General features: G+C 46.7%; 1 protein-coding gene and 2 long non-coding RNA genes across 4 annotated transcripts; 1 reads left to right on the top strand and 2 right to left on the bottom strand.

Annotated features, from left to right (window-relative positions):
* Window positions 1-22712: 22712 nt before the first annotated feature.
* On the bottom strand, window positions 22713-49578 carry LOC103170053. Of its 2 annotated transcripts, XR_485942.3 has the most exons (5): window positions 49501-49578; window positions 48895-48954; window positions 38915-39134; window positions 24491-24642; window positions 22713-22878 (listed from the first exon to the last, which is right to left on the bottom strand). It is a non-coding gene; the product is annotated as an uncharacterized LOC103170053 (long non-coding RNA). The 2 variants fall into 2 exon arrangements; XR_003755496.2 differs by lacking the exon at window positions 48895-48954.
* A 32471-nt stretch (window positions 49579-82049) lies between these two features.
* On the top strand, window positions 82050-110905 carry LOC114807327. Its single transcript, XR_003755371.1, has 4 exons — window positions 82050-82113; window positions 102126-102283; window positions 103740-103866; window positions 110420-110905. It is a non-coding gene; the product is annotated as an uncharacterized LOC114807327 (long non-coding RNA).
* A 920-nt stretch (window positions 110906-111825) lies between these two features.
* Window positions 111826-128557, bottom strand: CD83 (CD83 molecule). Its single transcript, XM_029053436.2, has 5 exons — window positions 128464-128557; window positions 127295-127431; window positions 117067-117286; window positions 115489-115592; window positions 111826-113759 (listed from the first exon to the last, which is right to left on the bottom strand). Exons 1-5 carry the CDS (start codon window positions 128495-128497, stop codon window positions 113628-113630), a joined length of 627 nt encoding a protein of 208 aa, XP_028909269.1. The 5' UTR covers window positions 128498-128557; the 3' UTR covers window positions 111826-113627.
* Between the last annotated feature and the right edge of the window lie 15622 nt (window positions 128558-144179).

Raw genomic sequence — 144179 nt, 5'->3', positions numbered from 1 at the left:
TCAGAGAAAAATACGGGGACTCCTGAATGAGAGGATTATGGGGAGTTGGGTGAGGGAAGGGATGTGAGCCTAACGACTTACTGGAGGCTCGGTGAATTTCTTTTTTTTTAATAATACTTGTTCATTCATTGATTCAATCGCTTATCAAGTGCTTACTGTGTGCCGAGCACTTGGGAGAAAATAAAATAACAATAAACAGACACATTCCCTGCCCACAGTGAGCTCAAAGTGCAGTACTTTTTAAGCGCTAACTATACGCCAGGTACCCTACTAGCAGTGGGGTAGACAAAAGCTCATCAGGTTGGATGCAGTCCCTGACCCTCATGGGGCTCACAGTCTTAATCCCCATTTTACAGATGAGGTAACTGAGCCACAGAGAAGTGAAGTGACTTGGCCAAGGTGACACAGCAGACAAGTGGCAGGGCCAGGATTCAAACCCAGGCCGTTCTTACTCCAAGGCCCAGGCTCTACCCACTGGCTCGTGAACCGGGGGTGCACTGTAAGCACTGCGGTCGATACAAGATCCTAGGGTTGCTCGCTGCTCCTGTCCCACATGAGGTTCACAGTCTACTGTGGAGGGAGAGATTTCAGCGGGAGGTTTGTCATGGTTGCATCCCAAGGCCTGCGTAACACATGTAGCATATGTCTGGTACTTCCAGGTCAGCAGCGGGCATCTCCCCTCTTCACAAGTGCTGCTTGGGGCCACCCTACACACGGAAGAGTTGTCATCAGAACAGGTGCTGCAGGGACCAGGCTGACGCAGGATCGACCCCAGAAAGGCAGCAGGAAAAATCACTCCCACACACACCAGGATAAAAAATCCATCCCCCAGTGCACATCCCAAGCCAGGCCCGGGCAGGAAAACAAATTCCCCTCCCATCCCGGATGTGCAAGTGCTCTGAGACGTTTGAGTATTCTGGCAGGTCAATCTATTATTGGCTCTAATTAGCCCCTTCACAAGCTGCTACGTTCTCTACCTGCGACCAAATGGCAGCTCAAGAGGTGTGAAATTCCTCCCCGCTTTGGAAAGCCTTAAAGAAATGATTTCCTCTTTGTCCCTAACATCTGATGCCAAGTGGTCCATAAAACTACCAGGTGAATAGACACCTACTGAAAGAAAGAAAGATACCGGGAGGGGAAAACAGCTGGTATTTGATCGCTTACTGTACGCAGAGCGGCGTACTATGCACTTATGAGAGTGCCATGCAATAGAGATGATACACATGATCCCTGCCCACAAGGAGCTTACAGCCTAGAGGGGGAGGCAGACTTTAAAATAACCACTATCAACATGACTTCAATTCTTGTTGTGTGTGAGAATTCAGTAACCCACAAAGACCTCAGTATTATTTAAATTGGCGACCATCTAACAAAATGGGCTGTCGGATGGAAGTTAAATCATCAGGGCATCTTAGATCTCCAGATTTCAGATCTGTCGGTGGTGTATCTAGCTATCTCTTTGTTTCTAAACATAGAAAAATTATGTATATTTCTAGAAGAGCAGCAACAAGGCAAGATGAACCCTTCTACAACTTCCCACAACTGACTAATTCAGATTTGGGTCGTTTGCTTCAATTAGATCAATCTTCTTTCTTTCTCACCCGCCTCCATAAGCCAAGAACTTTCCAGGAATCAAACTGGCTATCATCTAGAGAGCAGCAGTTTGGAATGAATCAACGATTTCATTCCCACATTGACCTCGTTTCTCTTGAAAGATTATGAGCGTAAGCCTCAAGATGCACTAACAATCTGAGAATTATAAGGAGGTGAAATCATTGTGTTTTAGCCAAGATTTATCTGGTTCTAGGCTGGCCACGGTTTCAGGAGATTGCACTGTGGATTCCTCTAGTTTCACCCTAGAATGACACTGAGTATTCATTAACTGACTTCAGCAGCTTCTTCTGTCTTGGATCTGCTCTAGGACACTAAGTAGGATAGCCTCCCCACCTTCCAAGCTTTATTAAAATCACATCTCCTCCAAGAGGTCTTCCCAAACCAACCCCTCACTTCCTCTACTCCTCCCTTCTTCATCACCCTTGCATTTGGATTTGTGTCCTGTATTCATCCCACCCTCAGCCCCACATCACTTAGTTCTTTCTAATTTATTTTAATGCCTGACTCCACCTCTAGACGGTCTATTAAATCTGTATTTATTGCGCACTTACTGTGTGCAGAGCACTCTACTAAGTAGTAGGATGAGTATAATACAAGCCCGCCAGGAGCTTGCAGTCCATTTCCTCATCTCCTCATACCTCCTTTCCCTTCCTCTCACCGAAAGACCCAGGTGCGATGGGGACCGTGTCTTATCTGATTCTCTAATATCCACCCCAGTGCTTGGCCCAGAGTAAGTGCTTAATAAATAATATAACTTTCCAAGGGCCCCCATCCCTCCATCTTCTTAAGTTTTATGGCATCATTACCCTGAAAGACTTTAAAAACTAAGTGCTTCACAGACTTCATTCTAATGTGGAATAGAGATAACTCTCCCATTAGTTTCCTTGGCTCATTTGCTCTCTGTATATGTCTCAACTGCGCAGTCGGCTGCTCAAAGCCTAAGTCTCCCCACTCGGTGCTATCAGCAGCTCGAATCTGCTGAGACCCGCGGTGAGATGTCTGGGTCTCTTTGGTCAGAGCAAGCAGGTTGGCAAGATAGGCCAGGGACACTCGACAAGAGTTTTATTGTCTTTATCGTGGAATCTGCGATCAGAGAGGAACTGTGATGGAGTGTGGGCCTTAAAGCAACTCTGAACTCCAGGAAACCTGGCATGTGTGGGACTTCCTCTGCCCTGTCATACTGCTTCTGCTAATTACATTGGGCACGTCAGAGGCACAGATTGCTCATTTCCAGGCTTGATGGGAGGGCTGAGCTCCTTGGTGAAGAGTCAGGAGTCGTGCCGTAGGAGATTCAAACCGGCTCAGGATTGTGCTGGAAATATGTGCTCTTTCTGAACACTAAAAGGAACTAGAGCGTGTTAGTGGGTGAGAATTATGCCCAGAGAGGTTTGATGAAGTTCACATTATGGACCCCAGAGTGAGAAAGAGCCAATTAATAATTCTGAAATGTATTCATAGATTGAGAGTCTCTCGGGGGCTAATTTCCACCTGTGTACTCTTTCTCATCGCTTAGTACATTGCTTTACACACACACACACACACACAGCCTTGAATAAATACTATTACTATGACTCTTAAGCATTTATTTGGTGCCGAATGCCGAGGTGAAGAAAAAGATCATCATATTGGATAAAGCCCCAGATGCTCTTGAGGCTCACAAGTTAAGGATTCAGAAGAGCATGTATTTCACCCCCAATTTACAGATGAGGAAACTAAGGCAAAAAGAGGTTAATTGACTGCCCCAAAGCCACACAGCTAGGTGGTAACTGGGCTGGGCCAGAACCCAGATCACCTGATTCCCAGACCTTTACTCTTTCCACTAGACTACGTTACCTCTGGTAGGACCTGGGTTAATAATAAGGATGGTATTTGTTAAGCACTTACTATGTGTCAAGTTCTCTGAGTGCTAGGGTAGCTACAAGCTAATCAGGTTGGACACTGGCCCTGTCCCACATGAGACTCACGGTCTTAACGATGGCTCAAGATGGTTAATGATGTTTCTCAGTATACCATCTGGATAGAGCACATTGGAAGAAATCAATCAATTGTATTGAGTGCTTACTGTGTGCAGAGCACTGTACTAAGGGCTTGGGAGAGTACGACACAGTATAACAGACACATTCCCCGCCCACAGTGAACTTCCCCTCTAGAATGTCTCTTATATATCACGTCTAGTCCTGTGTGATACAAATTGGCAGAGGTAAATCTGGTAGAAGAAGAAATCACTGAACGTATATGGCCTCCACCAAAACATGAGGCTGCTATCCTTCTCAGCCTCTGTATTACATGGTACTTTGGGCTTCTCCAGAGTTTTACAATTTTATAATAGTTAATTCAGGAAAATAGCAACAAATGGCAAGTGTGAAAATCTCTCTGGCCAAAACAACAGTATAGCGATTAGTAAAATTAATCGATCAATGGCCTATTTTGAGTTCTTACTTTTTGCAAAGCACTATAGCAAATGCTTGGGAGAATATAATAAGAGAAGCGTATAATCTAGTCAGAGTTTAGAGAAGAACGGATACTAGCTTCAAACCGCCTACCCCCAACCCATTCATTTCCATCGATTCAGTGGTTACTGTAACATGATTTTCCCATAACGCGTGATTTGTCAAGTGCAAAAGTATCATCTTATCACAGAAATGACCCTATCTTGACTCTATACTAGCCAATAAAACTGTAATACCGTCCTCTCCCTGATTCTCTACCCCCAACCCCCTCTTTCTATTCTTCAACGTTCTGGCTTTGATATTTTTTTTTTAATAGAAGCACTAATTGCCTTTAAGTAAAACAGAATCAGCAACAATGGATTTATGGTATTTTAAGAAACAAAACCAGATCCCAGGCATTTGGAGAAACAGGCTGTGCTTTTACGAGGTAATTATGATTTAGTGTTTACTGTCTCCTTGTTGAGTCTGTGGGTTGCCTTTAAAGTGGCTCCAGGATGCATGTCAAAATCAGAATTTACAGCTGAACCTTTCTAGCATGTAAAGTGTAGGAGTTTATTGGGTGGGGGGGGGCTTATTTTATTTTTTGAAGCAATATTTCCCTCTGCATTTCCGTGCTCTGAGATTTCTGTGCATTGTTGTTCCTTCTTGAAATGGTACCTATAAATTACACCTCTTGATAAGGCTGCTGCCTCATCAGAAAATGATTGTTTTTGCAAGCGATCATGAGCGAGCACGTCAATTTAAATAATTTCTTCTCTTCCTTCTCCATCTTCTTCTCTCACCCTACAGGGAGGACTGCCATCATTTGCATCTGGGTTCTGCTGGCCTCCTGGCAGTGAACTGGAGTTGATTAAATTCCATTAGCCTGCAAATTTAACATCTTCCCCCCCAACTTTTTATGTTTTTCTTTCTCCGATTTTAAATGGGAAAACGTCTCACTGCAATCTTCATGTCAGAATCTTCGAGAAGTAGCGTGACCTAGGGGAAAGAGCCTGGTTCTGGGAATCAGGAAGCCTGGGTTCTAATCCCAGTTTTACCACTCTCCTGCAGTGTGACTTAACCCGGTCCCTGAAATGTTCTACGCCTCAGTTTCCTCATCTGTAAAATTAGGGATTAGGTACCTGTTGACGATGATGACGGCATTTGTTAAGCGCTTACTATGTGCCAAACACTGTTCTAAGCGCTGGAGTAGAAACGAGGTAATCAGGGCACCCCACGTGGGGCTCACAGTCTCAATCCCCATTTTACAGATGAGGTAACCGAGGCACAGAGAAGTGGTTTGCCCAAAGTCACACAGCTAAGTGGCCGAGGAGGAATTAGAACCCATGACCTCCGACTCCCCTTAACCTGGGAGCCCTGACGGGGACAGGGGCTACGACTGATCTGTTTTTATTGTATTCAGCACGCAGTACAGTGCCTTCAAGTAGTAAGCATTTAACAAATAGCCCTGTTTCTAGTATTGGTTCCAAGTAATAATAAATAGAGAGTCTGCCAGGGAAGAGACAAGCGATGGAACTCTTCAGCAGTTTAGCAAGCCTTGATGCGGGGTACAGGGAGCCTTTCTGGAGAAAAGGGACTTCTCTAGCCAGACTGTGTTTCCATCTAAAGCCCCTACCCCAGCTCCCTTAATGAGTCCACTCCAAACCCAGCTATTGGAAATACTTTCGCCTTCAGTTAAGGTGACCAGGGCGCACTTTGGGGGTTCCCAAAACCCTGCCCCCAAAGCCCAAGGTGGGACCCGTTAGAGCAATGCAAACGACAAGACAGTCTCTCTGGCCGCCGACCCCTCGCCCACTCCTGGAATGCCCTCCCTCCTCAGATCTGACAATTACTCCCCCCACTTCAAAGCCTTATTAGAGGCCTTCCCCAACTGAAGCCCCCTTTCCGCTTCTTCCACTCCCTTTTGCATCATCCTGACTTGCTCCCGTTGTTCTCCCCAGCCCAGGCCCCCAGCACTTATGTACATATCTGTAATTTTTAATATTTATTTTAATGTCCGTCTTCCCCTCCACCCCCATCCCTCAGTCTGTAAGCTTGTTGTGGGCAGGTAATGTATGTGTTTATTGTTGCACTCTCCTGAGCGTTCAGTACAATGCTCTGCACACAGTAAGTGCTCAATAAATGCAATCGAATGAATGAATGAATGAAGCTGTACTCTCCCAAGAACTTAATACAGTGCTCGGCCCACAGAAAGCGCTCAGTAAACACCACTGATTGATCATCATCAGTGATATTTATTGAGCGCTTACTGTCTTAATCCTTATTTTACAGATGAGGTAACTGGGGCCCAGAGAAGTTAAGCACCTTGCCCAGGGTCACACAGCGGACAACTGGCAGAGCCAGGATCTTCTGACTCAGCTCCATGCTGCTTCTCTGCTTCCCCGTGGGGTGTGGGAAATTGGGTCTCTGTGTCATGTAAACCAGGGATTTGGATGTGTTGGTATGTTGGGTGGTCATAGCTAATCAGTTGAGAGGAAGCTACTCAGTCTAAGGTATTAAAGTACTCTAGACTGGTAAACCCATTGTGGGCAGGAAATGTGCCTGCCGTGTCTGTCTCCCAAGCACATAGTACAGTGCTCTGCATATAATAAATGCTCGATTAATACAGTTGACTGACTAAAGCCTTTTTACTTAAGCTTTTTTTAAAAAACGGTGTTTATAAGTGCTTACTATGTGTCAAGTGCTATTCTGAGCCCTGGGGTAGAATCTAGTTAATCAGGCCAGGCGCAATCCCCGCATCAATCCATGTTATTTAATGAGCACTTACTGCATGCAGAGCACTGTACTAAGCCCGTGGGAGAGTACATTACAACAGAATTCGCAGACACGCTCCCTGCCCACCACGAGTTTTCAGTCTGGAGGGAATAGGTTCTGGAATCTGCTCATTTTGAATAACTGTCCTCCGACCTATCTTCGTCCCCAGGATTATGACTCCTCGGCCTGTATCTCTAGCACACAGAGATCATTTATGAAAATAGAGGAGGTAAACAAATAATAGGCAGTTGGAGTTCTTTGAAAATAATAATAAAAATTGTGCCAGGACTTTGATGTAGAATAGGGCCTTGGTAGGGTTAGTTGTTGGTCAAGAAAGCTGCTAATCCTGCACAGTGAAATTCAGCCTATTGGATAGGGCACGGGCCTGGGAGTCAGAAGGGCCAGAGTTCTAATCCCACCTTTCATTCAATATTCATTCCATAGTATTTATTGAGCGCTTACTATGTGCAGAGCACTGTACTAAGCGCTTGGAATGTTCAATTCGGCAACAGATAGAGACAATCCCTGCCCAGTGACGGGCTCACAGTCTAATCGGGAGAGACAGACGGACAAAAACAAGACAACGTAATCAAAAGAAATAGAATCAAGGGGACGTACACCTCGTTAACAAAATAAATAGGGCAATAAAAATATATACAAATGAGCAGCTCCTCCACTTGTCTGCCACATGACCTCGGGGATGTCATTTCACGTCTCAGTTACCTCATCTGTAAAATGGGGATTAAGACAGTGAGCCCCTGTGGGACTGTGTGCAGCCTGATTAACTTGTATCTACCCCAGTGCTTAGTACAGTGCCTGGCCCATAGTAAGAACTTAACAAGTACCATTTAAAAAAAACCAAAAGAACAAACTTAGACCAGGCCAAAAAGTTTGCCTTATTTTGAAGCGACTGTTTCTCCACTGCAGACGGACTTGAGTGGCAGACCTGGCATCAGGCAATTGATAACCCTTGTCGAAATCACATAACATCACCAAATTACAGGTCAAACAGTAACCCAGGTAAAATTAGCCCGGCCCTAATTATACAGCTTGCGTGGGTAAAGGATATAGAATGATGAAAAGCAAAGGAAAAACAGTAGTGTCACATTGTGTCATCTTGCTAGCTACCGAGCCCAAGAACAAAGGGAGAATTGTGCCTTGTTTGTCTAACATGCCTCCTATCTCAAATTGGAAATCCTTTCTAATTAAGATATTGTTAAATTTCCTTTGTTAGGAGGTTTTAACAATGTTAATTAGGAGGTTAGAGCGATCATCGTTCATATAACAAACAATTAGGGTGATTTGCACTGTAGATTTGGAGAAATTTAAGAGCAACTAGGGAGTTGACAGGGATGTGTTTTGGGGTTTTTTTTGTTGTTGTTGTTTGTTTATTTTTGCATGAGGATTGTTTGGCACATACCTAATGCATAATACTGTAATAGCAGTTCAAAGCCCCTAAACACAAAAATCCTTTTACAGCTACCTTTTAAATGCAATTGAATGAATGAATGAAGCTGTACTCTCCCAAGAACTTAATACAGTGCTCTGCCCACAGAAAGCGCTCGGTAAACACCACTAATCGATCATCTTCCTCATGGTTTGCTAGAAGCACTGGGGTTGTCTTCTCCGTTCTAATCCTGCCTCAGCCCTTTGCCTGTTGTGTGACCTTGGGCAATTCACTTAACGTCTTTGGGCCTCAGGTCACTTAAATTCTCCGGGTTTCAGTTTCTTCATCTGTAAAATGGGGATTAGATACCTGTTCTCTCTCCCCTTTAGACTGTAAGCCCTCTGAGGGCTGGGGACTGTTTCTGATTTGATCTGTATCTACACCAGTGCTTAGCATAGCACTTCAGAAATAATAAGTGTTCAGCCATTTAACAATCATTATTATTAGCTTGTTTTTTGCTGCGAAAGGTTGATTACTCCTTCTCAAAGTTGAATCTCAAAAAAAAAAGGTTTTTGGAGATCTTGACTTTACGATATAACATACTGGAAAGAGCGCGGGCTTTGGAGTCAGGGTTCATGAGTTCGAATCCCAGCTCTGCCACTTGTCAGCTGTGTGACTGTGGGCAAGTCACTTAACTTCTCTGTGCCTCAGTTCCCTCATCTGTAAAATGGGGATTAAGACTGTGAGCCCCACGTGGGACAACCTGATTCCCCTATGTCTACCCCAGCGCTTAGAACAGTGCTCGGCACATAGTAAGCGCTTAACAAATACCAACATTATTATTATTATTACTCTCCCCAGGGCTTAGTAAGTACAGTGCTCTGCACACAGTAAATGCTCAATAAAAATGATTGAGTGACCCGAGTCCACAGCCCCATCAAAGCCCTGCTAATATCACACCTCCTCTAACAAGGCTTTCCTGATTGATTCAAGCCATCAGCCACTTGCACCAGTTGCAGATTTATGTTCACTCTTCCTCAGCACTTGTGGATAAATGTATATTTGTCTGTTTCCTCAATCCTACCAGAGGAACCTTGTGCAAAAGGAACGTAATATGTGCTTATGTGCTCAATAAATGCCACGGTTACTCTAATGTATTGAGAGTTTACTAGATGTCACGCACTGTGCGAAGCAATGGGATAGATACAAGGCTATCAGATCAGATGACAGTCCCTCTCTCATGTGGAATTTGCAATCTCCTTCTTGCCACATCCACTGGCCTCTACTCCATCCTAATCCTCCTTGACCTCTCAGCTGCCTTTGACACTTTTGACTACCCCCTTCTCCTGGAAACAATATCTACCCTCAGCTTCTCCCGGTTCTCCTCCTATCTCTCTGTTAATTCTCAGTCTTTTCCATGGGCTCATCCTCTGTCTCCCAACCCTTAACTGTGAGTGTCCCTCAAGGTTCAGTTCTGGGTACCCTACTCTTCTCTATTCACACCCACTCCTTTGGAGAACTCATTCACTCACATGGCTTCAGTTACCACCTCTATGCTGATGATACCCAAATCTCTATCTCCAGCCCTTATCTCTCCCTCTCTGCAGTCTCACATATCCTGCTGGCTTCAAGACATTTCTACCTGGATGGCCTCCTGTAGCCTCAATTTTAATATGTCTAAAACAGATCTTCTTATCTTCCCACTCGAACCCTATCCTCCCTCTGACTTTCCCTCCACCATCCTCCCTGACTCACAAGCCCCTAACCTTCGCATTATCCCTGACTTCTCTCTCTCATTCAAACCGCATAATCAATCTATCACTAAATTCCTGTAAGTTCCACGTTCATAATATCACTAAAATCCACCTTTTCCTCTCCATCCGAACTACTATCACGTTAATCCAATCACTTATCCTATCCTGCCTTGATTACATTATTAGTCTCCTGTCTCTCCCCACTCTAGTCTCCTGTCTCTCCCCACTCTAGCCCGTACTTGGCTCTGCTGTCCAGATCATTTTTCTACAGAAATGTTCAGGCCCTGTTTTCTCACTCCTCAAGAACCTTCGGTGGTTGCCCATCTACCCCTGCATCAAACAGGAACTGCTCGCTATTGGCTTTAAAGCACTCAATTGCCTTGTCTCCTCCTCCCTCACATTGCTACGCTATTACTATAACCCAGCCCACATGCTTTGCTCCTCTAATGCTAACCTTCTCACTGTACTTTAATCTGATTTACCTTGCCATTGACCTCTCTCCCACAGTCTGCCTTTGGCCTGAAAGGTCCTCCCTCCTCATATCTGACAATTACTCTTCCTGCCCCAAAGCCTTAGCTCTTCTAAGAGGCTTTCCTGACTAAGCCCTCCTTTTTCCTTCTCCCACTCCCTTCTGCATCATCCTGATTTGCTCCCTTTATTCATCCCACTCCCAGCCCCATAGCACTTAAGTCCATATCTGTAATTTATTTCGATTGATGTCTGTCTCCCCCTCTAGACTGTAAGCTCACTGTGGGCAGGGGATGTGACTGTTCATCTGTTATACCGTACTGTCTGAAGTGTTCAGTGCTCTGCATGCAGAAAGCGTTCAGTAAATACAATCGACGGACTGACTGAATGTGGGAAAAGCATTATTTGATCTTTCTCTGTAAATGCCGATCACTTTATGTTGAGCAGAAACTTCTCTGTGGGTAGAAAACTTCCTGACCCCCATCCTGGCTTATCTCCATTCAGTGACATCTGCTCTCCCAACGTGCAGTGCTAGAAGCGATAGCAGGTGGTACCCTTTGCTGTCGGCGACTGCTCTCGAGATGAATGGCCGACGTATTTGGAAGAGCAGCAGTACTGTCTGGCTCAAACTTTGAACATTTGTCATTCTGAGAGCCATTTTGGACCTTCTTCTCATGAAGGGCAGAGAAGGAACCGTGAGTAGATTAAATCTTGGGGAACCTCCCGAATGAGAAGTTAAAAGAAATAGGCAATGAAATCACTTAGGACCTTGACAGAGATTTCAAAAATTCGGACAGGAAAAAGAGCCAAAGAATCCCTTTTTTTTTGGGTTCCTCTAGGTTTCTGTTATAATCTCTTAGCAAGATTAAAAGAATAGCTGGGGAAAGACAGGAGGCCATTGGAAAGATAGAAGAAGCCTGGCCTAGAGGATAGATGAAGGACCTGGGTTTTAATCCCAGCTCTGACACTTATCTGCTGTATGACCTTGGCTAAGTCACTTCACTTCTCTGTGTCTCAGGTACTTCATCGGTAGAATGGGGATGGAGACTGGGAGCCCCACGTGGGACGTGGACCCTATCCAACCTGATTAGCTGGTACCTACCCCAGTTATTAGTACAGTGCTTCACACATAGTGCTCAAAAAATACTATTTAAAAAAGTCCACTCTGCTGAAGGAAATCTAGGAAATCAGTGGGTTGAGGTGCAGAAACTATCTATTTGGGCATAAGGGTAAAATAAAGGGATGTGTGGGTGTGCACACAGATTATAAACGTATTTGCATAGTTCTCGGAAGAGGTTACATCTTTGCCAGGGGCCAGAGGTAAAAGTATATAAAAGAGAAGATCAATTTAAAATAATGCCAAATCCCAGTATGACTGATTCATTGGCTGTGGGCAGAAACTCAAACAGACGATGGTATTTTCATGGTATAGAGAATAACTTAAATGTGCTTACTGTCCAGCCTCGAGGATTACCTAACATCTGTAGTGTCCTAAGTAAGGTGCAAAAAACATGATTAATAAAGCACTAGTGCTACTGTGCTCTGTGGTTTGTGTCACTGAGTCACTGTTTCAAAATGTACTGAAGATTTCTGTGAACCAGTAAAACAAATAGAAGGAGGGAATTTGGCTCTGTCCTTTTCACAGAGTAACTGGGTTCTACTGGGATTTGGTTGATTACAGTTGGCTCTCCTTTTCTGCCTGTGGCTCTAGAAGGGAAGTATGTTGTTCCTGGGTCATACAAAAGAGCTTCTCTACAATCCCTGAAGCTCCTGGAGCAAAACCATCCTTTTGGTAACAGCAAAGACTAAAACTCAGATTCCAGAATACTGTCCCACTTCAAACCAGTTCTCCTAGCTTGCGCCTGGGCTCCTGGATTGAAAGAGGTACTCATTCATTCATTCACTCATTCAATCTTATGTACTGAGTACTTATTGTGTCCTAAGCACTTGGAAGAGTACGATATAATAGTAAACGGACACATTCCCTGCCTACATTGAGTTTAGAGTTCAGATGTAAGTGGAGGTCGCTTTGGAGTGAGGTGTTTTGAGCTCAGAGATGACCACTGGAGGTTAATTCTGGATGGAATGTTTTTTTTATTCCAGAATTTTTTAGAATTCTGGAAAAGCACCCAGCCCCAGGCACTTTTGCAGGGATTTGTATTTCCATCCGAAGCCATGTGGCAAAGGGAGAATGTAGAGCACCCTGTCAGGTTGCATAGTTTGCAGGCAATCCCAGGCTCTCTGCTCTGATTAACTTTGCCAGACGCTGGGAAGCTCACCTCTCCCTGTCACTGTTGCTGGCAACTGCCCTCCATGGACAGTGATGTCCCGGGGTCTGTAGAAGACAACCCCGACCCCATTGGGTCCTTGCACGTATTAAGCTCCTTATGGGCAGGAAACATTTCTACCAATTGTTATATTGTACTCTCCCAAGCACTGAATACAGTGCTCTGCACAACAGTGAGAGCTCGATAAATAACAGCATGGTCTAGTGGCTGGGGCGCGGGCCTGGGACTCAGAAGGATCTGCGTTCTAGTCCAAACACCTCCGCTTCTCTGCTATGTGACGTTGGGCAAGTCACTTAAATTCCCTGGATTAAAACTATAAGCCCCATGTACGACAGGGACAAAGTCCAAAAGATTAGCTTGTATCTACCCCAAGTGCCTGGCACATATAAGCTCTTAACAAATACATTAAAAAAACCCATTGATTTGTTGTTTCCCATATCTCCTCTTCCTGCATTTCCTCCTTTCCAGATTTACTTTTCTCTACCACCTCCCCTTTCCTTATGTTCATCCTTCTTTTACCCCTCCTATTTTTGTTTTTTCATTTCCTACCTTTCCCTTCTCCCTCATTCCACCCACTCTCTTCTTTCTGCTGCTCCTTCCCCAGGCTCTGAGCCCTTAGGGGTGGAAGAGGCAGGTTCCATTTTTTCTCAGCTGGGGAAGCCTCTAAAAAGCTTTTCAGCCCTCTACTGCCTGGAGGAGGAGGGGCAGACTGGCACTTACCCAAATGCGCGCTTAAATAATGGGTGTGCCACTGCCAGAAAATTAAAAACACAGCATGAAATGGCTGCATGCACAATTTTATTGCCAACGATTGCCTGGTGGCTCTGCTTATTGGGAAAATCTTCACAGCTTCTTCCATCTTCCACGACTTGGCTATAGCTTAGGTAATTTTAGTGGTAAACTATTTTTCCCGGAAAATCTCCCCCAAACTCTAATGCATTCGATCATATTTGAAATTGTCCCATGAAAGATAAACCTCTACTGTTGAATGCTTTTGTTGGATTTTTCCGGATCTGTCTGGAACTTTGATAGCATTACATTTGCAGCCTTATTACGTTTCTAGTGACATTTCAGCTCTACACATATTACATATAATAAACCTAGTCTTCCAGAAAACCAAATGGGATAGTCACTGCCCAGTCATGTAATTGAGTAGTGCGTTGTTGATAGATTCAAGGAATCGGTAACAGGAACGGAAATCTTCACAGAGTGCATCAGATCTGCTCCAAGACAGCAGATACTAAAGGTCTCCTCTGTCAGGTCAGTGTAAAAGAATTACTATCCACTTTTATATAGATGCTTTCTCTCAGCAACTCAGAGCCTTGCCAAAGTTGTAATTCCTTGAGAAGCAGCGCAGCCGAATGGAAAGAGCACAGGCCCGGGAGTCAGAGGACCTGGCTTCTAAACCGAGCTCCACCATTTGGCCACTGTGTCACCTTGGGCAAGTCGCTTAACTTATCTGTGCCGCCATTTCCTCATCTGAAAATGGAGATTAAATACCTGTTCTTCCTCCCACTTAGTCTGCGAGCCCACGTAGAATGACAACTGTAGCTCGACTTGATTATCTTGTCTCGACCCCGGCCCTTAATACAGTGCTTGGCTAAGAAAATCTGTGGGCATTTGCAAAGTTTTGTTTTTTTTTTAATCTCATTCAGTGACACTTTGGTATGAAAATACCCCTTCACTCCATTTGCATTACAAGACCAGCATGGACCCAATTCTCCAAAACAAGGAGATCAGCACTAAAGGCTGAAAATCAAAGCTGGTAAGCTGAATTCAACAAGGTTGGGGAAAGGAGGCATGAGTGAACATCCGAAGTTGTGGATGACACTTTTTGCGGTGCATTTCATCTAGATGGTAAATTAGCTACTTTGAGAAATGCAATGATCTTTCAGTCTTCTGAAGGGCTATGCTGGGCTGTAACCAATTGTTTTGGATCTGCTTCCTTAGTTTTCTTTGAGGAGAAAGGGTGGGGTTTTTTTTTGGGGGGGGGGGGGGGCATTGTTTTTGTATAAAGGGAAAGGGGAATTTTGGGTGCTTAAGTGCCTGAGTCCACGAGAAGTGAATAGACCATATGGTCTATTGTGGAATAAGTAATTACAGACTTATTAAAAATACATGTTAATTTTACTCACTGACACTACATGATAATGGCTTCCTCGGGAGCTAATCCATTCTGTCTGCTGTGCATGTCTACAGCCCAGAAATCTCTAGTTCTTGGGCAAGTAGCCTTGGTCAGACGGGACTCACTGATTCCATAAACAGAAACCGGATTGGATTTAAAGCCATTGTTTTTTTTTCCCTTTTATTTTATCACCTCTCCAGAGTTCATGTCTTCAGTTAAAGGAAGAGTCCACAAGGGAACTTGTTTTCTCTTGCAATAGTTCTCAGTGGAAGATCTGGAGGTTATCCGAGGGATGGTAGATTGTGAGCCTCATGTGGGACGGGAACCGTGTCCAAACCTGATTAACTTGTTCTTCCCTAGTGCTTAGAACAGTGCTTGACAGAGGTCATGGGTTCGAATCCCCGGCTCTGCCACTTGTCAGCTGTGTGACTGTGGGCAAGTCACTTCACTTCTCGGTGCCTCAGTTACCTCATCTGTAAAATGGGGATTAACTGTGAGCCTCACGTGGGACAACCTGATTACCCTGTATCTACCCCAGCGCTTAGAACAGTGCTCTGCACATATTAAGCGCTTAACAAATACCAACATTATTATTATTATTATTATTAAGCACTTAACAACATTGGAAAATAAAAATCCCATGTCTTAGACTGTGCTTCTGAGGAGAATAAATGACAGGGCTATACTCTCCCAAGCACTTAGTACAGTGTTTGGCACATGACCAGTGCTCACTAAATACCACTGATTTGTGAAATGGATGACAAGCAGAATATCCAAATGGCTCTACAAACTAAGCTGAAAGGGAGCACACCTGATCCCAAAGTGAAGAAAAATCAATCAGTCAATGACATTTAATAATGTTAATAATAATGTTGGTATTTGTTAAGCGCTTACTATGTGCAGAGCACTGTTCTAAGCGCTGGGGTAGACGCAGGGGAATCAGGTTGTCCCACGTGGGGCTCACACTCTTAATCCCCATTTTACAGATGAGGTAACTGAGGCACAGAGAAGTGAAGTGACTTGCCCACAGTCACACAGCCAAGTGGCAGAACTGGGATTCGAACTCATGACCTCTAACTCCAAAGCCCAGGCTCTTTCCACTGAGCCACGCTGTTTCTCATTTGAATGCTTCCTATGTGCAGAGCACTGTGCTAAGTGCTTGGGAGAGTTCGAATCCCCGCTCTGCCACTTGTCAGCTGTGTGACTGTGGGCAAGTCACTTCACTTCTCTGTGCCTCAGTTCCCTCATCTGTAAAATGGGGATTAAGACACTGAGCCTCACGTGGGACAACCTGATGACCCTGCATCTACCCCAGCGCTTAGAACAGTGCTCTGCACATAGTAAACGCTTAACAAATACCAACATTATTATTATTATTACAACAGAATTAGCAGACTTGTTCTCTGCCCACAATGAGTTCATAGTAACACACCTCTGAAGCGGAGGCTTTGTGAAGATTGTCTGGGACCCGAGGAGTCAGAGTTGAAAGCCGGGAGACAAGGCATGAGATGGGACAAACCTATAAGATCTATGTGGGCAGGAAATGTGTCTGTTTATTGGTATTTTGTATTCTCCCAAGAGCTTAGTATAGTGCTCTGCATGAAGTAAGAGCTCAGTAAATACAAATCAGTGAATGAATGAACAAGGATCTATCTTTGCTTATAAACACAGAGTTAATGCTAGTGACTTGGAAATGAGTTTAACCCCCCTCAACAGTCTAAATTGCTTTTAATCCCCTGTTCCGATGGTCGCGAAGCAGGTCTCATTTGGGGGTTAAGGATAGTTTTAAGTGGGCAAATTCCAGAGAGTCAGGGTAAGCTTGTGAGGGTCACTACAAGCAGTCAAAGAACAGGTCAGAGGGGAGGCTGATTTGTGTATAATTAAATCTGCATGTAAATAAGTTATTTGTTTAAAAAATCCTGTGGTGACGGTTGGTTATAGGTAATTATAAGTGAAGATACACAGTACTCAGGACTGCTAATGAACTTTTGGTTGACACTTCTGGCCTGATAATTATTCAGTCCTCACAGATGTGTTAATATTTCTTCTTAGCTCTAGTTACAGTAGAAGTGTACTCAGAGACACAAATGAGTTATTTGAACCAGCATAGATCTTAGGCAAAAATAGGTATCTTCTTAAAAACATTCAGTGGACTGTGCTGAGTGCTTAGTACGATGATTTGTCCAGAGTAAGTACGTGTTGAATTTGGTTGACTCCTTCCCTCTCACTCCCCAGACTCTCTCCATTTTTATTTTATTTTATGGTATTTAAGTGCCAGGCAGTGTACTAAGCAGTGGGATAGATATAAGACAATCAGGTTGGATACAGTCCATGTCCCACATAGTAGCTCACAGTCTTAATTTTGATTTTACAATTGAGGTGATGAGAGCACAGATAAATTAAGTGCCGTGCCCCAGGTCACACAGTGGAAAAGTGCCAAAGCCAGGATTAGAACCAAAGTCCTTCTGACTCCCAGGCCCGTGCTCTCTCCACTAGGTCATGCTGCTTCTTGAGCTCTCTTTGAGATCCTACTGTGTGCAGAGCACTGTACTAAGCACGTGGAAGAGTGCACTATAGCAGAGTTGGAGACACGTTCCTTGCCCACAGAGAGCATATGGACTAGAGGGTGAATTGACCTAAGTCAAAGTTGACCACAGGGTGAAATCCATAAGCTACCGAGAACATTTCTTATGCCTGTTATTAACTATTAATCCTGATCATTTTTTACTGCCAGTGGGAAGCAGAACCACATTTCCAGCGGCTTCTGGGAAATGTAAACTTCTTGAGAGAAGAGACTCTCTTCTACGTTTGTTGCATGCTCCCAAGCACCTAGTACAGTGTTCTCTGTACACAGTAGATGCTCAGAAAACATCTCTGATGATTACAGAGATTTTCTTTTCCACAAGAGTTTTCATTATCATTTGTCAGAATTTTCATTTTTCTGAAAAAGGGGGGCATCTTGCATATATGAAGGCAGAGACATCTCCAAAGAGCAACTACTTTCAGGGCACAGGGGAGTATGTAATATGTTTGACTAGAAAGGTTTTTAAAAAAAGTTTTACCTCTAATATTGAGGCCCCAGTTTCTATTAGACTGTAAGCCCGTCAAACGGCAGGGACCGTCTCTATCTGTTGCCGACTTGTTCATCCCAAGCGCTTAGTACAGCGCTCTGCACATAGTAAGCGCTCAATAAATGCTATTGAATGAATGAATGAATAATTTCTCTTGAAATGGAAAATTAGTCCATGACTGTTCTTAGTGAAAGATACTTAGATCTGTGGGACAATTGCCCTTCTGATCATCCCAAAATTCGGCACAATACATGATAGCTATGCAAGTAAGGACATGGAGATGGGGGAAGAGTGACTTACTACTGATCAGCACAATTGCCAATCTAGTTTCTGCTAGATCGCAAACTCCTTGAAGGCAGGGATAGTGTCTCTTAATTCTGTTGTACTCTCCAAAGGACTTAGTACAGTAGGTGTCCAGGGAATACTACTGATCGATTCTCCGTTGGATCAAGGCTCTTGGTGAACAGTGAGATCGTCTGCTCTTTGTTCTGGGTCACGGATATGCCTCGGAGAAAGACGGGGACTGTACTGTATGCGTCCCAAAGTCCAAAAACGGAATTTTTCCCTATCATTTTCATACTTGGGGAGATTTAACTTCTTTCATCACCCTCTGTTTTATGGGGAAAACAGCCTAGATCAGCAAATAGAATGAATACATCAGCAATTCTGTTATTGTGAGTATTGATTCCCTAAGGGCTAAAGGGAACCTCTAAAGGTGAGTGTAAGTGAAAAAATGCATGGAGGCAATATTCCACTGGCTGAATGTATAAACCATTTCCATTCTCCCAAGGGGACTGCGATTTCAAATCTATCACAATCTTTAGTTTCTTTCAGAAAAGGGAGAACAATGATCAGTTTTCCAGTTTAAGATCTGAATGCAAAAGAGCTCCCTTTCACAGACTTTGCTTTGCAAGGAGGAAAAAAGGGCTGATTGTACAGTTCCCAGATGAAGGGAAAGCAAAGGGTGATTCTGAAAAACAGGGAATGTTTTCAGCTTTCCGTTTGGGCGTCGTCATTCCGTCCGTCATGTAAATTTGCTCTTTCAAGGTTGTTTTTATTACACTGCAGCCGGGGGTGGGGAGAGGAACTCTCACTCCTCAAATTCCTGGGATGCCGGACTACGGGGGGGAAAGTTTCTAGGAATGGAGCTTCTAGGATTGGTGGAATCCTGGGTGGCTAAGGGCAGAGCAGAGGAGCTTCCTGACCGCATCACTCTGGAAGCATGCAGAAAGTGCCGCTTACTTTGCAGGTCATTTTGGAAATACCTGGAAGTCCTCTGGAGAGACTGCGTGGAAAAGAGCAGGGTCCTGGGAGTCGGGGCACCAGAGTTTTCGTCCTGGCTCAGACACTTGCCAGCGATATAACCTCGTGCAAGTTACAAAACTTCTCCTTGCCTTAGCTCCCTCATACATAGAATTGCGATTCAATACCTGTCGACCTTCTCCTTTAGACCGTGAGGCTCATGTGGTGCAGGGATTGTGCCCAACCTCATTGTCTTGGATATACCGTCGTGCTGATTGCAGTGCTTGGCACAGTGTAAGTGCTTAACTAAAACCATGACTATCATTACGATTAGTCTAACCAATTATACCCACCGAGAAGCAGCAGGGTCTAGCGGAAAGAGTACGGGCTCGGGAGTCAGAGGTCTGGGTTCTAATCCTGGCTCTGCCCTCTGCTTGCAGCGTGACCTTGGAAAAGTCACCGCTGTGCGGGTGGAACTGTGGCTTCTAGTTCTTTGATTCTGTGGTTCTGTGTGAAGAGGTGTAATTGGGGGTTCTGAGAAAAACAAGAGCCTGTAACTGTCTTCCACCCTCCAGTGAAAGACAGTCCCCCAAAGCTTGCATTCTAGGGTTGTATATCACCCTCACTGCCCCTCCATTCACCATACAACTGCTGCTCTACTGTATATATGTCTCAACTGTATATATTTTCATCACCCTATTTATTTTGTTAATGAAATGTACATCGCCTTAATTCTATTTATTTGCTATCGTTTTAATGAGATGTTCATCCCCTAGATTCTATTTATTGCTATTATTCTTGTCTGTCCGTCTCCCCCGATTAGACCGTGCGCCCGTCAAAGGGCAGGGACTGTCTCTATCTGGTACCGATTTGTATATTCCAAGCGCTTAGTACAGTGCTCTGCACATAGTAAGCGTTCAATAAATACTATTGAATGAATGCTCTAATAAACGTTGAGACAATTTTTCTCGGAACCAACATTTTGTCTAGATGGTAAATTAGCCACTTGGAGAAATGCAGTGACCTTTCAGACTTCCAATGGGGCTATTCTAACAGTAACCCATTCTTAACACTGTCCTACACATGGGTACTTCAGCTGTGATACTTCAATCTGGCATATACATTTTACTATCTTTCTGATCCCTGTTCTTCCTACTGCTCCCACTATATGTTAATTTTTTTTTGTTATCTTCTCCTCATGCTGGGCCCCCTTGAGATTGTAAATGCCTAGAGATCAGGAAACCTGTGTTTTGCTACTCTTATGGAAGAGGGAGAGAGAGAGAGAGAGAGAGAGAGAGAGAGAGAGAGTATGTGAGAGAGAGAGGGAGGGAGGGAAGGAAAAAACTTGGAAGGAAGGAATTTGGAAGGAATTTGGATTGGAGAGAATCCTTAGGTCTTTCCTTCACTCCGTAGACATTCACCCTGCAGCTGTGGAGTTATTGGACCGAGAGCCCTGTGTGAGACAGAAACTGTGTCCAACCCAATTACCTTGTATCTACCCTAGCATTTAGAACAGTGCCTGGAACATAGTAAGAGCTTAAAGATACCACAGTTATTATTATTATTACAATTCAGGAGAGACTTTGGGGTTCTGTTGACTTGCTGTGGGGAAGGAGACTAATACCCAAGAACCATTCCTGTCATCCCTTCACTGTGGGAAGCTACAGTTTGGCTCTTTCACTTGAGAAAAAGGCTGATTAAGTGGGGTGGGGGTGGAGGGAGGAATCCACTGGGCTGGGATTCTCAGTTGGTTGGCTGATCTCCGGATCCCACGGTCTGCTTTCTAAAAATATTTTGTTTTTTAATGGTATTTGTTAAGCACTTACTATGTGCTAGGCGTTGCACCCCCTCACTGGCCAATTAGATGCCTCTTCTCTTAATATCTATTTTCTAATTAAGCAAGCAGTTATGACAGATGGTGCGGCCGTGCTGAATGATACACACTTTGGGAGCGTACTACAGCCTCTCATGTGTCATCCATCTTCCAGCCCGATCTGCAACGGTTCACTGCGATTAGAAAACCGGAGGCTTAGGCTAGGAGAGAGAGGCAACAGGAACAGGTGCTGAAATTGGGTTTCTGGAAGCTATCTTTGGGCCAGATTCCGGTTTTACCACTTTTTTAAAAAAAAAACAAACAAACCTGGAAACACATTGAGTTTTCTGGGTAACTGTAACTGGTAGGGGACGGTGAGAGGGGGAATCTGTTCTCTCCCTTTAGCTTCTCCCTCACCAAAACCCAGTCACTTGATTTCTCTTCTTAGACACCTTCCTCCTCCTCCTTCTCCCAGTTTTTCCTCCTCCTCCTAAGCCAGGTTTTTCCTTTTGGAGTGCCTGGATGAGAAGGAGGCAGGGGATGTAGTGGGGGAGGGAAGGCCCTGTGAGGAAACAGTGATCATTCAATTGTATTTATTGAGCACTTACTATGTGTAGAGCACTGTACTAAGCGCTTGGGAGAGGACAATAGAACAATAAACAGATTCCCTGTCCACAAGAAGCTTACAGCCTAACAGGGGAGACAGACATGAATATAAATAATTCACAGATATGTACATAAGGGCTGTGGGGCTGGGAGGGTGGATGAATGGAGGGAGCAAATCAGGACAATGCAGAGGGAGAGGAAGAAGGGGAAAGGAGGGTTTAGGGATGACCTCTTGGAGGTCTTCAATAAGACTTTGAAGGGGGAAAGAGCAATTGTCTGTCGGATGTGAGGAGGGAGGACATTCCAGGTCAGAGGTAGGATGTATGTGAGAGGTGGTCGGTGAGATAGATGAGATTGATGTTGAGTGAGAAGGTGGAAAGTCAGTGTGTTGGGTTTTTTTCAGCCCCAGTTAGAAACTCTCAAGCTTTAACAGAGCCCTGAGACCATTTAGGCCCCAGTATGGCAGAGCAGAGATATTGAGGACTTCCTAGGACTTCTTCCAAAGTGAGGGTAGGTATCCCGTGGGAGCGCAAGCCCAGGATGAAAATCTGCTCTGTGCCCAGGCAGCCCCATCTGTCCATGCCGCGGGCTGCTTACCTCACAGCATGGCCTGGTGAAAAGTGCATGGGAATGGGTAACAGGAGACCTGGGTTCTAATCCTGGCCGTGCCACTTGTCTTCTGGATGAGCTTGGGCCAGTCATTTAACACCTTTGTGCCTCAGTTTCCTCATCTGTAAAATGGCGCCTCGATACCTGCTCTCTCTCCCACTTAGACTGAGAGCCTCATGTGAGACAGAATCTGTGTTTGATCTGATTTTATGGTATCTACCCCTGTTTTTGTAAAGTGTTGGGTGCTTAAAAACACTATTAGTATTATTATTCATATCAGGGAATGTTCATTCTAGTAGCCCATTCTGAAAAATCTACCCCACTGACCCACTCTCTTCCTCATCGCCTGGCTCGCTGCCTAAAGGTAATTGATTTTCTATTAGTTGACTTCAAAAATTTGTTTCAGGTTCACTGAGGTGGCGACTTAAGAGAACCCGCTGGTTTCTTGGTGTAAACCTTCCATCCTCCGAGCCCGTTCCTGAAATTTCCACCCCCGACATTCCACTCTTCCGCCGTATTGAATGATAATTCTAATTTTCTGAAATGTTCTTGGCGGTGGAAAACAAAGAGGTTTATAGAGTGCCGTTTTTCTCTGGGCTCTTTCAAACGCCTCGCCTTCTAACTCTCTCAGAGCTAGATGGTCGGAGCTTACGCCGTTTTATCTCCCTTTCTCCTTGGCGGGTGGTATCATAAGCCCCTATTTAAAAGAAGAGATCAGAGGTTAAAGTTTGGTTGCAAATCAACAGGGAGACCCAGAGGAAAGATGAGGGAGAGGTGGATGGGTGTGTACAGAGAATAGGAGAAGGGAGGCAATCAGTAGACGAGACTCAGGTATGAGTAGAGGCCACGGTATTCGAGATGAAGGCTTCGGAGATAAACTCGCTTGAATTATCCTCAGGATGATTTAGTGTAAGGTCTTTGTGGGCAGAGAACGTGTCTACCTACTCTGTTGTAATGTGCTCTCCCAAGAGCTTAGTACAGTGCTCTGCACACAGTAAGCGCTCAATCACCATTGATTAACAGCGATGCATTACTATCACGAGGCAGCCTGGCGTAGTGGATAGAGCGCAGGCCTGGGAGTCAGAAGATCATTGGTTCTAATCCCGGCTCCGCCACTTGTCTGTTGTGGGCCTTGGGCAAGTCACTTCACTTCTGTGCCTCGGTTACCTCATCTGTAAAATGGGGATTGAGTCTGTGACCCCCATGTGGGACAGGGACTGTATCCAACCCGATTTGCTTGTATCCACCCCAGAGTTTAGTACGGTGCCTGGCACATAGTAAGCGTTTAACAAATACCACGGTTAACGAGTTCCCATTTTCCCTTTCCACCCTCCCCTCTGCTTCACCTACGCACTTGGAAGCAGCGTGGCTCAGTGGAAAGAGCACGGGTTTGGGAGACAGGGTTCATGGGTTCGAATCCCGGCCCTGCCACTTGTCAGCTGTGCGACTGCGGGCAAGTGACTTAACTTCTCTGTGCCTCAGTTACCTCATCTGTAAAATGGGGATTAAGACTGTGAGCCTCATGTGGGATAACCCGATTAGCCTGTATCTACCCCAGCGCTTAGATCAGTGCTCTGCACATACTAAGCGCTTAACAAATCCCAATATTATTATTATTACTCTTAAATACTTTGATACTCACCCCGGTCCCACAGCACTTAAATACATATCCTTATACTCTAATAATTCCCCTATCTGTAACTTATTTTTATGTCTGTCTCCCCCTTAGACTGTAAACTCCTTGTGGCAGGGATCATGTCTACCAACTCTGTGCAGTCCCAAATGCTTAGTTACAGTGCTCAGCACACAGTAAGCTCCCAATAAATGGTATTGATTGATTTGTCATCGGTACTTCTGGTATCCTACAGTCATGTATTCTCTGCACATTGCTGGCCCAGCTGGGATGTTGTGAGAATTCCCTCATTGATGGAATTTTGGGATACAGATATTAGTAATATTAGGAGATTTTTCCGAAAGCCTCCTCCAAGGTGGTGATTTTCAGCTCACGGGATTCTTCAGGCATGCAAAAATCAAATTGGCAGAAACCCTCCAAGATTGACCAGTGTAAGCAACATTGGTGTTATCCTCTCTCTACAAATACAGATTGAGCAAGCGTGTGTTTGTGTGAGATGTACCTATACACCCACACACATCCATTTTCTAGTCAAATACTTGATTTTAAAATGGCAAAGTAATAAAAATGTGTGAGGCCAAGAAAAAGAGCCAATTTAGAAAAGTGTTTAGCCCTTAATTGGACAAGTTAAGCAAGACATAATTAGGACTAACTTGACCCCTGAAGATTTGCTTACTTGTATCTTGGTTTCACTTGGATGTTCAAACTGCAAACTGCTCCTACTTTTCCGATTTGGCTAATTTGATTGACTGCACACCTTTATCCTGTTGAATGTGATTTTTTTACTTTCCCCCAAATGGTCCTTTCTGTATCTGGTAACAGTTGGCCCTAGAGAATAGTTAGTTTAAAAAGATGAGAAAATGTTAGAATTTACTCTTGATAAGCCCCATTTTCCCCTGGAATTGTATGAATGCACTTCTCAAGGATACATACACATTTGGCAAATCTTTAGTGCCTTTCAGGCTCACGAATACAGGTGTCTGAAATCTGAATTCTCATCGCCCTCTCAGGAGTTTTGATGGCCCATTTTTAGGGAACAAAATGGAGGCCCATTATGGCAACCCAAAACTTTTTACCTCTGTTCCACCCTCCAGCCCTCCCTCTGTATCCACGGAAGTTAATTCGACCATTCGTATTCAACAGAGATCTAGAAGGGTTTTGAAATGGAGAGTTAACTATTTATTGCAATTTCTACGAGAGGGCTGCAGAGTTCAGAGAAAACTTGTTGTTTTAGTTCATCACCCCTCGTTCCACACACGGTAAACGATGTGGAAGACTGAGTTATGCTTTCCACCATTCTGGCCCAGAAAACCGGGATGGTTTTCCCTGATTTAGGATCATACCTTTCTACCCTAATCCAGCACAGCACAGCACAGGATTTTCCACTTGGTACCAGATTCCAAAACTGCTCAAATTTCCCCTTCAGTTGTTGTTGTAAAAGAGATAGCGGTAGTTGTTTAATACCCACTGGATGCAAGCCACTGTACCTAAGTGCCTGAGAAACCATAACCCAAAGTAATATCCCTTTCCCTATGCACAAGAAGCTTCCACATTAATGGGAGAGGCATATGTAAAAGTATTTGCCACTGAAGTAATCAAAACAACAATCAAATGCACAATTGAATTAACATATTTTGTTGAGTGCTGAACATGGGTATATATAAAATAAATGCTAGAGCTAGCTTGCTCTCACAGGACTGAAGGTAAGCAACTTTTTCTTCTCTCAGCACCTCAAACCCATCTCAGGTATGTAATAGTGTAAATAGGGATTGGGATCTAATTAAGGCGGTGCCACTTGATTTGAAGTCATTTAACTTCTCCTTGCCTCCGAGTTTCCTCATCGGCAAAATGGGGATTTAAATGCCTCTTCTCCTTTCCCGTTAGACTGTGAGTCCCATGTGGGACAGAGACTGTGTCTGTCAGAACTGACCTAAATTGAGACTGGGCATGGCACTACAATAATCACCAGATTATCTTGTACCTACCCCAAGGCTTAGTACAATTCTTGACACATGTAAGCTCTTAAATACCTTAAAGGGCATCCCTTGCTTTTCACAGAAGCGTTTTCTGTTGGGGCCACAAATGGAGTCTGGCAACAGGCACAGAGGGCTTCCCGGGATCCCTTATAGCCCCAAGGATTCTCTGGTCTCGTGAATTGTCCCTACAATTTTTTTATGGTATTTAAGTGCTTTCTATATGCCAGGCACTGTACTAAGCACTTGGGTAGATACGAGTTAGTCAGGTTGGACATAGTTCATGTCCCACATGGGGCTCACTGTCTTAATCTCTGTTTTACAGATGAGGTAACCGAAGCACAGATTAGTAAAATGACTCGTCCAAGGTCACAGAGCAGACAAGTGGCCGAGCCAGTATTGGAACCCAGGTCCTTCTGACGTCCAGGCCTGTGCTCTATACGCTGGGCCATGTCGTTCCTGTTTTAACAGAATCTAGTTATGTCCAGGTAGAATGTCCACATCCTTGTATAGTGCAGAGAGGGCAGGATAGGATTAAATGACCTATTTCATCACTGCAAGCTTCTATGGGAAACAGGGAAGCACTGTGTTCTAGTGGAAAAAGCACAGGCCTGGGAGTCAGAGGGCCCAGGCTCTAATCCTGTCTCGGCCACGTGTCTGCTGAATGAGCTCGGACAAGTCATTCTCTTCTCTGTGCCTCAGTTACCCCATCTGTAAAATGGGGATTGAATCCTACTCCCGCCTACTTAGCCTGTGAGCCCCATGTGGGACTGTATCCAACTTGATTAACTTGTATCTACCCCAGCACTTAGAACAGTGCTTGACACAGAGTAAGCACTTAACAAGTACCGTTATTATCATCATCATTATTATTATCCTATAGTAAAATGGTTGGAACTGAAGAGTTCAAATATTTCATATACCTGAGGGCCGTATGTTTTCCAAAAATGGGGGAAAAAATGCTTCATGGGACTGCTTTTTTATCTTTTCAAGGTAATGACAGCCTGCAAGTCTGCATGTCTGTGAGTTAAATGGGATAGGCCATGTGGTAGCAGGCTTGGGGGAAATCACATTCAGCTGCTGCTAAGGTGGCAAGGTTTCATACTGATGCAGCTCTGGACAAGCACAGACAGATTTCGAGATTTCCAGCCCAGTAGCAGAAAATGCAATAAACGTTGAACTGGATGGAGAGATTTCCCGGTCAACTTCTAATGGTGTTCGTTCCCTTTCCTTAGACTAAAAATGACTCCTGCTCTTGAAATTGTTATCATGTTGTTCCCGTGGTGGACGTGCTGCCCGAGAAAACCCTGAAATCTAAGGTCATCTAGAGAACACACTGTGCGCTGCGTTGTCAGGTTTTCTGCGGTCGGCAAGGATGTTTCTTCGTCCTTGTGGATTTGGGAGCAGGGCTTGCAAGGGGCAGAGGGATGGGTGAGAGACTTCAGTAGATGGACATCAGTCCCTAATGAGTCGGAATTCAGCTGGACAGAATTTCAGTCCTCTAACTGCACGGCTGAGAACAAGAGGTTGAAATATCCCCCTGTGTCAGGGGTGGAGGGGAAGAGAGAAGGAAAGAAAGAAAGAACCTGGTGACTTTCTGGATTGAATATCACAGGTTATAGCATTCAGAGTTACTCACCCCACGGAGCTCAGACTTTCTTCATTCCAGGCTACCAGACACCCTTTCTCCTCCACCTCCTTCCTCATTTCCTGCTCTTCTCCTCTCCTCCAGCTAGACGGATACCACCCTCTCCTCTGGCAGCTGCTCAAGCACAGAGCCGGGCACCCAAATCTCTTCGGGCAGGGATTGGAGAACCACCTCTCGCTTGGTAGTTTGGTCGTTGCTGCTGCACCTTTACAGCTTGTTGGGAATGTTTGAAAGTGAAGCCAGCCTCCGATTCTCTGACAGGATCCTGTGCCGGCTGGCCAAATCCCTCTCCGCTCAGGTGCCAAGGAGGGATTTTGTGATTTCCAGTGGTATAAAACCCAAAGGCTCTGGCAGAATTTGACTTTGAAGGATGCATCCCTTTATGAAGCTAGGGGTGGGGTGGAGCCACTCAAGGCCAACTCAAACAGAGATCTGGGCAACCTCCTGGGAGCTGGAATACTCTTGAATCACAAATATCCTCTTGGCCCTAAATCCCTCTCCCCGTTGCCACCCATAGCCTTGCTTGAGGGGCAAAATTCCTCTCCCAAGGGTTTCCTGAGCGTAGGTAGTCACCACGTTCCCTCTAAGGCCACATCCTCTCTTCTGGTCGAAGAGGTTGGCCAGCCGGTCGTTAACTGCCCCCAGAGAAAGCTGGATTATCTAAGAATAAACCATTTTCAGTGCAGCAAGTGATTTTTAAACTCTCCAAGTTCCTGTCATCAGTAGTGAGGAACTAGGGCCTTGCCTGGACCAGACACTCTGCTCCTGGCCTTGCCTGGGCTGATTATGTCTGGCAGCACCTGTATAGGTTGGGACTGGCCTTGGCATTACAATGGGGACCGGTCAAATAGGAATTGGGTTTGGTCAAAGTGGATGTGGATGTGATCAAGGAGAAAGTGGGTGTGTTTCAACAGGAAGTGGACTGTAACTCCCTTTTGGGGTCCCGGTGGCCCATGGGGCAACTTTTGTGTGTCCCAGAGCCCCTCAGAAATAAGTTTCAGCAACTATTTGTAGATTGATTAACTGCACACCAAAAAACCAGACCCCGAGACACACGTGACATTACGTGGCTGCCAATTTTCCATTAATCCACCCGAATTGGCCCAAATCAACCCCAACCTAGAGGGTTTCTCTGGCGTAATCTGACCCTCCCAAGTCTGGCTGAAGTGCCTGAGATCCAGAATCCAGCAGCTGGAGTTATGTAGAGGGAGGATCAACACTGAAAACGGAACAGATATTAAAGCATCTGGTGCACTACTGGAACGAAGCAGAGCATCGACTAACCGAAAACCAGACTGTTGAGTAAATAACGTAAATTCCGTAAATAACGGAATTCGTGTTATTAATAACGATTACGGTGTTTACATGTTTACTGTGTGCCAGGTACCGTACTAAGCATCGGAGAAAGGTACAAGATAATCAGATGGGACAGTTTGACACACCCATTTCCTCTTTGGTCACCACAGTGCCTTGGGTGACTGTGGGAAGTTTCATGTTGTTCCAACCCAGGACCAGAGGCTCCAGTTCCATGAGACCCCGGTGACCAAATAGGGCATGCAGCCAGGGGTCCGAAAAAAGAAGAAAAGGTTTTTCCACCATCAGGATCGCCCCCTTAGCCATGCACTCATTCCTCCTTGTGCCAAGTCCACACTGTCACAGGACACGAGGCCGAGAGACAGTTTCTTTGTAGTCTGAAGTCTGGCTGAGGGAACGAGAGGTTGAACTTCACATTTACCGTTCGTTCCAAGCACTTAGTACAGTGCTCTGCACATAGTAAGTGCTCAATAAATACTAGCGAATGAATGAATTTATTATATTAGTTAACTTGTATCTACTCCAGTGCTTAAAACGGTGCTTGGCATATAGTAAGCGCTTACCAAGTACCATAATTATAATTATTAAGGTTTGTTTGTGTCAATACAACCTGATGACTCAAATGACAATCAGTTAGCATTGCACCTCTCCACCCCCAATCACTTTCTCCAGCTCCCTCCACCTCACCCTCTTAAATGTCCCTTCTTCCTCACCGCCGCCCCCATCCTCCACCCCACTGAGGTGTTTCAAATTTCCAAATTTTCAAATTTCCCCATTCCCTCACTGCTCCGCTGCTCTCCACACCACCTCCACACTCACAGCCCTAGAGCCATAAAGGAGACAGGTGTTGAAAGATTGAAACCCATGTGTTGTAAAGCTGAAACAGGGGCTAAATTTGGAAATGTCATATAGAAGTGTCATTTGTTGTAAACTCGAATTGCCTCCAATCGGGGATGGGCTGGATTCTTTTCAGTGTATGCCCAATTCTGTGCTTTGATCTCTCTGGGGGAATCAGTAAACATTTTTTGATGATGATGATGATGGAGATAGAATTGTGGATAGAAAGAAAATCTTCAGCAGAGGATTAGAACTCAAAAACAGTCCTACCTTAGATTCTATTTTTAGAAATGCAAACATCTCCCCGAAGTAGGATTGGATTATGCCCTCGCCAAGTCCCCGGTTACTGAGCTAAATTAAAGAAGCGCCTCGATTTGGGGTATTTTCCACTCTCCTAATCTGGGTCCAAGTTCAGCTTCTCTTGTTCCAGTTGTCATTTGGTCCTGGGATGTTATTTTGTGAGCTCCCCCAAACTGTTTAATTCTAACTGACTGAGCAAATTATAACCTACTCCTGGGTCAACCTCTTACTATCGCAACTGTGCATGTACAGGCCCGGTGAAACTGTTACCATGTAGCTTCCAGCTCATGTTATTTGAAGTAGAATTAACATCCAAATGCACGTGGGGCATAAATTTCATTTCAACTAACATCTTATACTCCATTTATCCCATTGGAACATTCCAAAGTCAGTAACTTCTTTCTGTTCATTTCAAAGCTGAAGCCTCTGATTCATTGTTCTTCTTCTCAGTGCCCAAGTTGGGACCACTGCTTTCAAATAGACAAGAAAGGCCCCATGCTGGAAACCACAGTTCTGAATCCCAGAGTGGAAAAGAAAAAGGAATTAAACACACACACACACACACAGAGTATTGAGCTGGCTATTGGTGTTTATATCTTTGGGGGTTTTGTTCTTCTAGTTCATTGTAGCATGAAGGAGCGAAGAAAAGAAATGGGACGCTTTACGGGTGTGTGTGTGTGTGTATGTGTCTAGGGGAAACGGGGAGATGAAGTCAAGATTTTAGAACTATAATCAAAGGGATGTCCAGAAGGTATGAGCCTCACCACCCATAGATCTGGGATTGCCTTGTGCAGTTTATTGAATAATCCATCCATCAATCAGTTGATCCTACAGACTACTTACCATGTCACAATATAATCCTTTCTTTAGAAAGAACTGAGAATTTGTCGAACAAGGTGATTGGATTGAATTGAAAGGGGCACAGATTATACACTTGTGGTTTCGACCATCTGCGCACGGGATTCAGATCTATTTTTAGAAAAGCCATCGGACAGTAGGTACCGAGGTGCTTGTGTATCGCTCATAGTATCGACCGGGTCGTCCTGCCAAACGTGAGAAATTAATTCCTATATCGGGCACGTCACGGCAGCAAATCACTGCTCGTACAGGCCGATAATGGTCTCTAATGAAATAGTTAATCAAACACCTAGTACAAGGCTTACCATTCGTCACCCTCATCCGCTTTTTATTTTTTTTTTGCACTTAAAAAGATGTCAAGTCATTAAATGTGCCAAACACGTGTTAAAGTTATTTTTCAGGGAAAGAGGACAAAGGGAAGCGGAGATTAATTTTCTGGATGGTTTGTATTTGACAAGCGCACCTCAAAGGAGGTAGTTTGATTTTGAAGTGCTACCTTGGGCTTTGAAAACGGAAACAATCTCGAGCATGGCTGTTGATAGCTTCTCTCTGTATTTTAAAATCGGTCAATCAGCAATGTTTATTGAGCTCCTCTGCATCATGCAAGCATTTGGGAGAGCACGATAGAATTGGTAGACTTGATCTCTGCCCTCAAAGAGCTTACAGTCCCACTGCGTGCCAAGCATTGTTTTCAGTGCTTGGAGAAGTTCAGAAGCGTTGGTAGACATGATCCCTGCCCTCGGGGAGCTTACAAACAAGTCGAGGAGACAGATGCTAAAATGAAAATACACTTCTGCTTCAGGGGCTGCTCATCAAAAGGTCACCTGACAAATTCCTTACGTGTATGGAAGCCACCAATTTGGGGGAATGCCTATCCCTGGACAATATCTCCTAGAAATGTAGCCTCACCCATAGGATAAAATTTTTATGTTGCTGTATTGGCCAGAAATAGCTGGACAGTGTGTCTAGGGCTGCCTGTCTCCTGGATCATTATTCCCTCTCGCTGGCAATGATAAGATCCAAACTCTACTTAAGCAACAGCGTTAAATGCCCTAGTTGACTGAACCTGGCATTTATTCAGCAGTTTAGCAAAGTTTTATATAGACAGCCCGACATTTTTAAAGGACCCATTCTGATTAACAAGGGTCAAAATCACTTCCTGATTACGCTTTAAGAGTGGGTAGAAAATGCCCCAGGCATTTGAAAGCAGCAAATGTCACTGTTTCGGAGGTACTCCGAGCACCCTCTTTGCGCCGTTGCCCATTTCAGAGAAACAGGATTTAATCAGCTTTCTCGAGACGGGAGCCGACCGGGGCCTGGTGGAGAGACCACGGACCCGGGAGTCAGAGGGACCCGGGTTCTGATTGCTGCGTGACCTTGGGCGAGTCGCTTTACTTCTCTGTGGCTCATTTACGTCATCTGTGAAACAGGCATTAAGGCTATGAGCCTCATGTGGGATATGGACTATGTCCAACCTGATTATCTGGTATCTACCTCAGGACTTGGCCCTGTGCCTGGCACGTAGTAAGTGCTTAACAGATTCCATTAAAAAAAAAAAAAATCACCCCCTTCCACCCTTTGACCCTGGCCCCCGCTGTCTGTGTCTGTTACATTGTTGTACTCTCCCCAGCACTTAGTAGTACTGTGCTGGGCACACAGTAAGTGCTCAGTAAATAGGGAAAAAGCATGGTCTAGTGGATAGAGCACAGGCCTGGGAGTCAGAAGGACCCGGGTTCTAATCCCGGCTCCGCCACGTGTCTGCTATGTGACCTTGGGTGAGTCACTGAACGTCTCTGTACCTCAGTTATTTCGTCTGTAAAATGGGGATTAAGACCGTGAGCCCCATGTGGGACAGGGACTGTGTCCAACCTGATTAGCTTGTATCTTCCCCTGAGCACAGAACAGTGCTTGATACGTAGCAAGTGCTTGACAAATATGACTATTATTATTAAATACGATTGACTGACTGCTTTCCCCCCTCCACCTAGCCCCAGTCCTTCAATTCCCACCATCCCCGCCTCCCTCTGACCCCTAGCCCGAGGCTGCCAAGCCTGTGGCGTCTCTCCTGGTGGTGGCGGGGGTCCGACAGCCCGTGACGCTGATCTGTCAGCGTTTCCATCCTAAGCCCCCCTTGGCAGGATTTATTATCTGTCCATGAGAATGTGCTTGAGGGCGCTTGGCGAGCAGCCCTGAGCCTGGGCGCCACTGTGGATTGGGCCTCGTGGGCCAAGTGTAGTGAAAATCGGAATTAAACCCTGCGCCAGGCCTAGCTTAAACCTGTTTATTTAAGAAAACGCAGAAGCCACTTTGGCAACGGGAGAAGGAGGAATTGATGAGGGGCGAGGCCAGGGACTGTCAGGTAGGCTAACAAGATTGATAATAACAGTAATAATGGTATTTGTGAATTGCTTACCACGTGCCGAGCAATGTAATAAGCGCTAGGGTCGCTACAGAGTAATCTGGTCGGAGGCAGATGTCCCACATGGGGATCACATCCTAAGGGGGAGGGAGAACGGGCATTTAATCTCCATTTTACAGATGAGGAAGCCGAGGCACGGAGCAGTCAGGTGATTTGCCCAAGATCACGCAGGAGTCGAGAGACAGAGCCCGAATTAGGACCCAGGTCTCCCGAGTCCCACTTCTGTGCCCTCCGTTGTTCTCGGAAGCGAGAAGCATTAATAATAACGTTAACGCTCCTTTGCCCGAAGGGGCATTTGGAAAAAAGTAAAAGAGAGGGGGCCTCTGGCCTGAATGATATCCCTCCTACTTCAGCGTGGCTCAGCGGAAAGAGCCTGGGCTTGGGAGTCGGCGGTCATGGGTTCGAATCCCAGCTCTGCCACTTGTCAGCTGTGTGACTGTGGGCGAGTCACTTCACTTCTCTGGGCCTCAGTTCCCTCATCTGTAAAATGGGGATTAACTGTGAGCCTCACGTGGGACGACCTGATGACCCTGTATCTCCCCCAGCGCTTAGAACAGTGCTCTGCACGTAGTAAGCGCTTAACAAATACCAACATCATTATTATTATTAAATCGTGAAGTCCACGTGGGACAGGGACCGTGTCCGGCCTGATTTCACTTACATCTACCCCAGCGCTTAGTACAGGGTTTGTTACGCGGTACGCTCTTAACGAATACCATAAGAATAATAATCACTGAGGGCGAGCCATCCTACAGAGCCTCAGGCATTTCCTCCCCACCCTCTACCAGAGGTCAGGGTCACTTATTCAGGTAACAGGATTGATTCTTTAGCGAATCCTTTTCCTCCTCACAGTCTCGCATCCCTCCTCTGAGGATGAAATCACCTCAGCCGCATCAGCATGCAGGGTCTGTTTCCACCGGAATGGCGTTGAGAGAACTAGTATCGGTATAAATAGTCCTTTAGTTTTAACTGCTAATTATATCAACATAAACTTAATTTATAGTGATAATCACAGGCATAATATTCTGCTGCCAAACTTCCCCACTGATGCTTTGAGGCGTCGGGTAAACCCAGCCATTAGCAATCAAGAAAATGTTCCCAGTGCATATTATGACTCTGGCTAAAGAAGTTCTCTAATTGACTTCTTCGCCAGGTCTGTGAAATGCGAGCAGGAAGAAAGTCCAGATGACTTTGATTCATTTTCATCTGCAAAGGAAAATAGCCCACGCAACTCATCGGGGGAGAATGGCAGTGTCTTGTCTGTGTAGATACACACGTCTGCCTTCTCTAGTGAAGCAGCGCGGCTCGTTGGAAAGAGCCCGGGCTTGGGAGTCAGAGGTCATGGGTTCGAATCCCCGCTCTGCCACTTGTCAGCTGTGTGACTGTGGGCAAGTCACTTCACTTCTCTGGGCCTCCGTTACCTCATCTGTAAAATGGGGATGAAGACCGTGAGCCTCACGTGGGACGACCTGATGACCCTGTATCTACCCCAGCGCTTAGAACGGTGCTCTGCGCATAGTAAGCGCTTAACAAACACCAACATCATTATTCTCTCTTCCCTCCCTACACCAGCGATTGGACTCAATGTACGGCCAAGGATCTAATGCAGTAGGCGGCTGGCAGGTGGCATCACGCCCATTTCGCAGATGGGGAAGAGGAGACCCAGAGAGATAAGATGCCTTAGAGCACCTAGAGTCCATCAGGAAGTCTAGAACCTTTATAGCCCAGTCTAAGGTTCTGTTTGGAACCAGAGCATTGCACCCAAATGAAAAACACGGTGAGAAACTACTTGGCAAATACCAAATACTCTGAGGGCAAAGGGATTTTAGCTAGATTCAGAATCAGGGGTCATTCATTCGATCCATCATATTTATCAGAGAAGCAGCATGGCTCATTGGAAAGAGCCCGGGCTTGGGAGTCAGAGGTCATGGGTTCTGATCCCGGCTCCGCCACTTGTCAGCTGTGTGACTTTGGGCAAGTCACTTCACTTCTCTGGGCCTCAGTTACCTCATCTGGAAAATGGGGATGAAGATTGTGAGCCCCACGGGGGACAACCTGATCACCTCGTATCCCCCCAGGGCTTAGAACAGTGCTTTGCACATAGTAAGCGCTTAACAAATACCAACGTTGTTAGAGAAGCGGCGCGGCTAGAGAAGCGGCGTGGCTCAGTGGAAAGAGCCCGGGCTTGGGAGTCAGAGGTCGTGGGTTCTAATGCCGGCTCCGCCACTCGTCTGCTGTGTGACCCTGAGCAAGTCACTTAACTTCTCTGTGCCTCAGTTACCTCGTCTGTAAAAATGGGGATTAAAAACTGTGAGCCCCACGTGGGACGACCTGATTACCCTGTATCTACCCCAGCGCTTAGAACAGTGCTCTGCACATAGTAAGCGCTTAACAAATACCATAATTATTATTTATTGAGTGCTTACTGTGTGCAGAGCACTTGGGAGAGTACAATATCAGAATGGAGACACAATCCCTGCCCACATTGAATTTACAGTCTGGAGGGGGAGGCAGACATTAATATACATAAATAAATTTTAGCTCCGTACATGAGTGCTGGGGGATGGGAGGTCAGAGGAACCGGTGAAGAAAAGCCGTCCTTTCCCTTATATACCCGAGGGATACCCACTGGATCCGAGCCGTGAAAACAGTCTTGAGAGGCAAAACGGTTAGTACGGTAGGCGCTCAATAGATAGCACTGACCGGCCTGATCGACTGTGGTAGAAGCCAAAGGGAAGGGAGGATGCAGCAACACCTGGTGGAAACAGCGTGAAACCGGAAGGAATAAGAATAATAACGTTGGTATCTGTTAAGCGCCTACCGTGTGCCGAGCACTGTTCTAAGCGCTGGGGTAGACCCAGGGGAATCGGGTTGTCCCACGGGGGGCTCACAGTCTTCATCCCCATTTTATAGATGAGGGAACTGAAGCACCGAGAAGTTAAGTGACTTGCCCAAAGTCACACAGCTGACAAGTGGCCGAGCGGGGATTCGAACCCCTGACCTCTGACTCCAGAGCCCGTGCTCTTTCCACTGAGCCCCGCTGCTTCTCTGGAAGTGACCCAACCCCTCATCCCAGCTCTGCTTCTGGCCCGCTGCGTGATTCACTTTACCACTCCGTGCCTCAGTTTCCCCACCTGTAAAAGGAAATGAAACAAACTGTCTGGGCCTCTTAGATTATGAGCCCTGCGTGAAGTAGGGGCTGGGGTCTGACTTGATAATCTTGAATCTATGCACTTAGGTACTCACTCCCAGTTCCCCTCAGAGCACTTCCGGACACGAATCGGTCAAATCGATTCTATTCATTGAGTGCTTACTGCGTGCAGAACACTGTACTAGGTGGACATAACTTTCCACTCTCCCTACTTCCACCCTATCAAGTCTTCCTGCTCTTCCTACCTCTTTTCATTCACTCATTCGATCGTATTGAGCACTTACTATGTGCAGAGCACTGCACTAAGTGCTTACCTCTTATTTTAGTGCCCATCTCCCCTTTGTAGATTGTAAACTACCTGAGGAAAGGGATCCTATCTACCATCTCCAATCTCCCAAGTGCTTAGTACGGTGTCCTTCACTCAGGTGCTCGGTAAATATTATCGAACGATTACATCTACCCCAGTGCTCAACGATGCTCGACACCTTGCAAGGACTTAATAAAGACCGTAACAAATCAATTTACTTAAAGGGACGCTTTCAGGCTCGGGAAAATAATACATCCCAGGAGAATAATAATAATGGTATTTGTAAAGGGCCTACTATATGTCAGACACTGTATATTAAACCCGGGGGCGGGGAAAGCAAGTTGGACAGAATATAGAGGCAAAAATCCTGGCAGCACAATGGGGAAAAAAAGATTCTGAGCTGAACAACCAGCGGGCAATTGTGAAACCTAGTTTAAGGTGTCAAGAGAGAAGCCAGGGCAAAGAGAAGAGGATCCTGAGTGGTTTTGAACGCAAAGCTCTCCAGCCCTAAATCCTTATCTCTGTTGGCACCACACATGCTATCATCTCTATCGGTGAGACATATTATCTGCCATGTCCCAATTAGCACTTTGAATGTGATCACAACAAATCTACACCATTTGCTGATCTGTGCCGGGTGCTCATTTCTGCAATTAAGCTCAAGTTGGGGTTTGGGTGACTCTCAGGCTGGGTTGTGAAAGGGAAAGTGATGTTCACTCATTAACTCATGCTAATGTGCAAAAAAAGGAATAGGCCCCACAGAGGGAATAGAAGACTAGAGATTTATCCATTTCTCTGAACGTTCTCCCCTTCCTTTCACAGCAGAGTCGGTGCCCGTTAATGATCTTTTTAAGGGTGTTTTTAAAGGAAGAAAGGCCGCGAAGCTTTTCCGGGTGGGACGGAGGGAGTGGAAGCACAGGGGGTCGTGGGGGGTGTCACCCCCTCCCTGCCCACAATCTCCAAGGAGCCTCTTTAAACAGGAGCCGGAGTGGCTTCCAAACTGTTAAACAGGCGAGAGTGTTGCGATCGTTCAGACCCGGGACCGCCCGATTTATTTGTCTGAGAAAATCCCGGGACCAAACGCCTCCCAGTCGAGAGGCTGGATTACGGTGTGTTGTCGTTGAATTGTTGAGATGACGTGACCTAGTGGAAAGAGCACTGGCCTGGGAGTTGGAGGGCCTCGATCCTCATCCCAGGTCTGCTTCTTGCCTGCTGTGTGACCTTGGCCAAGTCACTTCATTTCTCTATGCCTCAATTTCCTCCTCTGTAAAATGAGGATTAAATATCTCCCTCACCCTTAGACTATAAACCCTTTGTAGGACATAGATTAGGTCTGATCTGGTTATTTTGTATCTTCTCTGCTGCTTATTCTAGAGCGCCGCACACAGTGAGTGCTCAACAGAAACCACGGATCGAATGAAGTGGAGTCAGAGGAATTGGACACCTCCTTCTGAGGTGATCTTCTTGGTCCATGAATGCTTGCAGCCAATGGCATTTGAGCACTTACTGTGTGCAGAGCGCTAGGCTAAGCTCTTGGGAGAGTATCGCAAAATAGAACCGTTAGACCGATTCCTGCCCTCAGGGAACTTAGGAACAAAGGGGTAGGGTGGCTCCATGAGGCCAGACCGACAGTTCACTCGAGTGAGTCTGCCCCATGCGGGTCTTCCATCAGTTTCACCCAAGAATGAGTCCTGCCACGCTACAGTTTTCATTTCACGGGTATAATCCGGTCGAGCTGGAAGTGACTGGGGAGAAGGGGAGCCTTGTGAACAAGAAATACGTCTCTTTGTTGTTATATTGTACTCTCCCAAGAGCCTAGGACAGTGCTCTGCACCCAATAAGTGCTCTTGAGGGAACGAATGGGAGCCAGAGCCCTGGTGGAAATATATTTGGAAAATTCTGAAGTCCTCTTCCTTCCCCTCCTCTCTTGCCTCCCTTTGCCTTCCTCTTATTGCACCCCTCCCCAGCCCAGACAGAAGGCGCCTTGGCCTTTGACCTATTTTGACCCTGCTGGTAAAGGCAAATGCTTGGCTTTAGTTAGCAGGACAGGGGTGGCATGGCTGGAGAAATGGAGATGTGACAGTTTTCCAAATCTGAGACCTTTGTTTTTGCCTTGGAGGTGTTTTTTTAAACATATTAAAAGTCCTTCTTCACACCTCATCTTTGGCAAGGAATGGGGAACCCTGAGGGTTTATATATAGATGTAAAATATATAATGTGTATATGCATATATAGTGTGTGTGTGTGTGTGTATCACATATATGTTCTACTAGAAATTATGAACATCTTTCACCTTGACGATTTAGCTTTGCTAGGTCATTTTTCTTTCCTCTAATTGCAGTTTCTGGTGATCTGTGTTAATATCTGCAGGCCGCCCCCCGGATGGGATTCACGCTCCCTCTCCTCTCTTTGCGGGGACTTGACTTCTCAGCATGGCTTGACAGGAGGCAGCCGATCTCAATCTTTATTAAGTTCACTCTGAAAATGCTCCTTCCACTTGTAGAAGGGCAAGGCTGGAAGAAAGAGGGGGAAAAGAATTCTCAAAATGTCTTGCTGTTTTGGTTTTTTTTCCCCTGGCATGCACAATTTTCCATGCTGCTTTTTTTGACAGGCATTTATAGTGTTTCTCTTTTCTTTATAGACTGTCAGTTGATTTCCTGACAGTCAGGAACACCTGTTTAAAAACTTAAAAAAAAAAAAAAGCCTCTATAAGATGCAAAGTCAGCAATACTGAATTTTGGCTGACAATGGGAGAATTGTGCTAGGGAGAACTATCCAAGCTGCAACTGTTTTCTCCACCTTGGACCACTTAGTGCTAAGGCAGGGAATGGGAGGGGCTTCGTACTTCAGAACCAACGGTAAAAACTGGGCCCTTCTGTCCATTCCGCGTCTCCCCGCCTCCCCCAGCACCTCCAGTGGCTACCAATTCACCTCCATATCAAACAGAAACTCCTTACCGTCGGCTTTAAAGCACTCAGTCGCCTTGCCCCGTCCCACCTCATCTCACTGCTCTCCTACTCCAGGCCAGCCGGCACACTCCTCTCCTCTAGTGCCAGCTCAACTCACTGTGCCCCGGTCTCCCCTATATCGCCCCGACCCCTTTCTCACACCCACCCCCTAGCCTGGAACTCCCTCTCCTCCATATTCTCCAGACCACTACTTTCTCCACCTTCCAAGCATTACTGAGGTCACATCTCCTCCAAGAAGCCTTCCCCGATTAAGCCCCCTTTTCCCCGGCTCGCTCTCCCTTCTGCGTCATCTACGCGCTTCGACGGGTGATCTTTGGGCATCCGATATTTGCCCCAGCCCCCACCCCACGGTACTCACGAATAATTCTTTCCATGTTATAAATTACTTAGTCTCCCCCCCCTAGATTGTAAACCCATTATAGGCGGAGAACACCCCAAGAGCTTAATAAGATTCCAGGCTGTAAACTCCTTGTGAGAAGGGACCGGGTCTCATTATTATCTTGTACTCTCCCCAGCATTTAGTACACTGTTCTGTACAGCAAGAGCTCAATAAATTCAATCGAGTGACTTAGTACAGGGCTTTGCGCACAGTACGCGCTCAATAAATACCGTTGATTTCTTGATAGATTCAACTCTTTACCCAAGAGTGTCACATCCCATGAATCACCACGGAGCAGTCCCCCGGTTCAACGACCACATAGCTGACGGTCAGCATGCATTTACAGTGCGTGTGTGAGTCCTTGAGAGAATCTCTTACTTGCTGTGTGACCCTGGACAAGTCACTCTCCACTCTCTGCTCTAATTTCCTCATCTCTGTAATGGGGATAGAATCCCCGTTAGACTGATTAGGGGCTTCCTCTAGGCTGTAAGCTCCTTGTGGGTAAGGATAGTGTCAACCGGTAATACTGTACTGAACTCTCCCAAGCGCTTGGTAGAGTGTTCTGCACCCAGGGGGTGCTCAATAAATATCCCTGGTTGATCATCAGCCTGTTCTCTTTCCCCCACTTATATTGTAAGCACAGCGTAGGGAGAGGGGCTGAGTCTGATCTGATGAGCTTTTTATCTAGGCCGGTGATGAGCAGTGCTTGCCGTTTGGTTAAAAGCCGAATAAACATACGTAGGGAAGCAGCGTGGCCCAGTGGAAGGCTTTGACACATGTCTGCTATGTGACCTTGGGCAAGTCACTTTTCTGTGCCTCAGTTGTCTCATCTGTAAAATGGGGATTAAGACTGTGAGCCCACATGGGACAGGGACTGTGCCCAACATGATTACATAGAGAAGCAGTGTGGCTCAGTGGAAAGAGGCTGGGCTTGGGAGTCGGAGGTCAGGGGTTCGAATCCCAGCTCTGCCACTTGTCAGCCGCGTGACCGTGGGCAAGTCACTTCACTTCGCGGAGCCTCAGTTACCTCATCTGTAAAATGGGGATTGACTGTGAGCCTCACGTGGGACAACCTGATTACCCTGTATCTCCCCCAGCGCTCAGAACAGTGCTCTGCACATAGTAAGCACTTAACAAATACCAACATTATTATTATTATTATGTCTAACCCAGTGCTTAGAACAGTGTTTGGCACATAGTAAGTGCTTAAATACCGTTATTATTATTATTCCACTCTGACTAGATCATTCTTCCCACCCCAGTCTTCCCCAAAGCCACATTCGACTCCTTAAGCAGTTCTTTTACCGATGGGCTAAACTCAACATCAAGAGGCAAGATAAAATCCCGGAGAATGAAACCCTAGAACCAAGTCACTCTCCTAGTACTGAAGCAATGTTCAGCTTAGCACAGCCTGGGTGGGTGGGTCATAGCATAAGAATCGATGACACTCGGGTACCCAACCACCCGCTTTATAAATTTGGGCAACTGAAAAGAAGGGTAAGAGAAAAAGGGCTTTAGGAGTTCGGAAAATTTTGCTTTCAGTCTAAAGTTAGAAGACAACAGTAACAGAAGAGGAGGGTGCCCCGAAATCAGGAGAGGGGCAGATCTTTCGACAGAGGGGCCGGGAGAGAACTGTGAGGCAAAGAGGAAGAAGCAAAAGAGGGCCAGCTGCTGCAACCCACAAGGTCGATAGCACAACGGAGAAAAGTCTTGTGCGATCATGGTGTGGTCAAGCCCGAAGGTCCCACATTGCCCTGTTCAGCCTCAGGTGAATTTCGCTACCAGGAGTGTCGTCTTCGAACGTATGGAATTCGTCTCTATCTGTTGCTGAATTGTACTTTCCGAGCGCTTAGTACAGTGCTCTGCAAACAGCGAGCGCTCAGTAAATACGATTGAATGAATGAATAACCACTGGAAACTGCGGTGGCCAAAAACATCAGCAGGTTCAGTGATGAGAGTATCAAATGCTTTAGCAATGTGGCGGATGCAGATAATCAGTTCAGTCACAGTCACGTGAAGCTCGAGATCTAAAAGCTGGGGAGAGCAGGTATCTTATTCCCATTATACAGACGCAGAAACGGAGTCTCAGAGAGGTTAAGTGACTTGCCCAAGTCCGCATGACAGGTCAGTGGCAGGGCTGGTCCTGATCCTCAATTCTACGTTCTTTCATTGTCAGTCATGTTTATTGAGCGCTTACTATATGCAGAGCACTGTACTAAGCGCTTCTTTCCATTGACCCAGGTTGTCTTTGGAGGCTCTAAACAGATTTGGATGAATTCACAGTTGAGAGATCTTTAAATGGCTAGCAGGAGAGAATTTAAGATGGACGGCAACCATCACACTGCTTTGGAGAAAGAACCTGGGCTTCGGAGTCAGAGGTCATGAGTTCGACTCCCGGCTCTGCCACCTGTCAGCTGTGTGACTGTGGGCGAGTCACTTAACTTCTCTGTGCCTCAGTTCCCTCACCTGTAAAATAGGGATTAAAAGTGTGTGAGCCCCACGCGGGACAACCTGTTTACCCTGTATCTCCCCCAGCGCTTAGAACAGTGCTCGGCACCTAGTAAGCGCTTAACAAATACCAACACTATTATTATTATTCTCTGGGCCACCTAGAATAGTCAGGGTCAGAGTCCTGTTTTGGGTGGACCTGGAACGGCCTTGCTTCTTACCTTTCCGGATTACATTCTTATAAAATGGGCATCCGTTAGTAGTATTTATTGCATGCCTACTCTGTTTAGAGAACTGTCTTAAGTGCTTAGACAAATACAGCGGAGTTAATAGACATGCCTTCTGACCTCAAACAGGTTGCAATAGAGCAGGGCGGAGAGATACTCAAATAAATTAGAGGTCGGAGGAAGCGGTGAAATCTAAAGCTAGATATGGATGTAATTGTGAAGGGTGGGGTTGCGGGAAGTTCTCAGATGCTTAGGTGACGGGAAATGCTGGAGCAGCAGTTGAGAGGACGCGCAGGGTGAAGAGATGAGTGATTAATCAGGGAAGACCTCCGGGAGGAGAGGTCCTTTCCGCAGAGTTTGAAAAAAGACGAGCTTCAAAGAAAATTCGCCCACTTTTCCTCCATGCGGTTTCCCAGGTAGATTTAGTTCGTTAGCTAAGAAGAACGTGTTCGAGTTGGGATTCGTGGCCTAGCAGATCCCTCCCAGCATTTGATCTCACCTTGATGCCTGTATTTCAGAACCGGGTCTCTGCTCTGCATTCAGCCTGCCTTCATTTCTCCCACAAAACGGTCTCACGTCGTTAAATGGTCTCTAATTTTTCTAATAGTAGAGGATACGGTTTCTTGCTGGTTTTCGGTAAGCTTTCCCTATTTTACCTCCCTAATTTGCTCCCAGTTGAATCTGATTGCATTTAGTTGGATGAAAGGGGGAGGGGGGGTTGGACTACATAATAGCTATAGCCTTGAAGTATTTCTAATGATCTCGCGGGGTGCTGCGTGTAATGCAAACAACCAGGTCCACTCTGGTGTGCGTGCGTGTGTGCAGGCGAGCACGTGCGTGTCCATTCCAGACCTGCAGATTGCCGTGTACTGAAGCACTCATGGCTGTTTTCACTGTGTGATTTACTCTCTCCATTTAATTACTCAGAAGATAGCCAGTCATGAATATTCCAGACTTGGTTTTCAGGGTAAAGATTACCACTTGAATAGGTCAGAGGCATGCTCCCGACGGTTCAACTGCTTCCTGGACTTTGGGGACTGAAAAAACTATCGGGGTCGGGCTCAGTGTTAAGGTTTCAAGGTTTTTTAATCGGACTACAAAAAAAAAAAAAAAAAGAGACCCCCTTCCCCCATAGCCAAAGAGTCATTTCGCTGATTTATAAACAGCAACTAATGAGAATTTAACTCCCGAGTATCTCAGTAATGCTCAACAGTCTAGGTTATAATTATTATTATTACTACTATTATTAATCAGTGGTATTTATTGAATGCTTACTGTGGGGAAAGGACTGTACTAAGTGATTGGGAAGGTACAGTAGCATTAAGAGACACAGTCCCTGCCCTCGAGGTGTTCCTAACTCAATGAGGGGAGGCAGACACTAAAGTAAATATCAGAGAGGAAGAAGTAATAGTGCATAGAGATATTTGCATAAATACTACAAGGATTTCTGAGTATAATTAGAGAAGCAGCTTGGCTTAGCGGATAGAGCAGGGGACAGGGAGTCAGAAGGACCTGGGTTCTAATCCTCACTCTGCCGTGTGTCTCCTGGGGGACCTTGGTCAAGTCACTTCACTTCTCTGTGCCTCAGTTACCTCATCTGTAAAATGGGAATTAAGCGTGTGAGCCCTGTGCGGGATAGGGACTGTGTCCAATCTGATAAACCTGTATGATAATTGTGGTATTTAAGTGCTTACTATGCGCCAGGCGCTGTGCTAAATGCTGGGGTGGATGCAAGCAAATAGGGGCGGACCGATCCCCGTTCCACTTGGGGCTCGCATTCTCAGTTCCTTTTTTAAAGATGAGGTAACTGAGGCACAGAGAAGTGAAATGATTTGCCCGAGGTTACACGGCAGACAAGTGGTGGAGTCGGATTAGAACCCGTGACCTTCAGACTCCCAGGCCCGTGCTCTATCCGCTACGTTATGCTGCTTCTGCATAAGCGCTTAGAACGGTGCTTGGCACATAGTAAGCGCTTAACAAGTACCGTAATTATTATTATTAGATTCTGTTACAAACTAATAGACTCAGCTGAATGTGTGGGAATCAGAGACCCAAATCCTCTTCTTGGTTATGATACCGACTTAACTTTGGGCCCTGGGGTAACTCACTTAACACCTCCAGCCTCAGTTTCCCTATTCAGACAACTGGAATGGTACTAACCTACCCTCCCTACTTCATAGGAAAACCGTATGGATAAAATAAATATTTGGGAACTAAATCAGTGGTACTTATTGGGCGCTTACGGTGTGCAGAGTAATCAGCCCATCAAACAGTGATTTTTTTTTTGAGCACTTACTCTGTCCAGAGCACTATAGTAAGCACTTGGGAAAGTGCAATATGGTGGAGTTCACCGACAAGTTCCCTGCTCTCAAAGAACTTCCAGACTAGTGTTGTTTAAAATTGCGCTATATATTTTAAGCACTCACTCTTGTTTGAACAAATATCGGGGAACCCTAGAGTTGTGTTTGATAGTATGAAACCATAGCATCTTGTCAGTGGCCCAGCTTAATTTAGGAACATGCAGTTACTTTTTCTGCTTGAAGAAGTTGGATAAGTAACGTGGGCTAGTGGGTAGAGGAGGGGCCTGGGAGGCAGAAAGTTCTGGATTCTAATCCTGGCTCCGCCACGTATCTGCTGTGTGACTTTGGACAAGTCACTTCACTTAGAGAAGCGGCGTGGCTCAGTGGAAAGAGCCCGGGCTTGGGAGTCAGAGGTCATGGGTTCGACTCCCGGCTCTGCCACTTGTCAGCTGTGCGACCGTGGGCGAGTCACTTCACTTCTCTGTGCCTCAGTTCCCTCATCTGTAAAATGGGGATTAACTGAGCCTCACGTCGTGGGACAACCTGATGACCCTGTATCTCCCCCAGCGCTTAGAACTGTGCTCTGCACATAGTAAGCGCTTAACAAATACCAACATTATTATTCTCTGAGCCTCAGTTCCTCTCTCTGTAAAATGGGGATTAAGACTGTGAGCCCCATGAGGGACAGGGACTGTGTCCAACCCAATTTGACGTATCCACCCCAGGGCTTAGAACAGTGCCTGGCACCTAGTGAGCACTCAACAAACACCACAATTAGTATTATTAGTATTATGATGTCACTGAGAGCGAAGTTCACCGACACGTGTGTGGGAGATGGAAAACATCAGTGTGTCCCACAGCACACTCACCCAAACACACACACACACACTGTCGTTTGTTGCTTGCAGGACCTGACAGTTTTTTTCTTTTGCCTCCATGTCCCTCGATTTTTATGAACACATTCAGACAAGCACATTTTTTATGATTTGAAGAATAAAAAGGCAATTACTGTGGGGTTAGAATGAGACTTGACAGTATTACCAAAATATGGAAGAAAAGGGGATTTAAATAATAGAGCTCTCCAAATGAAAAACATTCTTCCATGATGTCATCCCCAGTCACAGCCATTCCAAAGCACAGGACTCCCTGTAACATTTTACGAAAATCCCGGGGTTATCGTGGTTCAGCGGTCTGGCACGGAGTCACCGCAAGTGCTTTTAGAATAAAGATTAATTGATGATTTCTTCCCGGCTCTGTTAAAACTGAAAGGTCAGTGATTCTGTCAGGTAAAAAGCATTTAGGTGATGACAGGCAGGAGAGGCTGGGCTTTGAGGGACGTGTCCAGAGAAGCTCAAAGCCCCTTTGTTTGGAGGACAACAGGAGGAATGGGGTGAAACGACGTGTCTTTCCCGACTTTCCAGCTCCGGCGTCGTTTTCCTCAGTACTCTTGGATTTTCATGAAAACCAGTGGTTCTCCTTTTTTTAATGGTATTTGTTAAGCCTTTACTACGTTCCAGGCACTCTACTGTAAAGTGCTGGGGGTAGAGACGAGTTAATCAGATTGGACACAGTCCATGTCCCACGTGGCGCTCTCAGTCTTACTCCCCATTTAACAGATGAGGTAACTGAGGCACAGAGAAGTGAAGTGACTTGCCCAAGGTCATACAGCAGGCAAGTAACAGAGCTAGGATTAGAATCCGGGTCCTTCGGACTCCCAGGCCCATGCTCTATCCACTAGGCCGCATCGCTTCTCCTCTTAGTGATGCCTTGCCTGAAATCAGGGAAGGGCAAGGTCCTTGTGGCAAGACCGGTGGGTGGAGTTGGCTCGCCATGGTCTCGTGGAAAGAGCACAGGAGTCTCTTAGGACCTGAGTTCTAATCCCAGCTCTGCCACCAACCTTTTCTGTGACCCTGGGCAAATCGACTTAACTCTTCTGTGCATCAGTTCTCTGGTCGGCAAAATGGGGATACAATCCCTGAACTCCATCCTACTTTGACTCTATGCCCCACTGGGATCCGATTAGTCTAATTGCTATTGTTCTTGTCTGTCCGTCTCCCCCGATTAGACCGTGCGCCCGTCGAAGGGCAGGGACTGTCTCTATCCGTTACCCATTTGTACATTCCAAGCGCTTAGTACAGTGCTCTGCACATAGTAAGCACTCAATAAATACTATTGAAGGAATGAATGATTATCTTGTATCTGCTCCAGCGTTTAGTACGGTGCTTGGCATGTAATGAGTGCTTAACGAATAGCTCGGTCGTTATTAGTATTATTATTCTGGCCCATACATTACATCGCAGCCCGGCTCTTGAGCCAGTGGAACTAGAACTGCTCTGGGAATCAGGGGGCTGAGGTTCTGGTCCTCGTTCTCCCCGTGGGGCTATTCCACGAGTGGTGACCGAAGAACCTCCAAGGACATTCTGCAAGGTGGGCAGACCCAACAGAAATCCCGAAAAAGGGGCTGGTGAGCATGGGTTGAGAAAGAGCATAGTGGTTACCAAGACCATAATTCCTCTCCCCCTCTTCAAAGGTTTACTGAAGGCCCATCTCCTCCAAGAGGCCTTCCCTGACTAAGCCCTCCTCTCCTCTTCTCCTGCTCCCTCTACGTCACCTGACCTGCTCCCTTCATTCGTCTGCCCTCCCAGCCCCAAGGCACTTGATAATAATCATCATAATAATAGTATTTGTTAAGTGCTTTCTATGTGCCAAGCACTGTTCTAAAGCTCTGGGACAGATACAGTGTTATCAGGTTGTCCCACGTGGGTCTCACAGTCTTAATCCCCATTTTACAGATGAGGTAACTGAGGTGCAGAGAAATTAAGTGACTTGAGCAAAGTCACACAGCTGACGAGTTGGGGAGCCAGGATCAGAACCCCCAACCTCTGATTCCCAAGCCCGTGCTCTTTCCACTAAGCCACGCTGCTTCCCCGTATATATCTTTAATTTAGTTATTTATGTAAATTAATGCCTGCTTCCCCTCTAGAATGTGAGCTTGTTGTGGGCAGGGCATATGTCTGTTTATTGCCGTATTGTACTCTCCCAAGAGTTTAGTGCAGTGTTTTGCACACGGTAAGCGCTCAATAAATGCGATGGAATGAGTGAATGAACAACCGCTCAGCAGGTCATGGAACCGGAGTTCGACCACGGGTTGAGGTCACTTCCGCCGTAAGTGGGTCCCACACGTGAAAGATCTTGGGACACACTTTGCAGCGCGTAGCACCCTGACTCACGACTCTCTCGTCACGGCCCGTAACGGAAACGGTACTGGCAAGGCGCAGATCTGCGCGCTGGTTTCCAGTCCTAGAGTGTCAGGGGCAAGGGTCCACCGGAGTTCTCGACAGGAGACCCCCATCACCCACCCCGGCGCCTCGTACCCCGCAACGTGCCTGTGACTCAGGCCTCCGAAATGAGGAGGGCTTTGAAGAGAGGGACCCTCTCTCACGCCATCTTCCAAATGAAGGGAGAAGCCTTGAACGGTGTTCAAGGGAGCGGCAGTGACAGTGGGAAAAGGAGCAGATTGGCAAATTAGGCGACTCAACCTCCACTCTGTTACTTCCCGGTTGTGTGACCTCGGACAGTAATAATAATAATGATAACGTTGGTATTTGTTAAGCGCTTACAATGTGCAGAGCACTTTTCTAAGCGCTGGGGTAGATACAGGGTAATCGGGTCGTCCCACGTGAGGCTCACAGTTAATCCCCATTTTACAGATGAGGTCACTGAGGCCCAGAGAAGTGAAGTGACTTGCTCACAGTCACACAGCTGACAAGTGGCAGAGCTGGGATTCGAACCCATGACCTCTGACTCCCAAGCCCGGGCTCTTTCCACTGAGCCACGCTGCTTCTCAAGTCACTTTACCTCTCTGAGTCCCAGTTCCTTCACCTATCAACGGGGGCGTGCTACCTGCTCTTTTTCCCCTTAGATAACGCGGAGCAGGGATTGGGTCCGACCTGATTATTCTGTACAGAAAATGCTCCCCGGAACGATGAAGACAGAGTTCTGTGCCGCATCTGTGAAAAAACACAGACTCGGAACATTTTTTTCTCGCCTAGTCATTTATGACTTTACCCCCAACCAGAATTGCTCATCAGATAATGATGATTTTTTTTGACGTAACGTCCCACGGGCAGCACACGAGGGGCGACTCAGGAGCGGTGCATCAGAGCCTAGCAAACGCCAAAGATGAAGTAGTCGTAAAGTGGTCAGTTTCTACAGCTTGGCCCAGACTCAAAACCAACAGTTCGGGGTAATGGAACCAGCGTCTATTGCCATGGTAACTTGTTTGCCAAAGCATCTGGAGCGGACCAAGACGGTCCCCCGACTGGGATTCCACCACAGTTCAAGAGACGAATGCTAACGTCAGCCTGAAGCTATTCGGTGGAAAGGTCAACGACGAAATGGGATCTGTGGGGTATTATCCCCTTGTCAGATCTCCCCTCTTTCTGGATATTTTCCCATCTGAATTTCTTTTCCTTCTCTCCTCCTCAGAAAGCCAAGCTTTCTCTGGTCTGTGCCAGATCATTCAAATGAAAGTGGGTTAAATTTTCAGGACTCACTTGCCCATTTTGGAAGCCACCAAGTTTTCCCAGGGTTGAACCACTTCAGTGCTGATATCACTAGGCCAGCATCTCCTAGGCAATAGAACTGGTTGCCATGGAAACCTCAGTGGTGCACCCATCAACGGCTTTATAATTTTGACAGTTCAAATAGTGACTATTTAGGAATTTCAATTAGAGGAGACAGACACACATTTGCATCGGCGATTAGAAATGATATCAAAGTTTTGGGGTTTTTTAAATCAGAAAATGGGGATCTAAATACATTTTGTGGGTGGGGATGGATTTCAGATCGATGTAAGAAAAGTCCCAAAGGAAAATATAAACAAAGTCGATTTTTAAAATAAAATTTAAAAAAGGGAGATAGCACTCACCGGTAATGAATAAGTTGTGAAAATGTTCTATGAATTTTTATAGGGCAACTGCAATATGCGCCATTTGTTGAGTCAAAAGTCATGACTTTTTATTTGACGTCTAGGAGTCGCAAAATCTCATATGCTTGATTAGTAGGTTACGTTCCCCCACGCCTCACGCCACGTTGCCATTTTCGTTGTACAGAAGGGGAAATGGAGGTCCGGAGAGATTATGCTGCTAGGCCGAGATCACACAGCAAATCAGAGGCTGAATCAATCTCAGAACTCTCCGGTTTGAACTCTCTGGTTCCCCGATTAGCCCCAACAAACCAAAATAGAAAATCCACAACACGCCTAAAGGGGATCACTAATTCTCTGAGATTCTAGTACTATCAAAGAGCAGTAGAAGCTGGGGGATGAGGAGGGCTCTAGTCTGAGAGCCTGGGGCCAGAGTGGCAGCTGGAGAGAGAAGGGCGGCGGAATTGGTCCCCGGAGAGAAGATCTGACTCTGGGGAGGGCTGGGAGAAGGGGAGAACTGAGAGAAACGGGGATGGACAGAGGCAGCGGGGTCGTAGCAGGGAGAGTCATCCGCAGACAGGCTGTTTCTCCAGAGCTTCGATATCGCCCAGCTCAAGAAGTTAAGCTCAGATTTTTTCGAATCTTGTGAGGAAAAACAATGAGTCCCGACCCAAAACCTGAAAGATATAAATGAGATCTCTGGAACGTTTGCTCTGCCGCGTAAGTGGTTGGGATATTAAGTTGGAGTTGTTCCTCTGGGTCCATGGCAGAAACCGGACCGTTTCTCCTCATGAATCATCTCTCTGTGGCCAAATTCCACCCCTGGGGGGGAGAAAACGATATGAAGTCCGTCATAGCCTGAGCGTTTTTGCTGGCCCGGACTCAAAGGGAAAAAGAAAAACTCCATTTCTTGTGGGATTTGACTCATGTGGTCTCTATCCCATGTCGTCTGTCCCCACAATGGAGGCGGGGGTCAGGAAAAAGAAAAGTCCACTCTTCAAACCTTGAAACATCCGGTAATGTCTGAGTTGACGGTGATTTTCTTGCGCAAAAGGTACACCGAGGGCTTATTTGGGCCACTGTGGGGAGAGATGCCGTGGAAGACTGAGGGTCCCGACCTCAGCTTTATCTAAATGCCTGCCAAATCGGATAATCAAAGCAAACCTCACAAACAATTTAGAAAACTCAATGGAATTGAGAGTGCCCCCGGGATGACCAGTTGATCAGTAGGTCAGTCAATATTATTCATCCCTTTATTCATCCTCCCTCCCAGTCCCACAGCACTCATGTACAAGTCTGTCATTTATTCATTTATTTATTTATTTATAATAATGTCCCTCTCCCCCTCTAGACTGTAAGCTGGTTGTGGGCAGAGAATATGTTTATTGCTATATTGTACTCTCCCAAGAGCTTAGTACAGTGCTTTGCACACAGTAAGTGCTCAATAAATATGAATTAATTAATTAATTTGTTGATCACTTAGCTGTGCAGAACAGTGTACTAAGCCCCTGGGAAAATACTACAGTGTTAGTACTGATCAATTAATTAATCAGTGGTATTTGTCGAGTATTACTGAATGCTGAGCACTGTAATAATAATAATGATGATATTTGTTAAGCCCTTACTATGTGCCAGGCACCGTTCTAAGCGCCGGAGTAGATACAAGCTAATCAGGTTGTCCCACCTGGAGCTCACAGTCTTAATCCCCATTTTACAGTTGAGGTAAAGGAGGCACAGAGAAGTCAAGTGACTTGCCCAAAGTCACAGAGCTGATAAGTGGCAGAGCCGGAATTAGAACCCACGACCTCCGACTCCCAAGCCCATACTGTACTAAGCACTTGGGAAAATATAATACATCAGAGCTCCTTCAGTGATCTTACAATCTAGCTGAGGAAGACAGGCACTAAAATAGATTGCAGGTTGGGGAAGAAACCAAATATAAAGCTATGACCGTTCTTACGTTGTTTGTTGCTACCTGATCTTCGGTCCTAGTTAAATCAGAACAATTGTCAGTGACGCCTAAATGTGAGGGGACCCTGGCCTTGAGGGAATGCTTTTTCGATCCCGTACTTTCCAAGTGTTTGGGATGGGTACTGGATCCCTTAATAATAATGATGATAATAATGATAATAACTGTTGTATTTGTTAAGGACTTAATACTATGTGCCAATCTTCATTCTAAGCACGGGGATAGATTCACGTCAATCAGGTCTCCCTGCCCCATAAGGGACTCACGGTCTAAGTACGAGGGACAGTAGGAATTTATCCCCCTTTTCCGGATGAGAAAACTGAGGCACAGAGAAATTAGTTGATTTGCTCAAGGTCACGCAGCAGGCAGTTGAGTTGTTTGTCTCTCCGGACCACTTGCGGTGAACAGGCTTCTCTGTTCCTCCTGGCCTTAACTTTCCAAACCTTCGGAAGGACAAGACTGGGACCTCCAAAGTACTCCCATTGCAGCCCTGTTATATATCCTGGAGGCTACCGAGGCGGCTATCCCGGAAACGGTCTACCGCTCTGACACCGTGGCACGACACGGGCTCTGGGCTCCCGGTAACTTGAGCCGAAAATGGGTTTTGTATGTAAAATTCTTACGAACGGTCATCACTGTGCCACGCCTCGACCCGCCTACTCACTTGCTGCCCCCACTGCCAGCGGGGACGTGACAAGGAGGGGTGAGACGGTGTGAACCACCATGGCTACAATCCATTTCTTCACAAGAATCGCCCCTGCTGCGATCCATTCACCCGAATCGATCCGTCAGTCCGTCAAAGGTAGTACGGTCCATCTAATCGATCAAATCCATCCATCAGTACCACCGAAGGTATTTATCGGTGCTTATTGCGTGCAGAGCACAGTACGGCAGAGTTGGTAGACACCTTCCCTTGCCCGCAACGAGCTTACGGTCTAGACGACCCCTATCACCCTGGTCGATTCTTTGGTTTGAATGACCATCGCTATAATCCATTCCGTCACGTGGACCACATCGTTATGATCCGTTCCTTCATGCAAACCACCATCACTGCAATCGACTCCTCCGTGCAAACCAGCATCGCTATAATCCATAACCGCCACCGCGGCAGGCGGTCCCTTTACGCAAACCACCGTGGCTGCGGTCGACTCCTTCACGCAGGTTCTCGGTCCCAAAGTCTTCGCGACTGGACAGAGGCTACCTGCGTTCACCGTGGGAGACTCCATCACATCCTGGAGGCTTGACACCAAACTCATCGACTCCAGAGTTTATTATCCAACGAAACCGTTTCCTTCTGTTTCGTGCCCTCTCATGTCTACAAAGCAATGGGAATAAAGCTTTCAGCCTATTTGGTTGTTGGGCTTTTTCCCACTAAACCCTTTGATTATTTCGGTTCACCCGTTTCACACGGAGTTTCAGCTTTCCCCGCGGGGTCTGAAATAGAACATTTATTAAACGACCGATTTTTCAAAAATCAGCACAAGCCCCCAGTTGTCTCTCGCTGGCCCTGATTTACTGCCGCTTCCTCCCCCGAGAAAGGCCTCTTTTAAATGTGCATTTTCATTTTCAGCGAATCTGGGCTTTGATCTTTTGGGAGCTATTCCCTTTCTTCCCCAGCCTAGCGCATGTGGGCCGAGCGGCAGAGTTTCAGCCTCATTCTGAGGATTCCTGTTTTGAAACGTGCCCCCTCCCCCTGCGTCTCAGCCCGCCCGGCCCCTCCCGGGCCCACCCTGGTGATCTTGCTTCCGCGGCTGTTTGAACTGGATTCCCAGGGTCGCTTCTCCCAGGGCCCTGATCAAGACCTGTGAGTTTCCAGTCGGGACTGAAAAGATCCAAAACGGTGGCGCTCTGACCTGGGAAGCACTTTGAAGCCTGCCCCTCCCGGTCCCCACCACCTGACAGATCTCTGTTCCCTTTTCTCCCCTGCATTCACAGAGAAGAGTTGTGGCCTCTAGGATTCCATGCCCAAAGCCTGCCTGATTCCCCCCTCAGACCTGTTAAATGCACCCAGTGCACCAGGCTGGAGGGAAGCGATTGCTTTCTCCTCTCTACCCCCTCAGAGGAGACCCAATAAAGACCTTTCCCATCCAGAGAAAGGTCCAAGCGGGTACATTCCAAGCGCTTAGTACAGAGCTCTGCACATAGTAAGTGCTCAATAAATACTATTGAATGAGTGAAAGAGAAGGAAACTGGGTCTTTTAGAAGGCCTCTCCTAAGCAGACCGAGCCGAGACCCAGCCTTCTCCCCGCGGCCCATCTCCTCTAGAGCAGAATGGCCCAGTGGATGGAGCACGGGCGCGGGAGTCGGAAGGACCTGGGTTCTAGTCCCGGATCAGCCATCTGTCTGCTGGGTGACCTTGGGAAAGTCGCTTCACTGTTCTGTGCGTCAGTGGCTTCATCCGTAAAATGGGGGATTAAGTCTGTGAGTCCCGTGTGGACTCCGTGCAATCCGAGTAACGTGTACTGAGTGCTTAGAATGGTGCTTGGCACATAGTAAGCACTCAAGTACCATAATAATTATTATTATTATTATTAGCCCCAGAAGCAGTGTGTCAATGGGAACGGTGTTCAGATACTTAACCAAACTGAAATAAGCCCCTGTGCAACAGACCGTTTGCAGAGCACTGTGCTGAGCCCTTGAGAGAGTACAGTAGAGTTGGTAAGCAGTCAGAGGTATTTATTGATGACTTACTCTGTGCAGAGCACTGTGCTAAATGCTTGGGAAAGGATAATACAATCGAGTTGGTAGATCCATTCCCTGCTCACAAAGGGTTTACAATCTAGTAGGGGAAATCTCGACGGACATGAATCGTAATCCGCTGTAGTTTCCCCTCTCCCTTCTTCCCAATTTAAGCCTTCATAACCAACTTAAATTGCGCTAATCCAGAGGGAAACAGCAGAGAAGCAGCGTGGCCTAGGGGAAAGAACGCAGACCTGGGAGTCAGAGGACTTCGGTTCTAATCCCGGCTCTACCACTTATCTGCTGCGCCACCTTGGATGAGTCACTTAACTTCTCTGAGCCTCAGTTACCTCATCTGTAAAATGGAGAGTAAGATTGTGAGCCCCACGTGGGACTCGGACTGTGTCCAACCTGATATATCTACCCTAATGCTTAGCGTCGTATAGTATTTAGTCAATACATAACAAATAGCATTTTTCTTTAAAGTCTGTGCTTCCCCGCTTTCCCTCCCCACTCCGGGTCTGAGATAACAGCCTAGACTGTAAGCTCCTTGCAGTCAGAGATGGGGATGCCAACTGTACATTGTAGAGTATGGGCCTGGGAGTCAGAGGACCTGGGCAAATCACTTTACGTCCCTGTGCCTCAGTTACCTCGTCTGTAAAATGAGGATTAAGACTGTGAGCCCCACGTGGCACCTGATTAGCTTGTATCTACCCTAGTTCTTAGAAAAGTGCCTGGCACATAGTACGTGCTTAACGGAGACCAATTAAAAAAACCAATAAAATCATTCATTCATTCATTCAATGGTATTTATTGAGCGCTTACTATGTGCAGAGCACTGTACTAAGCGCTTGGAATGGACAAATCGGTAACAGAGACAGTCCCTGCCCTTTGACAGGCTTACGGTCTAATCGGGGGAGACGGACAGACAAGAACGACGGCAATAAATAGAATCGAGGGGACGAACGTCTCATTAAAACAATAGCAAATAAATAGAATCAGGGTAATGTACAGCTCATTAACAAAATAAATAGGGTGAATGCTATGTACTGAGCACTTAGTATAGTGCTGAGCACACAGTAAGTGCTCAGTACATAGTATTCACTGATGGATTGGTAACCCCTAAATTCAACCAGGCTGTTCAGCCTCACCTTTTCCACCCACTACAGGGAAGATCCATCACTAGGCCCTTCAGCTATTACATATGCGAAAGGGTTTAGTAGAAATGCAAGGGATAAGAGGAAAGGCAAGGCAGTGGAGAGCTGCTGACTTTATCCGCTATTAGCTCCCGCTGCCTTAGGTAAATGACATGTAAAGAGTTCAGAAAAAAATGGCACCACCAGAGCTTTCTTGTTCCACTTTTCCTGTGTGTTTGTCAGATTACATGTTCAATCAATTGTGACAAGCAATCGGCCCACACGAGCCGGCAATGAAATCAGCGCGAACTCGGGGTAACAAGCAGAAAGAAACTGCTGGCAAAAGTGTTTTCAAAGCCTTCTTACCCACAGAGAGAAGAAGCAGCTTGGATAGATAGCAGTTGTTTCAAAGTGACTTTCGATGGCAGGGAGGGAAAGAGACTGTCTTCCCCAGGAGAAGTGGTTAATTTTATTTTTATTTTATTTTTGTGGCCGCAGGCAGTTATTGGATAAGTGGATATTACAGTCCTGGTACATCTCTAATTAATGAGATCAATTGCCACTGTATTTTCTTTTACAAACTAATTTAGGTATGTCAAGCCCGTGATTGTTTGGAGAAGGATCTGGCCTTAACGCTTATTCATCTTTCCTTTTCCTCCAGGAGAAAAATAAAACTGTCAGCTGAAATGCCCTCTGAAGTCTGCCCGGTCCGGGACTGAAAATTAAAAACAAAGCGCGTTGCCCTCGGGTCGTGAAGGGGGTCAGGAATCCCACCCTGGAGTTGCTGGATTTTGTTGCTGGTTTGAAAAAGGTAATTGGTTCGGTTTCCAAATATGAACCTGCATTGCCAGGTTTGGCTTCCATTTACTTCCAGGAACTGGCAGACTGACTTGCTTGTTTCTCCCCTCCTTCTTTTGGCAGGGAGGAGAGTGCTGGGAAGTTTAGTGTGAGCCCCTTCGTGTTGATAAATGACCAGAGACCGTTCCTCACAGCTGGTGCTTCCTTTCGGTCCCGTGATATCCAGGTGGTCAGGATCCTGAGGAGGTGTGACCTCTTTCCGACCCGCATCTACTTTACGAACAGCATAAGAATGTGTAACTGGGGTACAGAGAAGTTAAGTCATTTTCCCAAAGTCACACAGCTGAAAAGTGGCGGAGGCGGGATTTGAACCCACCACTCTGACTCCCAAGCCCGGGCTCTTTCCACTTAACTTCTCTGGGCCTCAGTTACCTCGTCTGCAAAATGGGGATGCGAGACCCTGTTCTCCCTGCTACTTGGACTGTGAGCCCCAAGCGGGACCTGATGATCTTGTACCTACCCCGGTGCTTAGTATAGCGCTCGGCACACAGTAAGCGCTTAACAAACATCACGGTTATTAATGATCTCTGAATTGTCCGCCGGTTAAACCGCGGACCTGGGTCCCCATGGGTCTAGCAAATGACCAAACGGCTTTGCAGGAAGCAGCCCGAGGCACATCCCTGTTCCCAAAGAGGAGCCAGTCCCGTGGGGACTTTTTCTCGCTTTCACTGGACGGGGAGAACCGGAGCCGATTGTCCTCAACACTGAGCTGAGCATTAGAACCTGGGAAGAGGCTAACACATCAAAGACAATTCCCAGGCTGTAAGGCAGCTTCTCTCTCGGGTCTGCAGAGTCTTTTCACATACCTACTGTCTGCTCCCGTCTCTGGACTTAATAATAATAATAATGATAATGATTACAGTACTTGTTAACCACGTCCTATGGGCCAAGCTCCGTTCTAAGCGCGAGGGTAGATATAAGTTAATCAGGTTGGACACAGTCCCTACCCTGTTTGCGGCTCACCCTCTTTTAATCCCCATTTTACAGAGGTTACTGAGGCCCAGATAAGTGATGAGACCGTAAGCCCGTCAACGGGCAGGGATTGTCTCTATCTGTTGCCCAATTGTACATTCCAAGCGCTTAGAACAGTGCTCTGCACGTAGTAAGCGCTCATTAAATATTACTGAATGAATGAATGGTTTACACAAGGCCAGACAGCAGACATGTGGCAGAGCAGGGATTAGAACCCAGGTCCTTCCCGTTCCCGGGCCCATGCTCTCTCCACTAAACCAAGCTGCTGGGAAACACAAGTCCCATCAGGACAGAGGGTTGGTCACAGACTGAAAATTCCCAAACGGGAGACAGTTGTAACCTGCTCCATTGGTGTCAAACCCATTACAAATTCCTAACCCACTTCGTGTTTCGCCCCGATCCGCTCTGCTATAAATAACGCTGGAGTTACCTCTCCTCAAGCCCTGGAACGCTTAGAGAGCGAACACGGCTCTCGTCGTTTGTCGTCATGCATCGAGTTCGGGACTGTCGGATCTCATTATTCTCATGAGGACCTGAAAGTTTTCAGGATTAATTAAGCAGAGAGCAAAAGCGAGCCCGGAACAGCATTCTAGGATCAGGCAGTCATTTAGTAGCGGTTGTCCTGGGCCCGGCCTGTTCGGTCAACGACGGTAACATGTGGAACCCATGTATGGTTCAGATTTAGACTATTTAGAATTTCAAACGGGCTTTTCCACCCTGGCCCCGGGTACCCAGCGGCTAGCCGAAATCAGGGTGGGCCTAATGAAAACCAGGCAGCGGGACTAATGAGAATTATGAAAGACTCTGCTCTCTCCCTTTCTATTCCCTTTGTGTTGACATTTCCGATGGGTCTGGATTGGGGGAAAATTCCCCTCGTGTGTACTGCAGGACTTCCCTTTGGCCCCGAGCAAAAGCGGATGGATGGCCGTGACCGGGGAAGGAAGAGATTGGATAACGTGAGCCGGGGCAGGCCGGAATGTTTTCTTTAGACATTGTGGAGGCTCAGCAGTGGACACTCGCCTCTCCCCAAATGCGGGGGGAGTGTTCCCCCAAAACTTTGCATTGAGAAAGGCTCACGTGATAGGATGCACAGTGTGTAGTGGATAGAGCACAGGCCTGAGAGTCGGCTCCGCTACTTGCCTGCTTTGTGACCTCGGGCAAGTCACTTCACTTCTCTGTGCCTCAGTTACCTCATCTGTACAATGGGGTTTAAGACTGAGAGCCTCACATGGAACGGAGACTGCGTCCAACCTGATTTGCTTGTATTTACCCCAGTGCTTAGTATAGTGCCTGGCACGTAGTAAGCATTTAACAAATACCATCATTATTATTCTTATTAGTGTCTGGCATCCTGATTCTTAACTAGCTGATATCACCGTCGTCATAATAATAGTGGTATTTGTTAAGCACTTACTATGTGCCAAACACGATTGTAAGCGCTGGGGTAGATAAAAGGTAAAAAGGTTGTCCCATGTGGGGCTCACAGTCTTAATCCCCAATTTACAGATGAGGTAACTGAAGCACAGGGGAGTTGAGAGGTTTGCCCAAGGTCACACAGCAGACACGTGGTAGAACCGGGATTAGAGCCCACGTCCTCTGAATCCCAAGCCCATGCTCTTTCCACTAAGCCACGTTGCTGTCTTCAGCTGAGTGTCACCTAATTCTCTAACAACCTTCTAGCCAACGATTCGCGTGTAGTGGAAACATGTGCTCTGACAGAACTGGGTGAGACACACGATTATTAGTCCCGCCTGGACCAGCGTGTCTGAGAACTACCGTTCCACCGAGCTCAGGGAGGACCGATAAACACTAGAAAGGTTATTACTGTTATTTCAAATGACAGTAATAATAATAAAAATTGTACTCTTTGTTAAACACTTACTATGTTCTAAGTGTTGCAGTGGATATAGCGTAATCAAATCAGACACAATCCCTGACTATTCGGGATTCAAGATTTAAGTTGATGGGAGAAATTGTATTTAATCTCCATTTTACAGATGAAGAATAATAATAATAATAATGTTGGTATTTGTTAAGCGCTTACTATGTGCCGAGCACTGTTCTAAGCGCTGGGGTAGACATAGGGGAATCAGGTTGTCCCACGTGGGGCTCACAGTCTTCATCCCCATTTTACAGATGAGGGAACTGAGGCCCAGAGAAGTTAAGTGACTTGCCCACAGTCACACAGCCGACAAGTGGCAGAGCTGGGATTCGAACTCATGAGCCCTGACTCCAAAGCCCGTGCTCTTTCCACTGAGCCACGGAGCAGCTAAGTGGCCCAACAACTCAGAGCTGGTAAATGCCAGCTCCAGGATTAGAATCCAGGTCTCCTGACTCCCATTCCCACTAGGCCATGCTATTTCTCAGAGGGTATAGGGAAATCCGTAAGTTTAGAAGTGATTGTCTAAACAGGACAATGCTTTAAATGAAGAATTGGTTCCTGGCCCAAGGTTGGATTTTCCCTAGATGAGCCAGGACTGCGTACTCGGTCGATTATAGATGAGTGACAGGGCTGCGTTCGTGCATTTATATCAGGTCAGAGACACTCCAGATAGGGTGGCCAACTTCTACTTCAGCAGAGTCATCTGGATGTGTCAATCCTTCCTCTGTCTCTAACTGGGGATCAGGTATAACCTCCTCCCATCCCCCATCCCTTGGTTTCTCCCGCTTCGTCCCCCAACTCTCTTCTTCCCCCGTCTACCTGAAGCGTAGCCTAGTGGAAAGAGCACGTGCCCGGGAGTCAGAGCTCCTGGGTTCTAATCTCTGCTCCTCCACTTATCGGCAGCATAACCTTGGGCATATGTCTTCACTTCTCTGTGCCTCATCTGCAGAATGGGGATTCAATACCTGTTCTCCTTCCTACTTAGACTGTGATCCCCATCTGGGACTCGATTATCTTGTCTACTCCAGTGCTTAATACAGGGCTTGGTGCATAGTTAGCTCTTAAACAAATACTACAATTACAATTATTAGTATTATTATTGTTATTATTCCACTGTGTCCAATCTGATTATCTTATATCTATGCCAGCAAGAAGAACAGTGTTTGGCACATAGTGCTTAACGAATACTATAACAGCAACAACAATAATACTAATGATTTATGTCTATGCCCATATTGAGACTTTTAAATTACTTCCTTACCCCACCGACACACACACATCCTCCCCCCGGTTCATTTGGGTTCCAACTTCTGATTTCGCGCCTTGGAGTTAGAGGGAGACGGTAATTTTAGGGAGGAGGAAGATTGGGAGGAGCCACCTTCAAACAGTAAATAGACACCCTTTTGGGATCTTTTCCATCGTAGCTGAAAACTCTCAGGTGTTGTCAGAGCTCAAGGAGGAGAGACTGTAAGGTCCTTGTGGGCAAGGAAACATCTACCAACTCTACTGTATCATTCTCTCCCAAGTGCCTAGAACTGTAACTGACACACAGAAAGCACTCGATTAAATACCACGGATTGAAAGCCCGGTGTTCAGGTCAGACAGGCGAGGTGGGCCTTGGCTCCCTGTACCCCTTGGAGCAGAGGGGAGAGTGGTGGGCATGTTTTATTAATGTCGAGATAAAATACCTGTGCGACTTTTTATTTCCCATCCCCATAACGTGGTGATTGTGTTACCGACACTCCACAGCCTCTCCCTGTGGGATAGGCCAGCTAGCAAGGTGGGGAGAAAGGCATGTCAATAAAGGATCCTGTTAATGTACTGTTGAGGATTTATAAAATCATTCCCTCCATGCCTGTTAGCACAACAGCTCCTTTACATTTGAAGCTTAAATGCATTTCAATTCAGGACTTTTTCTGCCCCTCAGGGAACCACCTGTGAGATGGCTCTGGATTCCTTGGTTGTTGGCGCTGAAGGAGAGTTTGATTTGGTAAAGAGAGGGGTAAATATTTGTTTTGGACCCCAGGATCACGGGTTGCCAAGTCCATTCCCTTTTCAAATAGATCCATCTCTTGTTTTCTGACAAGATAGGGTTTAACCCATCCATCTTTGCCCGGGTGACGTTAAGGGGGTGGTCACAAAGGAGCTTGGGATCTGACAAAGGACCGTGCGAGCCAGAGATCAGAGGTAACCAAGGAGAGAGAGCAGCAGGCCAGGCCGTGGGCGGATATCCCGGCCGGTGGAATTCAAGGAGAACTTTCCCCTCTCTCAGAATCCGAAAAAGAACAGTTGGTGTCCATTAAACACCTGCCACATTGCACACATTCTTCACATCTTGTGCTGAGGTTTGCATTTTCTGGGAGTCCTGTTGTGTGTTGGTGTTTTATGGTATTTTTTAAGCCTTTACCATGTGCTAGGCACTGTACTAAGCCCCGGGGCAGATACAAGCTTATGGTTACTGTATGCCAGCTACTCTGCTAGGTACTGGGAGAGAGTCAAGATAATCAGCTGTCAATGCAGTCGGTCAGTCAATGGTATTAACTGAGTCCTTACTGGGTGCAGAGCACTGTGCTAAGCTCTTGGGGGGGGTACAGTTCAACAGAACAGGTAGGCATGACTCCTGCCCACAAGGAACTAAACGGCTACAGGGAGAGGCAGACAGTGAAATAAATTTCAGCTGGATATGCCTCTTGTGTTCAACACTTGAAGGGATTGAAAGGGGATAAGGCTTCACCCCTGAAATGCTTCCGCCGCACTGCTAGGTTCCTCTCCTCAATGGAAATGAGACACTTTAACCCTCTTGGAAGGTGAACCGCTTTTCACAGCATAAACATTTCTTCCTCTTTGAAACCGTTCCCGGCTCAAAATTCACATATTTTTCTTACTTGTAATTTGATTTTGGAGAGTTTTTTGACCTGCATCCAAACTGAGCCGTCAGTAATTATTACTGTCGCTGTTATTACTATAATATTTATCATAATGTAGCAGACAACCCGGGACAGCATTTTATCTCGTTGTTTTATATGTTGAAGAAAGTACCAGGCCCTGCTTCGCTCCAAGTTTTCCTTTTCTTAGTCACTTTCTTCAAACTCCCACAGTGTTAAAAAAAAAAAAAAAAAGTACATTTAAATCAAATTTCCTCCATTCAATCCCATTAAAACCTCCAGGAACCAGAATGCACTGGGACAGGAGCCAGACGGGCTTCCTGGGGTTTCTGCTCAATTATGCAATTTTTACTCTAATGTTTATCCAAATTTAGTTACATTTATTATATCTCCTGAAAAGTAAGAGTACATACAAACATTAACGGATTGGGGAGTGTGGTATGGTTGGGTTACTCATACACTTCCTGTATTTTTAAAAATAGGACCTGGATCTGGGAGCCAAAGGAATTGACACTCTACTTCCCACTCTGATTCTGGTCTGCCGCGTAACCGCAGGCAAGTCATCGAAATGCTCTGTGCCTCAGTTTCCTCATCTGCAACATAGGGATGTCGTCGGCCTCTCCAACCACAAAACGGTGTTTTGAAGGAGAAATGAATTCATTAGACTGTGCCCCCCAAATGGGACGGGGACTGTGTCTGGACTGATTAACTTGTATAGATCCCAACTCTTAGCATATTGCTTGGCACACGGTGAGTGCTTAACATATACTTCTACTGTTATTATTATGATCATCATCGGTGGAAACTACTCTGGAAAAACAAAGCATTTTGCAAATGAAAGATATTGTTACTAGGGAAAGAGGTAAAGAGCCGTATGTTCTGTAATATCAGTGCTCCCTGCACAGTAAATGCTCAATAAATAGCACTGATCGATTGATAATATCCATATTACACCAGCAATAAGGAATTTAACTCTGACCTTCTCCGCATTAACTCCACAGTGCTGTTCACTAGTGACTCCATTCTTCCACATAGAAAAGCAGTATCCCCGAGTGGAAAGAGCATGGGACTGGAGTCACAGGACCTGGGTTCTAATCCCGGGTCTGTCATTATCTGCTGTGTGACCTTGGGCAAGTCACTTAACTTCTTTCTGCCTCATCTGAAAAATAGGAATGAAATCCTTATTCATTCATTCATTCATTCAATAGTATTTATTGAGTGCTTACTATGTGCAGAGCACTGTACTAAGCGCTTGGGATGAACAAGTCGGCAACAGATAGAGACGGTCCCTGCCGTTTGACGGGCTTACGGTCTAATCGGGGGAGACGGACAGACGAGAACGATGGCGATAAACAGCGTCGAGGGGAAGAACATCTCGTAAAAACCGATGGCAACTAAATAGAGTCAAGGCGATGTACAATTCATTAACAAAATAAATAGGGTAACAAAAATATATACAGTTGAGCGGACGAGTACAGTGCTGAGGGGATGGGAAGGGAGAGGTGGAGGAGCAGAGGGAAAAGGGGAAAATGAGGCTTTAGCTGCGGAGAGGTAAAGGGGGGATGGCAGAGGGAGTAGAGGGGGAAGAGGAGCTCAGTCTGGGAACGCCACTCGGAGGAGGTGAAGAGGGAAAGAGAATCAGTTTGGCGGAGGTGAGGAGGGAGGGCATTCCGGGACCGCGGGAGGACGTGACCCGGGGGTCGACGGCGGGATAGGCGAGACCGAGGGACGGCGAGGAGGTGGGCGGCGGAGGAGCGGAGCGTGCGGGGTGGGCGGTAGAAAGAGAGAAGGGAGGAGAGGTAGGAAGGGGCGAGGTGACGGAGAGCCTCGAAGCCTAGAGTGAGGAGTTTTTGTTTGGAGCGGAGGTCGATAGGCAACCACTGGAGTTGTTTAAGAAGGGGAGTGACACGCCCAGATCGTTTCTGCGGGAAGATGAGCCGGGCGGCGGAGTGAAGAATAGACCGGATCGGGGCCAGAGAGGAGGAAGGGAGGTCAGAGAGAAGGCTGACGCAGTAGTCTAGCCGGGATATAACGAGAGCCCGTAGCAGTAAGGTAGCCGTTTGGGTGGAGAGGAGAGGGCGGATCTTGGCGATATTGTATAGGTGAGACCGGCAGGTCTCGGTAACGGATAGGATGCGTGGGGTGAACGAGAGAGACGAGTCGAGGATGACACCGAGATCGCGGGCCCGAGAGACGGGAAGGATGGTCGTGCCATCCACGGTGATAGGGAAGTCTGGGAGAGGACCGGGTTCGGGAGGGAAGATGAGGAGCTCAGTCTCGCTCATGTTGAGTTTCAGGTGGCGGGCCGACATCCGGGTGGAGACGTCCCGGAGGCGGGAGGAGATGCGAGCCCGAAGGGAGGGGGAGAGGACAGGGGCGGAGATGTAGATCTGCGTGTCATCTGCGTAGAGATGGTAGTCAAAGCCGTGAGAGCCTTGGACTGTGAGTCCCACATGGGTCAGGCAGTGTTTGACCTGATTATCTTGGATCCACCCCGGTGTTTAATGCTCAGCACAGAGTAAGCACTTAGCATATCCCGCAGTTATAGATATTCTAATGACCTGGATCAACCAGACAGCCTCGAATATCCAGAAAAACCTGACCACCTGAACTTTCTGGATACTTTACCTTATAGGAAGAAAAGCCTATAAAACCAAAAATGTTTGAGTCATGACCCTTCGTTAATAAACCTCTCACCCTACTTCATTCTTCTCGCCTTTTTCTGAATTCCATTTCTTTTCTTTCATTCTTAACAATAATCTAATCTCAACTAGACATGGGGTCAGGCTCTTTCCTACAGCTGTCGCTCCCTCCTTCCTTTGTCACTCTGGGCTCAGTGGAAAGGACAGCGATGTTAAACCAAGTGAGTTGTGGGGTCGTTAAATCCCCCAACCATCTGAATTGGTTGAGCATGATCAAGTGGTGTTCTTGAGGGCACAGAATAGCCTTCTCCACCTTCTGTCTCTGTCTCTCCCTTCCTTACTCCCTTTCTTCCTCTCTCCCTCTTTTTTCTCCCTCCCTCCTTCCCTCTGTTCCTCTCTCCCTCTGCCTATCTCCTTCCCACCATCTCTTCCTGTCTCCCTGTTTCCCTCCCTTTCTCTTTCTTTCCTCTCCCCCCCCCCCCCCCCGTCCATCTCTCTTGTTTTTGCTGCTTTCCTCTCTTCCATTCCCTCTCTTTTCCTCTCCCCTTCTCACTCTATCCCTTTCTCCCCCTCTCTTTCTATCTCTCTTTCTTCAAATTGCTTTGATTCTGATTCTGTTTTTAACCCAGAAGGACTAGCTGTCTTTATGTCTGATAACAGCACCCAAACACAGAGCAGCATACCAAGAGTGACGAGTTGTCTTAATCCTGTGCTTCTTCAGAGCCCCGAGATTTACTATTTAGAGGCTGGTTCACATGATAGAGTAACTCTGAATTCTGCTGAGTCTGTTGTATTGTGCTCTCCGCAGTGCTTAGTACACTGGAAGGAGGAAGATTCAAAAGGAATAAAGGCTGGAATTCTTCACAAACAACGTGAAATCCTCAACAGAAGATGCACAAGCAGAAATGATTGATAAGTAGGTTAAAGAAGCAATTGGCTAAATTAATGGCCAAGTAATCCACAGTGACACATCCCATGGTCTTGAAACACCAGTTGTCCCAAACAAACCCAGAATTTCTTAGGGAAATTCTCGGTGAAGTGGTGGTGACTTAGCTGGGGAGCGATTCTGCAGAGGCAGCAGTGGGGGATTAGAGTTGAACTTAGAGTTAGGGTAAGAGTGAGGAGGCAGCCAGGGAGTGACAGACATTCTATCCTGTGTCTGCTCTGGGGATTGAGAACCAGGGACTTGCAATCTGTTTTTGGGTATTGAATATTTCTGCCTTGCTTTAAGGAAGTCAAAGGAAGAAGTATTTTAGGGAAACTCCATCCCAAAAGCCCCTAAAATATCTTTAACTTTCCAGTTACGTATCTGTGTTTAGGAATAGATCATGAGTCTTTTGCTTTTGCTGAGGTAGTTCAGGGTGTTATCTATTGTGCATACAAAATAAGTCACCCTAATTACTTTGGATCTCTTTCCCCCTTGGACTCAGAAATGTGATTTTTCATGAAACTGGGTTGGTTTTAAATTTTTGACATGTTTTCCTTCCCAAAACAAAGAGCAAAAACAGCGAAGAAGGCAATGTGGGCATTCAAAAGTACTCCGCAAGTGCAGAGCAGTACGGTACAGTACTCTGCACACAGTAAATGCTCAATAAATACCATTGATTAGCTGATGGATTGATTGATTCTAAATGTAAGCATTCCCCAGCCAATAACTTTAGAAGTGAGGTACTTTCAGAGCCTTTAATTCCACTGGGTGTGATATTTTCATTTCCTTTTTGGTTTGTTAACATATAGTTCAGAATATTTCTGGTAACTGGACACTGGGCCTTCATCTTTAGAGCTCAGTCAATGGTGAGGGGACATCTCTGTTGCAGGAAAAAGGGATAAACACATTTCCTGTTGAATGAAAAGTAAAATGGTCTCCCTTGCCCCGCTTTTCACATTGAGCTCCATTCTCCCATCTAATGATAATACCTGTTGAGCACTTACTGTGTGCTAAGCCCTGGGGCAGGTACGATGCAACCAGATTGGACACGGTCCCTGTCCCACAAGGGGCTCATAGTCTAAGGAGGAGAGAGGACAGGTATCGAATCCTCATTTGACAGGTGAAGAACCTAAGGCACAGAGAAATCAAGTGACTTACCCGAGGTCATACTCCAGTTAAGTGATTGAGTCAGGATTAGAATCCAGGCCTCCTGATTCACAGAAGGGTGTGCTCTTTCAACATAAGCCCTAAACACAAGGGGAAGAACCGGGGTTCTATTTTTAAAAAATTGACATGTTCATCTTTTGAGTATTGATTGTGCTGTCTGGATCTTTCAAATTGCTTGGGCTGAGTTCCTTTCTCTGAAATGTTTCTGGAACAATCCACGGCCTCAGACCTCAGACACTGGCCTAGATCGTGGAATCGATCGCTCTCTGATCAGGATATCTGCTGGGTTCCGGAAGAGCCTGGGAGGATCCGAGCTTGTGAAGAGAAACACTGGGAAATAAGTGGAGTGCCGGGAGAAGAAGCATCTGCTGGACTGAGTGTGAACTTGGTCAGTTCAACCAATCTCAGGGGACTCTGGGCCGCAGACACCGTGTCGAGGAAGAAAAGGAATATGCCCTTCTACTCCTTCCTCCTCTTCCCTCTCTCCAAGTGCCCGAGTTTCAGAGAGCAACCTGGGGAATTATTAACGTTCCAGGTCACCGGAGACCATCGTGTCTCTCAACTGGATATTATTCATCAGGAAGGACCTCGGCCTTCCCTAACATGATTTAAGGATCTGAAACGAAGCTGAAGCCAGAAAGCCCGATACTCAGCCAGAGCCTTCTGCGATGGGATCCCTGAGCCTGAGAATTCCTCTCCCATTCTCACCCAGGGACTGGCTTAGGATGGGTTCAGCCCAAAACTCTTGAGAGGGATCCGATCGGCACAGACGGTACCAGCTGAACCAACTGGTTGGACTCTGGGATAACTTCTCATCAGCCTGGGAAGGGTCAAAAGCTTCTAAAGGAACTGCAAGTCGGGTAGGCTTGGACTGTATAGAGATGGAATTGGCCGTCTGACAGAAGGCATCTGCCTGAGCCAGAGCTGAGGGCAAAAGAGGTTTTCATTGCTTCTCATATCTTGGGCAGCGGTCCAGGAAATGCTGGGCTAGCATTATCCCTGCTCCTGAACTCTGTGTGAGTGTGTTTAATGTGTCTGTGTATGTATTTGTGCACAAGTGAGCATGTACATCCTCACCCTGGGTTGGGGGAGAGGCTCTCTTTGGAGAATTTTTCTTGCTGTTGTTGTTTTTCGGGGTTTTTTTATTAATACTATTCGCTGAGCACTTACTATGTGCCAGACACTGTACTAACTACCGGAGTAGATACGTGTTAATCTGGTTGGACACAGTCCCTGTCCCATGTTGGCTCTCAGTCTTAATCCTCATTTTACAGATGAGGTAACTGAGGCACGAGAAGTGAAATGACTTGCCCAGGGTCACACAGCAGACATGTGGCAGAGCTGGGATTAGAACGCAGGTCCTTCTGAATGCCAGGCTTGTGATCTATCCACAAGGCCATGTGGCTTCTCTCTGCTCGGTTTTCAACTCTAGGAGAAATCTAGCCATTCACCAGCTCTTATGGAGACACATCACTGCCCCGTCTCTTCAGTGGAAGGTGATCTGGTCTCCAGTTCAGACAGACTTCCTTTATAATAATAGTAGTATTTGTGAAGCACGTACTATGTGCCAGCACTGTACTAAGCATTGGAGTAGATATCAGATAATCAAGTCAGGCACAGTTCCTGTCCCCACATGGACATTCTTCCCCACCCCAGTCCATACTTCACTCTGCTTCCTGGATTATTTTTCTACAAAAATGTTTAGTCCATGTATCTCCATTCCTCAAGAGTCTGCAGTGGTTGCCCACTCTCCTCCGTATCAAACAGAAACTCCTTACCATCGGCTTTAAAGCAATCAATCGCCTTGCCCCCTCCTACTTCACCTCGCTACTCTCCTACTACAATCCAGCCTGCACACTTGGCTCCTCAAATTCCAACCTACTCATTGTACCTCAGTCTCATCTACCTCGCTGCCGACCTCTCGCCCAAGTCTTACCTCTGGCCTGGAACACCCTCCATTTTCATAACTGAGTCAATCACTCTCCCCAACTTCAAACCCTTATTGAAGGCACAGCTCCAAGAGGTCTTCTCTGACTAAGCCCTCATTTCCTCTTTTCCCACTCCCTTCTGCGTCTCCTTGACTTCCTCTACTCACCTCTAGTCAGTGCCATCCATCTCAATGTGGCCTAGTGGAAAGAACATGGGTCCTGGAATTAAGAGACCTGGAGTCTAGTTCCAGTTCTGTCCTTTGCCTCCTTGGTGACTACTAGTGTATTCATGCAGTGTCGGACATGGTTAGTCCATGACCAGGCGAGTCCAAGCAAGCAACTAATTATGGCACAAGCACTCCGTACACTAAGCGCTGGGATAGATCCATGATCGTTAAGTTGGACACAGTGCTGTCCCACATGGGGCTTACGGTAAATAGGAGGGTGTAGGATTTAATCCCCATTTTACAAATGAGGAAACTGAGGCCCAGAGAAATTATGTACCTTGTCCAGAGTCACACAGCAGACAAGTGGTGAGCCAAGATTAGAACCCGAGTCCTGTGACTCCCAGGTCCGTGCTTTTCTGACTTGGGCCAGAAATCAAGAAAGTAACCCCTGAATTACAAAAGAACTAGAGGTACCTGCATTTTTTTCTCCAGCGAGTGGAACTCGACTACCGGCAACTGGATTATTCATGGTTCATTGATCCAGATTGTTGCTTACACGCAAGCTTCATTTCTCCTTCTGCTTCTTGCCTTTGGACCATTTTCCTGCTCATTAGCACTTCTACCAGAGGAGGTGTAGCCGAATGGAAAGAAGGGACAAACTCAAAAATGTCCATTGGCCTTTTGACCACAGCTCTGGGAAAAAGTTGAAATTCCAGGCTCCCAAACAAAGCCCGTGGATTACCTGCAGATTTCAGTTTTCCACTCCCTCTAGTCTTTGTTACCATGGCTACTTGAGCATGAACTATGTTTTTGCAAATGAGGGTTAGTGGCCGGAGCTGAGGAGATTATATTTGCCCTCCAAGAATGTTTCTCAACCTTCTCCATCTCCACCGGAATCCCCAGGCACCAGCTGAGCCTGACGTTTGAACATCTGGAGTTGCTTCTGCCCTGGGCAAACATCGCTTTAATTTTTGACCCTGCAGAATATCCCCTAAAGGTAAGAATCCTTTCCACCTTCTCACCTCTCTGGAGCACTGGGAAGGTTAATGACTTCAAAGGCTTCACCCTCCATGGAAGAATAACAAACTCCTGGGGACAGAACGATTCTGGAGGGGAGCCGGGGCCTCCAGATCTCCTCCCAGATTCTTCCAACCCATAATCACCCGAAAACTGGGAGCTGCCCGGGCTGTGCTAGGTTTCCTAGCAACTGAGCTGGCTCAGGATGAGTTTCTGGGGAGCCCCCAAATCCTGTGGCAAATTGTGGGAGCTTGGGAGGGGCAGCTTCGGGAAGTACCCAAGGAGATAATAATAATAACAATGCTAGTATTTGTTAAGTGATTACTATGTGCCGAGCGCGGTTCTAAGCGCTGGGGTAGATACAGAGTAGTCAGGTTGACCCACGTGGGGCTCACAGTCTTCATCCCCATTTTCCAGATGAGTAACTGAGGCACGGAGAAGTGACGTGGTGGTCACTCAGCTGACAAGCGGCGGAGCGGAATTAGAACCCACGACCTCTGACTCCCAAACCTGCGCTCTTTGCACTAAACCAAGTTAAGATGTAGCCGGAGCCAGTCCATTTCCTGTTGTTAGGCACCACTCTCCCATGTGACAAGGACGGACAGTCCCGAGGTCGGCCTGGCTGGCCACTTGGCTCCTTGAGACCAGGGACTTGACCAAGTCTTCTTAGGGGGAGGCAGGGGGTCTTCAGGCCCCCAAAAGCTTCAAGAACACAGGGATGCATTCGGCTGATAGCCAGCTCCTAGGCGTAGTCAAATAATAATAACTGTAGTACTTGTTCAGCGCTTACGATGTGCAAAGCACTGTAGTAGATCCAGGACCGGACGCAGTCCCTGTCGCACACAGGGCTGACTGTCTAACAGGGAGGGGGAACAGGTATTGAATTTCCACTTTACAAAGGAGAAAGATGAGGCCCAGGGAAGCTAAATGACTCATCTAAGGTCACACAGCAGGCAAGCGGCAGACTTGGAATTAGAATACAGGTCTCTCGACTTCAGGTCCTGGGGTCTATCCGCTGGATCACGCTGCTTCTACCGACACAGCTTCCGGATGTTTCGGGAGACGAGTGCTAGGAGGAAGAGGAAAGTGCAGCTTCTAGTCTCTCCTCCAGGATAAGGCCGTGGAGGGCAGAGGAAAGAGGGCAGGGATTCCGGGGGCGTTCCGGTCCCGCTTTCCCCCCCTACGCAGGAGAGGAATATGGCTCAGTGATACAATTAACAGTCTTGGGCCTCCCCCTGAATGGGAGAATCGAGCCGACAGGCAGACCAACCGCAGCTGCCTGTGGCCTCTTAATTGGAGAAACACCTCCTCTAAGCGAGGGAAAGGCCGTCGAGCACACATTCAGATTCCATCTGTGCCGTTGATTCAGCTGCTCCGAGGTGTGGAGGGTCACGGGCTGAGATTTTGACTGCGTGTCTGAAACGAGCCCCGAGTTTGGCGTTCGCCCTGTCTCTCCTCTGCCGCCCTCCCCACCTCCGCAACCCGAGAGGGAGACGCTCGCTGGACTCTCCTCAAGCACAAAAGGGTCATTCTTACTCTGGCCTCTCTGGTGGGCACGGCCACGCAGGCAGAGAATGAGACGATTACTTCAGTTTCAAAGGCAGTACCCTCTCCCCCACCCCCATCCAGACACCCAAAATAGAATTCTTCCAAAGGACACGAGTTCACTCGGTTAATTTAGAGTGTTTCTAACGTCCACTGACAGCATTATGAGGCAAGATGCCTGCAGCCAGCACTGCATATTTCACATCCCTACTTCATTATCTGTCTTTCCTGTCCGACCGCTCCGGTAGTTGACTAATAACTTTCAGAATTCACCTTTTCCCTGCTGGCCGGCCTGGAAGTGCTCTTCCAACTCCCAGCTACGGGCTCGCCGCTGCCCTGATTCCTCTATCAGTCGATGGTATTTACTGAGCACTTGTTGTGGGCAGAACACTGTACGGAGTGCTTGGGAGAGTACAGAGAATAGAGTTGGTAGATATGATCCTCACCCTCAAGGACCTTACAGTCTAGGCGGGGAGAAAGGCATTAACATAAATTACGAATGGGGGAAACGGCAGAGTACGAGGATGTGGACGTAAGTGCTGTGAGCCGTGGGGGTGGGCTGGCTGTCAAAGTGTTCGTGCGAGCAGGTGACGCAGAAGGGCTTGGGAGTCAGAAGATCATGGGAAGTTGTGGCCAATCAGTGGCATTTATCGAGCACTTACCGTGTGTAGATCACTGTGCTAAATGCTTGGGAAAGTACCATGCAACGGAGTTGCCCCTCATAGTCTAGAGGGGCAAGTGGTTAGGGGAAAATAATAGAGTATAAAACTATTTACATATGTAGCGTGGGGCAGAGGTGAGTATCTAAGTGCTTAAGGGACACACGGCCAAGGGCAAAGGCGACACAGAAGGGAAGGCAGATAGGGGAAATAAAGGGCTTGGTCTGGCGAGACCCCTTGGAAGAGATGCGATTTTAGGAGGATTTTGAGGGTGGAAAGAGTGGTGGTCTGTTGGTTATGAAGGAGGAGGGAGTTCCAGACCAGGGCACGTCAGTAGTGGGACAGATGAGATCAAGGCAGGGGAACGCAATTGCTCTGGAGCAAGGGGGAAAGGACAGGTTTCCCTTAGAGAAATTCTAGGATCAGGGGCTCGAATGGGTTTCCTTATAATGTCACTGTGTTGTGCTGGGAGTTTACTCACTGTAACTGTGAGTTCCTACAGAGCAGAAGGAGACGGGAGAAATGGAGCTCTACTAGATTGTCAGCTCCTTGAGCACAGGGATCAGTTCTGCTAACCCTGCTGTGTCGTACTCTCCCATATACTCAGTACCCTACTCTACACATGGTAAGTGTTCCGTAAATATCATTGATTGATTGAGCCCCAGGCAAACCTCACATTCCTGAGAGAGAGAGAGCAGGAAGCTGCTCCAATTACGTACGTGTCCTTACATTCTGCCAGTTCCCTTCTCCGTAGTGAAATAGTGAAATTTCATAGCGAAATATCTCTCCTTCTAGGCTGCAAGCTACTTGTGGGCAGGTAGCCTGCCTACCAACTCTATTATATTGGATTCTCCCGAGCACTTAATAGAGTGCTCTGCACACAGTAAGTGCTCCAAAAATACCCCTGATGGACTGGATGTCTAGTTATCTTCCCAGAGTCCTCCTGTGAACTATATAGCCACTTCCCGAGCTCCTTATTTAGAAGGGAGAAGTGGAGGGACGCAGACACCCTGGTATTACTAAAGATGACCACGGTAGCCTTGTTCCAGCTATGGCTTCTTTCCTCACGGTGTTTCCGCCCCCGCTGACCTCCCTCCGAACTGGGGGTCCCAGAGCGATGCTGGCCAGACCGTGGGGCAGCTTCTGTGATTTTCAGTGTGGACTGGCTGGAGAGGGCGGGATCCTCTCCTCGATTTCAAGGCAACAGCCCTCCTGGAGCCAGTCTGTGGTGCTGGTGGCTGTTTTGCAACTTCCCAGTTTGCTAGATCTCCACCAAGAACCACAGGCCCCAGGAAGCAGCTCCGCCTCTTCTCCCTTTTTCCGCCGGAGCCCCCCCGTCTCTGTTTTCGTCTCCTCTCTCCCTCTGCTCCTTGTTTCCTTCGACAGCTTCCCTCTCTCCCATTCCTCCCGTTTCCCCCTGAAACTCCACCCCATCCTGGTTTCCCTCTGGAGCTCACCCTCTCTTCTTCTCCTCCTTGTTTCCCCCTGCAGTTCCCCTCTCCCCCTTTCCTCGTTCATCTCCTCCTAGAGCTCCCTCTCTCCCCCTCATCTTTCTGTCCTCCTCAGCCCCTCGAAGCTATCCGCACAGACGAAGGAGAAAAGAGTCACAAAGTCAGAACAGTGCTTGGCACATAGTAAGCGCTTAACAAATACCATCATCATTATTATTATTGTAGGAAGAAGAGTCCATCGGGGGAGGGGGCAGAAGCAGAGACTTCAATGGGTGCAGAGACACTGACAGAAACAGAGACGGTGAGAGGACTCGAAGGTGGGGGGAACTCTGATGCAGACTTGTATTTCTGGTAGTTAATTACTAGCGACACTATCACCGATGACTGGAATTATTCAACTGCTGGTTGAATAATAATAGTAGTAAGAATAATAGCGACACTAATTCCAGTGGTAGAAATTATTCAACTCCTAATCGAATACTAACAATTACACTAATAATAACAATACCGATGACTGAAACTAAGCCAGCCCGTAACAGTTTATGCAAGAGTTTGGGGGTCGGGGAACAGTGCTGGTTTGGCCCAAGTGACTCTCTCTTATCCTTTGCAGACTTCGCCAGGCCAGTGCGAAAGAGTCAGGCAACACTTCATAAACCAGGACACGGCAGCTTTCCCACAGCCGGCCAAATTAAGAATCAGCAAGACCTTTAAAGGGTGTTTATTCACGTGCCACGGTTATTTATCAGGTATTGGATTCAAGAGATTTCCCCACAGGATGTGCAGAGATTAGTGTGCAGTGAAAATGCTTTTTCAACAAATGCTTCTCACAAGCAGGGTTCGGTTTCGACCATTCTGGCGCCTCTTAACTTTGCACTTCTCTAAAACTTTGTTGACGTTTCCGGAAAGAAAGTCATTTCTTCAGAGCTTATAACGCGATCATTTAGAGATTGAAATGTAGATAACAATTTGCATCCCTTGTCTCTCAAACCCCTCACGTTTAAATCCTTCGTTAGAGCTGTTGAATTCGTTCTAGTATTCGAAGGGCCGGTAGGTAAGAAGCTATTGGAAAGGATTCTGCTGGCTTTTTAACTCGCTCCTTAAAAATCTTTAAAAATCCTGGAAAAAAAAGCAGTCTATTTTTAAAACCTCAATATTGCAGATTCTTAATGAATCCCTCAGTCCCCCTTTGGACTCTGGGGCCATCTTCCATTTAAAAACTTATAGAGCAAAAGACACAGGGGAAAACACAGTTAAGATCAAACTTGGCAACTGTAACATTAATCTCTATCCCTCGCTATACAGAGTTCAGATCATCGTGGGAAAATCTAAAGGTTTTCCACAGAAAGGAAAACCCCCAAAACAATCAACAGACATTCCATATTTTTCGATTATCTTCACGGAATGTCGCTGCAAACATCATCAGCGGAGGGCGGCGGGAGGGGCCGAATGGTTCTGCTGCCACGGCAACCTCAGACAGAATTTAGAAATATCCTGGACCACCACCCCATTGCCACCCATGTGAGCCCTTTGGGAGAGTCACAACCCTATCCAGACATGCCGTTCTCACAGAAGGTCACAAACGGCAAGAAACAGCACAATCAACCGATCAGTCATTCAGTGGTATTTATTGAGTATTTATTGTGTGCAGAGCACTGTATTAAACACTTGGGAAAGCCCGATACGATTGTGATGGCAGGCAAAATTCACCAGTCTCTTCATTCCCCCTGGATTCCCCTTTCCCAGCAGCCTCCTTGTTCCGATCCCACTCCGGAACTACTCCAGGGCGGGGGTTGCTTTGCCTGTTGTTCGAAACTTCAAGGTCCCCGGTTTCAATCCGAAATTGGCTTTGCTTTTCCATCCCTGGGTAAGTAGGGACCTCTCCTGCCCCATAGCCCCCCATAAGGGGTGGACATTCACCTGTTTCTATACCAGACGGTCTGGTTTTCACATGCCTCTTCCCTTTTCCCGGATCAGTACGGGGCCTGGTGACTTCATGTCATTTTTTCTTTTCAGGTCCCAGCCCCAGTTGCCAAATTCAAGTCGGACACAGTCCCTGTCTCCCCACAGGACTTAGAGTCTAGGAAGGAGAGAGAACAGGTATTGAATCCCCACGTGCCCGATGAGGAAGCCAGGCCCAGAGAAGTGAAATGACTTTCCCAAGGTCCCTCAGGCAAGTGGCGGCGTCAGGATTTGAGTTAGCTTGGAGCCAGGAGCGAAGCAGGCAACCCTGGCTCTGGCCTTAGGGCCAGGTCAAGGTGGCAGTTATGAGCAGAGTTTTGGGCGACCCAAGATTGAAACATTTGGCCAAGTTCAAGCCCGAGCCGATGGAAAAAAGCCCTCGGAGAGCAGCTCGGCCAGTGGCCAAGACAAGAGAGGGAGATGTAATAAAGGACCGAAGCGAGTCGGTCACCACCCCTCTAATTGAATCTCCCCTTCAAACCGGTTTCTAAAATTATCGAGGTCTTTTGGCTTTCGGGGACGCGGATGGCTAAGAGCTTGGTTGCTTTGGCCACCGGGAAGGAAGGGGGCGGAGGCAGCGGAGTCCGGGTCGGTTTTCCCTGCGGTGACCCGGGAACCTACGAGCGGACTCCCGGGCTCAGGGGCACATCCATGATGAATTTTCATGCGTGTTAATTAAAAGTCGACTGAAGAACGATTTCTCCCCTTTTAGCAGCAGCGGCCTGCTTGGCCCAAGCAAGGCCAACCCACAGCCCTGCACTGCCATCTTGTGGGAGGCAGCCGGGAGACCAACCTCAGGGCCCGTGAGCCAAGAGGAGAGGGTCGAATCTGCTTCAAAACGCTGCGAAAGGCCCCCCAAATTCCAGCTAGTCAAGGCACCCAGAAACTAGCAGAGAGGAGGCAGGAGCCAGCCCTCCATCAGAGAGAGCATGTGCTGCCCCGCAGCCCGGTCACATGGGTTAGCAACAGGCGGGAGCCAATGATGGGACCCAACCAGGGCCATGTGACGCTCGGTGTCAGAGGCTCAGGCTGGCTGTGCTTGAGGACATTTTCCCTCAAGAGCTCTGGAGTGGAAACATCTCCGTGGAGGAGCTTTTGATAAGAAGAGACGAAAGGAAAGACAGGGCGTAGTGCTATTCGCCGTCAGGACCGGTTAGGCCACTCTTGGCCGTAGACGGGAGGAGGCAACTTGCAGGCAGAGAGGGAGACCTTATAGTGAGGATTTTAGCACTTGCTCGTGGCCAAAATAATGGTTCGGTCATGGGAGAGGAGGGGCTGGAAGATGACAGCTGGGTATGGAGAGTGAAGGAGTGTGGCAGAAGCAGGGAAGGTTAGGGGTCCTAAGTTGAAGCAGCGCGGGGTTCAGTCAGTACAAATCATACGTCCAGTTGTAAACGGCACAGTCTGGTTTTCAGCTCTTCCAGAAAGGAAATGGCTCAGTGGCTCAAGCTGCGTGACCTAGTGGATAAAGCATGGGCCTGGGAGCCAGAGGACCCGGGTTCTAATCCCTGCGCTGCCATTCATCTGCTGTGTGACCTTGTCACTTAATCACTTCTCTGTGCCTTAGTTCACTCTGCTGTCGAATGTAGATTCGACACCTGTTCTCCCTCCGGCTTGACTGTGAGGCCCACGTAGGACAGTTTCTATATCTGGCCTGATTAACTTGAATCTACCCCGGCGCTTAGAACGGTGGTTGACGTGCTTGATAAATACATAAAAAAGGCAGAACAGCTTAGACTGCCATTGATGCCAGAAACGTGGACATCAATCCCCCAGGGCTCAGGAAGAGCTTGACCTTTCCCTCACCCCCTCCACCTTTCACAATGAAACCAGCAATGACAATAAGCATCACTAGCTCCCCTCACAATCCTTTCTTCCCTATCAAATGCCCACACTCGGTCATCTTCATAACCACAGAGTCACCGGGTCTGGGCCTGAGTTTTTCTGTACGACTCCAAATCTCTCCCCTCCCTCCTTTGCCTCCATTTTTTTATCCCTGTGGGTCAGTGAGTCTGGGAAGGAGAGATTTGATTTCCCTTGAAGCAGGACCTTGCCCCTAGTAGTTTAGTATCTTCCGCCTGGCCATTTGGAAATCTATCCTCCTGGCACCGAAAACTTAGTCCAACCCTGGTAGGATCCAGGAACGAATGCCCCCCATTAGCCTCAAAAGTTCTTCCGCTTCTTGCCAAAGTTTCCAGTCCAGTTTGGGACTACCAAGCTACAGAAGAATGTGAAGAACCTGGATAGCGTTCAGAGGAGAATTGATTAAAGGGTTGGAGATGGTGATTAAAGGCTGGAAAATAAGGCCTGTGAAGAAAGGGTTTCGGAAGTGCGATTATTCAGCCTGGAGAAGAAAAGGCTGAGAGATGACTTAATAATGGTCTTCAAGTATATGAGGACCAAACAAGATGAAACAAGCTTAAACACATTCAAGAAAATTTTGAGGACTTCGACAATAAATGTTAAAATTCTCATATGGGTTACCGAAACATTATAGAATGTCCTCCTCTCTGTAGGATGCTTTCTATCATCCATGGTATTTATTGAGCGCTTACTGGGTACACAGCACTGGACTAAGCACTTGGGAGGGGACAATACAAGAGAGTTGGTATGCTTTCCCTACTGCTCTCACTGTCAGTAAATATTTCTTGTCTTACTGACCCACCTCCCTCCCACAATTAGATTGCAAACTCCCAAGCCCTAGTCCAGTAGGCTGAACCCTTAATATTATTTTACTCTCTCATTTACTACCAAGACATGTAGGAAATAATTAAAAGCTCTTCTGAAGCCAAGATATATTACTTTTATTAATCTCACAGCAAGCCCCATCTCTATCACAAAAGAAAAGTTGATTTGTCTAACATAGCTTGTTCTTTCAATCAATCGGTGATATTTACTGAGCACCTACCATATGCAGAAAACTGTTCGATAGAGTTGGTTAGTTATGGCCCAGCAACTTGTGGTATTGATATCATTTAGTCAGTATGTGCTCAGAGAGCAGACAAGGGGCATAGAGAAATTCTACTGTATTCCTAAATCAGAATGGGCCCTTTTATTCTGAAACAACCTGCGGAGAAACCGTTAAAATCAGGTTAAACATCTCAAGGCAGCCAAAATTCTTTAGCAGTCGCTAAAGCCCAAGATTGATAATGGGGTTTAATATTTTTGGAGGATCTTTCAACAGTATGAAGAGGCACTGACGTTGACCTCCGCCTTTACAGGCAGCGAAAATCATGTCTGTTGTGCTTCTCCATAATCTCAGAATTACAAAGCACTTCCGGGATCAGATGGTTAATTGTATTATTCAGTCAGACAGTTCAGTAGTATCCCGGGCAGGGTCTTGCAGGCATTTATTATTACCATTATTATTGTTTTCGTGTTGTCTCAAGCAATACGGACGAAAATGAGGACTCACATAAGGATCACAGATCTGATTCATCACTGTAAAGTAAGCGACGTCAGAGGCCAAAAGCAGCAGTTTACTCAGAGACGCCCCCTCATTCTAAATCAGTGGTTTTTATTGAGCGCTTACGGTGTGCAGAGCACTCTACTAAGTGCTTGGGTGAGTTTGATATAATAGAGTTAACACACACGTTCCCTGCCTGTGATGAGCTTACAGTCTAGAGGGAGGGGAATGGTGGCGATACTTGAAGGAACTAACTAGCGCCAGAGCCCTAGGACGAGACATAGCTTGGTTGCTGAATAGTTTTGTGGGTCACTGAATGCATGAACAAGGACTGTAAAATGGAGGAAAGGAAAGCGAGCGGCTTTGTGACGGAAATGGCTGTAACCAGTGGCTTCTGGGAAGGGAGATATATGGAGGGCAATAAAAGCTGATGAGCTCAGCACTTTTCAGTTCCAGCCAGAACAGCTGGAAAGCTGGAGAAGGGCGCAAGCATCAGCCTGAGTAATTGGTAAGAAACGGCTTAAGGGCTCAAGCACGGGGGCGCTTAACTCCATCAGTTAAACAATATGGTGGCCTAGTAACACAGATGGTTTGCCTTCTTCATGACCTCTAATTTTATGAGTGAACCAATCCTCCGTACACACCGAAGTCCTTGCAGGCTTATCTGTCTTAAGCTTCACCGGTTGAGAGGTATCAAAATGGGAGGGGTGGATTTACCCTGCCTTGCCTTTGGAAATTCAGTGGTCGAACACAAGAAGTCAAGGATGAAGTATCCTCTGCAGAAATGGTTAACTGCATTCCTTGCCCTTTCTCGGACTTCAGAGAGAAGAAGACACATCCCTAAGAGAAGCAGCATGTTCTAGGGGATAGAGTACAGGCCTAGAAGTCAGAAGAACCTGGGTTCTAATCCCGTCTCTGCCACTTGTCTGCCGTGTGACCTTGGGCACTTAACTTCTCTGTGCCTGTTATTCATAAAATGGGGATGAAGACTGTGAGCCTCACGTGAGTCATGGACTGTGTCCAACTTCGTTAGCTTGCATCTGCCCCAGTGCTTAGTACAGTGTGGCACATAGTAAGAGCTAACAAATATAAAAAAACCCTTTGGGAGTCCTACTTTTATTAAGTTTTCTCCTCCCCAGTTTATAACCCTAAAACTACCACCTCAGAATCTATACCAACTCTGCAACTGTGTACTCTTGACCACTTGATGAAGATGATGAAGATAATAACGGTAATAATAACTTCGGCATATGTTAGTGTACTAAGTGCCGAGCAGGTTGGACACAGTCCCATGTAGGGCTCATGATCTATAATAATAATAATAGTATTGGTTAAGCACTAACTATGTGCCAGGCACTATTCTAAGGGAGAGGGAGAGCAGGCATTTAATCTCCATTTACAGAGGATGAAAATAAGGCCCAGAAAAGTTAAGTGACTTGCCCAAAGTCACACAGCAGGCAAGTAGTGGAACCAAGACTAGAACCCAGGTCTCCTGACCTCCAGTTCGCTAAGCCACTCTATATCCAATCGTGTAGGAACTCGCTTACCTACATATCAACTATTTCAACTTCTTAACCTCTAAATTTTTTTCGCGTCGGCCTCCCCAGATAGCTCCTTGAGGGCAGGGATCTTGTCTATTATCGATCGTTCTCTCCCAACCCCGTAGTACAGTGCTCTGCAAACATAGATTGTAAGCTCTTTGGAGTCAGAGATCGGGTCTGCTGACTCTAGAACCCAACTATTTATGTACTTGATTATACACATCCTCAGCTACATATATAGTACATAAACACATAAATAGTTGGACTCTAGACTTTTACAGTCAGAAAAGGCTTCGTGTTTTCAGGGAGCAGTGCTTAGGACACCGAAAAATCGATAGATTAGCAGGCAACTCTTGTTTTTCTAAAGCCAGATAGAAGGAGAGAGGGAGAAAGAAAAGAATGAAAACAATGCAGCTATTCAAAGATTGGGAAAAAAAAACAAAACAACAACATAACGTGCTCAAGAAGCTCTTGAGAAAAGAAGTATGAAAAGTTCATGAACACTCCTGTTCCTGGGGCTGGGAACAGACTAGTTTTCTCAGTTCCATGTTTACTTTCTAAAGAATCTTTGCCATCACCATCCCACAGGTAGATCCCTCCTCCTCTGCTACACTGTTTTCTGCAGGTCCGCTGCCAAATATACCTCTCTGACTGCCTCTATTTAATTGCTGGGGAAAGCAGCCTCACACATGCTTATTAGTAAAAAGACCCTTCCTCCAGCTCTCTGATTTCCTGAAGAGCAGAGAACTCACTGGGCACCACTACCCGGTTCCTCCCCGGCCTGTCAGCGGTCTGGGATTTTTCACGTTGTCACCCTCCCCCTGATGGCTCTTCCCCTCCTCTTGCCTTCTCCCAGATCGGAATCTCCAAGAGGGAGGGTGTGTTGTTTGCGGACAAGCTGGAGCACTTCCCTACCCTGGACACCAATAGCATCTTGGGAGGTGGGGAGGGAGGGGGTTCTGGGCTATGGTCTCGCCAAACAGCTGTTTGGAATTTGACTCTATTTTTACATCCCTCATCCAGAGTCGACAGAAATCCAGAGGGAATTGCTAATACGTCGGCGAGAGTGCTGCGGGAGAGTCTGTCCAGATTGTCCACTCCGTTCACCCCCACCTGAGGAGGCAGCGAAAGGGGGCCTCCACCCATTGCGTACAAGACATTCTGCAGGCACTTAGCCCTATCCTGCATGCTTTGCTCCTTACCCCTTCCCAGGGGACTGAGAGAGCTGCTCATCATAGCCTCACCGCAGGGGTTACCCACCCAACTGAAGATGGAAAAGCCTGACGTAGGAAGGGAGGAAACATTGGTTACAGATTACGCAAGGGTTTAAAAATAAACCTCTGTTCTCAGGCTTGTGCTCTATGTGGTCTTTTCCTCCAGAGGAGAATGGAAAACAAAGATGAGACAGACCTTCTAACAAGTCGACCTGTCTGGGAGAAGACATCTCACAGGTAGGTTTGACCCTATCGACGATCAGGACAGATGACTGTAGAGCTTATCTGTAGCTGGTAAGTCTCCCCTTTCACGATGTCGAATGGGTGGATGTTGTTATCAAAGAGCAGTGTTGGATTGGCCATGTGATAAGCCGACCACGCATCCGGGTTTATCGGGGACATTCCCCGATTTCTGGAGGTGGTCAGGCAATTGGAGAAAAATATGAGTGCTGAAATTGAGACCATCCCCGATTAACCGTTCATTTTTCCAGGCACCAGTCTCCGGAGGCTCTTGTTCACTTTCAACCACAAATTCCATAGCATTTATTGAATACCTAATGAGTGCGGGGAACCGAAACGAGCACTTGGGAGAGTTCGATATTAGTAAAAGATACGATCCCTGTCCCTCGTAGATCGTCAGCCCCATGAGGGATGGAGTCTGTTTCTAATTCCCATCTGTATACTCTTTCCCAACCCAAGTACAATGCTCTGCACATGGTAAACACTTAGTAAATAATATTACTATCTCTTCAACGGCTTTTAAACTTAAAAGGAGCTAGCAAGAATGTCCGTGTCTGGATTGGAGCGTGCTCGGTGTGGGGTTAATTTAGGTACCACAGTATTTTGGGACTTGTAGTTTAGAAGCCCCACAGTTATGTCTGTGATTATGCTTAGATTTATAATTTAGTGTGTTTGAGGAATTTTAACACCATCTTGAGCATTATTTGACACAAGGTCACTGACACGTGAGCACCAGCTGGGACAGGGACCGTGTCCAACCTGATGATCGTGTATCTTTCCCAGAGCTTAGAACAGTGTCCCGCACAGAGTAAGTGCTTAACAAAATCCATTAAAAAAAAACAAAACACCTGCAACTTGGACATCACTCTGAATAAATGATGCTTCATTTTCTACACATTGACCTGTCTCTTTAGGGTTTCATTCATTCATTCATTCAATAGTATTTATTGAGTGCTTACTATGTGCAGAGCACTGTCCTAAGCGCTTGGAATGTACAATTCGGCAACAGATAGAGACAATCCCTGCCCAACGATGGGCTCACAGTCTAATCGGGGGAGACAGACGGACAAAAACAAGACAACATAATCACGTTAAATAGAATCAAGGGGGCCGTACACCTCCCATCCTGGGGAAAGTAGCCGACTTTCTGCTTAACTAGAACTGAAACTCTGTTTCCAACTTTAAACCCTGGCTCTCTCTACCTTCCATTAGAACTGCATCACTACCCTGCATTAGTACAAATTTGGACTTTTCCCCACAAGTTAGAAGCCATATTTCCATTGGATATTAATGCCAAAGTCTCCTCTGCCTTGTAACGGTAATAAAAAAATTGTGGAATTTGCTAAGCCCTCACTGTATGCTAAGTACCACACTAAGCTCTGGGACAGATAGAAGATATTCAGGGCAGACAGAGTCACTGTCCCACATGGGACTCATAGGCTATGAAGGAGGAAGAACAGGTATTGAATCCCCATTTTACAGATGAGGAAGCTGAGGGTCAAAGAAGTGAAGTGCTTTGCCCAAGGTCACGCAGCAGGTAAAAGGCAGAGCTGGGATTAGAACCCAAGTTCTCTGACTTCCAGGCCCATCTTCTTTCTGCTAGGCCACACTGCTTCTGTACCTGTTGACAATGAGTTTCCCAACTTCTTCCCCTCATCCTCATCCCCCAGAGGGACTCTAAATCTGAGACCTTTACTTCCTGTTTCACTGGGATTTTAAAATATCTGAGACCACAGGAACAAAAGGCAATATCTGCTTGAGTTCAGCCTGCTTCTGACAGAGGAAAACTGCTGCTTCTTAATATTAAGAGGAGGATTTTTGGTAGGCAAGGTGAAAATTCCTGGAAAAAGATATTTTAATCACGTGTGTCATATTTCATGGCCGTGACTGTTTGTATTTAGCATACTTGTTATCCTTCCTGCTTTTGCCCCGAGGACATTGGCGGGAACAAAAACACATACATCTTTGGAGATTACCCTTTCTGCATCCCTAAGTAATATGCCCCTTTAAAATAATTTCCACTAAGACCTGGTATGTTTTCTCTAATGGGAACAGACAAATAGGGTTTGAGAATGCACACGGTTGCTTCTCATTGTACTTTCTCCAGCCGGGAGATGAATCTCTAGCAAGACACCTCCCACAAGCAGTTTAAATAGCTGCGAGCTTCCAATCTACCTCATTCGCTTCCTGCCCTGTGCTCGGGAACACTCAATAAGACACTGGGAAAGGACACGGTGTGATGAACAGAGATGTTTTAAAGGCACTTATTGAACCATTCAACGCTCCTGCCTGTTAAGAGACATGTAGTACTCAGCTGCTCCGATGTATAAGGATCAAACTGTTAAATAAGGTCAACAGCATTGCCTATTGTAACACAACACTTCATTTCTTCCTAGAGATGAAGGCAGATTGCTTCTTCCTTTCTGTCTCCCTTCCTTTCCCCTTGCTTGCTTTTTTGTTGTTGTTGTCGCATTTTGGGACTCAATAAGTGGAATATCAAGATGTGAATGAATAGTTAACCTTTGACGCGCCTCCCCCGCCCGCCCCCACCACCAACCTTTACAAATAATGATGTTATGCTTTCAAACGTAGAATGCAAAAAAAAAAAGAGAGAGAGATTGGATGCCTGGTATAGATGAGACCATATCCGGAGAGATAAGAGAGGCTTCAGAGTCCCTGAGCCCAGAGGAAAATAGCTCTCACGGGCCATCCGCTAAAAGACACGCATTTCCTTTAAAACTCCTTTCACAACCAGTTAGCTCACCAAAAGGAAAATGCATAAAAGAAACGATGTTATGAGGATTAATGAGATGTTTGTGAAGCAAACTCCCCAGACAAAAGTCAGCCTGGAAACCCAGAACCATTTAAATGATCATAATTGCTATTATGATTATCATTAATAATTAAAGTGACGTTGGAAGCAATTATTTCCTCCCAACCGATTCCAGCCATGTTGGGGCTGGTGCTGTGGTGCTCAGACATCCAGCCCCCGGACTTCATTTTGACAGCAGGGCCCAGGAGTGGTGGAAAAAGACATCTTGGAACCCTTACGTTGTCGCTGAATCACGAGAGAACCAGAATCACACCTCCTCCAGGATGTCTTCCCTGATTAATCTTTCATCTCCCCACCCTATTTCCTCCCCTCCTACTATCGCTTCAAGTGTTTCCACATCATCTAAGCCCTTAGATATTTCCACCCACCCCTGCAGCACTTTTGCACAGATCGCTAGCCTCATTGTGGGCAGGGAATGTGTTCGTTTATCGTTGCATTGTACTCTCCCGAGCGTTGAGTACAGTCCTCTGCACACGCTGAGCACTCAATAAATATGACTGACTGACTTTCACCTCTGTTGCTTCTTCCTCCCTAGAATTTGTTTCTGTGTCTGTCTCCCCACTTAGACTGTAAGTTCCTAGTGGGTAAGGATTATGCCCCCTCTAGACTGCAAGCTCCCTGTGGCCAGGGAACATGTCTACCAACTCTGTTGTATTATACTCTCCCAAAAGCTTAGTGTAGTGTTCTTCACCCAGTAAGGGCTCAATAGATACCATTGATTGATTGATTGATTCTAATCATACTCCTAGCTTTACCTCATCGACCTCTGGGATCTTATGTCCAATATGTTCCTTTCTCCTCTACCCACAGAATGTTTAAAGAGGGGATCGCTAGATAGTTATGTTCTAAGATCGCTAGATAGTTGTGTTCTAAGACCACTGGGAAAAGGAGATTAGAAAAATGCCAGGGATTTTTATCAATATGCAAAAAAGGGAGAAATTGCATCCTGCCCAGGAGATTTCAGTTTTAAAATCAGAGCTGTCCTCTTAGTTCCCTGGACTAAGCCTCCAATCAGTCAATCAATCAATTATATTTATCGAGCACCTACTGGGTGCAGAGCCCCATAGTAAGTGATTGAGAGAAGACAACAGAATTTGTAGACATAATCCCTGACCTTGAGGAGTTTATAGTCTGGTGGGGAGACGGACATTAAAAAAGCTACAGACAAGAGGAAGTAATGGAGTGGAAAGGGCACCACAAAGCCAATCCAACTTTATGGACAGTGATCCTCCCATGTGGCAAATTCCCCAAAGACTTGCCGTCTTCAAGGCAGTTTATCAAAGGGATTATTCCTTTCCCCAAGGGCATTAATCCTTGGTTCTGGCTCTGTTGGCATACAGGAAGAGGAGCAAGGGGAAGAGTTAGGGTAGGTTGGGTTAAGCATTTGGGGAATCAGAGGGCTGCCCCACATTTCCCGGGGATTGGCTTCTCCTCTGTGGAGGAGGTTCCAGAGGGGCCCACCGGGCTCTGGGCCCACTGTTCTACCACTCTTCATCGCCATGGGGCTGGGGACAGGGCTCAGTTCCAGTCTAGGACAAGCAACAGCAAGCGAGACTTACCTCAGATAGACCCTCCCGGGTATTTCCAAACTGCTTCCCACCTCCCTGGTGCAGGATACCCAACCGGTAGATTTGCCCACCAGTCAGATCCTGCCTGGGGAAGCCAATCAGAGTTGGAGACAGGAAGGGCAGCTCCTAAACCAATGATTTAATTGGAAGCATCTGAAAGAACGAGGTTTCCCAGAAGCCTTTCATTAGTTCAGAGTCATAGATCAATCAATTAATGGTGTTAATCGAGCACTTAACTGTGTGTATTCATTCATTCAATCGTATTTACTGAGCACTTACTGTGTGCAGAGCACTGATTTAAGCACTTGGAAAGAACAATTCAGCAATAAAGAGAGATAATCCCTGCCCTCACCGGGCTCACAGTCTAGAAGGGGGCAGACTGACATCAAAACGAATAAACAGGCATCAGTAAAAATAAAAAGAACAATAGTTATATATACATCAAAACAAGTAAACAGGCAATAATATAAGTAGAATTATAAATATGTACATATATACACAAATGCTGTGGGGCCGGGAGTGGGGGTAGAACAAAGGGAGCAAGTCGGGTTGATGGGGAGGAGAGGGGGAGCTAAGGAAAAGGGAGGCTTAGTCTGGGAAGGCCTCTTGAAGGAGGTGAGCCTTCAGCAGGGCTTTGAAGGGGGGAAGTGTGGTGGATTTGAGGAAGGAGGGTGTTCCAGGCCAGGGGTAGGACATGGGCACAGTTCCTGCCCACAAGGAACTTAGAGTCTAAAGGGGGAGATGGACATTAATATAAATAAATAAATTACAGATACGTACGTGAGTGTTGTGGGGCTGAGGGAAGAGTGAATGTCCGGTGATTAAAAGGTACAGATCCAAGTGCATAGGCGATACAGAAGGGAGAGGGAGTAGGGGAAAAGAGGGCTTAACTGGGGAAGGCCTCTTGGAGAAGACACAACTTTAAAAGATTTGTAAGCTGCTCACTTATTAGGTACCCGGAAGAAGATATCAACCAATCCATCGGATTGGACTGTGTTCAAACTGATAACTTTGTATCTACCCCAGTGCTTAGAACAGTGCTTGATCCATAGTAAGTGCTTAACAAATACCATTTAAATGAAAAATCAATGTTATTTCTCAAGGGCTTACCGTGTGCAGAGCGCTGTAGTGAGGGCTTGAGAGAGAACGTTACATCTATTCTTCTAAGACTGTGAGCTCATCGCTAGATTGGGAGCTGGTTGTGGTCAGGAATGTGTGTGTTGCTATATTGTACTCTCCCAAGCACTTAATACAGTGCTTTGCACACAGTGCTCAGTAAATACAATTGAAAGAAAGAAAACAACAGACCCATACAGCAGTCCCCAGGGATTTCCGTTTCGACAAATGCCTTCTTATTTTTCATTCCACTTTCATGCGATGAGAGTAAAGAGCGGAAAATTTCAGGGTCTGAATTTCAAACTCTTGGTCTCCTTGGGTCCATCTGAATCATTTATGAATGGCTTGAGGGCACTGATTCCGTGCCAAGTTTCCCACCTCCCTTCCTCACCTCTCACTCCCGTTGTTTTAGAGAAAAAACAGCTGGGAGCAGCATCTGGAAGAATGGCAGCGATCTAGTTTTATCCCATTTGATTCCCACTGGCTTTTGTGTTTTCCGTAAATGACTGAAAAAGTTCTCAGTTGGAAACAGCCAGAAAAGCTGGTAATAAAGTCAGAGTTGAACTGAAAGCTCCCGAGTGCTTAGTACAGTTCTTTACATTCAATAAGAGCTCAATAAATACGGTCGCTGATGATGATGAGGAAGATGATGATGATGATGATGATGATGGTGTTAATCCTACCTACTTCCCTCGGTCTCGCCTATCCCGCCGTCGACCCCTGGGTCACGTCCTCCCGCGGTCCTGGAACGCCCTCCCTCCTCACCTCCGCCAAACTGATTCTCTTTCCCTCTTCAAAACCTTACTTAAAAATCACCTCCTCCAAGAGGCCTTCCCAGACTGAGCTCCTCTTCCCCCTCTACTCCCTCTGCCATCCCCCCTTTACCTCTCCGCAGCTAAAGCCTCATTTTCCCCTTTCCCCTCTGCTCCTCCACCTCTCCCTTCCCATCCCCACAGCACTGTACCCGTCCGCTCAACTGTATATATTTTCGTTACCCTATTTATTTTGTTAATGAATTGTACATCACCTTGATTCTATTTAGTTGCCATTGTTTTTACGAGATGTTCTTCCCCTTGACGCTGTTTAGTGCCATTGTTCTCGTCTGTCCGTCTCCCCCGATTAGACTGTAAGCCCGTCAAACGGCAGGGACTGTCTCTATCTGTTGCCGACTTGTTCATCCCAAGCGCTTAGTACAGTGCTCTGCATATAGTAAGCGCTCAATAAATACTATTGAATGAATGAATGAATGAATACCTACTTAGACCATGAGCCCGTATGTGGAATAGGTACTGTGCCCAAACTGCTTACCTTGTATCTATCCCAGTGCTTGGCAAATAGTAAGCACTTGACTAGTCTTATTATGAAAAAAAAAATCACACACATTGGTACCAGGAAATTGCCTATATAAGCCTATACTATACTCTATGTACCTTATGGGAAGCAGTGTGGCTCAGTGGAAAGAGCCTGCACTTGGGAGTCAGAGGCCATGGGTTCGACTCCCAGCTCTGCCACTTGTCAGCTGTGTGACTGTGGGCAAGTCACTCAACTTCTCTGTGCCTCAGTTCCCTCATCTGTAAAATGGGGATTAACTGTGAACCTCACGTGGGACAACCTGATGACCCTGTATCTCCCCCAGTGCTTAGAACAGCGCTCTGCACATAGTAAGCGCTTAACAAATACCAACATTATTATTATTATTACCTTACTATATAAGCCTATAGTACAATTCATTAACATCCAGAACAGTTAATGAGTAATACTTTGGTTTTATTTCTATGGTGCCCTCACACTGTTTATAAAGATAATTGTGCTATTCCTTAAGCACTTACTGTATGCCAAACACTGTACTAAGCCCTTGGGAAAATACTACATATTAAGATCAAACATGGCCTGTGTCCCACATGGGCTCACAATTTAAAGGGGAGAGATTACAGGTATTTAATCCCCATCTGATTTTTGCACTCACAACATCCATGTGAGGTAGGGAGAAAGGCAAGTATCGCTAACCTTATTTTGCAGATGAGGAAACAGAGGTCCGGAGAGGTTGAGAGACTTGCTCAAGGTTATACAGCAAATCGATGGCAGAACTCAGATTGAGAAGCAGCGTGGTGGAAAAATCATGGACCTGGGAGTCAGGGGACCTGGGTTTTTGTTTTGTTTTGGTTTTATATGGTATTTCTTAAGTGCTTATTATGTGCAAGGCACTGTATTAAGAGCTGGGATAGATAGAAGATAATCATGTTGGACGCAGTCCTTGTCTCACGTGGGCTCATAGTTTTATCCCTATTTTACAGATGAGATAACTGAGGTACAGAGAGGTCAAGTGTGATCCCCGCCTTTGAAGAGCTTGCAGTTTAGCTAGGGAGAGAGAAATTAAAATAAATTACAGGGAGGGAGAAACACAGGACATGAGGATATATACAAAGGGCTGTGAGGTTTGGGGTGGGGCGAGCATGGAGATGCTTAAGGAGTTAGGACTCAAGCGAATAGGTGACCCAGAAAGAAGAGAGACTAGGCTGGGGTTATTAGTCAGACTTTCATTCATTCATTCGATCGCATTTATTAAGTGCTTACTGTGTGCAGAGCAATGAAATAGGCACCTGGGAGAGTACAACACCCTGTCCAAATTGGGTTTAGTTGGTATTGCCTTTCCCCCCCTCCTCTGCTCCAGGAATCTTTTTTTTTTTTTTTTTTACTTTTTATTACACCGACACAGGAATTCTCCTGGGCTTCATTTGGCCTCACACAATTAATAGCAATAGTAATATCTGACTATTTCCTACCCAGAAGCCCGAGCGATGGAGTGGAGTTATGCAAATCAAGAACTTTTGGAAAAAAATGGAGTTGGCTCGGTTAGACCACTGCCTGTTAGCTAAAAAAAATCAGAGGAGTTCTAGATCTTTTAACAGGTATATTCACACCACATCTCCTGGGTCAGATTTAGTGATAATTTGACTCAAACTAATATCTACATAAGGAGATTTTGCAAATTTATAATTTCCAAAGGGCACACATCTGCTAATATTCTATTATGATTTCTTAACTCCATTTCTTTCATTAAGGAGCTAATTTTGTTCCCAAGTGGATCATTAGCTTTTACCCATTTTGATTAATTTAGTTCATATTATCAACAGCCACCTAGGGCTTCATGAACTGCATGGGAAACTTTGAGCTCTTGCTTTAACCCAGTCTTTCACTATGCGAAATCTTGTCAACTCTAATTGCCTTTAGAGAAATTTAAATTCTTCTCCTCTGAAATCCTTTCCAGCGGGCAGACAAATCTCAGTCTGCAGCTGGGTGTCCCTGCTCCTACTCTGCTCCCCAAAGCTGGTTTGAGGGGTGGGGTGGAGGGGTGGTTTCTGGGGGATCCCCGCTGGGAGAAAGTCTCTGGGAGAAAGGCTCCCCAGAAGGAAGAGGTCCCAGGACTGACTGTGGGATGAAGGAAATCCAAGCGGTAGATCTATCCCAGCATCCTTTATCCATCAGTGGAATTTATTGAGCACCTACTGTGTGCAGAACACTGTACTAAGCGTTTAGGAGAGTACTTGCAGCGTGACTCAGTGGAAAGGGCCCAGGGAGTCAGAGGTCATGGGTTTTAATCCCACTTGTCAGCCGTGTGACTTTGGACAAGTCACTTACCTTCTCTCTGCCTCAGTTCCCTTCTCTGTAAAATGGGAATTAAGACTGTGAGCCCCACGTGGGACAAACCTGATTACATTGTATCCCCCCCAGTGCTTAGAACAGTGCTTGGCACATAGTAAGCGCTTAACAAATACCGTTATTATTGTTATTAATACAACAGAATCAGTAGATACATTCCCTCCCCACAAGGAGTTTACAGTCTAGAGGAGGAAAACAAGGAGGGGGGGGGGGCACATGGAGGAAATACCCTAATCTTTCCTACCTGACTTCCTAGTCTTTGGAACGTTTCCAATCCCTCCAGGGGTGCATGAGAAGCAGTGTGGCCTGGTGGATAGATCACGGGCCTGGGAGTCAGAAGGACCTGAGTTCTGATCCCAGTTCCACCATTTGCTGTGTGACCTTGGGCAAGTCACTTCACTCCTCTGGGCCTCAGTCACCCCATCTGTAAAAATGGGATTAAGACCACGAGTCCTATGTGGGACAGGATCTGTGTCCAACCTGCTTAGCTTATATCTATCCCACTGCTCAGTACAGTGTGTGGCACATAGTAAGTGCGTAACGAATACCAAAAAAGAGACAAAAGACATTTGAGGCGTGTCCTGCTAAAATAGGGATTTTTTTTTGTGATGCTGTTGCTGACTCGGGGACCCAGTGGGTCTCCAGGAGGCCATGGGAATACAGGGTGGGTGGTGAAAGAATGAGCTGCTCTTTTACAATCGAGAAATAATGGGTGAGGACCTGATTGCTTCAAGCTGGAAATGAGAGCATTGCTAGCAAGCCCTGCCTCCTTCATCCCTGTCACTGAACCGCCCTCCTCCCTCCCTGGGGTGCAATACCAGATTGACAATATCATGTACCCCCGTTCAACACTGCTCTCCGAAAATGTACATTGCCCTGTCTGGGCAATTACATCAGCGGTTTCAATTCACCGATCCTTGGATGCATTACCGCTAATAAACTTCTCAAGACTTCTCCCTTAGGTGGCAGCCTTTTGTTTTCCAATTCCCACCCCAGTGACCCATTAAGGTAACTAGATAAAGATCTCTACCTCAGGAAACATTTTTATTGTGAGTTCCTCTGGAGTGCTGGCTGATCCAAAAACCAGGGAGGTCAGGGTAGGGGGCTGTAGAGGAGAGTCTTTAGAGGAAGACTCTCTAGAGTATATATTAAATAAAAGTCGTCCCACACAGTCATTTAAATCGACAAAATCCAATTCATTTTTTTCCCCTTCCTCAGGGCACTCATCCGATAAGGGGCAATTCTCCAAAATCCCACTCAACAGTCTCCTCTAAACTCTCTCCCGAAACCTCCTGAGGGCAGCCATTTTGAAATCAGATTTTCCGGTCTGCACGAAAGGATAGATCAGTTAGAAAATACCACCAACTGCCTTTAGAAACTGACATGGCAGATGATCCTGTGGGGAATGGGGGTTGTTGCTAAGGGTCTGAGGCGACAGCAAAGAAGACTTCTGAATATCTCAGCTTCACCACTGATTCTCTTGGCTACCATGTCATCTGCCTCTGCTTTGTAAATAACAGTTATATGATAATTGGGATATTTGTCAGCACTTACTTTGTATCAGTCACTGCAGACACAAGATCATCAGGTTGGACACAGTCCCTGTCTCTCACGAAGCTCAGTCTTAGCGGGAGGAAGAACGGGTATTTAATCCCCATTTTACAGATGAAGAAAGTGATGCACAGAAGAAATTAAAGGACTTGCACAACATATAAGAAGGAGAGCGAGGATTAGAATTCAGGTTTCCTGATTCCCAGGTCTGAGTTTCATTCCACTAGGTCACATTAGCCTTTCATGAAGTAACTTTGGGACCCAAAAATTTTGAATTCTTTCTTCCAAAGGAATCACAGGGACACAGTGTTTTGTTATACTCATCAAACAAGTTAGGTGAATTGGTGAAGATTTTGATTTTTCAACATTTCAGATTTAATCTTCAAATGATAAACAAAATTTTTTCCATTATCATCAACAGTATCCATTGAGACCCTCCTCCTTGGATAGTAATAGAATTAGTTGCAATAGTAATACTAGTACTAAGCGCTGGGGTAGATACGAACAAATCGGGTTGGATACAATCTTCTTCCCACATGGGGCTCACAGTCCTACCTATGAGGGAACAGAGGCACAGAGAAGGCAACTGACTTGCCCCAGGTCATACAGCAGAGAAGTGGCGGAACTGGAATTCGAACTCAGGTCCATCTGACTCCCAGGCTCATGCTCTATCCATTAGGCCACGCCGCTTCACTTAGTAGATACCGCAGTTACTAGTATGTTCCTGATGAACTAAGCGTTAAGGAAAGCTCACATTATAGTACACTCGCCATGTCCAACACCACCCGCATGTGCCGAGCTATTTCTTCCGACACATCGTATTCTATCTGGACACGTGCAGGGTCAGATGGACTTTCTCTTATTCCCCAACAGCATGCTGGCCAAAATGAGGAGAGAAAACATGAAACGTGGAACTGAATGCACATGAAATAGAAATTCACTAGATTGCAAACTCCCACTAAATCACAAGCTCCTAGAGGGCCGGGATCATGCCTAGCGACTGTATTGTACTCTCCCAATCCCTTAGTACGGTGCTCCGTTTACCATGAGTGCTCGATAAATACGGTTGATTGAAAGCCTCCCAGGCGGAAATCAGAAGGAAAGCAAATATTATTCTAGCCATTTTTTTCTTGGAAACACTGTCTATTTCAGACTGTGTAAAATGATACATAAAATCAATCGGTGGTTGAGGTTTGACTGAGGTTATACTTTTTATGCATCTTGCTATTGGTTATGGATGTTTTAATTTAATCAAGTTCCAGATTTACTGCGACAAATAGCACTGAGGTTACTCAGCTGACAAGTTAATACAAACTACTGACGTTGATACTTTATTAGATGGAAATGCAGTGACATACAATTGATCGCTCCCCTTATGAGCATGATATCATTCACTGGGTTATTGTCTCACTGAATGAGTTTGGTAAGAAATGGTTGTCCACACAGCGATAAGCTGACAGTGGAAGCTTTGTGCCAAAAGAACTGCGGGAAGTAGAAATAACTGCTTGCTCTAAATAGAAAAAAGAGGGGAAAAGAGTATATATATGACAACTAAGTAAAATTATGGCTGCTTTCCTTTCAGTCAGAGTTCATAAAAATTTAATGCTCATTCACTTTCTGTAACCGGAGTTAAAATGCTGTGACTTACCCCAGTGACTTAGTTAAATCACTATTTTGAAGCAGACTTGAGGAATGAACTAAAATCCGTCAGAATGATCATTTTATGTCACCTTTTCCAGAATTGAATGGTCTGGCCCATTCCTGAAGTGGTTCTTAACTGAGAGAACCCTCAAATCTCGCTATCATAAAGTGATTTTGTTCTTATCATTGTCACATCCATTTTGATGATCACTTTACTTGGATAGCTGAAGTGTAGCCCTGATATTCTCAGAGTATCTACCAATCGACCATTAGTGAGACTACGTCTTTCTCCCTTACAGTACCAGCCTTTTTTCAGGAAAAAACCTGGCTAGCCTAGATAGCTATTTCCTACAACAATTTTCTGCCTAATTATTCATCAAAGCGTAGGCCTTACCATAGAATATTCAATTTCTTGCAGCATTTCAGAAGTAAAATGTCACAATACTCCTTGTTGAGGAAGAAAGGGTCTGTACATTGAAAAGGCTCAACTATCCATCCCATTTCTGATTATTTCCCACTTTTAAATTGATCCATAGCACAGACTTGTATTAATTCCTTATCTGTTTCCTACCTTCTCTCTCTCCCCACTGGAGATACTTCAAATAACTACATCGCAGTCAAGAAATCCTTAATCTTAGGCAACCCTATCACTTCCGAGAATTGCCGAGATTGGTTTTCATTTATTTTCTCAGATGAATGGGGGTAAAAATGACTTCCTGATGGCTAATTTTCCCAATTACCATCAATGATTCTTCTCCCGCTCTGCCATGCTAATAATTGACCTGCTTTATCACCCTGGATATATGAAAAGCTCTTAGCCCATAATTATCTTTTCGGTTGTTCTGCGGTGCTTTTTTTTTCCCTTCAGGCGGCTTGAGCCGTGTTTGTTTCAAACTTTCTACTTGGACCCTTTGGATGAAGTGGTGGTAGTAATGATATTTATGAAGAACTGACTGGGATGACTGTAATCAATTCATGAATGCTATTTATTACGCTCTCACCATGTGCAGAGTACAATTCTAAGCCCTTAGGGGAGTACAGTACAACAGAGTCAGTAGACATGTTCCCTGCCCACAAGGAGCTTTCAGTCTAGAGGAGCTTACAGTCCAGAGAGAAGCTAGCAATCTAGAGATTTACCCCAAACCAAACTCTCCAGGTTCCACTGAGTGTTTTCCACTAACTGTCCATCCGTTTCTGTCATTTGTTTTCTGTCATTGTGTGCTTGCGTGTCTGTGCTTTTCTCACATCCCGCTCTTGACTCCAAGTCCTAGGGCAGGGAATGTATCAGGGGGCTCCCTGTGAAACTTCCCCTCGGTGCTTGGTGAGGTCTGTGCTGCTGTAACACATGTTTTCTTTACACAATTTGGATAGACCGTTCTGGAGGGATCCAGAAACACACTTCCCTACCACTACTCTTGTCTGGATGCAATACTATCCGCCACTCGGCACAAGTAGAAACAGTCTGGGAAGAATTGTTTTGCGCTTGCTTGTGTTATTGGTACGGTAATGAGAGTTTGATTAAAAATGATAATAATAATGATAGTGGTGGTATTGGCTAAGCGTTTAGAATGTGCCAAGCACTGTACTAAACACTATGGTACTCCCCCAAGGCTTAATAAAGAGCTGTGCACCCAGTAAATGCTCAGTAAATACCCTCGATTGACCGATGGCTTGGCAAGGATTGATACAAAACGATCAGATCAAACACAGTCCCTGGACCACTCGGTGTTCACAATATAAAGGGAAGAGGACCATTCAGCCATTTCCAAAATGAATGCTCAGTAAATAACTCTGACCACTGGACTACAAACTACGAAAGACAGCACTGGACTGGAAATTAAAGATCTGGCTCCCATTTCGGTCTTTTTCTAAGCACGCAAGCCCCTTACCATCTCTATAATGAGGGGAATGGATTGGTGAGAATGAGGAGTAATGATCCTCAGTGCTCCCTATTTACACAGGGATGCTGTGATAATAAAAGAGATCGTACGTGAGAGAAGTCTAGCCGGATAGAGTGGAAGCTCCTGGTGGGCAGGGAGCATGTGACTCCTTTATTCTATGCTTCCCAAGTTCCTAGCACAGTGAACCACATCACAAGGATGCTCACTAAATTACCTTCCTCCTCCTACTACTAGATGTTTGGATGAAAGAGCTGTAAAGTTGAAGCATTAAACGTATTTGTCGCGAGACAGTGAAGCATTTCACAAATATCTTGGATTGGAAAACATCCCTCCATGGATGAGTGGTCAAAAATTCATTTTCCCCACCATAGGCCCATGGAAATGGAGGTTGGGAAGAAAGGGAATGTTGGCTCACGGAGTTCTATGCATCACGGAGGTTCCCAGTTTGTGGCAGTGCCACAAACATCAACTCCATGGGGTGGAAAGATGGTCAGTGTCTCTTCCATTTCCAACTGGGAGGGGAAAAGTTATGGTGCGTAACTCCATAGCTGCTTGGCAGGACTTAGAGCTTCACTCATCATAGATTTCTGACAAGAACGAGAACCTCCTACCGGGGCTGAAGAGAGCTAAGTGTTTCCAGTCAGGACCGAAAAGCCTAAAATCAGGCCATCTATCATTCCCAAGTCTCTTCCTGCTTGCTCTCCTACTCCCGCACTCAAAATGAAAAGTTGGTACCCCGGTGACACCATCTTGGATTTGCTGGATGGGCCGAGGTGTGATTCCATTAGAGCCCATCTGTGCAAGTGTGATGAAGTTAAAGATGGTGTCTCTTTGAAATGACCCAGGCATAGGCGAAGTTGGACATTAACCTTCGCCTAACACCCCAAAGATGGGCAGCCTCCACCGACAATCAACTGCCCTTCAACTTCGACACTTGATCTTGATTGACATCAAATTTTGCCCTCATCGAACAACAAGGAAGTCATTCCTGAAACTGGAAACGTAAGTGCTGTCGGCCCAGGTAGTTTACCTGGGCTAGGAGGTTTTGGGAGCTGGCCTTGGTGTTGTTTAATGGAATCGGACAGATGACAGATTCTCCCGCAAGGCAGTTGGCGAAGCAAAAGCATAAGTGAGTGGAATTGAAGGACCAGCTGTCCTATCATAGCGGTAAATACATTCCACCAGGTTTAGCTTCTCTTAGGACCAGGAGTAATGCCATCCTGGGCCAGTCCATTGCTCCATCCAGCCCAGTGTTCACTTTCTGACAGATGCACCACAGGATGCTGGGGAAAAGCCTTCTGTCTCTCATACCCCCAACCCTGTTGTCACTGGTTTGAAATCTCTAATGAATATTGTAAATCTTCAGTTATCCAACGTCAACGAGATCAAATGAGTAAATGAATTAGTTAAGGTGTTTAAGTTAGTGATGGTATTAATTAAGTCCGTAGTCTGGGCTGAGCACTGTGTTAAGTATTGGATGGAAGACAAGAGAAAAAGTTCAGACGAGGTCCCTCCCTGGGAGAGGGAGGACAAGCACATAGAAAAGAGAAGTGGATTAAAGGCAACAAATTACAGACGTGAGAAGATTTTTAAAATGTAAGAACCCAAAGCAGAGAGCAGTAGGTAATCACACCTGATATTTCTCCATGCCCCAGACAGCAATCTCCCAGCAGTCTATCAATCACTCAGTCAATCAATCCATAGACTTTATCGAACACCTACTTTATGCGGAACACTGTATTTTTATGGTATTTGTTAAGCCCTTACTATATACCAGGTATTGTACTAAGTGCCCATTTTACAGACTTGTCAAAGGTCACTCAGCAGACAAGTAGCGGAGCCGGGATTAGAACCCAGGTACTTCTGACTCCCAGGCCCGTGCTCTATCCACCAGGCTGTGCTGCTTCTCTTCCACAAAGCACCATCCCCTTGGACAATTCTGATGCTTGGATGAGCCAGACCTTTCCGGAGTAATATTCCTGGGCTCATTAACTGAACCCCCCTACAGCTGGTCTGGTCTTTCCCCCTCCCCCTCCCTTCTCCCCCTCTCCTCCTGCTCTCTTCCCAAAGGCAGCCTGACCTACCCGAGCCCCCTCAGTAACTCCGGATTGCCTCCGCCTTCTGCCTCACATGTTTTTTTAAAAAGTTGTGCATTGGGGCAGCTGTTTCCTTTGAAGCTCTTTTCTTTTATCTTTTTCTCAAAATAGTACCTGTCGTACCAAGAGCCAGCCAGAGAAACTTCAGAGTCGTGAGCCAGGGAAAGTGTAAATTTATCTCCCAGTGATCTGACCTACATAATACTTAACTGCTTTTGGCCTGACCATTTTCCCCAGCTGCCAAGCCAAGTGGAATTAAAGTGACTGTTGGAGCTCACTGGGTTTTAGTTTGTATGACTCGGGTTCATCTAGAAAATTAATAACTGTCTGGGAGAAATTTAAAGGTGATGAGTTCTAAGTACAGAGTGGGTTTTATAAAAGGCATATTTCTCGTGATATTTCAGGGAGATAGGATTATTTATCAAAACGATGACTTGGGCATTTCTCAGGGGTGGAAGATTATCTTGTCTGGTTCAACTGCCGTTTTATTATGACGGGTGTGTGTTTTATTACAAAGAGGCCAAATTGGATGCCATATCTTTGTCATGCAACTGTTTTTCTGAAGGCATCAGAATCACCCTCATTTACAAAATGTTGCACATTATCAGATGTAATTGAAAAACATGGGGTTTGGAAAAACATGAACCTAAACAGGTTTCTTCGAGTGATGCTGAAAATATTTAAATTTCTCTCATGGAGCTGTTTATTCTCGAAGGGGGCTATCAACTACGTTTCTCCATCTTTTTTTAAACCCTCCTCGCCTTGAAATGCTTCCTTGGAAACTTTGAAACGGAATCCATTTCTTGCTGATGAGGTTATTTTCACCTTGGCAGAAATGAGGCTGTATTTGCTCCCATGTTTCCAAACGGCAATGTAAGAAGCACGGCTTATTTAATGTAATTTGTTGTTTCTACTCCAAAATCCATTTTCCTCCCTCCTCAAATCCAGGAACAGGGTTGGTCATCACCATCTTCATCTTCAACAACTTGGAATGAGCAGCTCTTGGGTTCAGAGCCCGATGCTAGCACAGGGGAACATACACTAGAAACAAAAGAGATGATCCCTGCCTTCAAGGAGTTTACAACTCTTTTCCTTCTGCAATTTCATTTTGACCTTGCCAAACTACTTCCAGGGCACTAAAAAATAAAAGGCCACCCACAAATGAGGAAGATTTGGTTTGTGACAAAAAGGTAAATTAAGGATGAGGTCATAGGAAGGTGTTCTAGACTTTCAAAGTAGATAGAGAAGAGAGAAGGACTTTTCTGATCATTTCACCCAAGCAAATCCTCTTCCAGATTCAGTAATGGTGGAAGGCATTCAACACCCAAATATCTCCATGTAAAAGAATTCAGTAAGCCAGAGTACACACATACACACACTCACATTCACACTCACAGAGAGAGAGAGAGAGATTTGGGTTGTATCGGGCATAAGTTTCTTCTTCAGAAAGTAGAAGAATCTATCAGCATGTCTTCTGGAGGGATGTCTTACTAATGCTTCTGAAGGTGAATGGATAAATTGGCAGAAGTGATTACAAAATAATCATTAAGAAAGGGAGGAGAGAAGCCAGAAAGATAAAGAAAATGAACTATAAGCAAGCGGGATTTTCACAGACCTAGGGCACTGGTAGAGTGACATGGTGGAGATGTAAAGGAGTCAGGGAAAGCTGGCAGGGCCTAAGGAAAAGAACTCAAACCTGAGAGTCTGAAGATCTGGGTTCCAGTCCCAGCTCTGCCTACTGACAGACTGGGTGACCTTGGGCAAGTCACTTAATCTCTCTGTTCCCCAGTTTCTTCACCGTGAACTGGGGAGTAAGATCCCTACTCTATATCTTCAGTTGCAATTCCCAAGTGAAACCAGGACTGTCTGATATATCTACCTATTACTTAGCACTTAATAGATACCCTAATTATTACCAGTGTTCTACACATTCAAAAACAAACTTGATAAGCAACCAAGCTGGCTTAACTTAAAACTCTATAAAGAAATGACAAGGAAAGGCATAAAATGACCAGATTCTTAAAGACAAGTATAAACTGATAGTATAACCGTTCAAAAACTAAATTTTAAAAGGTGGTGCTACAATTGCAGGGGAAACGTTTCTTCATCTTCAGTAGACAAAAGAAGATGAGCCATTTACTCCTGGGAGACAAGAGAATGTTGGAAAATGGAGACTGAACAGAAGGGGACAAATTTTTTCACTTCCCTTTCTCCTCTTCCTCTTTCTTCTTCTTCTCCTTCTCCTTTCTTGCCTCTCCTTTTTCCCTTTCCTCCTCTACCCCGCTTTGTTCCTCTCTGTTCTCCCCCCACATCATTTCCCCCCCTCTTTTCTTCTCTCTCTTCCTCTTTTCCTCTCTCTCCCTCTCTTTGCCCATCCCTGAAAGCCCCAAGCCCAAGGCTCCCTCCTCTCAGTGCTTGGCCCAAATTCAGCCCCACTCAAAATGAAAAGTCGAGCCCTCATCCGGAAAATCAACCGAGCCAAGGTCCCTGGTTTCCAGTAACTTCCAATCCAAGAGGGCCTCTCGTGCTCAGTTCTTCTGCTCCTGCTTCTCTGGCCCTCTATGCCTTCCCTGTTTCGCACAATTCTCCTTTTTAAAGGTCCTCTGTGTTCCATTATAATGTGCATTCTCATTACTCATTTGGCTAGAAAGCTGTTAGAGAACTGGGGGACGTCTAACATGAGCCTATTCGGACCTATCGCGGGATGAGGTGTTGGAATGAATGGCCTGTGTAACTCCACCAGTGCTCAGATGCACACAGCGATGAGCACAGTAAGTACTAAGGTGCAACCTCCAATGACAACTGGCTGTGTACCCTCCTATCTGACAGGATTTCTCCTTGCTCTGAGCTTACGCTGTGGTGTACGCTTCTAGGTTGTTCTGGGCGGCTGATTGACCACTGCTGACCTTGGGTCTCTGCACCGTCTATAACCCTCTCAAGGCTGGCACGAGGCCAATCCCGGTCCCTCTTAGGGCGGCAGCGTCAAGGGGAGGAAGAAGAAGCCTCAGATGTTACCTCTCGATTAGGCAGATGTGCAGATACTAGGGTTCCCAGGGCAGGTGGGATATGGAATGAGCAGTCCCTAGCACATCCGAATGGTGTTCTCCCAACCATTCGGTGTTGCTCTGAGCCGTGCAACTTCATAATCGGTCCCTTCTACAACGAGGCTGAGAAGGTGAAGCCAAATTCACCAGATATAAAGCCAACTGCAAAGTAGAGGAAAATCACAGCGTTCCCCGTACAGTGTCAGACTGCAGCAACTGGACACTAAAGCCGATTGAGGAGAGTGAAGCCTCCCAAGAACGGAGCATCATCAAGCGGAAAAGAGATAGACAAATGATTCTGGGAGGCGGGAGAAACCGAAGGTGTAACGGAGATCTGGATTTTCCATGCGGGAGAGGATTAGGGGCTTTCAAGGCTGACAATTGTTGTCAGTGTAGTTGACATAAATTTTGCTAATGTTAGTGGAAATGTACTAGCACAGTTTACCAAAGCCATCTACAGCTGTTAAGTTGGAGTAAAATGGAAAGAAACTGTGGGAAGAAGACCACAGGAGGTTTGATACTTGTAGACACGAATGAAAGCATAATTTAAATGGCCACATATTGGATGGATTTTTAAATACGACACTCTTTCCTTCAAGGATGAAGCTCTTCCTTCAAGGCCTGTGGAAGACTGGAGCATGATTCCCTTCACAAGGGATCTCCAGCAAAGGACGAGAAGGAAAAACCTCTGCTGCTTGGTCGTGGCTTTGGACTTGGAATCTAAAGGAAGGTTGTTGCTCCCCTGCTTTGTGAACCGGTAAGTAGACATCATTGCCTCTAATAATAATAATAACGATGGTGGTATTTGTTAAGTGCTTACTATGTGCCGAGCACTGTTCTAAGCACTGGTGTAGATACAAGGTCACCAGGTTGTAGCGTGGCTCAGTGAAAAGAGCCCGGGTTTGGGAGTCAGAGGTCATGGGTTCGAATCCCGGCTCTGCCGCTTGTCAGCTGTGTGACCGTGGGCAAGTCACTTAACTTCTCTGTGCCTCAGTTACCTCATCTGTAAAATGGGGATTAACTGTGAGCCTCACGTGGGACAACCTGATTACCTTGTGTCTACCCCAGTGCTTAGAACAGTGCTCTGCACATAGTAAGCACTTAACAGATGCCAACATTATTATTATTATTATTATTATTACATGAGGCTCACAGTCTTTATCCCCATTTTACAGATGAGGCAACTGAGGCGCAGAGAAGTTAAGTGGCTTGCTCAAGCCCGGGCTCTTTCCGCTGAGCCACGCTGCTTCCGGGTTAGGCTACCACATGCCAGCATTTACCACCTTTGTGGGACTTCCTCATGCCACCATCTTTATTGCACCTTATGGAGTTTGTATGGCTCACAGAGGTGATCTTCAGACTTTCAGGGCATGTTTTCTTGGAACTGTGCATAGTTCTCTCAACTTGTAGAAGCAAAGGTATTTACTGAGCACTTGCTGTGTGAGGAGCACTGTACTAAGCGCACGGGAGTGCACAGTACAATGGAGTTCTTAGATATGAGCCCTGCCCTAAGGAGCTAGACTCTGTGGAGGATCAGGGAAGCAGCTTGGCCCAGTGGAAAAAGCTCAGGCCGGGGAGTCAGAGGACTTGGGTTCTAATCCCAAATCCTCCACTTAGCCGTGTGACTTTGGGCAGGTCACAACTTCTCTGTGCCTCAGTTACCTCATCTGTAAAATGGAGATTAAGACTGGGACAGGCACTGTGTCCAACGTGATTATGCTGGATTTACCCCAGCGCTCAGTAGAGTGTCTGGCACATAGCAGGTGCTTAACAAATGCCATTAATAAAAACACCAAGCAAACCAAAATAGGAACTTACCTAATGTAAGTTATACATATACAAGCATCATGTCCCAAATCAGGGCTGGGCAAATTGAAATACCATCCAGTCATTGTGAAAATCTCTGTAACTCACAGAGAAGCAGTGGGGCTTAGAGAAGCACTGTGCCTTAGTGGATAGAACATGGGCTTGGGAGTCAGAAGACATGGGTTCTAATCCCAGCTCCGCCACTTGTCTGCCGTGTGACTCTGAGCAAGTCGCTTCACTTCTCTGGGCCTCAGTTACCTCATCTGTAAAATGGGGATTAACTGTGAGCCTCACGTGGGACAACCTGATGACCTTGTATCTACCCCAGCGCTTAGAACAGTGCTCTGCACATAGTAAGTGCTTAACAAATACCAACATTATTATTATTATTATCATTATTAACCCAGGTGGAGTCCAGGCATGGCATTGGAGCGGGAACATTTCCTGGAACATGACGAACTGGAGCAAAATTCCCTAAAGAGGTGAGGGAGATGGTGTTTGGGAGACAAGCCAGTGACTGGAAGAGAAGTTCAGGTGAGCCAGAGACCTCCTGAAAGGTGTCAAGAGAAATGAGAAGAAGGGCATTAGGTAGTGAGGCCAGAGTGCATGATGATTTAAGCATGTGGAGAAGGTTGAACTCTGTAGAAAAAAGTTAAGTGTAGCAAGCCAAGGGGGGAGTTTACTTAGACCGAGAGAGGTCGGGCATGTTCCAAGCATTGTATTAAGCACTGGGGAAAAACAGCACAGAAGAGAATTAGACATCCTGCCTTGGCCTCCAACCAGTTCACAGTCTTAAAAAGGAGGAAGGGGTGAAGGGGATTGATGACAGACACATAAGGAAAGACTGAAATAACAAAAACACAGAGACGGTGAATACCTAAAGGGTTGCAGAATAGTGTGGCTGTTGGAGCAGAGTTTTGGGCTCCTTACCTCCTCAGGCAGGGCAGTTCAGAGTCCAACAGAGACTAAAGCCACAGTGGCCACAGCCTTGTCAACATTTAAAAGTTGTGAAGGCACGTATCCACACGCCTCAGTCTTCTCCTCATCGCACTGTAGTGCTTTTTCCCCCTCGGGGAGCAGCCATCTTTAATGGAAGAAGGGGCTTGGAAGTCACAAGATTTAGAAGAAAGGCACCGGGGCAAAGGTTTGTGTTAAATTATGCTTAGGCTCCCAAGGAGAAAAAAATCAGGGTCCGAGAAACAACAGAGCTCTTTCAGTTTCCATACGGGGCAGCAGTGGGAGAGGGCCCGGGCTGTTGAAAGTGGGCAAGCGGCACTAGAACATTCTCTTTGAAGAGAGTCAAACTCCTTTGATCTGAACGCCGCATCCAGTTGCATTAGCTCAGAGAGAAGATTTGAGGGGAGCAGGAAAAGTTTGGCTACAGAAAGCTATATGGCTGCATCATCTCTGCACAGGAGTGGCTGATCATCTTGGGCTCTGGCCAGCGAAGGCAGCCAGAACCAGCCCAGATCTGTGGGGATGGAGAAGGAGGTGCTTTTGGGGAAAGCCATAGTGAATCCATGGAGGGAGATAGATAATAATAATAATAATAATGATGATGATGGCATGGGTTTAGCACTGCCAAGCACTGTTATAAGCGCTGGGGTATACACAAGCTAATCAGCATGGACACAGTCCGGGTCCCACATGGGGCTCACGGTGTTAATCCCCATTTTACAGATGAGGAAACCAAGACACAGAGAAGTGAAGTGACTTGCCCAAAGTCACACAGCAGACAAGTGGCAGAGCTGGGATTAGAACCCAGGTCCTTCTGACTCCCAGGCACACCCTCTATCCACTAGGCCACACTGCTGTCTGCCCTACCCTCCAGAAGGGGTGTGGATCGGCTCTTACCTTGCAGTGGTGAGCAAGGAGGGAGGGGGGCCCTCAGGATGGAATGGGTTTGACGATTGCAACAGGCTGCTTGGAAATAAGATAGTCATCCTCTTTGATCTTTATCCAAATGCTTAAGACTCTGCCTTATAACATCCTCGGCTCTCCCCACTATCACCCTAAACTTCCCTACAATGTGGAATGCATCCATACCCATCTTGAACTTATGCGGAGCGGCTGCCCCTTCAACTTGCCGTGGTGATGAATTCCATCTGCTTCCCTCTGCTGCGTAAAGTGCTTCCTTTTGTTTGTTTTGACTCCACCTCCCCAGAGCAGTGCTGTGGGATCTGAGGCAGAGCAATTCCATATTCGACCTGCCCCCACTCTTCACAATGTTATAAACTTCTATCATGCCCCGACTGCACCTGCGTTATTCTACCCTGAAAGGCCCTAATCATTTCCTCCCATTTTCATGTAATATGGTATTTGTTAAGAGCTTACTCTATGCCAAGCACTTTTCTAAGTGCTGGGGTAGATACAGAATAATCAGGCTGGGGGGCTCACAGATTTAATCCTCATTTTAAAGATAAGGTAATTAGGGCACAGAAGTTAAGTGATTTGCCCAAGGTCACACAGCAAACAAGTGGCGGAACTGGAATTAGAGCCCAGATCCTTCTGACTCCCAGGCCCGTGCTCTGTCTGCTAGACCGCACTGCTTCTATTCCGGCTCCCAGATCATCTGTACAGTCCTTCTATCCTTTCTCAAACAGTGAAGAGGGAGAGGGAGAAATTAGTGTTCCATTGCTTACTGAACATTCAGAGTTAGAATCAATCAGTCAATCAGTCATATTTATTGAGTGCTTACCGTTCTAGGCGCTTGTGAGAGTACAGTTTAACAGAGTTGGTAGACCCGATCCCTGCCCACAACACGCTTAGAGTCTACGGGGTAAATGAAGGTCCATGATCGGCCCATTTCAAGAACAACTACTGCCATGACGGACACAGATCAAGCCATTAGAACCGAAAGATAACCCACCCTCACTGTTAACATCCACACACGTGTCTTCTTTGCTCCTGGGGTCCCGAATGGAGCCTGAAAACCAGTTTTTTGGTATTTATCTGTTAAAGACTACTGCGGTTCACCTTGAAGCAGGCACCTGAGCTCAGCATGGGTAACAAAGCTGTACCTTCGTGTTAGGCTCTCACACAGAGTGGAAAATCAATTTCAATCCACCCAGGAAAGAATTACGAGTGCAGAAGGTCACTAAATGCTAGCAGTTGCTCAATAGGCTTATCCTTGTCCGTACTGCATGGCTGCTCTTCCAGGAGACAGGTGGAGGGAGATGGGACAAGTGCAAGGTTGGGGAAGGAGGACTCTCAAAGGAGCCACAATATAAATACTTTAAAGAACGAGAGGGAGGGAGGCAAACTACACAAACACACGCTGGGCTAGGTCCGTGTGGGTTTGCGCCGAAAGGCTCCGGAGAAATGGGTCAGCCCAGGGAAAATACGATGGCTATAATTCTGTTCAGGGTCGCCCTTGTCGGCCCGGTTTGTCTCCTCTTTAAGTGGTCCCTGCCCAAAGCAGGCTTACCTAAGAGAGATAACTCACACGACTCCCTTGTCTCAGGGAAAATCTTTGCTCCGGCTAATTCTGGATGCCGTTTTGGATCGTCTCATACTTGCAGGGAGCCTTTGATGGAGAATGCCTTTTTTTGAGGGTGATCCTGAGATCTGAGCAGGGGCTGAGATTATGATGTCTGCAGGGGCTAACGTCATACTGCTTTCAGAGCCGGACTGGGAGGTGCGGCCCATAGTTCTGGAAAACTAGCATCTGGCTTAATAATAATAATAATGATTATTATTCATTCAATAGTATTTACTGAGCGCTTACTATGTGCAGAGCACTGTACTAAGCGCTTGGAATGTACAAATCGGCAACAGATAGAGACAGTCCCTGCCCTTTGACGGGCTTACGGTCTAATCGGGGGAGACAGACAGACAAGAACAATGGCAATAAATAGAGTCAAGATTATTATTATTGTGGTATTTGTTAAGCGCTTACTATGTGCCAAGCACTGTTCTAAGCGCTGGGATGGATACAAGCAAATCAGACCTGTCTCACATAGGGCTCAGCCTAATCCCCATTTTACAGATGACGTAACTGAGGCGCAGAGAAGTTAAATTTGTCCAAGGTCGCACGGCAGACAAGTAGCTGAGAGCCCAGATCCTTCTGAATCCCAGGCCCAAGCTCTATCCACTAGGCCACGCTGCTTCTCTGTCTCTGGCTTTCACCGAGGTGCTTGGTAGATTGCTCTGGGCTAGGCTTACCTTCAGGGTGCATGGGATGGGAAAGTGAACAGGTGGGAAGAGAGAAGGGGAAAGCTGATATTAAATCAGGGCTTTAGGGAAACATGTTATCAAACTGGGGCACCAAGGCCTCTGAGGAAGTCCACTCTCTCCTCTTTTGCCTGGGATTCTGCTCTCCACTCTCCCTACTTTCCCTCGCTTCTCCCCACCACTCTAGCCTTCTTCCCACCCACTTTGAGAGCCGGGTCTTGTGTGATTCCACGAGGAGCAGTTCAGAATCCCTCAGGAGTGTGTAGTCTGGCAGAAGTGACTCTTCAAGGGACAGACAGCCTGGGGAGTGACGTGATTAAATCCATGCATCAGTAGGATGAGGATTAGAAGAGGGAGAAAGCTGTTGAGGGGCCAATTATTGCAAAAGAAAAGGAGAGTTTTGCGGGGGGAGTGAGGGAGTGAGAGTGGTGGATATGGCTTTTATCTACATATCTTTCAATTATATATTATCTTTAAATATATATTATAAATTATGTATTTATGTTCATGTCTGTCTCCACCTTTAGACTGTAAGCTTATTTGGGGCGGATAACGCGTCTGCTAATTCTGTTGTACTCTCCCTAGCACTTAATACAGTGCTGTGCATACGTGCATGGTCAATAAATACCACTGATTGACTGATTGATTGACTGTGAGGATAAGGTCAGGTGAGTGACTAGGGATGAAGTTTTGGGGAAGGGGTGACTCTCTCCACCCCTTCAAGCCTTTTTCCTGCTCTCTTTTGCCTCCTGCCTCTTCCAGCTGCCTCTGCCCCCTTGTTCAACACTCCACCAAAGCAGCAGTTAGGAGGAAAAACAACCATTGTGTAATTTTTTTTAAGTGTTTGCCCTGTTCCAAGCAGCAAAATAAATAGAGTAAATCAAGTCAGGCACAGCCCCTGTCCCCCATGGGACTTGGTCTAATGAAGAAGGAAAGTAGGAATTGAATCCCCATTTTGCCGAACGAGAAAACTGAGGTACAGAGAAGTTAAGTGACTTGCCCAAGGTCACCCAGCCATGAAATGGCAGAACTGGAGTTAGATTCCAGTTCTTCTGACTTGGGCCCCTTGCTCTTTCCACTAGCCCCTGCTGCTCCGATAGGGAGGGGAAGTTTCAGGAGAACCCTCAACCTTTCCCTCCAGTCTGGGCCCCTAACGTAGCCTTCCTTTTTGTGGGTCTCAGGGTGGGAAGTAGACAGCCCGAGGGAACTCAGGGCCCGGAAGAGGAAGAAAAAAAGAAGGAGGAGGAGGAGGAGAGATTCTGTTGCCCTGCTGGACAGCCCCCGTTTGATCCCACTCACAAAATGATGATAAAAATAGCAATAGTAATAATGATTGTTAAGCACTTATTGTGTGCCAAGCACTGTGCTTAGAGTAGAGGTAGATACCACATTATCAGGTCAGATAACCCTCAGGTACCTTCCCTTTCTAGACTGCAAGCTCGCTGTGGGCAGGAAATGTGTCTGTTAGATTGTACTCTCCCAAATACTTACTACAGAGCTCTGCGCACAGTAAGCACTCAATAAATATGATTGCTGAAGCTTTTGGGCCACATGGGGCTCTCAGTTCCTAAAGGACCAGGATGAAGAGGAAAAGGAACTGTTCATAGGCGGGAGAGAAATTACCTTCTCCTCCAGCTCTACTAGCATTTTTGAGTCCTCAGTCAAAGCCACGGAGCTGGAAGAATTATGTTTCCAGCTTTACTCCCCTCCATTTCCCCGTGTGCATCGGAAATCACGACAGAGCTATCTCAAAGGGAACTCGAACTGTTTAATTAATGTTTATAAGACACCTGAGATTGGGGGGAAGAAGCTCAAAATTGCTCCGCCATCTCTGCCTCTTGTCCCCAGTTTGGGACTTGAAGCCAGGCTTTGCAGGGTGCATTCCTGTCTTGCCAGTGCCTGGGTAAGTATTCCCACTTGCGGGTAAGTATTCCCACTTGTGGATTTTGTAAAGCCTCTGAATTCTTTGGGATATCTCAAAGCATTTCAGCACCTCACCATTCATTCATTCAATAGTATTTATTGAGCGCTTACTATGTGCAGAGCACTGTACTAAGCGCTTGGGATGAACAAGTCGGCAACAGATAGAGACAGTCCCTGCCGTTTGACGGGCTTACAGTCTAATCGGGGGAGACAATGTGTCCCTCACCATGTGTCCCTTCCAAGATGTGCTGCCTTCCTTTAGGCGGTCAACAGAGGAGAACCCAAATGAACTACTGGACAGTGTCTGTGACCCCGACCCTGGTAAGGTTAGTGCATACGGGTGCAGGGAGAGGAAGCCAGAAGCCTCACTGCCAGTCCTGGTGTTTGGTAACTTTTCTTCAGCCTAATTTCTCTGGAAAACCACAGGCAGGCAACCCCCACCTACTGTCTGTTCTTTGGGAGACGCCTTCAACCCTCATTACCTGTTAATCGGGGTGCCAGTGGGAAGGCGGCAACAAGAAGAAAAAATGGGTGTCCTTTAAATTCCCCGTATTTTCCCTCAACTCCCTAGAGCAGGCTAGAGAACGGGACTGATTTATTAGACTCTGGGCAAGAACAATACAGTGTGGGGTTGTGAATCATTTTCTCATTTCTAGGTTGTACTCATGGTGACTGTCCCCCTCCACATTACTCTCCCACGGATCACGTAACACCACACTGCCCTTAACTCATCCCCCTTGGCTTCCCAAAAGAGGGGAAAAAACTTGGGCCACTGGAGCCAGTCAGTCACTGAACAGGTGTGAGTCGTCACCTTAAAGCTCCAACGGGAGAAGCAATTAAAGTGACATGTAATCAGTTGTAAAAAGCATCAAGATCCGAAAGCAATCAGGGGTCAAGGGTCGAATGTTGACAGCCAAGTAATTGCACATGCCCCGGTAAAATCAACAACCTCGCAAAGCATACTGATGCAGTCTAATCTCCTCTTCCGTAGACATGAGGGAAGACTAGGGGGCTGGCCCACTGAACTCCGGGAGGTGATCTGAGTGAAGGATCTAGGATTTCTTAACCTGGAGCCTGGAAGTCGGAGGGATAATTTAATGCCTTCAAATTCAAGATTTGGGGGCCAACTGTTTGCCATCTCAATTGAAGACAAAGCGGAGAAAATGGCAGCCTTGACCTGGCTCAGAAGGAACTGAGGCTTATTGTGAGGAAGAATTGTCTAAGAGAGAATATTTTTAATGTGGTTGGGTACTGAGGAGATGAAAATGGAGAACTGATAAACTGTCAAAGCTCCAGGGCTGGTCTGGTGAGGTGAAGTCCAATTCGAGACCCCCGGAACCGAGAAACCCACCCAAACGGGTGACTTCTGAGAACATTGCCTCCCACAAGGGGAAGATTGGCTGTTTTCAGTGAAAATGACTGTGGTATTTATTAAGTGCTTATTATGTGCCAACGACTGTTTAAATTCTGGGATAGACGCAAGATATTCTGGTTGGACAGAGTCCCCGTCCCACATGGGGCTCACAGTCTAGGTGTCTTGCAGAAGAAAAAACCGAGACACAGAGAAGAGATATGACTCGCCCAAGGTCACACAGCAGACAAGTGGCAGAGCTGGGATTAGAACTGACTTCTAGGCCCGTGCTGTTTTCACTAGGCCCAACTGCATCACACGAGGGCATCCGATTCATCTGCAACTCTTTTAGGCCACCCCATGCCCTTGGTCCAGTGGCCTGAATACCTCTCGCCCACAGTTCTGAGCAGGCCTGAAGTCACCTGAATCTCCTCAGGATTCTTTTTGGTAAATTCGGGTGGGTATGCAGTGGGTCACTCAACCCCACGGTTACTCCACTGTTGGAAACATCATGGCAAGCTAGATCCAGCGTCAGATTGGCTAGTTTATGGTCTTAAGGCCGTATCTGGGCATGATCCAGAACAGGCAAATTGCTGACTTCTGGCCCTCTGGAAATTTACCTTCCTCAAGCAATATGGCTTAATGGAAAGATCACGGGCCTGGGAGTCAGAGGACCCGAATTCTAATCCTGGCCCTGCCACTAGGACATGCTCCTTCTCACCTACCACAGGCAGAGCCCTGCGAATTCTGGCTTTCATGGCATTTTCTGAGACAGAGACAGGCCTGCTCTGATTGTCTTTTCCCCCAGCTGCCTGGATGCTTGGCCAATCAGTCAATCATACAGTTAATCAATCGATCATATTTATTGAGTGCTTACTGTGTGCACAGCACTGTACTAAGTGCTTAGGAAAGTACAACACAACAGAGTCGACAGACGCGATCCCTGCCCACAAGGAGCTTACAGTCTACAGGGGGAGACAGGAATTAAAATAGACTAAGGATAGAGGAAATACCACCAATGGATGAAGAGAGATGCTAACCCAAAATGTTTTCTTAATGGTTTAATGGCTTAAAAAATAAAAACCCCTCACTCCAACACACAAATTCCTGTCTACCCATCTTTAATAAGCTTTGCTAAAGAACCAAAAGAGGCAATTTCTTCCAGGAGGCTTCTCCTCACAGTTAATATGGCCCCAAGCAACACCCTCCTTGACCTCAGGTAGGGTGGCGAACCCTTCTCGAAGCATAAAGAGGACGAGCCAAACGGTGACCCAAAACAGGCCCCCGCCAACCTCCCAGGCCGTAATATCTGTCATCAGGTGGGACGATTCTCTGGCATATTCAACCATGTCCGTGCCTTGTTCTGATAGCATCCAGCACTCGAGGGAAGTGAGATATTCTCCGGGTCTCAGGAGTACAGGTCGGCCCGTCCAGTTCATTCCTCAGAATAGAATTTGAGACAGGAGCCTCGAGAATCCCCCTGAAACTCAGTTTTTCTTGTCACTTCCGAGTAGATCGCCTAAGTAGATCACCCCTGGGACCAAGAGGCCAGGCTTCGGAGAGGAAGGTCTTTCTTCTTTCATTCACAGAATGGGGCCCCCAAAATCCCCTTTTTCACATTCACAGCTGACACCAAAACACTAAAAAACACCTCCCGGTTGCGTGTTCTCTTCTTTAGGAACTTCTTTGTTCGGAGTGTCTTTCAGGGTGTAGGGATGTCTAATTCAGGACACAGATTAGAACACACAACACACCATTCTCCAACAAATCAATCTTTTAAAAAAATACATTTTCTCCTAACGTCGCATTCTTCTCCACTGATTCCTTATGAATGTCCTTCCCCAGTGAAAAGGCACTGTTGGGAAATGGTTATCGACCTGCTATTCCTCTGAACACATAATACTCTTCAGTAATGGCAGGGCCTTCTCACCAGGGAGTTATTTACTGGATATTTCCCACCATCTCACAGCTTGGCATGTCAATCACTGCCAGACAGAAAACATCTGGGCCGGCCCACTGAAATCCAGCAGTTTCACGGAGGGGCCCCTTCGATGGGGTAGGCGGCTGGTTGACTGCTCTCAGGAAACGAACCGAAGGCTCTGAAGGTGGTAAGCGCTACGTATTCATTTTTCACCAGAGAACGGCCCTACAGCCGCTCATTTAGGCACTGCCGAGTGAGCGAAAGAAGAGCTGTAAGAATTAATATTCACCCTCCCCAGGAGGAGAATTTTCATGGTGCCTTTGACTCCTGAGCCCCCGACTCTCCACCCTACCATGATGATAAAAAATAATAATAATAATAAAATAATAAAAATAATAACTGCGGTATTTGTTGAGGGCTTACTCTGTTCCAAACACTATGATAAGTTCCAGGATAGACAGAATACAATCGGATCATACCCAGCCCCGCATGGGCTCACAGTCTAAAGGGCAGGTAGAACAGATATTGAACCTCCGTTTTATGAATGAGGAAACTGAGGCCAGGGAAGTCAAGTGACTTGCCCAGGGCCACACAGCAGGCAACCGATAGGGTCTCCTGACTCCCAGTCTTGTGCCCTTTCCATTAGGCCATGCCGCTTCCAGGTAGAGTTGTAATCCATCCCAGCGGGTGGGGCTTTCAGCAGGACTTGAAACCCGGGTCCAGATCTGTGGATGATGGGAGTCGGCAAAGGGTTGACCTGGATTCTTGATCGTCGTTAACAGTCTCTCTACCCAGGAGCCCCGGTTATAGCTAAGAGTCATAGCAGCGTCGCCAATCACCAGAATGTGGCCAGTCTGAATCCATCTTCGGACCCATCAGTCCTCCTCAAACCGGTGCCTTGTCTGGCTTCCAGGTATTCGGCAAGATTCAGACCAAGTTCGTCCTCGGAAGCGTCAATGACTTCAGATGCTGACCACCCTTCTTCTCTTGGGACAAGACTACAGGAAAGGAGTAGCGTAAGTCGCGTTTACCCAACGTGCTGTGTATCTTGGCAAATTTCTACAAGAGAAAAGGAGGGAGAAAGGAGAACCGTTTGAAAAATGGCAAAGAACGACGGTCGATCGATCAGTCGATGATATTTATTGAGCACTTTCTGTGTACGGACCACTGTACTATGCACTGGGGAGAGTGCAACAGAGTGGGTAGACACATTCCCTGCCCACGGCGAGTTTACAGTCTAGAGGATTAGCAGAGAGAGACTGGTTAGGTCAAAAATGTGCCCTGGAAAAACCAAACGTAGCCAAGTCTTTTTTTTACGATATTTGTTAAGGATGTACTATGTGCCAGACATCGTACTAAGTGCCGGGGAGATACAAGCTAATCAATTTGGACATAGTCCACGTCCCACACGGAGCTCACGGTCTTAAGCCCCATTTCACAGATGAGGTAACTGAGGCCCAGTGAAGTGAAGCGATTTCCCAAGTTCACACAACGGATGAGTGACGGGGCCAGGATTAGAACCCAGGTTCTTCTGACTCCCAGGCTCATGCTCTATCCATCTGTGGTATCACCTCCCAAGGTTGACCCCATGTCCGTGGAATTCCCGCAAAGGCGGCTGGGACTAGAAATCCCAACAGTTGCCCGTGCTGGGCAGTGCCCCACGGGAACGAGTCCTGGGCCACCTCCGGCTTTGTGTTAGTCCCCTGAGAGAAACAGGAGCCTGTCGGAGGTCAGAGGCCACTTGAGCCAACCCTGCCCTGTCCCAGGGACTCTAAACCCACGAGAACCACAGACCAGGCTGACCAGGGCAGGATTGCAGCCCTCTGCAACTTCCCGTTTGGTAGAAATAGAGAACGGGGAACTGTTCCTTCCCAGGACCCTATCCTCCCCAGGCTGCTGCTACTGGGTGGGCGACAGTCCGCAGTTTGGTCAATCAGGTTAAAGCCCGCATGAAAACAGGCATTCACCGTCCTGCCCCGGTGGCCCGAATAAGACTTCCAGGTGGGAAAGTGCCAGGTTGGCTTGGAAGGCCGATGGATCGGGGCAACCAGCCTCAACCCCAAAGGGACAGGTGGGGAGAGAGCTTGTGGTTCGGCGACAGAAGAATGAGGGTATCGGAGCAAAAGTTCCGGCTCCTCCCTAGATACGCTCAGTGTCGCAGAGGGAAGGACTGGGCCGATTTCTGCTGCGACTCCAACATGCGCCCATTAGCCTATCCCATAAGGCTCCGTATCGGGAGGAAGCGCCGATCCCTCTCCTTCCCCAACTGCGGAGGCCGGCCTGGACGTCCTCTGCAGGATCAGTCTCCTTGCCTGTCCCCCACCCCCCACGCCCTCCTCCCTCAGCGAGCACCACCCCCTTCTGCCTGTGCTAGGGTTTGGTCATTAGTGGGTTTGCGTGGCTGCCAGGAAAGGAAGAAGCGAAAGGGTGTAGGGGGAGGCAGGACTATTTGGGGGCTGGAGAATGAGGTTGGAAATTGTATTCGCTGGCTCTGCGACAGCCCCTCGCTCCGTTGCTTAAGGTGAGTGGCAATTTATAGCGGTGAGACTAAAGAGTGATTATTTTCCTTCATTTTACTACCTGCCTATCTCCCAAGGGAAGTACAAACTTAATTGCACACCCAGTGTACATGAATGTACCCTGTTTTAGACTGAAAGTGGTAATAAGCAGTTTCTGCCTATTAATAAACTCATTCCATGTGCCCCCAGACTGTAATTTGACCAGGGCCTCCAAAACATTCCCTCTTTAAAAATCAAATAATAAATGGCGAAAGCCAAGTCTTACTTACGCAGGTAAAGATGATGAGCCATATGTAGAAAACCCCAAGAAAAAACAAAAGCAAGAGTTCTGCTTTATGCTTTTCAAACGTGTCTTTTTGTTCTTTAGGGCAACCTGAAAAAAAAAAAACAACCAAGAAATTATGTTTATTAAGCAGCCGAATGGAACTTTTCTATGCACGGTTAAAGAACTCTATTCCCCACCCACGTACATTATTCTTAACGAGAAACTCTGCTTCTCTGACATTTCTGGAATTAGTTTTACACGAGGATGACGATGCGTGGCTTAGTGGAAAGCACGCGGGCTTGGGAGCCAGAGGACGTGGGTTCTAATCCTGCTGCTTGTCTGCTATGTGACCTTGGGCAAGCCATTTAATTTCTCTGTGCCTCAGTTACCTCATCTGTAAAATGGGGATTCAGACTGTGAGACCCATGTGGGACAACCTGATTACCTTGTATCTCCCCCAGTGCTTAGAACAGTGCTTGGCACATAGTAAGTGCCTAACAAATACCATAATTGTTATTATTACTAATGTCCCTGAATGGGTGGTTCTCATCAGATCATCTGGAAAGAGCCTGGGCCTCGGAATTAGGAGACCCAGGTTCTAATCTCATCTCTACCATGGGCCTGGCTGTGTGACTTCGGACAAGTCACTTAATCTCTCTGTGCCTCAGAGTCCTCCTCTGTAAAATGGGGTCGAGGTACAAACTCACCTCCCTTTTAGATTGTGATCCTCGGATCTGTTTGTTTGACGGTACTTGTTAAGTACTTACTACGTGTCAAACACTGTTCTAAACGCTGGAGTAGGTGGAAGTCGGATACAGTCCTGTCCCTCATGGGGCTCACAGAGTGAAGCAGGAGGGACAACAGGTATTGAATCCTCGGGTGGGATGGCGACTGTGTTTAACCCAATTATGTTGTGTCCACCCCACGTTTTGGCACAGAGCAGGCACTTGATCCATTACATTAAGACTAGTACGACTAATTATGATCCCGACGATGTTGACGACGCGACCGCATTTGACAGTAGGTGGTGCCGAGATATGGAGGGGAGGTGAAGGCCTATGTCCACGCCCAACCCGTTGGAAGGGCACGTGGTGGACTCAGAGAATATCTGTTGCTATGGAATTATTCTCTGAATTGTGTTCATGCCTGGCCCCTGGACACCAGGGTAGCATTACATGGTACAATAGCCCAAGAAATTTGCAGAATTCTTCCCAGACAATGAGCTCTTTTAGTTTGGGATCCAAAAGTAACCCTTGTCAGATGCCCTGCAGGCTCCAAATGAGAAAAAGGGCCCATTTCAGAAACCAGGAAAGTTTCGCTTCCTGTAACAACAATCTGCTTATGCATGGCACACAGCTGTTGGTCAAAGATTATTTTTCTTTCTTTTTTTTAATATAGCCCTCCCACACATGAAGAAGTACTGCCTGGCCCTCTACCCTACTCCGAATTCAGCTTTCCAGCCGTAAGCACCATCCCCTGAGCACCTGGAGTCCTGGGTGAAAAGCTGTATAAACCTAAAGAAAGAAAGGATTTACAGATATTTAGGGATGTGCAAAACAGCAAGAGAGCCAAAGCACTATACCTGTCACTTTGAGGTAAACAGTACCAGTTGTGTTCTGTTCCCCCTCTGGGGACCACAAAGTGCATCTGTACGTTCCAGTGCTCCAGCTCGAAGTGTTTCTGATTTTCAGAGAATGCAGGCTGTCACCGGACACATTGTGGGACCCATTTATTTCTTTAAAGGAAGTGGATTGTTCATAAAGATTCAGGTCTTCGATCAACTCTTCACTGTTCCCGTGGAGCTGTGAAAGGGTAGCACATTTCACTGAGTGAGAACAAAATGAACCCCAAGCCTCCAATTTTAAAGGTATACTGTCCACTAAAGTGGTTTAAAACAGTGCACGAAATAGTATCTGAGGATAAAAGTGTTAAAAAAAAAACCCCACCCCTTTAATGACAGTGAATTTAGAAACTGCTGAGGCCTGGATAATTTTTCATGGCTCTCAGTTGACTAGGCCTCAGTGCTCTATAATCCCTGTACGTAATTTCTTGATTTGCTACGACTGTGCATAAAGCCAAAAGTGCAATGAGAAATAGTCCATTCTAATTCAGACAAAGGAACGTTTTAGCTCCGTGCTATTACTGCTCCTTGTAATGGAAGTATAAAATTCTCTCAGACTTATTTAGGCTTAAAGGAGCCACAAGGAGAGCCTTATTGCATTTCACGGACCTGTTTAAAGATTCCATTCTAGATATTTATTTTTACCCTGCTGGATAGGGGATCGTTTTTGTAGCCCCCAGAAAGTATGTTAACAAAATGTGCCTGGCTTCGTCCACTTAAAATCACTGCAGCTCTGAAACCTCTCTTCCTCTGACCTGATCCACAAAAGACTCTTGTTGGGAATCTGTTCACGCATTTGGTTCCAAACAAATGGTCTGCAGGACACCTCGCCCACCTTCCCACCGATCGATCAGTGGTATTTACTGAGCGCTTGCTGGGTGGAGAGCTACCGTGCCAAGTGCCCGGGAGAGTACAGTACAACGGAGTCGGTAGATACGTTCTCTTCCCGAAACGAGCGGACAGGCTAGAGGGAGAGACCTACGGTTCAGAGACGGAGTAAGGCAGTATCTGCCCCCCCAAGCCTTTTGAACAAATTTCTAACCGTCCGATGTCTATTTCTCAGCGGCTACCATGTGAAGTGCTCTAAAACAAACTATCTGGCTTCCAGAAAGCAGCCTATGGGCTGCTTAGGAAAAAGACCAGGGGCCATGGAATTCAAGAGGGACTAGATGAGATCAGTTTCAGAGAGGGGAACAGACCATTTGTTTCCATTACCACTGCTCCCTTACTTCTTAATTTGCGTGTTTGTTTACAGGAGAGACCAATGGAGAAAACCGAATATCCCACTTTCGTACTCAACTACTGTACAATTCCAACCACTACTCTTAGGGTAGAGAGACATCTGGTGGTAGTTTCATCATTCCTAAAGAAAGCCGGGTTACACTCTCCCAACATCACTCTCTTGTCGGATGACCTTTCCCCTTTCAGATGTATTCTATCTAAGCGAATTCATTTTCTTGGCCTTCCTCTGAGGGTAAAAGTTATCCTTCCTAAATTATTGAGGAACCACTGCAGGTGTGTGAATGGAAGCTCCTTCTGGGGAGGGGACACGTCAAGGGCTCTGCACATAGAAAAGCGCTCAATAAATAAGACTGAATGTGCTTCTGTTGTGCCGTTCCAAAGGCTGAAACCAGTCATATTAACAATGAAAACTGGGGCCTCTGTTAAGCACCTGGTATGTGCCAAGCACTGTGCTCAGTACTGGGCAAGATACAATATAACCCGGTGCCCATCCCACATGGGGCTCACAGCCTAAGGACTGGATTGTACCGGTAAGAATTCTATAAATATCGCCACTAATAGCCAGATATGAAGGGATAACAAAGGGGAAGGGTCAAAGAAGAAGACTAGGCAGAGTAAACTGAAGGCAGAAGTGCAGCTGCCTCTCAGACCCACATATCCATTAGGACTCACTTTGCCTTATCCGTTCTAATTAAACCACAGAATGGTGCACCCGAACGTTTAGCAGGTCGAGTTCCCAGGATAATCCAGTGCTAATTCAGGACAAGGCTTCTCCAGGTGAGGCCACAGCTGTTCAGCTGCTGCCAGTTTCCAACTAATTAATCCAAACGGTGCACGCAGGGGGTATCTTTGCAAGATACCATAGGCGGTTACGGTCCCCATGTTGACCCACCATCTTGTTTCTTCTTTCTTAATTAACCTCCAAGTGTGTTCTGGACCGACTAGTTTTGGCCTGATTTCACCGGAGCGATATCCAGCCAGTACTAGTGGGTCAGAAGAGAAAAACAGGTGCTTCACCACCTGTTGTGACTTACACAATGGTCACAACGGCAATAATTGCCACACCCAGAATCTAGGAAAGGAAAACTAGAATTTTTGAATAAGAATGACTGCATTATTTTCCGTGACCCCCGCCTTACGGGTATGGGAGGGAGGGTGTGTCCAGGAGATTCCTGCCTCAGTTTCTGTCATTCCCCCCACCTCACTGCCCCCTCCCAACTGCTCACCCGGACTTCAAAAGGCAGATTGTAAAGGCCTCTGATATTAACAGAAATAAAAACTCTTGAGCCTACTTACATAAAAATTGGCTCGCTACCTCATCCACTGCTGGGAATGACTGAAACAAGAATCTTCGGCGATTTTGGAAGCACTTGCCTTTGTGAATTTAAGGCTCACGAAATGATATGAAATATAAACTTCATGAGCACAGACCGATCTCTCTAAATCTTCTCTCTGCCTGGTAGGTTTCAGGTGAGCAGACGAGATAGCGAGCTAGATTCTCGAGGAGACATGACTGTAAAGGTCTTAAATCAGTACAGTGTTTCAGAGTGAAACGAGATCCACATTCTTTAACGCACGTGACGCTTCGACATCAATAATTTCTGTCTAGCCATCCAAGATCTATAGTGTTCCAGGCTTTCAAGTTCAGAATCCAACCTATATAATAGTTCACTCTTCTCTGGTATTTCTCATTTTTCTGCTAGTGGCCAAGGTTTGGGGAGGGGACAGAATGGAAGAAGGAAGAGAGGACAAAGCAGAAATAATCTGCTTTGGTGTTGAGGCCTTTCACCCTTTAGAAGAAATGACCCTTGGGACCAGAACAGCACTAATGACAGAGAAACTACATATGTTCCAGAAAAAGGCAGGGTGGTACTGAAATTTAGTAAGTTCTCTCTGCCTCACAGGAAGTTTGTGGAATGAAAAACGATGAATATGTATCAAAGCGGCTTGGGTATATTCTTGGACAAGTCCATAAGGCCATTAGAGGGAAAACCTAGGGATGCTAGATCGTCAAGGAAGGCAACCATCTCACTGTTGCTGACACTTATTCAGAATCTTGAGCTGGGTATACCACTGGTTAGAGCCAGGAAGGATCCTGCTCGTGGTCTTCTAGGGGAAACATCAGATAGTCTCCCACCAGCTTTCAAGCTCTTATTTTATCATCCTGATCCCCATTTCCTCTTATTCGCTCATTCGATCCTTTCTCCTCCACACAGCTCCTTCTGCGGAAGCGGAGCGCTTTCATTACAACATTTGAGTCCTTAATGATGGCAATTTTCTTTTCGTGTTTCATGCTCCAGAAAGGGGTCACGGAAAATAATACAGTCGTTCTTATTCAAAAATGCTAATTTTCCTTTCCTACATTCCGGGTGTGGCGATTATTGCCGTTGAGACTATTGTGCAAGTCACAACAGGTGGAGAAGCACAGAGGGATACGGTGGATTGGGATCAAAACAAGTCCACAGGCGATCCCTGGTTCTCTACTTTGTGATTTCACTTGAAAATTCAACTGGCCAGCTGCCAGCAAGAGGAATAACCCTTTCAAATGTGCAGGAATCCAAAGGCAGCTCAATGCCTCTTTAGGATGCATTTACAACAAAAAGATCCTGCAGATTCATTCCCAGACGAACGCTATCGATGAGAAGTATTCAAAAGCACGTTCAGAAAGCAAATTTTCTAAAAAGCCCAAGCCAAGGCGCTAACTGATTGCTGATCACACACGATATAATACACCCTTTTCTCCTGAAATGCAGATTGTGGTCTTGAAGTAAATGGTCTCAATCAATGGTATTTACTGAGTGCTTACTACGTGCAGACCACTGTACTAAGCACTTGGGAGAGTACAATATAACAGAGTTGGTCAGTACATTCCCTGCCCACAAAGAGCTTATAGTATGGCAACTGTTCCAAACTGTGGTGTGAGTAGAATTTTAATCACAAAAAACTAACCCAAGATTAGAGATTGCTATAAACTAGGTCAGTTAAGAGAAGAAAGAAATAGGATGGCAATTTAGCAAAATACACTTGAAAATATTAAGTGCAGCTAGTGTGTTCCAATTTTAACAAATTACTTTTTTTTATAGCATTCTTTGTGGACTAATACCAATCTTCCTTAACTTCTAAATCCATTAAACTGCCAATATAATTCCCATTCATCATAAAAAAATGACTCCTTATTACATACAAAATGATTTGGCTCCAAGGCTGATGTCATAACAAGAGTGGGATATATTGACATTAATATATATATTTTTTAAGCCTAGGTTTCTTAGAAAAACCCTTTCCCTCTTTGAAATGTACTGGATCTAATGAGCAAACTGAAGTTACAGTTGCTTAAAGACACGGCTGATTTTAAGATTCTTTAAATGACTGTACTAAGGGGATGCTGCAGAAATATTGATGGGTTTAACGGAAATTCAGCGCATGCCTCACGAGTTTTGGACCAATCAGCATCCATCCTGCTCCTACCCCATTCTCCATCTGGGGAAGAGACTGATGATTTCCAGCCCATAGAGACAGGTCTTACTGCCATTACTCAATTGATAGCATGTTAATTAACAAGCTCGAAGTTGACGGGAAGCACTTCAATTTAAAGGTGCTTTATTTGACTTGACATGATGGTTATCGGCCCAAGTTCCAAGGGTAAATTTTCCCATTGCCATTTAACCACTACCGATGCAGAAGAAAATAATAATATAATAATTGTAGTATTTGTTAAGTTCTTATTATGTGCCAGGATCTGTACTAAACGCCGGGGTAGATACAAGATAATCAGGTCCCTATCCCATATGAGGCTCCCCGGATCGCAAGGAGGGAGAACAGATATTGAATGCCCATTTTACAGATGAGGAAACTGAGGCCCAAAGAAGTTAGGTGACTTGCTCAAGGTCTCACAATGGGTTGGTGGTAGAGCTGGGGTTAGATCCCAGGTCCTCTGACTCCCAGGCCTGTTCTCTTTCTACTAGGTAATGCTGCTCATCAAGGATATCAGGGACATCCTGCGGGGATTACATTTCATTCATTCATTCATTCGTATTTATTGAGCGCTTACTGTGTGCGGAGCCCTGTACTAAGCACTTGGGAGGTAGCAGCATCCCACAGATGAGTCCCAGACCCAATTCTGATTTGGCCAGGTTACACGGCCCAATTCCGGCTATAGATTTCAGACCTTCTTACAGCTCTAGCGAGTCCTGCCCTTCGGTCCCCAGAATCAGACAAAGATGTGGCTAACGTGACCTGTCTCACGGGACTAGAATTTGTGGGATTGAAGTATTTCCAAAATCTCCCTGGAACTGAAGCCTGGTGGGATTTTCAAGATCATCCCCGAAGGGAGGGTGGAGTTGTGTCTGCAGAAGTTTGGGTAGAAGGAATGATTTCTGAGGTCATTTAACCTTTCCATCAGTTCTGCTCCCCATTGAAGCCTTCCCATTTTAGGAGAGGTAATTAGAGGCGGAGGAAAAAAGAAATAAATCTTGCGTAATCTTACAGACTCTGAACTTTCTGTTCTTTTGGTTACGGTTTCACACTCATTACTGATGTGGAGATGAACTAACCTCTCCAGCTGGAATTATCCACTTAGAAACTAAAACCCAATCCTACGCAGCTAACTCTCCTCACTGCTCTCCCTCTCTTTCTGTAAGTGACATTTTGAAAGAGCAGAGAACTGAGGGGGTCAGGAGAGGAGGGTGTTAGCCCCAACTCTGTCACTGACTGGTTTGTGTGACGTTGGACAAGTCACTTAACCTCTCTGTGACTCAGGACTCTCATCTGTAAATTGAGGATAAAACACCAGCTCTCCCTACCTCCGAAACTGTGGGATGGGGAGTGTCTCCGATCTGATTATCTGGTCCAACTTTTAGCCCAGTGCCTCGCACATAATAAGCGTTGCATTAAATACCGTAACTACTTCCCATTCTTACTTTGCTGAGGACCTAGAAAGCCAGGGCAGAAAGGATCGACCTCTGACTTGGGTAAAGCACTGGCGATCCACACTGAGAAGTTCTTGGACCAAGTTCAAGTTCTTGGCAGCGGGTGACTGACATCGCTGCCCAAGTCTTGGCTCCGTGGAAGGGTCGACAGGTGGAGGAAACACACGCTACACTCCGCTTTTCCAAAACCCAAATCAGCTTGGCTGACCTACGGCAATGAGGTAGGACCGGGCAGAGATTTGATCATACCCGATCAGGGTAGGGTGGGTGATGGACCTTTTCCCCCAGACTCTGCCACTCCAGTGGTCTTTTCTTTACCTTCTGTCCTCCTCCCCACCTCCCTAACTCCTTCTCAGTCACGTTTTGAGTAGGGGTCATGTCTTCCAACTCTATTTTTACTCCCCCAAGTGCTTAATACAGTGCCCTGCACACAGGAAGGGCTCAGATTGATTGAAAGTCATCGTTCCTCAAGCCTCGGGGGTATCGGAGCAAACATCCCCGATCAAGGGGCTTTGGACTGAAGTCAGGCTAAGAGATTAGTGCTGGGCTGAATTTGGGTTGAATTTAACCACTGCTTTCTCATTTTTCATGCATACTGAGCCATTTCTAGCAGTCGTGGGACCAGCAGAACAGAAAGGAATTCCATATCGTACAACTCCCAACTCATCCTAACTCCAACATTCGGTTTGTTCATCTCCTTTCCAACCTCTCGGCTCCCACCCTCTGCCCACCCTAAATGCTGCTTCTCAAAACACCTCTTACAGAGATTTTTCTGAGAGGGTCCCCAACATCCAGTCAGACGGCAGTGTGGCTTATGGAAAGAGCACGGGCTCGGGAGTCAGGGGACCTGGGTTCTAATCCCAGCTCTGCCAATTGCTTGCTGTGAGATTTTGGGCAAGTCACTTCACTTCTCTGTGTCTCAGTTACCTCATCTGTACAATGAAGATTAAATCCTCCTCCCTCCAATTCAGGTTGTGAGCCCCATGCGGGAGAGGGACCGTGTCCCACCTGATAAACCTGAGCCCATCCCAGCACTTAGAACCATTCTAGGCACGTAATAATCACTTAACAAATAGCATTAAGGAAATTTTTTAAATTTACAAAAATCACCGCCTCTCCCCCACCAACTTTCTCTACCCGACCTCGCATCCTTTCCTAGGTTTCTTTATTTTTCTTCGCCCCCGTGCCGATCCCTCAACTTCCACCTTTCAAACTCAGAGAAGACCAGCACCTGGCTGCATCTCTGTTCTCGTCTCATTCAATCACCCTCACCCCGGGGCTGGCAAGACTCCAACTTCTTTGCGCCAGATGTTAACCAGCAAAAGGACCGGGGAAAACCCCACTCTTCCCTTGTTTATAAAACAGGCCGAAGAGTTGGGGCGACGACAGGGAGAACTCAGTGGCACAAGCTGATTGTGTGTGTGTGTGAAGTCACTGGCAGTTATACAAAGCTCTTCAGTCCCAGTGTCTGCCATCATTCAAAAACTCCAGAATCACTCCTCTGGGGATTCTGCCTCGTTGGCCTCCTCTTCTATTTATGGCTAGATTTGTCTCTTCTGAAGCTATTTTATTTCAGGCTCCAGTTTCCCCTTTCTCCCTTCCCTCCGAGCTCATACACAAAGGTCACTTGTTCTGTGATGCATCAGTCCTCTGACCTCAGTCATTACACCCACGTATGACAACATGGCAAACGGCTGTTTCTAGATCCTCTTTCGTTTTGTGTCAATTTTAGCCTGGAAGGCCTTAAAGAGAAATAAAGTGCATTTCCCTTAACTCTCTAAGGGCTTTGACTCATCCTGGTCATGACTGAAATTATTATTCACTTTTATATCTACACACTGAGAGAGAGATAAATAGGTAGATGGATACATAAATGATAGATAGATAGACATCCTTTCTAATCACAGAAAACACCACGAGTGTTGAAATTCATCTAGAGGGCGAGGGAGTACGTGTGTCTCTGTGTGTGACTGAAAAGATGAATGAGAGCTCTGCAGTCCCAACCCTGTTGGGCACACATTTGGCCCGTCAGCTGTTGTGCCGACACGTTTGTGGCTTGCCATCCCTGATGCCGTCTATTCACAAATAACACCTACGGAACTCAGTAATCGACTTCAAATTCCTTCGGCATACAGAATGGCAAAATGGCAGCTCTTTCTGTCCATCAAGTTATCTTACGCAAGGTGTTTGGTCGTGGTTATGAAGATGGCCTAAGGCAACTGGCTCCACAAAAAGAGCAGCGTGGACTTGTGGATTCTACCTCTGCTACTCGTCTGCTGTGTGACTTTGGGCAAATCACTTAACTTGTCTGTGCCTCCGTTTCCTCCACCTTTATAAAATGGGGATTAAATCCTACTCCTTCCTACCTAGACTGTGACGCTCAAATGGGACAGGATAAGGTGGGCCTCTCCACAGCCCCCCTTCTCCATCCCCCAGAAATGATGTATGAATGAATAGAATTTTGTCTGCAAAATGCTTTGAGTCCTCTATAAAATGGCTCTCCCTAAACAGGCATCACATGCTTTTTGGCATCTGGCAACTGGACTAGGCTAAGAGGCTAAGTATCCATAGTTTTAATTTTCAGGACGTGGCCAGGAGCTGAGAGAATACGACCCCAGCATTTAACGGTCAGGAACTAATAGGTGTGTCGATTCTCTTTGTTCTGGGCAAGAATGATATTTCAATAGAGTTTCTGATGGCATTGATAATGAAATGACAAGCCTGGATATTTGTTTTAAATGGCTTATTTTAGAGCTGCCTTTCCGCTTCATTTGTACTGTTTACAAGAAAACGGTGAATCAAAACTACGGTGAGTAAAACTGATGTTTTTCCCAGGAGAACTTTTCTGCTCCTAAAACACCACTTTCTGCTGCATGTCACTAATTCAATTGGTCTCACAGAATTATTATTGGCAGGAAAATCATTTAAATAAGTTCGGTAAGGGCATCCGGAGGTATGAAATAGATAAATATTGCTTCAGCTCTATCTGATCGGTTTATAGGAATAGTCTAATTCGCTCGCACCCAGAGCCAACGAAGGACACCGCAAAGTTGAAAAACATTTTTGTTAAAAAATGAGTTTCCCACAGATCGAAGAGGAGAGGGATGTCCACTTACTGTGAGAAATCACGCCAGCGATATATTTAGAAAAGCAGCCACCCACTGACTGCATGGTTACAGCGTCAAGTGAAAGTTGACGGATCGGATGGGGGGGGGGGGGGGTGTTCCCGTTTAATTCTACGTCCGCTCTTTTAGCGCCACTTAATTTATTTGACTTTAAGCCATGGAGGGAGAAAATACAGCCATACCATGCATAAAACTATCAGAGGAATCATTAGAAATAAAAGTGGTTGTATTCCTCCTTCTCTCAATAGTTAATACTGAATACAACTTTAAGAGGATAATAAGAAGAAGAAGAAGAAGAACAATAATAATAATAATCTCCTCACAGGGTCCTCGACCTTTCCTCCTCTCCCCTTTTTCCGGTTCCCTGTCGTCCCTGTCATCACTTCCATCTCTCACAGCTCTCTTCCCTTGCTTCCCCGCTAATAAGAAGGGCAAAGCAGGAATGGGGAGTCGGGGGCGTGGGGGCGGCAATTATGCCAACTTCTACATTCCAAAAATGTCCCTATTTCTGATACCCCCAGGAACCCAAGATCAGTCCGGGGTCCAGACACCACCTTTCCGGAGAAGGATAGTCATTCATTCATCCTGTTGGTTCAATTGTATTTTTCGAGCGCTACCGTGTGTGGAGCACTGTACTAAGCGCTTGGGAAACTACAATACAGCAGCAAATACAATACACAGTACAGCAATACAGGATGGATACGTCCTCCCCGGGGAGGGACTCAACTGCCTCCCCAGAGGGGCACCTAGGACCAACGATTTGGGTTGTCCCGGTCCCGGGGAAGGAGAGCCATCGAACGGACACCTCGCCGTCTCTCTCCCGACACCCCCACGCTCCGGAATCCCTCCCCCCTAAGTTGGGTGAGCGGAGGGGATCTCGAGCGCATCCCTCACCTTGCTCCAGAAGACTCTGGGTTGGGGCGCCCGGGACTCCCAAGTGGCCGGACAGATGAGCAGGGCATCTTCCGAGCAGGTCACCTTTACCATATCGGTCCTCGGCCCCAGCCGGACGGCTCCGACCAGACCCCAGGCTGCAAGGCAGAGGGGCACGGTTAGCCGGGACGAACGGGCGCGCGGACAGATGGACGGGCCGAGGGAGGTTCGCAGGGAAGGGAGGAAGAGCGGGAGAGGGGAAGGGACAGAAGGAGGGACGAGGAGACGGAGAGACGGAGGGCGGGAGGAAGGCGCGGAAGGAGAGAGGGAGGGCCAGAGGAAGGGAGGCAGGGAGGATGGAAGAGAAGGAGGGTGAGACAGGATAATAATAATAATAACGGTATTCGTTAAGCACTTAATAGGTACCAAGCACTGTTCTAAGCGCCGGGGTAGATACGAGGTCACGAGGTCGTCCCACGTGGGGCTCACGGTCTCAATCCCCATTTTACAGCGGGAACTGAGGCACCGAGAAGTAAAGTGTCTCGACCAAGGTCACGCGGCAGAAGAGTGGTGGAACTAGGATCGGAGCCCACGTCCTCTGATTCCTAAACCCGGGCTCTTTCCATCGATGATAATAATAACGACGGTATTTGTTAAGCGCTTACTACGTAGATACGGGGAAGGCACGGAAGGAGAGGGGGGGGGCCCGAGGAGGGGAGGCGGGGACGATGGAAGGGAAGGAGGGGGAGAGGGGACAGTAACGATAATAACGACATCTGTTAGGCGCTCACTATGTGCCAAGCCCTGGAGTAGGCAGATACGAGCCGAGCGGGTTGTCCCACGTGTGTGACGGTGGGCAAGTCACTTCACTTCTCTGTGCCTCAGTGACCTCATCCGTCAAATGGGGACGAAGACTGTGAGCCCCACGTGGGACAACCTGATTCCCCTGTATCTCCCCCGGCGCTTAGAACGGCGCTCCGCACACAGTAAGCGCTCAACAGATACCGACATTAGGATTACGGCTCCCCGTTTTCCAGCCGAGGGAAGGGAGGCCCTGGGCAGCTCGGTGGCCCATCCCAGTGGGGACGAGTGGCGGGGCCCGGATCGGCTGGGGGGCGAGGGGGAGAGGGCCCGGGATAGGAAAGGGGGAGAAGAAGGCCGGGACCGGGGAAGAGGCGTCGAACGCTTACCGCCGGCCAGGAGGAGAAGGCGAAGGCAGGGCATGTCCGGGCGGCCGAGGGGAGAGGCGTGCGCGGCTGGAGGAAGGAAGGAAGGAAGGAAGGAAGGGGACACCGGGGACGACGAGGAGGACGACGAGGAGGACGACGAGGAGGACGACGAGGAGGACGACGAGGAGGACGACGAGGAGGACGACGACGAGGAGGACGACGAGGAGGAGGGAGGGGTCCGTCCGGCCGGTCCTCCGGCTCCGGGCAGGTCGGGGCTTCCCCGGGTCGAGGCCTCCCTTTTGAGGACCGGCCTGGGGAACCCCCCTCCCCCCCCCGGGGCGGTGCCAAACCCCGAGCCCCACCCCCGGCGGTTCGGGGGAAGCCCCTCGCTCGTCCGCGCTGCCTGGGCGCGGTGCGCTGCGCTAAACGCTCGGGCGAGGCCAGCGAGGCACTGCTGAGCTCACGGGCCACAGGGGGAGCAGGAGGAGGAGGAGGAGGAGGACTCGGGGGGCCCGGCCCTCTTCTCAGAGCCGCTGCTGCTGCTGCTGATGGTGTTTGTTAAGCGCCTATTCATTCATTCGATAGTATTCACTTTCATTCATTCAATAGTATTTATTGAGCGCTTACTATGTGCAGACCGGAGCCCTTACTCTGTGCAGAGCACTGGACTGAGCGCTGGGAAGGAACAAGTCGGCGACAGATAGAGACGGTCCCTGCCCTTTGCCGGGCTCACGGGCCGATCGGGGGAGACGGACGGACGAGAACGATGGCGATAAATACAGTCGAGGGCAAGAACGTCTCGAAAACAAAGGCGACTAAATCGATGTACATTTCATTAACAGAATGGCCCACTATGCGCTGGACGTTGTTCTGAGCGCTGATAGCAACGGTGCCGTTTGTCCAGCGCCTGCTACGTGCCCGGCGCCGTCCCCAGCGCTCGACCCCTGTTCTAAGCGCTGCTAAGAGTGATAGTAATAATGTTGGTATTTGTTAAGCGCTTACTCCGTGCGGAACACTCTGCTAAGCGCTGGGGGAGATTCAGGGTCCTCAGGCCGTCCCGCTTGAGGCTCACGGTTAACCCCCATTTTCCAGACGAGGTCACCGAGGCCCAGAGAAGTGAAGGGACTCGCCCGCAGTCCCCCAGCTGACACGGGGCAGAGTCGGGATTCGAACCCGTGACCTCAGCCTCCCAGGCCCGGGCTCTTTCCACTGAGCCACGCCTGTCAAGCGCTTACTGTGTGCCCAGGCGCCGTTCTAAGCGCTGAGCCCCGTTCTAAACGCGGCTGACGATGGTGTTTGTTAAGCGCCTCCTATGCGCTGAGCCCTGTTCTAAGCGCTGCTAAAAAATGATGGTATTTGTCAAGCGCTTACTACGTGCCCAGCGCCGTTCTAAGCGCCGAACCCTGTTCTAAGCGCTGATAGTGATGGTAGTTGTTAAGGGCCTCCTATGCGCCAAGCGCCTGCTATGCGCTGAGCATTGTTCTAAGCGCTGCTAATAACGATGGTATTTGTTAAGCGCCTACTGTGTGCCGAGCACGGCTCTACGCACTTCTAATAACGATGGTATTTGTTAAGCGCTTACTAGGCGCTGAGCATTGTTCTAAGCGCTGCTAATAACGATGGCATTTGTTAAGCGCTTACTATGCGCTGAGCACTGTTCTAAGCGCTGCTAATAACGATGGTGTTCGTTAAGCGCTTACTATGCGCTGAGGATTGTTCTAAGCGCCGATAATAATGATGATATTTGTTAAGCGCTGATCATAATGATGATATTCGTCAAGCGCTTACTATGTGCCCAGCACCGTCCTAAGCACCGAACACTGTTCTAAGCGCTGATAACAATGATGGCATTTGTTAAGCGCTTACTATGTGCCCAGCACCGTTCTAAGCGCCGAACACTGTTCTAAGCGCTGATAATAACGATGGGTTTTTGTTAAGCGCTTACTAAGTGCCAAGCGCTGCTCTAAGCGCCGGGGTGGACACAAGCGCTGTCCCACGTGGGGCTCGCGGTCTTAATCCCCATTTTACAGATGAGGGAACTGAGGCACAGAGAAGTGAAGTGACTTGCCCAAAGTCACACGGCTGACAAGTGGTGAGGTCGGGATTAGAGCCCCGACCTCTGGCTCCTAAGCCCGGGCTCTTTCCACTGAGCCAAGACTGTGGGCCTCGTGTGGGACAGGAACTGTGTCCAACCTGATTTGTTTCTATCCATTCCGGCGCTTAGTATAGTGCCTGGCACATAGTAGATGCTCAACAGATACCATAATGATAATGTTAGCTGCCAGATAATCAGATCAGACACCACTCCTGTTCCACATGGATTCACGGTCTAGGTTGGAAGAAGAACAGGTATTACATCACTATTTTACAGATGAGGAAACTGAGGCAGAGAGTAGTTAAGTGACTTACCCACGGTTACAGTGCAGGCAAGTGGTGGGGTCAAGATTAGAACCCAGTTCTCCTGACTCCCGGCCTTCTGCTCTATCCACTAGGCCACTCTGCCTTCATACCATTACGCAGGACTCGCCACATACGGCAGCGCGTAAAAGGGGGCTCACGGTGATCATCCCCATTTTACAGCTGAGGTAACTGAGGCACGAAGAAGTGACTTGCCCAAGGTCACACTGCAGACGAGTGGCAGAGCCGTGACTAGACCAGGTTTTTCCGACTCCCAAGGACCGTGCTCTGCCCACCCACCAGCCCGTCTGCCTCAGGGGTAGCTCTAATCCTGGTCTTAGAGGCGCAGGGTACCCCACGACGTGTGGGTGGGGGGATGAGGGGTTGAGGGGCGGGTGGGAGCCGGGGTTCACTTCTCAGCCCTAAGGCAACCGTTACCGTTACCGTTGTCCCGTGAGGAGCCCGGGAAACCACCCCAGCTCCACCTCATCCCCGCCTTTTCTCGGTTTGACTTTGAAGTGTGATAGGAGCTGGAGGACAGGAGCCTTGATTACCTTATCGAGCTCGTCCTGGGCAGGAAATGTGTCTGTTATATTGGGAATGTGTCCGTTACATTGTTACATCGTACTCTCCCAAGTGCTTAATACAGTGCTCTGCACACGGTAAGCGTTCAGTAAACTGGAAAGAGCACGGGCTTTGCCCCGGCTCTGCCACCTGTCAGCTGTGTGACTTTGGGCAAGTCACTTCACTTCTCGGTGCCTCAGTTACCTCATCTGTAAAATGGGGATTAAGACTGTGAGCCCCACGTGGGACAACCCGATTACCCTGTGTCTACCCCAGCGCTTAGAACAGTGCTCGGCACACAGTAAGCGCTTAACAAATAAAAAAAAAAAAAGCAAACGCTATCGACAGGCTGACTGACCTCCCCGCCTCCTTTCTCTCCCCGCTCCGGCCCATACTTCACCCTGCTGCCAAGGTCATTCTTCTACAGAAACGTTCAGGCCGCACTTCCCCTCTCCTCAAGGATCTCCAGTGGTTGCCCATCCACCTGCCCAACGAACAGAAACTCCTTACCTGCCTGGCTTTGAGGCACCTTGCCCCTTCCTGCCTCACCTCACTGCTCCCCAACTATAACCCAACCTGCACACTTTGCTCCTCTAACGCCAACCTTCTCACTGTACCTCGATCTCGTCTATCATGCCGCCGGCCTCTCGCCCATGACCTGCCTCTGTCCCGGAATGCCCTCCCTCTTCATATCTGACAGACAATTATTCTCCCCATTTTCAAAGCCTTACTGGGAAGGCGCATCTCTGCCGAGAAGCCTTCCCTGACCAAGCCCCCCTCTCCTCTTCTCCCACTCCCTTCTGTGTCGACTTGCTTTATTCATCCCCCTTCCCGGCCCCACGGCACTTTGTATATCTGTAATTTTATTTATATTAATGCCTATCTCCCCCTCTAGACCGAGCGGGGAATGTGTCTTTTTTATCGTTACATTATGCTCTCTTAAGTGCTTAGTACAGTGCTCCGAACACAGTAAGTGTTCAATAAATACGATTGACCGACTGACTGTTGGCATTTACCGAATGTCGCTGCGTGCCAGTCGCTTTACTGAGAACTTGGAAATGTACAGCATGTGCCACAGGGAACTTACACTGTAAAGGAGCCAAAAAAATTCTCCACGCTTCTGTTCCCGGTTCCATCGCTGTTGCTATGACCTCAGTTTACAGATCTCCTCAATGGACAAGATTTAAACTGAATCGCTGGGATCAGGAGAGAAGGCCTGCCTCCACCCTTCCCTTCGTTTCCCAACAACTGCCCTTCCACCTTCATGACTGTGTTGTTTCTTAAACATTTACCGTGTGCCAAACACTGAACTAAGCACTGGGGTAGACGCAAGTGAGTCAGATGGGACACAGTCCCTGTCCCACGTGGGGCTCACGGTCAAAGTCGGAGGGAGAACAGCTATTTAACCTCCATTCTACCGACAAGGAAATGGCGGCCCAGAGAAGCGAAGTGACTTATTCGAGGCCTCCCCACAGGCAAGTAGTTGAGAAGGGATAAAGAAGCCGTGTCCTCTGACTCCCAAACCCCTGCTCTTTCCACTAAGCCAACTGAGGGGCGGTCTGATCCTTAAAGGAAAAGGAAAGTGAAACTTCCTCTGCAGCTAGAATAAAACTAGTAGGTGTTTCCCATTGGGAAATTTCTGAGTCACACTGGACTTTCCAGGTTCCTAGTTGTAAATAACCTGGTTATCAATAAGATTTTCAGCAGCACTTAAATTTCCCATGTGTATTGCTCTTCTCTGAGAAACCCAAAGTACTTTCAGGCGTTGTTCATTTCCCCAAGTATCTGTGAGAAACTGGCATTTGTTGAGCACCTACCGTGTGCAGAGCACTGTAGTAAACACATGGGAAAGTACAGTGCAACAGAGTCAGTAGATCTGTTCCCGGCCCACAACGAGCTTACCGTCTAGAGGTAATTCCAAAGGTTCGGATCTCTTCAGGATGGCCCCGGGTTCAATCAGGCAATCGATCGATCCGTCAGTGGTATTTACCGAGCGCTTACTGTCTGCGGAGCACTATACTAAGCGTAAAGTGCCTGGCACAAAGTAAGCGCTTAACAAATTCCATAATTACTATGATTATTATTACCATACAGTAGGGTTGGTTCTTCTGGGATTCCTGTACTGAGCCAGAGTCCACAGCTCTAACCTCCCTATTAAGGTCCCGGTCACCCTAGGCTGCCTAGTTTCCTGGCCACATCAGAGTCCTGACTAGCCCTAGTCAGGACTTGGCCACGCAGACTCAGCCACCACCGGATTAGCCTTGGAGAGGGAAGGCGAGTCCAACACCGCCTCGGCTCTCACTCCGCCACGAGGCTTCCGTGGGATGAATGGTGAGGAGCCAGAAAAGCCCTCAAGAGACAGGGAAACAGATTGCTCGCTAACTCCGCGACGCGCGGTATGCCATTCAGTATTCGATTACCGTACTTCATTTTCATTTTAAATTAATCAGTGACATGTTTGTGGCCCAGCTAGATCACACAGGCCTCATAAATCCATGCCAGAGTATACTGCTGCCTCCGGAGCGGTGGTGGGTGCCCGGGAACTCCAGAGGAGGCTTTACTTTCAAAATGTTTCCCCTAAGAGGCACAGAGCTTGCTTCCTGGGAAACTCCAACTTCGGCCCAGGTGGCAGAGATGGGCGCTGGCAGCTGTGAACCCACCGGGTCCTTAGTGAAGAGCCGCCCCCCCTAGAATATCCCCTCCCAACCCAGTCCTATCCTTTCCCCACTGCCTCTTAGCCCTCCACCCTCTCCCCTGGACCCCAGCCTCATTCCCTTAGATCTGGTTTCCTTCTAAACTCTGATGTAGCCACAAATATCAATCAATTGCTCTGTCCTAAACTCTTTTTTTTTTAAATGCTGTTTGTTAAGCGCTTACTATGTGCCAGGCACTGTTTTAAGAACTAGAATAGACACAAGGTAATCAGGTGGAACAAATTCCCTTGTCCCTCGTGGGGCTCACAGTCTTGATCCCCATTTTATGGATGAGGTAACTGAATCACAGGGAAGTTAAGTGACTCGCCCAAGGTCACACGGCAGAAAAGTGACGGAGCAGGAATAAGAACCCAGGTCCTTCTGACTCCCAGACCCGTGCACTATCCCCTAGGCCACGTTGCTTCTCAAGTACAATAGACACGTTCCCTTCCCTCAAGTTGATTACGGTCTAGCAGGAGAGTCAGACATTTAGAACTCTCAGGACAGACAGCATTCTCCTCTCAGCCCTCCTTCCTGTTTTCTGGGGGTGGGACAGTGCCATCTTACTTCTGGCCCCCTCATTCCAATATAGTGCCCATCATCAAATGGAGAAAGACACCCTCCAAGTTTTTCTGGGGCTTCCAGTCAGCCCAAATATTTCATGGAGATATTGAATGGTGATAAGCTCTTTCTACCCTATGGCAAAATCTGAGGTTGGAGCAGGAGATGATTGAAAAGAGGACATCAATAGAAGTTCTGGTGGCTTAGTGTTGGGGATAAACAACCTAGGATGGAGACAACAAAGGTGAAGATAGATTCCACAAGCTCTGTAAATGAACTTGTTTATTAAACAATTAGTCTTGATGCAGTGTCAAAGGTATTGTGTTGGGCCAAAGCGAAATTAGCCGGAAAAAAATAACTATATCATGCACGTTTCTGGAGTTTGATATGGAGCCCAGGGACTTTCATTTTGAAACACCCGGAAATCAGGGGTTCCAGTGATGGTCTTGGGTATTACATCGTCCCACTCTAGACTGAAAGCGTGTGTTGGGCAGGGAATGTGTCTTTTATTGCCGTACTGTACTCGCCCAAGCGCTTAGTACAGTGACTTGCCCGAGGCCAGCAGCAGACAAGTGGCAGAGTCGGGATTGAAACCCAGGTCATCTGACTCCCAGGCTCGTGCTCTTTTCACTAGGCCACCCTGTTTCTCAACCCTTTCACCTTCCACCTTATTAGAGTTCACCTTGTAGAAACCCTCAGTGAACTTTATTTAAACTACATAGGACGGTCCACAAATGCTAATTATTTCTGGCACCGTCAGTAGTCTCTTCTTTGAGCCCAAAAGACAACTATGTTTATATGATTATTGATACTTTATTTGGCAATAAAAATAAAATCTCAGAAAGAACATCAAACTCTTATGATTCACATTCAAATAGGAACATTTAACCTGTTTCCCCTTTTTATTTATAAAAATAGGAAGCTTATTTTACATCACAGCTCTCGGCATCGGAACATTTTAAAATCACGTTACGTGGTCACCTGGATTTTCCATTCTGCTTACCAAATGCAATGCATCAGTGAGCCCCTTCAACCTGCACATACAAACACCCATTCAGCAGTTTGGATATTTTTCACAACTAAAATTCTGTATAGTTCCTGTGGTCCGCCGAGGTCCACTGAGTTTCCTTTGAGCCTTTGGTACGGAAGGAGGAATGTAAACATGACTTCATCACAAGGCACGGAATCCTTGCCAGTATTTATGAGGGAGTAAGTGAGATAGGTGGATGGAGGGAAGGGAACAGATTCTCCTCGAAAATACCAGCGATGAGTCCTGATTTCAGAGTCTAAGCACCCCGAGGAATGTAAACATGACTTCATCACAAGGCACGGAATCCTTGCCAGTATTTATGAGGTAGTAAGTGAGATAGGTGGATGGAGGGAAGGGAACAGATTCTCCTTGAAAATACCAATGATGAGTCTTGATTTCAGAGTCTGAGCACCCCTCAAACATATAGGCTTGCTTACATAAACGGAGATTAGGATATCTAAATTCAAATATCCTAAGACTATGAGGATCAGAAAAATAGCGGCAGTCACAGCAGTAACTGTGATGTTCGTTAAGCTTACTATGTGCCAGGAACTCTGCTAAGCGCTGGGGTGGATACAAGCACATCGGGTTGGACATAGACTTTGTCCCACGTGAGGCTCACGGTCTCAATCTCCGTTTTACGGATGACTTAACCGAGGCCCGGACAAGTGAAGTGACTTGTCCCAGGCCGCACAGCAGACAAGTGGCGGAGTTGGGATTAGAACCCATGACCTTCTGACTCCCAGGCCGGGCTCTAGCCACTGTGCCATGCTGCTAGTGATAGTACCAGTAGTAATCGTAACTGATGTTGTTTGGTATTTAATGAGAACTCACTTTGTGTGGAACACTGCTTTATGCACCTGAGAAGAACGAAACAAAGTGACATGTTCCCTACTCGCAAGAAGCTTACACACTAATAAGGGAGAAATTAAGAAAGTGAATGCTTGCTCTTGACCAATTTGATGTTTTACTCTGGACTGGCTATTAATATGCATGCCAGCCTGAGTTCCATCATCATCATCATCTTTGCGATCATCTCCCCTTCTAGACTCACGTGAGCCGGGAACATTTCTACCAACTCTGTTGTACTGTACTTTCCCAAGCGCTTAGTACAGTGCTCTGCCCACAGAAAGTGCTTAATGAATACCACTGATTGATTGGTTGTCATCCATTCTTAAAGCAAGCTGATGTACTAGGTCTTTGGGCATGTAAACTAGGAATACGGTGAAAGACACGGCCTGACCACGAGAAGCTTAGAAGACTGTCTTATTATTCCATTTTTCTATTCCTTCAGGGGATGTTTCATTAATGATAATAATAGGGTACACTTTCTAAACACTTCTCAAGCCCTATCCCATTAAGTGTCACAACATTCCTTAGAGTTAAATATCAAGGGACTAGAGAATGAATTGTACAAAAAAAAAAACCTCTAAAAAAAAATCCCTACATCCCCCGGAATTAACTAGGAACAAGACAAGGGAGTGGGCTGGGAGGGTAGAAACCCTCAGTGTTTTTCCCCAGAAGAGATCATCCCTGATGTCTCAAGTGGGTTGGGAAAGATCCTCAGGAGACTCGGACCTCAGCAGTCTGGAGCTAGAGGACTGATGTCTGAGAAAAAGAGTAGGAAAAAAGATGGCAATAAGCAATATTCCTCTAGAAGAGTAATATTCCTCTAGAATGTACACCCCTTAAGGGCAGGGGTCGTGTTCACCTCTCCATTGTTCTCTCCCAAGCATCTTAGTACCGTGCTCTGCACACAATAAGTGCTCGATAAATTCTACTCGTTGACTGATCAGGATTCTGTGCTATCGCCCATCAAATGCCCTGTGTGGTTTGGGCCTTGTTGGAGAAGAAATTGAATTCCGTAGCTGAGCATTTAGCCTTGGCAAGTAGACATGAATAAAGCTCCAAATCAATTCTGTATTATAATAGTTGTCAGTTCTATTTAAAATAGAGCAGGATATGGATTCCATATTGATCTGAGTTGGAGCTTGAATTGTTCTTCGGTTTCTGATGAGCAACAGATTTTTTTTTTTCATGTGTTCCACGCACTGAGTTAAGCTGAGCTGAAGGGTTGATGTTAAGTTTCAGACAGACAGGTTAGCTACACATTGGTCTGTGGTTTACTCTAATTCTGTAATGGCCCAGTATAGGTCTAGAAACGGAACTCTGCATCATTTGTTTTAATTTGGTCTTTGATTTCCCATTAAGCCTTTGTGAAATATTTAACTAGGCTCGAGAATATGAATTTGAAATTTGAAATCCGCTGGGCCTCAAGGGGCATGGAAGGCTAATTCGGTGTCTGAGATGGGTATAATCAGCTTGGCCAGCCTCCCACCTGCTGAGCAAACCGCTTGGGAAGATTTCCAGCGGGAGTGACGTATCTGGGCTTTGTAAACCTTGGGCTCTGTGGAATGCAGTATGGCCTAGAGAATAGAGGCCGGGCCTGGGAGTCAGAAGGACCTGGGTTCTAATCCCAGCTCCGCCACTTGTCCGTTGCGTGACCCTGGGCAAGGCACTTAACTTCTCTGTACCTCAGTTACATCATCTGTAGAATGGGGATTGAGACGGTGAGCCCCCATGTGAGGCAGGGACTCTTTCCAACTTGACTAGCTTGTATCTACCCCAGCGATCGGTACAGTGCCTGGGACATACTAAGTGCTTAACAAATACTATTAAACCGCCCCCCCCCCCCCCACAGAACAGGGTGGGGTCTGCAGTTTCTAAAGGGGGAAAAAGTGTGATCTAGGGGAAAAAGCCTCCATGGAGGGAGAGCGTCTCATTACGGCCCCTCTGAAAACTTGGGCCGCCAGGATTTAGGAATCTCTGCCTTTCAGGGTTTACACTCCAGCCCATCTCTCCAGAGAGCAGATGGACTGAATGGGAGGCACATGGGGGATCAGGAGACCTGGGATCGAGGCCAACTCTGCCCCAGGCATGCTGTGTGACCTAGGACAAGTCATTTAACCTCTCTGTGCCTCAGTGCCCTCATCTGTAAAATAAGATATCTGCTCTCCCTATCTCTCATCTGGTGTGTTTAGGAAGTGTCTAATTTGACAAGCTTGTATCTAACCCGCCCAGCCCTAGCACAACAAAGTGTTGTATCAATATGATAACTAACTCAGATCCAAGATAGTTCCAACTCGCAAATATGGAAAAGCATACAGGTCCTTGAGGGCAGGAGTAGTGTTTGCTAACTCTATTGTAACCTACTTTCCCAAACACTGACTTAGTACAGTGCTCTGCACGCAGTAGGCATTCAATAAATTCCACTCACTGACCGATTGAGGCATTGAATAAGTGTGCAGAGCACTATAGTAAGCATTTGGAAGAGTTCAAACAGTAAGGCCTAGAGGAAAGAGCACAGGGCTGTGAATCAAGAGACCTAGGTATTGATTTTAATGTCTGCCTCCCTATATAGACTGTAAGCTTCTTGTGGGCAAAGATTGTGTTGACCATTTCTGTTGTACTTTCCCAAGCGATTATATAGTCTTCTGCACACAGAAAGTGCGCAATAAATAGCATCGGTTGATTGTTTGGTTGATTGACTAGTTACGAACCCCCGCTCCACCGTTTGCCTGCTATGTGACCCTGGGCAAGTCATTTTACTTCTCTGTGCCTCAGTTTCTTCATCTGTAAGATGGAGATTAAATACCTATTCTTCTCTCTTGGAATCCCATTTGGGACCAGGAGTGTGTCCGACCTGATTATTTTTTACCTACCCCAGGGCTTGGCATAAAGTTAGCGCTTAACAAATACCACAGTAAAAGGGTAAATAAAGTGTAATGGACAGAAATGATATTGCGGTTTTAACTTCAAAAGGGAATATTCAAGGATGGAGCTCTGTGGCTGGGTGAAATGTTTTCCAAGCGTCAGCTCGTTCAGGATCTATGTCTCGTTCTAAATAATCGTTTGTCCATGATGCTTTGCAGATTCATAGAAGTGTTTCGTAATCACTTCTTGGTAAGTCTCCTTGGGTGAGGTTTCTTATACTCCAAAGTGTGCTAACCTTCCTGTTTCTACTTTTCTGTGTTCACATTTTCTCACCTTTAAAGATTTTAATATCTCCAATGTGTTTGGTTTCTTTTCTCTCCCCACCTCTTTCCTTCCCACACTTCTCTGCAACTGAGAGAAGAGAGAGAGGAAGGAATAAATCCAAGAATCAAGCTCCACCCTCATTCCAACTGGCGAGGCTGGGAGCATATAGGGAAACTGGCCCCAAGTCCAGAAACGACAGTCTGCCATTCGGGAGATAGTGTCATCCTGGTTCTCAGGGTGGGCTTTGGGCTGAGAAGAGGGGTTCATCCATCTACCTGAGGCTCTCCCCGCAAAAGTTGGATGAACACAGGCGGGAGATTCGCTGTAACCAGTTTACAGGTGGTAAAGAAAATTTTACACTACCAAAAAAATGCACTTGAAAGCAACCCGTGTCCCCTGAAGACAAGGCCACTGTGAACCCTGGTTTTAGCCAGTTTCTTCTGCTCTCTCTTCAAGCCTGGGTCACCACTTCTCAGTGCCATGATTCAGTGCACCTCAGTCTAGGGTCCTCTCCCAGTTCCTGGAAAAATCCCCTTAAAAGAGAACACAAAGAGAAAACCCCTCCGGGGGTTTCAGCTGAAGGGTTTTTCTTCTTTACTGGTCTTAAAATGTCAAGTAAACAAAGCAAAGAAAAAAATTCCCTTCTGTGGGTTTTAACTAAAGGTTTACTCTCTGGCCTTTGGCTTGATAGGACGGAGGTTCCGTAGGGCCTTCGTCCTTCTGCTCTGTTAGAACGGATCCTCTTTAGCATCGTCTCAAACCTATGCATTAGAGGGAAGGCTACTGAACAGTTCCCGGGCTGAAGATGAAGACCTCTTAAACCGGATTTCCCTGCTGTTCGAGCCTAGTCTGTGCTATGGAGCATAAAATACACACTGCTTCCATCACCTGACATGATTCATCCATTCAACTGTGTTTATTGAGCGCTTACTGGGTGTAAAACACTGTACTAAGCACTTGGGAGAGTACAGTACAACAACAGACACATTCCTGCCCATAATGAGCTCACATTCTAGAGGATGTTGGAGGTCCCTCTTCCTTCCTCCAAACTGTGCAATCCTTTATTTATTCTGACTGCACTCTTGGTAAGCTCGTTTTGGTCAGGGAATGTGTCTGCTTATTGTTATATTGTACTCACCCAAGCGTTTAGTACAGTGCTCCGCATATAGCAACAGCTCAGTAAATATGATCGAATGAATGAATATGTAGCTTGACATTCATCTCCCCAGTCAAAAGGTAAGTTCCTTGTGTGCGGGGAGTTTTTCTAGTGCTGTTCTTGGTACGTAGTAAGGACGTAATAAATAGTATATTATTATTTGTTAGGTGCTTCTCATTCATTCATTCATTCACTCATTCATTCAATAGTATTTATTGAGCCCTTACTATGTGCAGAGCACTGTACTAAGCGCTTGGAATGTACACATCGGTAACAGATAGAGACAGTCTCTGCCCTTTGACGGGGTTACGGTCTAATGGGGGGAGACGGACAGACAAGAACAATAGCAATAAATAGAATCGAGGGGATGAACATCTCATTAAAACAGTAGCAAATAAATAGAATTAAGGCGATGTACAGTTCATTAACAAAATAAATAGGGTAATGAAAATATACACAGTTGAGCAGACGAGTACAGTGCTGAGGGGATGGGAAGGGAGAGGGGGAGGAGCAGTGGGAAATGGGGGGAAAAGAGGGTTTAGCTGCGGAGAGGTGAACGGGGGCGGTAGAGGGAGTAGAGGGAGAAGGGGAGCTCAGTCTGGGAAGGCCTCTTGGAGGAGGTGAGTTTTAAGTAGGGTTTTGAAGAGGGGAAGAGAGGGAGTTTGGCGGAGGTGAGGAGGGAGGGCGTTCCGGGACCGTGGGAGGGCGTGGCCCGGGGGTCGACGGCGGGATGGGCGAGACCGAGGGACGGTGAGGAGGTGGGCGGGACAGAGCACTGTAATAATAGTAAAAATAATTATGGTATTTGTTAAGGGGTAGATACAAGGTAATCGGGTTGTCCCACGTGGGCCTCACAGTCTTACTCCCCATTTTACAGATGAGCTAACTGAGACACAGAGAAGTTAAGTGGTCTACCCGAAGTCACACAGCTGCTGAGTGGAGGACCCGGGATTAGAACCCACGACCGGACTCTTTCCACTAAGCCACGCTGCTTCTCACCATACTAAGCGCTGGGGTAAATACGAGGTCATCAGGTTGGGCCCAGTCCCTATCTCATTTGAGGCTCACAGTCTATCAATCAATCACTGAATGGTACTTATTGAGCATTTATTGTATGCAAAGTATTGTGCTAACCTCGTGGGAGAGTACAGTCCAATAGAATCGATAGACATGATTGATGCCCTAAACGAGTTTACAGTCTAATCTGGGAGAGAAACATTAAAATAAATAACAGATATGGAAAATGACAAGTTATTAGGATGGGTACATAGGGGCTGGGAGTAGAGGGTTCGGGTGGGCGTTGAAGAGTCTCCTACGGCAGAGAGAGGTCCAAATTATAACCCCGAGGTCAAATCCAGCCTTCCACAAGCTGGAGGAGAGTCCACAGAATATTTGGCGTAGTGGCATATGACTCCTGCTGAGTAATAAGCCGCTCACCACCAGACCAAACAAGTCTCGGGATCTAGTTTCCAGGTCCTCGTTCTGGGGAGAGTAATTTTAAAAGAGGAACGACCGACATCATCAAAGAGTTCCTCTCCTCCAATTCCCCTGCGTCGGTAGATTTTGGTGGAGTCTGTTCCACGGAGGGAGAGGTTTAGACACCCCTGCCCTAGTAAGCACTCAAAAAATAGCACTGATGGATTGACCGTTTGACAGGGACTGGATCTCATACATATTTTGAATGCCCCCCAAATGCAAGACACGCAGTCGATACCGTTGGGGATGAAGGCAGTAACGATAATGATGTTAAATGGCTGTGTGGTCCACTGGAAAGAGCACAAGCCTGGGAATGAGGAGATTTGATGTCTAAATCTAATACCTATTCCATCACAGGATGCAGCCTGGCTAGAGAAGCAGCGTGGCTTAGTGGTTAGTGGTAAGTAAGAAGTTGCGGGTTCAAATCCTGCCTCTGCCACTCGTCAGCTGTGTGACTTTAGGTAAGTCACTTTACTGCTCTGTGCCTCCGTTGTCTCCTCTTCATCTAATCCCCGTGTAAAATGGGGATTAAGGCCGTGAGCCCCACGTGGGACAACCTGATTAGCTTGTATCTACCCCAGTGCCTAGAACAGTGCTTGGCGCATAGTAAGTGCTTAACAGATATCTTCATTGTAGTTATTATTATCATCACTGCCTGCTGGGTGGACTTAAAGCGAATCGCTTAACTTCTCTGCGTCTCAGTTTTATCATCTGTAAAATAGGGATTAAATGCCTATTTTTCCTCCCCCTCTGTCTGTGAGTCCCTGTCTCCGACCTGATTATCTTGTATCTACCACAGCGCCTGGCGTATAAGAAGCGTTTAACAAACAATAAAAATAATAATAATAATAATGTCGGTATTTGTTAAGCGCTTACTATGTGCCGAGCACTGTTCTAAGCGCTGGGGTAGACATAGGGGAATCAGGTTGTCCCACGTGGGGCTCACAGTCTTAATCCCCATTGTACAGATGAGGGAACTGAGGCACAGAGAAGTGAAGGGACTCGCCCACAGTCACACAGCCGACAAGTGGCAGAGCTGGGATTCGAACTCATGAGCCCTGACTCCAAAGCCCGTGCTCTTTCCACTGAGCCACGCTGCTTCTCACCACTGCTGCTATTAGCAGTATCGTTAATATCATTGATAAATGGAGATGAAATACCTGTTCCCTCTCCTCCTTAGATTAGGAGCTCCATGGGAGGCAGAAATTATATTCATTCATTCATTCAATAGTATTTATTGAGCGTTTACTATGTGCAGAGCACTGTACTAAGCGCTTGGAATGTACAAATCGATAGCAGATAGAGACAGTCCCTGCCCTTTGACGGGCGCACGGTCTAATCGGGGGAGACGGACAGACAAGAACGATAGCGATAAATAGAATCGAGGGGATGAACATCTCATTAAAACGATAGCAAATAAATAGAATCAAGGCGATGTACAGTTCATTAACAAAATAAATAGGGTAATGGTATCTGATATCTGATTATCTGATATCAGGTATCTGTATCTGATTATCTTGTATCTATCTTGATGCTTAGCACATCGCAAGCGCTTAATACGTGGCTCAATGGAAAGAGCCCGGGCTTCGGAGTCAGAGGTCGTGGGTTCGACTCCCGGCTCTGCCACTCGTCAGCTGTGTGACTGTGGGCGAGTCACTTAATTTCTCGGTGCCTCAGTTACCTCATCTGTAAAATGGGGATGAACTGTGAGCCTCACGTGGGACAGCCCGATTACCCTGTATCTACCCCAGCGCTTAGAACAGTGCTCTGCACACAGTAAGGGCTTAACAAATACCAACGTTATTAATAAATACCACTATTA

Source organism: Ornithorhynchus anatinus, chromosome X2, assembly GCF_004115215.2.
Source record: "Ornithorhynchus anatinus isolate Pmale09 chromosome X2, mOrnAna1.pri.v4, whole genome shotgun sequence".
NCBI lineage: Eukaryota > Metazoa > Chordata > Mammalia > Monotremata > Ornithorhynchidae > Ornithorhynchus > Ornithorhynchus anatinus.
The sequence above is the reverse complement of the archived record's forward strand: the minus strand, read 5'-3'. Positions and strand labels throughout refer to the sequence as shown.

Coding starts and splice junctions, on each gene's coding strand:
- CD83 (XM_029053436.2), bottom strand. CDS start 128,497: ATGCCCTGCCTTCGCCTTCTCCTCCTGGCCGGCG. Junction 127,432..128,463: donor CCTTCTCCTCCTGGCCGGCG/GTAAGCGTTCGA, acceptor TCTGCCTTGCAG/CCTGGGGTCTGGTCGGAGCC. Junction 115,593..117,066: donor TGTTTACCTCAAAGTGACAG/GTATAGTGCTTT, acceptor TTTTTTTTTCAG/GTTGCCCTAAAGAACAAAAA.